Source organism: Corythoichthys intestinalis, chromosome 2 (assembly GCF_030265065.1).
Source record: "Corythoichthys intestinalis isolate RoL2023-P3 chromosome 2, ASM3026506v1, whole genome shotgun sequence".
Lineage (NCBI taxonomy): Eukaryota > Metazoa > Chordata > Actinopteri > Syngnathiformes > Syngnathidae > Corythoichthys > Corythoichthys intestinalis.
The window spans coordinates 68,447,396-68,591,574 of record NC_080396.1 but is presented as its reverse complement, the minus strand read 5'-3'; the positions used below and the strand labels follow the sequence as shown (position 1 = coordinate 68,591,574).

General features: G+C 38.9%; 3 protein-coding genes across 9 annotated transcripts in view; 1 reads left to right on the top strand and 2 right to left on the bottom strand.

The window, feature by feature from the left end:
- Window positions 1-45,422, bottom strand: part of dlgap4a (discs, large (Drosophila) homolog-associated protein 4a) — a 200,222-nt gene extending 154,800 nt beyond the window's left edge. For 2 of the 4 annotated variants that reach the window (XM_057822322.1, XM_057822339.1), the window contains exon 1: window positions 45,187-45,422. The gene's annotated coding sequence lies outside the window, so the exon portion shown is untranslated. Of the gene's footprint in view, window positions 1-45,178 lie in introns of all 4 variants that reach the window. The other 2 variants (XM_057822329.1, XM_057822348.1) reach the window with 2 other exon arrangements.
- Window positions 45,423-74,730: 29,308 nt separating this feature from the next.
- Window positions 74,731-88,260, top strand: pcbp2 (poly(rC) binding protein 2). Of its 4 annotated transcripts, none has more exons than XM_057824919.1 (13): window positions 74,731-74,897; window positions 75,640-75,716; window positions 75,794-75,817; window positions 75,896-75,928; window positions 76,005-76,121; window positions 76,210-76,341; window positions 80,106-80,234; window positions 80,347-80,421; window positions 84,256-84,297; window positions 84,538-84,610; window positions 86,685-86,740; window positions 86,826-86,995; window positions 87,143-88,260. In XM_057824919.1, the coding sequence occupies exons 2-13, from the start codon at window positions 75,648-75,650 to the stop codon at window positions 87,177-87,179; spliced, it is 957 nt and encodes a 318-aa protein (XP_057680902.1). In that variant the 5' UTR covers window positions 74,731-74,897; window positions 75,640-75,647; the 3' UTR covers window positions 87,180-88,260. The 4 variants fall into 4 exon arrangements, with proteins under 4 accessions (XP_057680902.1, XP_057680875.1, XP_057680894.1 ...); XM_057824892.1 differs by having other exon boundaries at window positions 84,256-84,315; XM_057824911.1 differs by having other exon boundaries at window positions 74,733-74,897; window positions 75,594-75,716; window positions 84,256-84,315.
- Window positions 88,261-91,796: 3,536 nt separating this feature from the next.
- map3k12 (mitogen-activated protein kinase kinase kinase 12) lies at window positions 91,797-140,222 on the bottom strand. The gene is made up of 14 exons (XM_057824880.1): window positions 140,004-140,222; window positions 134,325-134,848; window positions 125,472-125,655; window positions 125,191-125,382; window positions 122,435-122,593; window positions 122,190-122,348; window positions 121,868-121,976; window positions 115,602-115,711; window positions 115,242-115,358; window positions 114,716-114,850; window positions 102,693-103,419; window positions 102,543-102,610; window positions 99,832-100,129; window positions 91,797-93,386 (listed from the first exon to the last, which is right to left on the bottom strand). Exons 2-14 carry the CDS (start codon window positions 134,785-134,787, stop codon window positions 93,240-93,242), a joined length of 2,868 nt encoding a protein of 955 aa, XP_057680863.1. The 5' UTR covers window positions 134,788-134,848; window positions 140,004-140,222; the 3' UTR covers window positions 91,797-93,239.
- Between the last annotated feature and the right edge of the window lie 3,957 nt (window positions 140,223-144,179).

Here is a 144,179-nt window from a genome sequence, read left to right as displayed (position 1 = left end):
GTGCTTTCAACAATAGGAACATTAGACTATACAAAGCTAGAATTCTGCTCAAAAAGTAGCGGGTATTTAAAGATAATCCAAAAACAATTTGCCTTTCAGACTCCGCGTATTGGTCACTTTTCTTTCTGAAAGAAAGAAGAAAAAAGAAGTCCTGTGCTAAAGAGAAAATCAATCCCAATGACAAAGATTTTAACATGTGTTTTACAAATGAAATGCCTCAATGAATCTTTTTTTCTTATGAACGGCTTTCAAAAGCTTTATTGGTGGAGTTTCTCAAGTTAAAGCGCCACACAGAAATGAATAAATTTAATTGTGTAAGCAGGATCTGTGTATTATATTTATTTAATTACAGGTTTTAGCTCATTTCAATTTATTTTTATTTAAATGGGCTATTATTTATTTTATTATGTGTTTAGATTTTATAAATGTGATGTAGTATTCATTTATTCATTTAACACTGGGCCGTGTTGGTTATTATTATATGTTATTTTGCGATACAAAGTTCACGATAGCGATGATCTGACGATATGGCGGTACAACGATTATCGATGCATTGGTCAGGAAATCATTCTAGGATATTCTACAAACAACTAATAAAAAGAAAAACAAGCTTCTGCTGTGAATTGGAATGAGTTTATCACTAGTAGACGTCCAATCCATTTGAACCACTTCAAACGGATTGAACGTCTATGGCCGTCATTGGCAGCCAATGCCAGGCAATGAGGTAATTTTGGGCCATTTAAGGTCATTTACCTGTTGATTTTCAGTTCCTTCCTGTTTGATTGTTTGTTACAGAACAGGAAGTGACCTGGGAATCATCCAAATGATTAGGTAGTGACTCAAACTCAACAGGAAATGACCTGTAAATGAACACCAATTGACCTGTAAATGCCCCGAAAAATCGGACAGAATGACTGCGAATGCTCTGGTGTCGAACTAGTGCTGCAACGATTAATCAATTAACTCGAGTCTTCGATTAGAAAAAAAGATTCAAATTAAATATTGCTGCTTCGAGTATTCGTTTAATTAAAGTGGCGTTGTAATGGTTTGTTTTGAAAGTGTCTGCATTCATTTTCATTGACTTGGGTGGATACACGGCCCTCTAGTCTACCTCAGTTCACATGGCTGAAAACATCTGCTCCCTGTTAAGACCAACATAAGCTAAGTTTTTGTTTGAGCTAATGATTTTTTGAATGCATTCGTAATTTAGTTTAAAAGTATATTTAGCCATTTTTTGTGCGAATATATGTCTGAGCCATTTGTTAAGAGCATTGTAAAGAAGAATTAGCATTTTATAGCATTTAAGCTAGCGGAGTTTTGCTATGTAAGTTAGCCGATTGTTTTTTTGTTGTACATACAGTAGATCCTCTTTTTTTTTTTTTTTATGTATATACCGTGTGAGGCTCAGCTCAGGTATTTTAATTTTAATATTTCCTTATCCGATTACTCGATTATTCGAAATAAATAGTTCATTGATTAATCGGCTAAACTAAAATAAAAATAATCGATAGCTGCAGCCCTATTCCGAATGAACGAATGTTCCCAGTCTAAATGGATTGAGCGTTGAGCACCGTCAATGGCAGCCTGAGACACTATTATGGTGGTGTTTTTTTATTTTTATTTTTATTTTTTTTAACACTGACACCTTTTTAAAACGATACCTCGATTCTTGGCAGGAGCATATCGATAGCCTTTTGGGATACAAAGTATCACGATATATCACCATTTCGATATTTTGTCACACCCCTAGTAAGAACGAGTTACATTTACTCTGTTACATTTACTTGAGTAACTTTTGAGAAAAATTTACTTCCAAGAGTACTTTTACGAAGCTATACTTTTTACTTTTACCTAAGTAGATTTGTGAAAAAGAAATGCCACTCTTACTCTGCTACTTTGGGCTACACTAGTCGTTACTTTTGTCCTCTTTAGTCTACATACAGTATGAAATTTTACTTGCATAAAAAACAATTTGAAAATCCGTACTTAAAATGCACAATAGCAGGGGTTCACTGTACTTTGTATATCCATAAGATTCAAGTGTCATTATTCATTCAAGCATCTCCTTTAGTTCACTGAGGACATTTCTCTCATCTTTGGGAGTAAAGAGTAGCACTCATCAGCCATGTGGGGGACATTGCGGCAGTGTGGCAAGCAGCTCTACTACAGTAGTGGCATGGCAGGTTCAGCTGAAGGAGAGACGCTGACACCCATACTAATGAGACCCTACACAGTTCAGTGCATGGGGGGCATCGCACACACACTTTCATAACTACCAGAGAAATTATGAAATCAGAGATGCCCTTAAGAAAATGTATAAAGTGCATTTTCTTTAATGTACTAAAGTACTTTTTTTTTCAAGTAAAATTGAATTTTATCTAAACTTCTCACATTTGAAAAACAGATATTTGTCAAAATAAGCTCAAATGCTTTTTTTCAACCTTTGTGAATGATAACACAAATAAACAGTGAGAGACGTTGTGAACTGAATTTGAAAACCACAGTGACAATGATATGAATGGAAGAGAAGCAGCAAGAAAGCATTATTGACATCAGCAGCAGAGTTGTAAGATATTCAAAAACAATGGCCTTGTTGCAGGGACCTGTTTTAATGATGTCACTACAAATATGATTTAAGGCCAATGTATTGTGCATTTTGTCAGCCTATAAAACACCAACCCGTGGCATTCATAAATTCTCTGTCCAATGGGGAAAAAAAACCCTATGGAGGTACATTAACTTATTTTGGCTGCTTGCACAAACGATCTTAGAGCTACAAGCTGTTTGTCGATGTAAGTGAGAGTGCTAACATAGATCAAAGAGAAGTGTTCTACATGAAGCTTTTGGCTTTTCAACATGCAGTCTGGCAAACACCAGTCTTGTTTTATCATGATATCCATACTTGCTCAAAGGTTTAAGCACTCCTCTGTTAAAACTAGGGGTTGGAAACTCTGGGTACCGCACGATTTGTACTTGTAATTTATTAGTTTGCTTGGGCTTGCTCCGCCCTGGAAATTGTATCTGCTGAATGGTGGCCAGACTCAATAGCTGGAACAGCGGTGAGTCTGGTGTACCAGGCAACCAAATCTATACTTCACAACTGCCTCAGCGAAATTAAATCCTGGATGAAACTTAACTATCTTCAACTCAACAGCAACAAATCGGACATAATCATCATCGACCCTACAGCTCACATCAAAAACAGTCAATTCACCCTTACCATCGACAACTGCACCCTCCCTCTTTCAACACACTCCCGCAAACTAGGTATCATTTTCGACAATAAACTAAGATTCGACCAGCACATCAACCACATCACCAGAACTGCCTTCTTCCACCTCAAGAACATAGCCCGCCTTCGCCCCTCCCTCACCTACTCTGCTGCAGAAACCCTCATGCATGCATTCGTCACCTCCAGACTCGATTATTGTAACAGCATTCTTTTCGGATCTCCAGCCAAACTCCTCAATAAACTACAATATATCCAGAAAAGTAAGTAGTATTATTTATTAACTACTTCTTAAATGTTATATGTATTGAGATATACTGTATATGATGATATACTGTATATCGTATATATAATGTGTACTGTGATATGTGATGTCATGTGATATGTGAATATCGTATATATAATGTGTACTGTGATATGTGATGTCATGTGATATGTGAATACAATGTATCAATAACATGTCAAAAGCATGGAAATAACATGTTGATGGTTTTAATGGTGGATGCTGGTCTTTCAATGAGGAATAGCTCAAAGTGTGTCTGCCAGTGAGTGCCTTATGACAGTGCAACAGCTCAGTGGCACCCGCTGCTCGGTAGGGAAAGAAACGACAGTGCCAGAAGAAGTCAAGTCTCCAAACACAAGCAGCTACAAAAAAAAAAAAAAAAAAAATCAATAAAAAAGATAAACATCAGAAACAGAAGTTTAAATTTTCGCCAGTCATTTTTAACAAAACAAGTGTCGCTAGGATGATTATGAAAGTCTTCGGTTCAATTCAGAACAAAGGAATGAAAATTGAAAAATGCTTCGAGTGGATGTTAATGCGACAAGATCACTGATTTGCTTATTTTGCTGATAATCAAAAAGGGATTCCGCCTCAGACCAGTCACCCAGCCGAGGCTCGCCCACTGCCCAAAGACCCCCAGAGATGCACAGCTTCCGGTAGGCGGGATAAACCCAGCCTTTAGCCAATAACGTCTCATTTCGTTGTAGTGGAACATTGCACTCTCAACTCTGGAGATGCACAGCATCCACACTGTTTAAAGGACTGTAAAGCTGCATGAACAAATAAAAAGCAAGCCACACCCTAACCAGTGATAAGAAGCTATTTCTGAACAAAAGTTGAGTGTGTGTAAAACTTATTTAGTCAATGGCATTTACACACAACACACATACATATAATGCAGTATACATAGTGTATATACTGTAGTATTTCATCACTTTTTTTTTACATTTTGAGGGAAGCTGAGCTGCAGTCTTAGAGCAATCGTCGCTATTGCTGATTATTTACTGTTCAACAAGCGGAAAAGAGGATTTTAATGTACAGTATTTAATGTGACATTAAATTCCACTCGCTTTTAGATGGTGTATAACACAGCGTCGACAGGGAAAGCATAGAAACTCACTTCTTTGGTGTAACATGACAAAACTACACACAGCAACAAATTTTGTCCTTGTTACTTTAAAAAGGAATATAATTTCTTTTCAGGCTTACAAGACTGATTCTTCAAAATTTTCTCTCGCTGTCAAATTACCGGCGATTTAGACCAGAAGGAAATTAACTTACACTAGTTAGCGGTTGCCATATTTCATTTTATTGTTATTGTTATTTATTGTTAATTATTGTTTTAATTCTAATATTGGATTGTTGTACAATGGGTGGGTTGACTGCAAAAGTGACTAATGAACTACGAATCTGAACCTGAATCCACAGTCAATCAAGAGCTCATTCTTCACAACTGATGCGGAGTCCGCATCACCGTAGATGCTGCACCAATCCACCTGTCAATCTATTGCTCCATTCTTCCCTCACTCTCGAACAAGACCCTAAGATAAATGAACAATTCTGATGATATTTGGGGTCCCACCATTGTGCCGCGACAAGGCACCGTACCGTCGCGGGCACTCCAGTGAGATCCCGATGAGATCCGGTGAGATCACTATGTCACACCCCCGTACCAGTGCGCTATTTTTGGCTTGGACTCGAGCAGAGTCTGATGGCTGGCTGGAGCCCTGGTGGCCATTATTCTTGCTTCATCATGCTTTTATGCCATTGGCGTAGTCACCTGCCACTCAAACATGTTGGAAGTAGCGGTGAAGTTGGATTTTTGTGTCAAAATGATTCAATCAAATCTTTTTCTACTTTTAGTGCTTCAAATAAAAAATGAGTTCAAAAGTATTTGCTCTCCAAAGAAGTGACACTTCAATTTATTTTTATTTCCAATAAAATAAAATATATTTTTTAAAAATATATATATTTTTTAGGGAAGGGCAATTTATTTTTGCAAATGATTTTTTTTTCTTTGATTGAAAAAAAAAATATATATATATATATATTTTTTTTTTTATTTAAGCTTTTTTGGGAGATAGTCCTACCCATAATATGGCCCAAACACTAAAAGGATTGCTTCAATCCAAGAAAACAGTTTCAATGAAAAATTAAGTGTTGAAAAGCAAATTTCTGAGTCTCAAATATTTTTTCGCTTTAAAAACTTTTTTTCTATGATTGAATTTTTTTTATTTTTGATTGAAGTGATTTTTTTTTTAATGTATTTTTTGTTTTGTTTTGAAGCAACCTATTTTTTTATTTAATAATAAAGACACAAATGTCCAAACCAAAATGTGGTCCAAATGCAAAACTACATTACTTCAATCAAAAGGTTGTTTAAAAAAAAAAAAAATCAATCAAAGAAAAATAGTTTTCAAATGCATTTCTTTTGTGTGACTTTGTAATCTCGTAATATTATGACTATTCTCGTAGCCCTATTTTTTTTTCTTTCTTTGCATGGACTTTTGTTGACGTTCCATCCATCCATTAATTGGCCCACACCTGACCATCTCCCGCAGCACACTGTGCTTGGGGAACACTGATATAATCGACACAAGTCGAGGGCCTAGATTTGAGGCCCTGACATCTTTACTCTAAGGCAAATAGGCTAACTAGTAGAAACCTTTATATCAGGGGTCGGGAACCTACGGCTCGCAAGCCAGATTTGGCTCTTTTGACGGCTGCATCTGGCTCGCAAACAAATCTTTTAATTAAAAAAAAAAAAAAAAAAAAAAAAAAGTTCCGTTATACTCCTTTGCGCATTGCGCGAAACGGTGACCGTAACCGTAATCTATCTATCTATCTATCTATCTATCTATCTATCTATCTATCTATCTATCTATCTATCTATCTATCTATCTATCTATCTATCTATCTATCTATCTATCTATCTATCTATCTATCTATCTATCTATCTATCTATCTATCTATCTATCTATCTATCTATCTATCTATCTATCTATCTATCTATCTATCTATCTATCTATCTATCTATCTATCTATCTATCTATCTATCTATCTATCTATCTATCGCATAGGCAACGCAGATGAGGCAAAGACACCGTTCAAGTGGGGTTGCCGTATTTTGCTGTCGTAAATAGCGGCCGATGTGCGCATGTGCATGAAGTAAACTTCCTTCGATTTCAGTTTCGTTTTCCTCGTTGTCAGCTAATTTTAGAAACCCTTTTGAGAGGATGGCAAATAGAAAAAGCGACGAGGAGTATCGTACTTTTCAGCAGGACGTAAGGACATAAATGAGGCACCGTTTTTTTTTCTCTAGCTTTGGATGAGTCAACAGACGTCAGCAATTTATTCCAGTTTAGTGTAAATGCAAGGTTTTGACTATGAAAGGGACAACAAGAGGGGATGATTTATTCATGTCCTCCAATGAGTTTGCTAAAGAAAAAAAAATCTACCTATGGATAAACTTATTTGGGCTTGCACTGATGGTGCTCTGTGCGTGGTGGTAAAAAACAGGATTCGTGGCGCTTCGTGACCATGAACAGACACGCATCCTAAGTTTCTCATCGCCTGCATGAAGCTTAACCCCACTAAGTATCAACCAGACTACAAAGCCATCAGCAAAACCATGCAGCACCAGAAGTCGCAATAATGTAAGAAATACACATCATTGATTAGCAACAACATAACAAAAAGAATTCAGAGACTTATTGTACTTTAAAAGTGTTGAAATTACATAAAATGCACACATTAGTTGTATTTTTAGTTTTAAACATATTGTATGGCTCTCACGGGATTACATTTAAAAATATGTGGTGTTCATCGCTCTCGCAGCCAAAAAGGTTCCCGACCCCTGCTTTATATGTTTTATGCCATAAAAATTCTTTAAAGAGTTTGGAGTGTGCCGTGTGAAGCCAAAGGCAGGCTTATCATGAGATATATCTTTATCTCCTAAGGCATGACTATGCATGCGCTATGACTTTACGATAGCTGCTCAAGAGTCTAGTAGTCAAGTATGATGAAAGATAGCCCTAGTCATGTACAATTGGGCCTTCCTGCATTATGTCAGGGAGTCATCCTGTCCTGGAATTAGGTCTCAGTGCCATATGAACTGACACTCTTGCCAAAGAGCTGCACCTGTCTACCTGTGAATAATACAACTGTTGTGTGTACAGGTTCACTTTCAGAAGGAACAGAAACCAGGACATATCAGGTCAGTGAGGTAAAGCTGATGGCTAAGAGATGTATTCCTTTTCTTAATGTTCAACTGTGCAACTGACAGCTCAGTGTGACCCGCTCGCTGCACGACACTCCCAGGGAACCAGGACAATGTTATCTAGGAAGGGAAGCCGCTTGCTCTTGAGATTTAGCTGCAAATATATGGAAGGAGTCTATTATTTGGCACTCCTTAAAAAACATACTGCCCAAGTATTTCAAACCCTAGCTTAGTTTTCCTTTTCATTGTGGGCCAGACTATCAGTCAGCATGTGTACAGAGTGTAGAATAACATTATTCCATGGGCAGGAGGCAAGAGTTTGATGGGGTGCACTTCTTGATACAATCCACCTAGGGCTGAAATTAACGATCATTTTTGTAATCGATTAATCAGATGATGAATTGAACGATTAATCGATTATCAGATAATTGTCACTTTTTTCATTTACCTCCACAATTTAACTTGAAGTTGTTTTAGAAATATTGTAAGTAACAATGAAGACAAAAAGGATGACTTCTTCCGTCAAAAATAATATTTTATTACAGCTTCCTGACTTAACTGCAGTCTACAACTGTACCGTTTTAAGTACATAATACATAAAGGTTCTGAGTATAAAACATAAATAGAATTTCTCAGTAGACAAATCAGGGCAAAGCGCTGATATAAATTGTGTCAATAACTCATTTACTGTATTTTCTTTAAACAAACTAAACAACAAAATCAAATAAGGAGGAGGCAGACTGTAACAATCAGTTTTCTTTATCAAACAGTTGTTCATCAATACAATCCAAATCGATTTTCAAAGCATACTCTCTTGTATGACAATTTACAGTTTGAATGCGATTTTGTGTTGAAAGGGGACCCTGAGCTGGTATATGAATGGGTTTGCGTGTGTGGTTTCTTTATAAAAAGAAATGAGACAACTTTACTATTTACCAATGACTGACTCAAGTGCTAATATGCTTTTCCAAAACACAAAACAAACGGACACTTAAGATACTGATTAGCATAATCGCTAACTAGCTCAGCGCTCCATGCTAAGAAGTAATGTCTCATCAACAAAATGTACAAACAATACAATTGGCCCCATTTGCTCACCTCTGGCAGAGGCACACTGGATCTAACAACGCAAAAGACAATCTAACTCTAGACACTTCGTAATATTACTGGATTGATCCAGGTACCCAACCTGAGTGTAACAGAGAACTCTCTCTCTCTATTGCCCTAATCAGTGGTGCGCCCTTAGCCTTGCATTACGCACGAACTAGGACCTAAACGGGACTGCTCACAGCCGGCTGCCGGCAAAAATCAATTATAAAATTAGTTGGCAAATAATATATTAATTGATTTTAATTGATTAGTTGTTGCAGCTTTAAACCCACCCATTCTTTGGGACCAGCTGTCATTCAGCAATGGGATGCAACTTGGAACCAGTGCCATTTACTGTACATGAAAGCAGCCGTCATTGTAAAATGAGATCTTGACATGATTTTATGTAACAACCCGTAATTATTCATGCCCTTTTTAGCGCTTCTCATCTTTATTCTGAATAATAAAAGTTGAGAAAAGAAGGGGTAGAAATAAAGGCAGCCTCATCTAATAATAATATCTGCTAATGCAATTCTTCACGTTGTTTAAGAATTTGACCTCATAGCAAATGCAAAGCTGTTGCGATTCTCACCGCTAAAATAAAACAGCTCCCGATACATTATTTGCAGGATTTTTCTTTTAAAAAAGAGATCACCAAAGGAAGGTTATATTGTTTAACAAACCAAAACATACCCTTAAGGCCAATAGAATAAGTAAAAAAATAATACAGGAGTGTAGGATTCATGGGCGCTGCCAGACATTTCACTGGGGCACGTGCCCCAATATTGATCTGCTGTGCCCCAGTATAAATTTCACCAGATAAAGATTAATAAATAAATACTTTAGAGTTTTAAGTCAACATGGCCTAATCTACAGAATGCTCCTATTGGATATGGGCATATTACTCTGTTCACTCAGAGGTGAAGGAGAAATGGAAGTTGATGAGCATGAGCAGAGGTTAACTGATTATCAACAAGGGATGTCCCAATTTTGATTTTGAATACTGATGGCTGATTTTTTTTTTTTTCAGAAACTTGTATTTTGGTTCAATTATATATAGTTTAAATAGCTATTTCTGACTTTTTATGATAGATAAAGGAAAGTTTTGCTCGCTCGCCAATGCCCCGCTATGCCCTAGTATTTTATTAGGTCTAGTGACTCCCCTGGTGGAATTTTGCATATACTGTATGCTCGCCAAACACTCACCTTGAATAAAGAATCGACGAACGAGTAATAGCCATCCGCAGGAGTCCCGTGAGTAAACACACATTTCTTTATATATTTAGGATACTATACTGTATATACTGTATATTTCCCACCATGACCCCACACGAAACCGTACATTGCTTGTGTTAGGATTAATCTCCCAAGTTTACTAATTACAAAACTCACAAAGGTGCTAGCTATTAGCATCCTGGGGAGATAAACCCCAGATTGAGAGGTGTCGCACAGCTGAATTCTTGTTTCAATCAGCAGAAACTATGGGTGAGCGTCACCATAGCAACCGTTTCAACTGCAGTTAAACACCTTCTTCTGATAAACAAAGCTTCAGTCTATAACAGGACATTTTAAGTACATTTACTAATGATCACCTCACATCATAAAGCACAACACTTATTTCGAGGAGAATGGATAATTAATATGTAAGACACTGGACTGAACCAATTGAAATTAGAATTATCTCAGACTAACACTGTGCCTTCTCCTATTATGCAAGATCTGTGCAAGACAATTTGCACATGCAGGATTAAGTCAAACTCAAGTCTTGGTGGGATTCGACCCCCTCTTCCCAGTTTTCCAAATGAAAGCTTAGTTTAAGCAGCAGTTCACAAAGAGCTACAGCATTTCTCCCTAAAATCCTGAGTTGGGTGTTAGCATCTGCAGAATTTATACGGCGGAAACCACAGACAAGACTGAAAAAGCAGTTTCTGCTCTTGCACTCCTCTTTAAAAAAAAACTGCTGTATTATAATCCAATACAACTGTTGTGTTTGATAGAACAATATGTCTATATGCTGCCATAGCAGATTCATGGCGCATTAAGCTCCCGAACTATTTTTAATTTGTCCGTTTTACCCTAAAAACCCCAGTTTACAGACGTCGCGCAACCGCTTTTGTTTCAACCCAGCCATAAAATGAAGATAATTAATTATATTTATTATTCAAAATGTCTGTCATTTTTAGCTTAGAATCATTAATTATTGTCTCATATTTTGTTTAAAAAAAAAAAAAAAACGACTTAAAAAAAATAATTCACTCGCACATTTTAAATAAATTATGTCACAATGAAAAAAAATGGCGACTGTAAAAACGTCACAGATATCTACCTCATAATTAACGCTTAATTGTATTTTTTTTTTTTGTTACTGTCGCATTTTCTCTGATATGTTAGATGATAAATAATCGATCCAAACAAAAAAAATGAAAAAAAAACAAAAAAAAAAAAACAACGTTTAAAAGGGTGAATATATGAAAAAGAAAATCTCGACCACTCCTTGACGGCTGCGATGTCTGCATCGCGACCCTTGTTATATTACCATGTTTCACCCATAAAATCTCCCAAAAATCCAGCTGTGGCCATTCACAGCTGTGTCTTGGCACTCAGTGCTTCATGCTACATGGAGTTTTTGAATCGAACCAAGGTAAGTACGCGGTAATATCTCACTAAGTCATGGCGTCTGTAATTCTGCTCTCGCGTGCTCTCACCTCCAGTTAGGGTTTCGCTGTTTAAAAAAAATGTTTTTTTTTAAATGCCCTCCTGTTCAAAATTTTTCTTCCCCCAGAAAATCGAGATTTTAAGCTTTCCAATGATTTATCAAACATGCTTATCGGACAATTTTGAAATTTGGCCAAATTGGGGGTCTCAGAGCGGAACTTCAAGTCACCTGAGTGTTTTCCGCCATGAGTCAAAGTCAATTCATGTGGAAAATACCTAAAAATGTGAACTGAAAAGATTGTTCAGTGTCAACTTGGCTTTCAAGTGGTATGTAGCTCTTGGGTGAAAACAATATACATTAATGCTGTGAGGTAATGCGTTAATAACGGCGTTAACATATAACCAGTGTACCAGTAACGTGCGCGTTACTGTAATTTGCTTACTTTCTTTTTCAGTAATGAGTAATCTAACGCATTCACTTTTCTAAACGATCTAATCTAATTAAAGTTAGTTTCGTTAGTGTCTGTGCGTTACCATTTTGTTATTGCCTCATAATGTATGTAGAATGAAGAATATTATAGTCATGTACCGGTGCATGTTTCCATGGTAACCATTCACCACTACTTCCTGTTTTGGTCTCGAGTCACACGCGCTCAGTGTTGTGGGACTGAGAAAGGCGTGGGCAAGCCACATTCATTTTTTTTCTCTATTTCTTCCATTATTCCTGGGCAAGTCACATTCGATGAGAGTGTTGAGATGTGCGGGGAAAGTTGATCTGTGTACATCCATGACGAAGGTGAGTATTTTTCCTTCATTCTGGAGGGTATCAGCAATAGATTGAACCCCCTACATGCGTGACCGTTTCGTAGCTTTACCGTTGCAATGCGCCTTATAATGAGGTGCGCCTTATATATGAAAAAAAAAATTTCAAATAGGCCATTCATTGATGGTGCGACTTATAATGCGGTGCACCTTGTAGTGCGGAAAATACGGTAATCTTAAAGGCTCATTATGTATTTGTCGCCAACTTACCGTTAGTCATTTTGATAATTGGCTAATTTAGCTAATATAGATACATACCGTATGTGTTGCCTTTATTTTAAGGCTTATGTAAGGCTCGAGAAATATTTGTTTTTTGTTTTGTTTTTTTTGGTCCAATATGGCTCTTCCAACATTTTGGGTTACCGACCCCTGCTCTAGAGTGAAACCCCAGGCCCAGTTTGGGGCCCAGAAGTTTCACTCTGAAGTAAACAAGTCAAAACTAGTCATGTTTCCTGTCGATCATTTCATGAAAATGACACAAAGCAGAATCAAAAGGATTTGAACTCCACAACAACAGCTCCAGGGTATTTAACAAAAATGGTTACATTATACTGTATGATTATATGCCAACCTTCCACTTTTTAATTAGTATTTTAATGAATTTCAATTAAATTATAAAGCAGCAATACAATGAGGTATATAAATGTTAACACTCAGCTCACACAAATGGCTGACAACTTCATCATCCGTCCATTGGTAGAGCCTATCCCAGCTGTCTATGGATAGGGGCACGGTTTAATCAATTTCAAGAAAGCTCAGCTCAACATAATTGGTAAAGAGGGCAGCATCGATCAAATGTCAGCATATACATCCACCATGGTAATGGTGCATTACTTTTATTGACTTTTGTTCCAGTCTCATACCACATTTAGTGTGCATGTGCTGTGGAGGACCCATCCATGTCAACAGGTCAGGTTAATTATACACAGAATAGCAACATGGCCGATGACATGAAATGCGGTGTCCATATGGCTCTGCGACACATGCCCACCCAGGGTCAAGTCTTGGTTTGAGTGAATGTAATCGGTGGCAGAAGGCAATATCCCGTTGCTTTAATCTTCGGCTAGCTCAGATCTGCTCAATGAAGAACCATCATGTCTCATTTCTACAAGTAATGTCCTGTAGAAGAACACCACATTAGTTTTGTGATTCTGTAGGAAAATCACAAAGCTGCTTGAAAAAAAATCTCATAGTGATCAGAAACAAACATTTCTCCACCAAATTAGTTCACCACAGTATTCATTAGAGGTGAGCAAAATTTCCGATTCTTAGATTATTTGCGATTCGGCCGTGGATGATTCAAGAATGATTCACAAACATCCAAGTTCCAATTATTTAAATATGCCAAGTAAAGCGGAACTAAAACACAGACAGCGCGGTCTTCGGTACGCAATGATGAACGGACCGAGAGTAAACATCATGCTCAACTCATGCAGCTAGATAAAAAAAACAAAAATACCTGACTACAGCCGACAGCCGCTACAAACTACGCCCACATAATGCTACGGTAAATATCACATGTATATAGAACTAGATGCGAAGTGACAGACTCGGCAGCGTTAGCACATGTATAAAAACCTAGATGCGGAATGGCAGACTCGCCGGCGTTAGTAAATAGCCGCCATCTTAAAGCAGTACACTTCTCTGGTAGGCTGTTGCAGGGAATCTTCCAAGCAAACCTGATTAACTTTTTATTTAAAATGCTCCTAAATCGGCAAAATCTTGACTTGAATCAATCTTTAAATGATGAAACAGTTTTAAAACTTTCACATGTTGAAAGTCAAACGTAAACAGAAGGGAAATTATGGAATAATGGGAGCAATTTTAACAACTTCAACTGTTGATTCACAACATTAAATTAATCGAATGTAGTTTAAAACTGCTGATACAGAATAGGGACTTGAGTATTTTATTTACTGTTTTGAACTGTTAACTTGATACTGAAATAGTAGTTTATTTAAGCCTGAGTGGATTTTTGTACATTTTTTGTAACTAATGTACGAAACAATAAAAGCGGCTAATAGTTGAGGGGGGATGGTGCATCAAAAATCTATTAATAATCGAAATGTATCCTCTCAATCGTAATCGAATCATTAGGTTCCCCAAGATTCATAAAATCTTGGACCATCAGCGTTTTGTCAGTATGGTCAATGTTGAGAGTTCTACTCTGCTGTAATTTCTATCTACTCGAGCACAGGTGTCAAACTCAAGGCCCAATCGCCAGATCAGGCCCACTTCATCAATTTGTGTGGCCCGCGTAAGTAAATCATACGCACTGACATCTTCTTCCTTGCTAAGCCCAATTTAAACACAATTCATCGAGGAATACAGAAATATAATTATATTATTTTTCTTAAAATAAAGATTGTCCTTCCTATAATTAAACAAAAAATACTAAAATAACATTAAATAAAGAATACTTCCCATTTTTCCTACTTTTATGTTTTTAATTAATAAAATGGATGTTAAAAAAAAAAAGAATGAAAAATAAATAAGTAAATGCTTGCTATTAAGAGGCTTTAAAAAGAGGATTTGGTCTATATTAAGGTCATTAATGTCTCTGAACAAACTTTATAATCAATTAAGATGTTAGTTAGAGTTTGGCAGACATAATGGCCCTCTGATGAAAACTACAAAGGTAAATTTGACACCCTTGTGCTAGAAGCAAAGGTAGGTAGTAACACGTTACATTTACTTGCTTAATTTTTTTTATATAAATGTGATTTTAAGAGTAGTTTTGCCACGCCATACTTTTTACTTTTAACTGAGTGCTGTAGATTTCTGAAGAACAAACACTACTCTCGAGCCCCTTTCACACATCCCTGAACTTCGGTAATTCCTGAATCCTGAATTCATAATTCTGATTTAAAAGGGTCGCCCTTGTGTGTGAAAGCAATTTCCTGGATCAACTGGCACAAAGATGACGCGGACATTAACCGGGTTGTGTCCTGTACACATACTGTATATTTCCATTTATTCACATAACCTCTCTTGAACTCAATCGCTTGAACTCAATCGAAGATTGAATTCAGTCATAGTATAGTGTCCGGGACTTACCCGGGACGTGGCATGTGTGAAGGCAGCCGTTGAGTTCCTGGGTCAAAGTGCGAAAGCTGAAGGCATAAATATTATGGCGGGCCGATTTTCATTTCCTCTTTCTTCGCATTGAGACAAAAAGTGGTAAACAAACATTGCAAATTTCAACATGGCAAACTGGAAATAGCTAAATTAAAATGGCAACATAACGAAATTAAACTGCTACTGGATCATATTGCCGAGGGAGACACAATCCATCGTCAGGCTTTATAAATTTGTGGTTCATTTTGTCGCCGATGCTGACCAAAAATGACGCAATATCCGGGTAATAAAATCGCGCCAGCTGCCCTCCCCGCACAAAGAGCAGTGAGTCGCCAATACGGGATAAATCAGGAGCCCCTTTCATACATACAACCCGGGTTATTCAAGGGACATCTCTCCATGTCTGAAAGCCATGACACGCCTAATTCCAGCATCACTTTATACAGGAATTTACCTGGATATACTTTAAGTCTGAAAGGGGCTTTACTCTGCTACTTTGGGTGACACGAGACTCGTGATATTTTCCTCTTTGTTCTACATATTAGATTTTACTTTAGATGCCAACAGTGGCTCTACCAGTTTCACCAATGAAACGTTGCAACAATAATCACGTTTCCATTATACCAATCAGACGTAAAAATACAGTTCCACGACTACTCACAAGCTTGAATTTGGAAGTGCTATGATCATGCCAACCTGTTCAATTACATGCAGTCTTTAAAGCACCATAAAAAAATAACAATTTGACATAGAGCACTACCATCAACATTACTCGAAAGCATGGGTTTCAACCTCCTCACACACAGTTTTTATTTGGCACCGATAGACCATGAAAAAACGGAGATATGATCGTTTTAATTTCATGGTGGAAAATGTTTTATCCACTAGAGAGCACTCATGCTTTTGGAACGAGTGATGTTTCATTTCGGTGGGTTTTTCTAGTCTGAATTTGATTATTTTGTGTATTATTTTTGTCTAATATAGTCATTTACCTCATTCACTCCCAGCCATTTTCACCAGAGCAAGGCCCTTCCCGTTTTACTGGATTTTGACTGATTTTGCAAGGCCCACAAAAAATTCTGTTCTACTGCTACAGTATATACACATGAAACCCACAAAAAGAAAGATTAGACTCTCTTCTTTCAGTAGAAAAAAAGTAAGTTCATGTCTTTTTCCATTCTTTAGAAATCAGCATTAGAAAATAGCTTAGTTTGAGCTATTTTCCAATTTCTGATGAAAAAACAGAGAAATCGAGCTTTTTGTGAAAGCATACATTTTAAACATAACTTTGACTTTAACACAGCTATTTTTGTATTTATTTACATCCCAAACATCTGAATAATGTTTTCCTTTTACAAATATCATAAACAACAAGGCAAATAAAGCTTTTGATAGCAAAGTAACAGTTTATTTACACATAACTAACTGAGAGATGACGCTGTTGTTGCCGAGATGATGAATTTGTCGCCGCGACAGCTGGGTAAACTTTTCCCTCATCGCTGCCTATCTCATAAAAAGGATTTTTTTGAGTCTCTGCGGGGTCTGCTCAGAGAGCAGCACGGACGGCAACGATATCTTCCACTGCACTGGTGCTCCCGGTCGTTCTGCTCGGTCTTCCTGTGCCTGGCATCCCAGGCGTCCTCTCAGTTGTTCTGATCGGTCGTCCGCCGCCTGGCATCATTCCACCGGTGCTCTGACCGTGCAGCCCGGCTGTTCGTTGCCGTTGAATCGGGTTGCGGGTTTACCAAATGAGCTACTGCCCTCCAGTATCCAGTTTTACTGCTTTAAAATGGATTTTCAACTTTGTGCTTTGGAGCTCAGCTGAATCAGGACCCAGAGATGTCTTTTATGAAAAAAAAAAAAAACGTAAAAGACATTAAATACGTCTTTGGGAGACTGAAACAATTAAAAATAGAACATATTTCTACGTTTTTGGGAGCAAATGAGTTAAAAGGTTATAGCACATTATAATAATAAAAGTTCAAATAGATGGTCATCTAAAAAATAGCATTTTTTAGAATGTTTTGTGAGCAGTTATTCATTACTTGAGTTTTTTTTTTTTTCACCGAATACTTTTTACTTGTACTTGAGTTCATTTGTTGGATGGCTACTTTTACTTTGACTTGAGTAATATTATTTCGAAGTAACATTATTACTCTTACTTGAATCAAATTTTTGGCTACTCCACACCACCTCTGACAAGAAAGATCCAAACACTGATTATCAATATCATTGTTACATGGAAGTCAATAAAGTCAACCTAGTATTTTCTTCATCCCTTCATTTCCCAAAACACAAATACCTACAGATACAATCACCAAGCACTGAGGGTTACACAAATTTTCTTTGTAGCCACCAAATGAAATTTCCCCAAGCTTTTGACTACCATTCTACATTGCTTCGGCAGCACCCTTGGCCCTATTTGGCATTGCTCATCTTTTGCACAGCAATTATCGCTCAGTCATGTTAAGAAGCTTTTCCCTCAAGCCTCTTTTATTGCCGCTCAGTTAAAATAAAGTCATCTTAGGCCTATTTGTTAGTAAACTGCAAGCAGAGCAAATATGCTACATTCCCATCAATCTATTTTCATATTTGCATTTAATTTGTATTTCTGTTTTTCTGTAGCACATCAGGAATTGTGGAAAATATTATCATTTGGTTTGCCACGGAGACAGTAGAATGAATAAACATCTGCTGCCTGGCTCTCTCTCTCAATGGACACACGAGATCTAATTAATCACTGTGGGACAGAAATTCATAATAGCTGCACACTGATGTATTTGTCCCTCGTGAGGAGCATTCAGTTTAACATGCAAATTTGTGTCAGAGGATTCGTACATAAGGCAACCCAGAAAGTGGTTTAAAATGACAAACACAGGCCAAACTAAGTCATATGGTTATCTTTTGCAGTTTTTCTTTTGTTGTTTTTTTAAACGGTTGTTGATCCATTGTTTTAATTTTCAGTAGGGCTTCAACTCACAATTATTTCATAATCTATTAATCAGATGATGAATTAAACGATTAATCGATTATCAGAAAAATTTCCCTTTTTTCAATTACCTTCACAATTTAACTTGAAGTTGTTTTAGGTATGTTGTAAGTAACAATGAAGACAAAATGAATGACTATTTCCTTCAAAAGTAATATTTTATTACAGCTTCCTGCTTAATTGTAGTCTACAACTGTACTGTGTTAAGTACAGAAATTTTTTTAATTAGACATGTGCCGGTTACAGGTTTCAAGGTACTAGTATACCGTTGTATGAAAACGTCAGGATTTCAAAACCACTAAAGTTTTTCGTCATACCGTTTCTACGGTATTAGCTATAGCTATACTTGCAGCTACAGGGCTAACCTCTCCCCCCAGTTGTTGCTCAGTGGTCAGAGAGACAGCTTTGCTACACCATGGCTGGAAGAGATAAAACACCTGAACTTTTCCCCCATCAAAGAAAATGAAGTCGTTGGTATGGGAATACTTCGGCTACAGAAAAGTTACGGACGCCCGCGACTGAGAGGAAGAGGGCATACCGACATGTAAAAATACCTCCAACATGATTAAGATTTTCCGTGACAACCCGTCACTTTGTACAAAATTAAAGGTTGGTATACACTGTTATGAACATTTCCCACCAGCTACGTGTTAAATAGCAGCTGGAGAGCTTTTCGGATATCGGTGAAATTTTACGAATACTAGATACATTTTGAAAATTGATTTTTTTTTTTCGGAAATTGCCGTTTGCAGCGCAATGTAAAATATTTCAGAGCCGTTTGAAAAATTCCCTGCGTCGCGCAAATTTTCCTGATGTGTCGATACTTGAACGTTGCCGATAGGTGCAGCGGTTCGGGCTCCCATTAAAAAATAAAATAAAATAAAATAACACTATCTGGGTCTTTGAAAAAAGGACCCAGATAATAAACTTTGGACGAGTTCGTCAAAACAACCATGTCATTTTTAACGCGTAACTGCGAGGATAATTTACGTTTTTTTTTAGGATTTGTGCACTCCGTTAAAAGTACCTTCCCAAACCCGGAAGTGTGATGTAAATTTCCCAACGCAACATAAGACTATCCACAGCGAGCATAGCAGCAACAACGATATCAGTGATATTTCCACCAAAATGAACCATTCAGGCTCCCAGGAAAGATGATTCACAATTAATCCCTACATGTTTGATTTATTTGGCACAGCAGACGTTGGTGATGACGCTGGTTGGGAGCTCGACACTTCACGAAAGAGTGGTAAGCATCTAGCATTGTGATTTCTTTCTGAACCTTTCTTTCCTCAGTCATTGTGTGATATAATTATCAGTAATTGCAAAAAAAAGACTGTAAATATATCAAATTGACATGAATAGACAACTTGTCAGCTGTCTTATGACAGGCGAGCAACAACAACAACAACAACAAAAAACAGGTCGCGATCAAGTAATAAACGTATCAAATTGTCAGTAAGAATCTACTAACATTGTATCCTCCTAGACTAGTCTGTTAAGGCTCCCTGATTGCAGGCTAGAGGCCAGACGGGGGAACAATGACAGCTGCAACCCATCACAATCAGCGGCCTTCCTAATCCTGCTCGTCGTTGCTGCTTGTCGCCGGACCAACACTTTGGCCATACCCGTCAGTTACGTCCAGCATTCAGGTAGTTCTCATCTTGTATCACACCCGACTAATGTGACTTCTTGTTCCATCCCAGAATTCCCTGCGCCTGATTCCGAGCTGTACCGTCGCCTGATTGACCGCCCCTAAACTTTTGACAGCTACGACCCAACGTGCACGAGCACTGCTCCGAGCCTCGTGTGAAATTAAATATAGGTTGCATACTAGCACAGTTATTCCCTTCGTCTGCTTTAGGGTTCACTTCCCAGCGCATCCTAACATCTTCGCTGAAATTTTGCAAACAAAGACGCGATCGAAGACCCGTGGACAAGTTCTTCTGCTTGACTCTCACAAAAGATCCAAATCCTTGCAGAAGAAGGTTTTTTTGGGCCACTCATAGAGTCTTGTGCCTTCGTGTGAGCAATTCATCGCTACACTTTGAGATGGCATGACGAATCTCGCAAGTAAAACCCAGAAAATGTTCACTATATATGGCAGGGATAGCGTCGTGCTATACTTTCGTATTGGAGAGCTGGCAAGGTCTTGGGGAAATTACGTCATCAGATAGCAGCTGGCAGCGAGGTGCGTCTCTTGTTGCTAAGGTGTTGCTAAGGCAGTAACTCAAAAACTATGCGGTTAATTTAAAAAAAAAGAAAATTTGGGTAATGTGAGTTTTGAGACGGCGAATGATGCATTCAGTCCAATTTAACGGCGTAAAAGGCTCATCCGAAAAGCTCTTCAGCTGCCATTAAACTTCATCGTGTTTAGTGTGTCTAGCGGTGGTAAAACAAGTACGGAAATTGGACAATAATTTCATTACTTTGGTTCTGATGATAATAATGTTGAGCTGTGGCTGAGGGTTTAGGCTCACCTGAAGGACTGCATTTATTTTAATTTTATTTAGGATATTTCAGTTATCTATTTACCAGTATTTATTTTTCCTTAAAATTATACTTATGTTCCAATTTGCTAATATGTTGTTTTGAAAAACTAAAATCCTGTTCAATAGAAAAAAGTTTTTTTTTTTTACCCCACACATTTCAAAATAACACATTTTAGAGCGTAATTGCAATACCGTGATACCGTGAAACCGTGATATTTTTGCTTAAGGTTATCATACCGCAAGAATCTCACATGCCTATTTTAATAAAGATTCTGAGATTCTGAACAAACAAAAAAAAGAATTTCTTAGTACCTAAATCAGACCAAAGTTCTGTTCATTCAAATAAAAAAACACTGCTGATTGACTTTTTTTTTCATGCGGGCAATGAATACCTCGTTTATTTTAGGGCTGTCAAAATTATCACGTTACTGGGCGGTAATTAATTTTTTAAATTAATCACGTTAAAATATTTGACGCAATTAACACACATGCCCCGCTCAAACAGATTAAAACGACAGTACTTGTTTTTTAGTGTTTGGCGCCCTCCGCTGGCGCTTGGGTCCAACTGATTTTATGGGTTAGTACCATGAGTGAGCATGGTGTAATTATTGACATCAACAATGACGAGCTACTAGTTTATTTTTTAAATGAAAATTATACAAATTTTAATAAAACAAAAACAAGAGTTTTAGTAAGAGGGGGTTTTAATATAACATTTCTATAACTTGTACTAACATTTATCTGTTAAGAATTACTAGTCTTTCTATCCATGGATCGCTTTAAGAGAATGTTAATAATGTTAATGCCATCTTGTTGATTTATTGTTATAATAAACACATACAGTACTTATGTACCGTATGTTGAATGTATATATCCGTCTTGTGTCTTATCTTTCCATTCCAACAATAATTTACAGAAAAATATAGCATATTTTATTCATGGTTTGAATTGCGATTAATTACGATTAATTAATTTTTTACCTGTAATTAACTCGATTAAAAATGTTAATCGTTTGACAGCCCTAATTTGTTTTCTTTAAACAAACTAAACAACAACATCGAAAAAGGAGGAGGTAGACTGCAATGAATCAGTTTTGTTTTATCAAAAATGTGTAAATAAATACAATCCAAATCCAATTTCAAAGCACAATCTCTTGTACGACAATTTACAGTTTGAATGGGAGTTTGTGTTGAAAGGAGACTCTAAGCTGGTATACGAATGGGTTTATGTGTGTGGTGTCTTCATAAAAAGAAATGAGACAACTTAACTATCTAACAATAACTCAAGTACTACTATAGTATGGTTCTCCAAAACAAAATACAAACGGACACTTAAGACACTGATTAGCATAATCGCTACATAGCTTAGCACTCCATGCTAACAGCAACGTCTCATCTCCAAAAAATAATAACAATACAATTGGCTTAATTTACTCACCTCTGACAGAGGCACACTGGATCTAACACAAAAGACAATCTAACTATCAACACGTCGTAGTATTATTGTATTGATTCAGCAACCCAACCTGAGTGTAGCAGTGAACTCATTCTCTCTCGATCTAATCAATGGCGCGCGCACGCAGCCTCACATGACACGCAAATAAGGACCCAAACGGGACCTCTCATAGCTGCCAGCAAAAATCGATTATCGAATTAGCCGGCAACACATTTTTTAATTGTTTTTAATCTATTTAATTGATTAGTTGCTGCAGTCTTAGTTTTCAGTCTTGCAAAAAAACGAAACTTATGCACCAACACTACTGGTAAGTGTGATGGCATGGTGTTCTGGCTTTTCCAATGCTATTGTCAGCAATTTGTTTTGGAGCTCTTATTTTGAAAGCCGCATCATTACATCATGTTAAACAAGTACTGTAAGTTTATAAGACTTGGATTGCCCTTGGTTTATTGTCACCCTACAAGTCCCATTAAGAGAAAGTCATGCATGGAGAACACTCGAACTGGACAGGAAAGGTCACTGACTCAGCAATGGATGGTATATGGCCATCTGTACAGTTTTCTACATTTCTTTTTTCTGGGCACACTGGATTTCTCCATCATTCCCAAAACATTCACTGTAAGTAAATACTCTTATGCACTGGTGTCAAACGCAAGGTTCGTGGGCAAGATCCAGAGATGGGTAGAGAAGCCAACATTTTTACTGAAGTAAGAGTAGTGTTAATTCAAAATAATATTATTCATGTAAAATTAAAAGCATTCATCAAAAAAATTTACTCAAGTACAAGTTAAAAAAAAAAAAGGATTCAGTGAAAAGAATACTCAAATGATAAGTAACTGCTTAGAATTTCTGATTTTGTTTTTTACAATAATATTTTTTTTCTCAGCACATCATCTAGTTGAACTCATATTACTATACTGCACTGTAACCTATTACATGACCATATTAGGCCAAAGAAATACTCAAAAATTATTAAATTCAGAAAGAAAAAATTTTCAGAGATGAAACATCACCTGTCCAAAGAGCATGAGTGCTCCACAAATTTAACATGGCTCTCAAAGGCACTGAAAGCGGAGAAATCATAGCCAGTCTTCATGGTTTTGGAAGCATTTACAGTTGTTTTAGAGTCACTTCCTATTCATTTTGTGACATTCCCGGGGCACTTCCTATTCAGCAACCCCAAATCAACAGGAACTGACCTACAAGTGCCCCAAAATCAACATGTATGCCTCAGAAACGCCCCCAAATCAACATGAAATAACCTGAAAAGCCCCAAAATTAACTCATTTGTCACTATTGACGGCCACAGACGTCCAATCCATTTGAAGTGGGAGGGATGGCAGCGAATGAGCACTGCCAGCCTACCGCTTTAAATGGATTGGACGTCTACTAGTGATAAACTCATTTCAATTCACAGCAGAAGGATGTTTTTCTGTTTATTGGTTGTATTGTAGAATATCAGAGAAAGATTTCCTGACTCAATAATCGATAATTGTTGTATTGAAATATCATGAGATAATAATAAAAATTGAGGGATTGACTCGCAAATCGAATTGTATTGTGAGTTGTCCACCCCTATCTTGTAGTTAGTGAAAAATGTGTTTTTTTTTTTCTTTTTTTTTTTTTCAGTGCTGTATATTTCTAAATACGTAGTGTTTTTTAATGGTTCATCTGATAACCACAACGACAACTTACATGTCCATTAAAGTTGCATGGAATAAGAGAAGCCACCATCCTCAAAAGACGATAACACACCATTTGGCACTCCACTTCAGGCCTCTCAACTCCAAATTTGAGAGGGCGACGATGAGACAATAGCTGAGCAGATGGAGCAGTAAGACACTTCTAACAGTGGTAGGGAGGAAGTGTACACACAAGTCTATGCACAAGGCTGAACTCAAGTTACACTGAGGCCTTGTTGCTATGGTAAAAGTGGAGGAACAACAGCTTGACATGATATATTTAATGTATTTGAAGTATTTTATATTTAAGTCAGGAGTCACATGCAGCAAACTCATCAACTGTAGATGTTAGTTCATGTTGGCAATTGCACAGTGATATATACCTGTATTGCACCATATAGAACAGGGGTCAGCAAACATTGACCCTCAAAAAGCCATTTTGACTGTCTCCCACTAAAAAAGAGAATACCAGCAGCCACAAAAGTCCTTTGAAATCTAACAATCAGTGAACAGCAATAGAGAACACAACATTTTAAAAATGGATCTACTGTATAATTTGCCATTTGAGGGCCAAATAGTCTAGGTTTCGTCAATTTTACAGGACTTTTTTATTTTATTATTAATATTTCTTATATATATATATATATATATATATATATATATATATATATATACTAGAACAGCACAATTATCTTGAAATTTAGAATTATGTTTGAAAAGTTTTTGTTTTTGTTCTAAATTAACTGTTTCAGAGACAGCGGTAATTAGAGTGGGCAGCTATTCAAAAGTTGGCACTTACAACCTTTTTAGTGACTATTTTTGGTCATAAAAAAGTAAAACTTTTAGCAGTTATTGTGATATTATTCAAAATGTATAAATATCATTCATCATTGGATTTTTAATATCATTTTATATAATTGTACTTACATTTATACATGAATGCAATGCTAATAAAAGTTAAATTATTGAAATTAAAATGAACAGAAACATGAATACACTCTGAAGTTCTTTTTTTTTTTCTCAAAACATTTAACTCTTCGCATGCCATTGACGGCAATAGACCTCCAATTCTTTTTAACAGGGAGGACTGGCTATCAACGCCCATCTGCCAGAGACCCCCTTAGGGGCGGTTGGACATCTAGCACTGTCAATGGCAGCCAACGAGTAAATTGAGTGAGAGTAAAAAAAGAAAAAAAAAGTCATAATCCTTGCAATATGGGTTAAATTCAAATCATAAACTCATTTAAATTCAGGTTGACTGGACACTACATGATTGGACGTCTAGTATGACCAATGGCACTGAAAGAGTATACTTCCAAAGTCACAACGTGCCGCAGCACAGGTTGCAGACCCCTGATACAAGATATAACAGAAATAGCCCAAAACATTCAAAACAGGTCCAGTAAAAAGAACGGCCTCCGTGTATTTTATATGTCATTTGGGTTTAGACCGGGTTTAGACCAGTGTTTTGAGAGCCACATCCGGCTCTGTAGCGCTGCCCTAGTGGCACCCTGGAGCATTTTAAAAATGTTTGGAAATGGACAAAGATGGTTGAGGTAAAGATATTTTTTGTTTTGATATGATTTCTTTAGAAGGACAAAAATGATACAAACGTTCTTAAAGTTTTCTAATGCTGTAAAAATGTGTGAAATAAATATTAAATTTCAATATTTTTTGTCAACGAAAACTTACGTCATAGCCTGCGACACACGTTTCTATCAGCAGGGCAGGATGCTATGGCGTTATATTGCTGCCTCTATTCTCAGCGAGCACTAATGAATTTGGAGCACACCTCCTGAACTCACTCAATTTTCTTGACTCCTGCGCTCGTCAGATTTTTTTTTCTCTTTGCGCTCAGTTGAGCACACGCTACTAACATGTGACGAAGCCAACCAATCAGAGAGCTAGCGGAAGTACACTGGTTGACTGTTTGCCTTCCAAACAGATCACTTGTTACATTCGCCCGGAAAAAGCAAGGGAGACGGACGACTTCCACGGAAGAAGCGTGACTTCATTGAAACAACGTACGACAGTATTTTTTAATCATAGTTATTATCATCACTAAAGTACATGAGACAATAATACATGAGACGTTCCATTTTGTTGTTTTTCGAAACCTCAAAATAAAAATGACATCAAAAATAGGATTTCTTTATTGCATATTTTAATGCAGTTAAGGAGGCATCATACAACAGTCACGTGGTGTGTTGGATGCACTATAGGGAAAATAAACATTAAAGGGCAACTGAAGAGCTTTTCAGATTTCACTCTTGAGTGTTTTACTCGGTTGAATTGTATTAAATGCATCATTCGCTGTCTCGAAAAGTCACATAAAAAAAAAAATAATAATAATAATTGACCGCGTAGTTTTTGAGTTATGGCCATAGCAACACCATAGCACCATAAAACGAGGGACGCGCCGCCCTGCCGACCGCTACCTGATGACGTAGCTTCCAGGGAGCGTCGCCACCACTCTGAACACGGAAATATAGCACCACGCTATCCTCGCCATATATTGCAAACATTTTCTGGGTTTTACTCGCGAGATTCGTCATGCCATCTCGATGTGAAACGATGATTTGCTCACAGGAAGACTCGAGACTCTATGAGTGGTCTAAAAAAACTTCTCCTGCAAAGGTTTGGACCGTTTTTGTGAGCATGCATACAGGTCCCCAATCGGCTCATTGTTTTCATCATTTCAGCGACGACAGCTTTGAAAACCTACAGCAATGCAACTTTGGTTTTACAAAGACGTAAGTAGACCCTCTGATTCTAAAATTTGATGCACTTCTGTTGATAAACGAGGGGGACTCCTACTGCCTGTTTATTGAAGCGCAACATTTTTTTTTGTTGCTGTTGCCCTGTCATAAGTAGATAGACCCCAATCACATGACGTCACAACTCCGCCCCCCTGACTGGAGCCGCCATATTGTCCGTCAGCTCGTCGTGTTTACACATTACCGCTACGCACATGCCTCCTATTGTGGCGTGTTTTTCTGCTCGTTAACATTAATAATCAAAATGGTGAAGGTGTGTGTGGCGGTTGGACTTGAAGTTCTACCGTATTCCGAGAGACCCGAAGAGGAGAGCGAGATGGACTGCTGCAATTCGAAGAGAAAACTGTGCACCAAACGATCACCACAGACTATGTAGTAGTCATTTTATACCTGGTAAGATGCATTTAATATATAATAAGAGGGTTTTGGGCTGACAATCACAATTAAGATCATTGCGAGGCTAATCGCCGACAACATACAGTTTCAAATTGAAGATGTTTATTTATTATTTTTTGAATAATATTTAGCTGGTACCAAGTGAAAGAAGCTGGCCTTGTCTACGCATCATCAATTAAACAGGGGTGTCCAAACTTTTTGCAAAGGGGGCCAATAAAAATGTGGGGGGCTACCTTGGCTGATTCACGTAGAACAATATATTTAAACAAATTTTAGCAAGCCCTTCTGTGTGTCACATTTGCTTTATTATTATTTTTTTTAATTCATAATTTCAACAATCTCGCCTTTGTGGCGTTCTCTTTCGACACTCGGGCTCTTGCGAAATACTGCTGCTGTGAAATTAAACTCGCTTCAAGTTGCTATAATTTCTTGCTGCGTATCTTCCCTGTAATGTTGTCGTACATGTCAGCGTGTCTTGTTTGGTAATATCGCGTCACATCGAACTCTTTGAAAACAGCGACTGTCTCTTTGCAAATGAGGCAGACACAGTTGTTGCGTGTTTTATTGAAGAAATAGTCCAATATCCACCTATCGTTGACGCGTCGACCATCGCAGTCAACTTTTTTTTTTTATTGATTGTCGCCATTTTAGAAAATTGGAAGTAAAGGGTCACACGGGGTAATGTTGCTTAGAGTGCTGCTCTTAAAGTTTTTCAAAGTTTCATGAGAATAGGCTGAGTTTCTGTGGACAAGATAGTTGTAGATATCAGGGTAGCAGATATCAGGCAGAGACGGCGAAGACAGCGGGTCGAAAAATATCGATTTAGGCATCAAATATGGATCTGGCGAATGGATCAACCGAAGCTTTTCCACATAATGCCTTTTATGCAACACATCCAATGAGTTTACAGCGTCTGAAAGCACCGGGGCTTCCATGAATTGCACTATAAATTGCACGATAAATTGAGACCATTGAGAATATGGACACATAATGGCGGACAATATGGCGGCACGACACAGCGATCACGTGATTGTGTGACGTTGGTGATTGGGGTCTATAGGTTTGCTGACAGGTCTACTCATGTGATTTTATTACTATATCAATAGGTATTATATAAATTCAAATTTCCCCAGCACCAAATAGGTCCTTGGCTCGTTGTTTTTTGGCCTGTCACAGGGTATATATAAAGCCTCAAAAATCAATAACATATCATTCATTCAGCCACATTTGGGCTAGCTTTACCATATTTAGATCGGTAGGAGCTGTCTCATTACTTAATATCCAGTTTTAGTTATGTGGAGAGCATGGAAAAATATACAACCATGTAATCGCATTTTCTCAAATAAAAAAATCACGACGCTGGACTTAAGCTTACCACTCACTCTCTCGTTCGTGAAGTGTTGAGCTGTCAATTGGCGTCATGACGACATCTGCTGTGTCAAGTAAATCGCCGTCATCTGACGCCTCAGGTTCAAACATGTAGGGATTAATTGTAGTTCATCTTTCCTGGGAGCCTTTGCCATCGGTAGCGTCACGAAAGAGCGATCCTGAATGGTTACCTTTGGTGGAAATATCACTGACATCATTGTTGCTGCTATGCTAGCTGTGGATAGTCTTCTCTGTTGCGTCGGGGAATCTACGTCACACTTCCGGGTTTGCGAAGGGACCATTAACAGAGTGCAAAAAACTAAAAAAACGCTAATTATCCTTGCAATTACGTATTGATAATTTAATGGTTGTTTTGACGAACTCGTCCAAAGTTTATATTCGTAAAATTACATCAAAATCCGGAAACGTCTTCAGTTGCCCTTTAAATCATGAAGGTTCATTATGTATTTTTAGCTGACTTAGTCATTTTGATGGTAGGCTAATCTAGCTAATACAGATACATGCAGGCTAATATAGCTAATACAGATACATACAGCATGTGTTGCCTTCATTTTTAGGTTTATTTAAGGCTTTTAATTTTTTGCGGCTCCAGACATTTTTTTTTTTTTTTTTTGGTTCAATATGGCTCTATTTTAAGTTGCCAACCCCTGGTTTAGACCTACAAAAAAAGGCTGAAAAAGACATTGCTTGAATGCAATAGTCTATGCAAACAAGACAGTTACCTTTCGTGACATGCATGCACTTCTTCAGGGGTAGACAATAAGGGAAATTAGGCTTTTAAAGGTCACTGGGCCACTATCAAAACCACTGGCCCAGGTCAATGTGTCAGCTATTGATCCCAATAATCACAAAAAATAACAATTTGCATGATTTTTTTTTTTTTTTTAGGTAGATTTAATGAAAAGTTCAGCAAAACGGTGCAAAAACATGAATCTAGTGCAAATAATCCTGTTCCAATTCCATAATCACGCCAGTATAGTCAATATTTTTCCTTGGGAGCACCAGTGGGAGGCGGGCCCGTGGGTGAACCCCATGCTTGGTCGAAGCTTTCCTGTCTTCCCCTTGCCGCCCTCGGGAAGTCTCCCCTGGTGCTTGGCAGGGTGCTGGGGATTTCAGAAACATGTCGTCTTATAGTATAACGTTAGGTGGGTACTGAGCAGGGGTCGCGTTAACCGGATATTTTCTGTCGTTGACCGGTTTTTTAAAACGGTGACGGAAAAAACTGAAGTCCGTCCGTCATTTTGACAGGTTGCAATTCACACCCCAGACCACAGGGTGGCGAGTTAGCATATTAATTAGCTATTGTCTCTCTTAATGCATGACGTCGTTGGCTCTTCTGTCAGAATATTGTAGCGTCACCGGGGTCTGGCGGCGGCACCTTGATTGACACATCAACGCGAGGTTCTTATTGGTGCACCCGGTGTGCCAGCGCGTCATCCAATTGATGGACAAGATTGCCGCCTGTGTATAGACCCCAATCACATGACGTCACAACTCCGCCCCCCTGACGGGAGCTGCCATATTGTGTGTCAGCTCGTCATGTTTACACATTACCGCTACGTACATGCCTCCTATTACGGCGTGTTTTTCTGCTCGTTAATATTAATAATCAAAATGGTGAAGGCGTGTGTGGCGGTTGGTTGCTGTAACAGAGACGGAGAGACTTGAAGTTCTACCGTATTCTGAGAGACCCGAAGAGGAGAGCGAGATGGACTGCTGTAATTCGACAAGAAATCTGGGTACCAAACGATCACCACAGACTATGTAGTAGTCATTTTATATCTGGTAAGATGCATTTAATATATATTTAGAAGATTTTGGGCTGACAACCACAATTAAGATCATTGTGTGACGTTGGTGATTGGGGTCTATATCGTTGCCTCTTTTTCTTTGGGGGCGGAGTTGTTGGCGGTAAGCAGAGTAAAAAGGGAGAAAAATACCACGACTTCCGTGTCTAATTTATTTGCCGCTAAGCAAGCGTTACAATATTCATTAAAAATGAATGAAAACTAAATACTATTGAATATGTCATCATTATCATTTTAAAAATTTAAGTGACGGGTAAAAATAGACTATGACCGGATTTTTATGACCCTGTCAGTCAAAATGACAGCCAACGAAAATGTCTAGTGCAACCTCTGGTACTGAGATACTGACAATCAATCGGCAGCAGTAATCAGATGGCACACGTTCTTGCAGGAGCCAGCTAGCAAACAAGGTGTGTTTACACCCCACGGAGAGCAACGGCTACAGCATAGACTGTATGGTCGTCTTTTATCAGGATAGCGTAACGTTGTCAAAACACGGAACCACTGGGAATTACTGTGAAATACGAATTTTTTATTCATTTATTTTAATCAACACATTATTTTTACTGGCCCCGCCAGGCCAGTGGTTGGAGCTTTCTGGTGGTCATGACGGTTTTAAAAGCATGCCCGGACCACCAGGCCATTTATATTGTCGACCCCTGCTTCTGCATCTCACGATGCGATTAATTTTCCCAGCATGGGTGTCACGCAGTGTATGAGGAGGCCTTGTAATGTTCTAATGTTCTCAGACACACAAATTTGCAACACTCCCGTAGAAAAACACATTTTCCGTCATGAGAAGCACTATGCAATCGCATTATTGTCTTTCTTTGTGAAAAGGGTCTGAATTTTGGTATATTCTTGACTTATGTGGAAAAAAAATTCCAGTTAAAAAATTAGAACACTCATGCAAACCACATCATACTGGACAATACTCTAGGGCAGTGATTATCAAAGTTCCGTTAGTTGTACTTGACAGAATCACTGAATTAAAGCTTAGAAGTGTGTAGCTTCTTTTGTCCCTTAGGCTGAAATTCTGCATTACAACAACAGAGCCGTCACTTTAATATGATGTAGGCACGTCAACAGCTGTGTGAATCCAGAACTTTTCTATTCTGTTAAGTTCACCTATCGTGTGATCAAATTGCATTAAGATGTCGCTTTCTTTTCAGAAAACCTTTTTCTCAAAAGTGCTTCAGAATTAATTTATATCTGATGTTAATATTAAATTGTGAAGTTATCTTAGCTTGGATATAATAAATGTGACACCAGGAGTTTCAAAGGCTGAAGGGTTGAAAATGAAAATTCTTCACATTGTTATCTGCAAAAACTCTCCATATTAAAGAAACTTATTATAGAATAATAAAAATAGCAATAATAAATCAGTCTAGCAGTCTTCAATACGGAGAATACAGAAAGCATGCAAACACAGATTATCCTATACAGTGGATCACCATGTTTTGTTAGCAGCAGTGTCAGTGCATTATGTGCATTGTGTTTGTGTAAACTTTAATAACACACCGATGCTAATGTGCACATCAAGTATTGTGTCCCCAGTGGAGAATGTGTGTGTGGTTTTTTGTTGTTGTTTTTTTTGCCAGACAATAACTCTAAAATTGCTTTAACTATTTCACTTTATCAGCAGATACATGCTCATTTCTCCTCCATAAAGAAATGTAAATACACACATTCATACTCACATATAGCCATACACTGAATATAATGCAGACAGTGGCTTTAAATCATAATCAATTTACTTGAGCAGACATTGCTCTTCCTACCTACTGGAATGTGGTGGAAGAAACCAAACACATTTCTACTTTAGGGCTTAATAGATGCAAACAATGTTTCAGACAATGTAGATTATTTATGCCAGTCACTATTCACACAATCAATATGACCCTTTGCACTTGAAGGAGCATTATGTAAGATTTGCACTTCAATTATTCATTAAATGGTCCTAATATGTGAAGATACAGTATTAAAGAAACATGTCTTCTGGAAATACTTCTAACATGGTTCTCAATTGTTGAACCGAGATTTTCCCATTTTAAAAGTTGATTGTCATCCCCGAAAAGTCGCTATTGTTTTGATTCTGTGTTTACAACAGATGTCCCACCTTCAGCTATCAGCCAATTACGAGATCATTTCTTTGTACTTATCCAAGTTGCCACAACTGCATAGCTCTGTAGGCTACAACTTTCACCATCAGAATTAATGATATCATCTACCAAAAAAGCAAAAAAAAATGAAACTCATTCTGAATGTCAAATAAGTCATGAAAAACTCAAGAAAGAAAACAAAGATATGTATTGGTGATGCCTTACATCAGTGGAGACAGCGGCTCTTTTGACTATAGACCCTACCCACGTGACGTCACAACTCCTTCCTCCTGACTGGTGCCGCCCAATTGTCCGTCAACACATCATGTTTACCTGTTACGGCTACGTACATTCCTCCTATTTACGACGTGTTTTTCTGCTCGTTAACATTAATAATCAAAATGGTGAAGGCGTGTGTGGCGGTCGGTTGCAATAACAGAGAAGATAGACGGAGAAGACGGAGAGACTTGAAGTTCTACCGGATTCCGAGAGACCCGGAGAGAAGAGAGCGAGATGGGCTGCTGCAATTCGACGAGAAAACTGGGCTCCAAACGATTACCACAGATTATGTAGTAGTCATTTTATATCTGGTAAGATGCATTTAATATATATTTAGAGGGTTTGGGGCTGACAACCACAGTTAAGATCATTGCTAGGCTAATCGCCGACAACATACACGTATGTATGTAGTGAGAGTGCTATCGCTAAACCATATAAACATTAAAAGCCCTAACTCCATTGACAAACGACATGAAATACATTAGACTTGACAGTGGATGTTAGCAATAACAAAAGATTTTGAATTGAAAATTTCGTAACTCACCTTTCCAAGCACAAGATAGATTCCTGCCGAATTTTTGTGGACGAGGACCTGTTTCACCCAACCAGCAATGAAGTATTTATAAGCCTCCAAGCTCTTAAAGTTTTTCAAACTTTCGTGAGAATAGGCTGATTTTGTGTGGACAAGATAGTTGTACATATCAGGGTAGCTAGCAGATGTCAGGCAAATACGGCGGAGACAGCGGGTCGAAAAACATCGATTTAGGCATCAAATATGGATCTGGCGAATGGATAAACTGAAGCTTTTCCACATAACGCCTTTTATGCAACGCATCAAGTGAGTTTACGGCATCCGAAAGCACCGGGTCTTCCATGAAACGCATTATAAATTGCTCGATCAATTGAGACCATTGATAATACAGACACAAAATGACAGACAAGGGGGCGGAACCATACAGCGAGCACGTGATTTTGTGACGTCGGTGGGTAGGGTCTATTGTTACCCGCTTTGAGAAGAATTTTGACTTTTTTTTTAACCGCAAATGAATCATGTCACAGCTACACACTCGTGAGTTGAGGTGTGCCAAGACCCTCCCTCGCATCATGCACAGAGGTGATGTACTTGAGTTTTCCATAATACTTTCATGTATGACACAGTTGACATGATAGTGCTACGTTCATGGATTAAAGAGAAAAAATTCCTTTGACTGAAACGGCTGCTTTTTTTTTTTTCTTTTTAAAACATTGCTGGGACTGAACATTGTATGGGGTAACATTGCTGTGATGGTTTCCAATAGTTAGACATTCGTAATGAAGTTTTAAGAGTAAATGTATTTAAATAACAATACAATACTTCAATAATTTATGCAGTTTTTGTGAACCAATTAAAATGCGTAGCCCTAAAAGAATTTATAGATAAGGCCACAATCTAGTCTTTTTGTTATCTCACAAACAATCTGCATGTAGGCCTACACACTTAATTCTTATCATAAATCACTTCACCTTGCTGGTTTATTCAAATTTGTATTTATTTGTTTCAATAATGACCAAAATAATAGTAATAAGACACCAGCAACGCCAACTTCCATTTCCTGATATTATTTTCCCTCATTTCCTCACATCTAAATGCAAAACCTCAATTGTAAATCCTTTAGAACATAGCTTAAGAACATAGGAGGTACATTTAAAATAAAAACAATGTATTCATTTACTTAAAAAAAAAGGTAGTCGTAAATAAGTAACATAAAATAAGTCCAAATGACTCTTACATTAAGCACAGTGAAATGGAATGTATTTTGAAGATAACGCAAATATTGACCTATATAAATTTTCAGGAAATAAATAAGTAGCCTAACATAAGTGAACAAAAATAATCCCAAATGTCCACATTAAAACGGAAGATTTTCTGAACCTCCCCATCAGATTAATTACAATGAAATAAGCCTCTTGGACTCCTTGCTCTTAAAGACCTGATTAATTTTCCATTGCAATGTCCTTTTTTGTCGTATAAATTCAACAAGTTGTTCGATACCTCTCGTTTGTTCTTTCTTCTTTTTTTGTCGTCCATGAAAACACATGTGCATTTGAACCATTCAGAGCTAACTATCCAAGCTGACCACATTTCACTCTGACAGCCAATTCAGGGGTGTTTTGCCGTGTGCATGCGCAAATCGGCGCAACTCGGCAGATACACTGAGGCGGAGCTAATTGACACAACTCTATGCAGGCATGAAAATCTCTCACCTTTCGGCGAAATTCGCCGTTTTGAAGTCAAAAAGGGCGACCTACGTGAATTGCGTAGATCCGAGGAGAAATTCTTTTTGGGAGGAGGGGGGGGGGGGGTTTGGGAGGTTTTATGTAATTATTATTATCATCATGTGATTACCTTAGTACATAAACTGAGCACTTAAGAACACAGTCAGCAAATCCTTCTAGATGCTTCGCTGACGAGAACCAATCATCGGCCCAAGCTGCGTTCCATTATTCCAAACGCGCGCACTCCTTACTGTAAATGGAGTGCTCGGAGAGCCTTTGGTTGCATTGCAAAGCTGCGAAAACAAAAAGCAGGCCTTATCCACACCGGGGCAGACCAGAGCGCAGCATACACACTTGCCTGTATTTGCCAGCAGATTGAATTGAATTGTGAGTAATGGTTTCAATCGTTTTCACATTTTGCGATATAAAAAAGTTACTGCCATTCGTTGCAGCTTGCGTTGAACACTGCCAGAGTTAGCCAAATCTCCCATGAAAAAAAATAGCTCTCGTTAAATTGGCGTCAAGCTTGTGTATTTAGCGGTAATATAACCGGAGAAACACACTGTTGTGTCAAATTAAGCGGCATGCTCTCGGATGGAGGGGGCGCCTCACATCGCTCCCGTCGTCCGCCGGAGACGCGTTATTTTCGGCTTGGATTTGAGCTGACGGCCGGTGTCGGCACAACACCGGCCCGACGAGTGGTGGGAATGAGTCTTGCTTCTTAAAGCTTTTCAGAAATACAGGGATCCCTCGTTTTTCGCGGTTAATGGGGACCAGAACCCGCCACAATAAGTGAAAACCGCGAAGTAGCGCGCGCCCCCCCCCATTTTTTTGTGCGTGTTCAATGCATTTATTCAGATTTTACATTGGAGAAAAGATATATATATAAGACATGTTTTTTTCACTTTTTTCACCAAAGTATCATTTATAAATGGTTTTCAAGCACTTCAAAATGTAAGAATTATGATAAGTTTTAAACATGTTACTGCCCCACCGAATTATTTTTAAACAAGAATAAAGTAGTAAGAAAATGCTTGGCTTCATTAAATGCTTCATAGTGAGTCTACTCAAACCCTCTCAGGCTTTGGTAAACGGTGATTGACACATGTGCAAAGTTTTTCTTTTTATATATATTTTTTTGTTTGAAGCAACTTATTTGATTGAATAATAAAGACACAAATGTCCTAGCCAAAATGTGGCCCAAACGCAAAACAACATTACTTCAATGGAAAAATTTGTTTCAATCAAGAAAAATAGTTTTCAAATGCTTTTTTTGTCTCAAATTTATTTTTGCAATCAAAAACAATTTTTTTTATTGAAGTGACTTTCTGGGGATTAAAAGTATGTACTGTATTTTGATTTACGCAACTTTGTTTTTGATAGAAGTAACTTTGTTTTTTGATTGAATAATAAAAACACAAATCTACCTCCATCGTTATTGAGAGAGAAAGAAATTAAGAAAGCTTTAAAACTAAAAGCCACCGGGGAGTCTGTTTTTTTGTTTTTTTAAATATTTATAATTCATTCCATAGACATGCGTCGTAGTGAAGGGAGATTGAGGGTTAACCCCTGACCCATTTTCATGTCTGTCTATGGAATAGTCTAAATAAATAGTGGGAAATTGGTCATGCTACATAAGCACTTTATTAGATTTGTTGCTAACATTTGTGCATGTATATCTTTCTTCTTGGAGATGTGTGTGGCAAACAGGCTGGTAGTTTTTTTGTTTTTTTTTAACATGGAGCTTTGCCAGTTGTCATCATATTTTTCGGGATCGAAGCACCATGCTGGATCGTTCCGGCCCCGAATCTTTTACGCGGTACGGTGTACCGGACCACTCCTGCCCACTTTCACCCCTGGTGCACACACACCAAAATCCATAGGGCTTCACAGAAACTAAGTGAGGATTGATAACATAAAGGCTGCCGACGCATCTAGGTCACCAGTGATTATCATCAGCTCATTTAACTGGGGTACCTCCTTAGATTATCTGTAGCCACACTGGCCAAACACAGTATTACATACCTGTCAAGTTGTACGGTTTTGGCCTAATTTGTACAAGTGAGCACTGATTTTTAAATGTGTACGCTGAACGTTTAAAATCTGTACGTTTTTCGTGCATTACATTTTTTTTCTCCGTTCGGATTTTTTCAGTGTTTCAGCAACGAGACAATGCATCGAAAAGGTGGGCATTACTATGCGTTACTACAGTGTATTACAAAAGTGACTACAGCTCTCACATTTCTGCAGATTCTTTTCATGGGACAACACTGACAAAATGACACTTTGACACAATGAAAAGTAGTCTGTGTGCAGCTTATATAATAGAGTTAATTTATTTTCCCCTCAAAATAACTCAAAATATAGCCATTAATATCCAAACCCCTGCCAACAAACGTGAGTACACCGCATAGAAACTACGTACTAGTGGTGCACGATATCCATTTTTTTAACCCAATACCGATATCGATAACTTCCTGCTCCTCAAAGCCGATACCGATATCGATAGCCGATAATAAATATATAATTTTTTAAATGTATAACCTGAGTATTTGAACACCTGGGAGTTTAAAAAAAGAAAAAGAAACTAGTGGTGGATTCAACATAGATTTACCTTTGATCTCACCAGATTTTTCATAACATGAGCTAAACAGTGCGTTTCACTTCTGCACTGCCCGAAAGCCAGCTAAGAATTAATGCACTTCCATAAACCACAAGGCTTGATCTTTTCTTGCTTTTATGGGAAGACACTCGTCTTAATATTGTGAAAGTACAACAGAAAAATATACATATTCAATAGAGGTGTGCATCGGCACTGCCCTCACGATTCGATTCGATTACGATTCGGAGGGCCACGATTCGATTCGATCCGATTTGATTCGATTCAGAGGGTCACGATTCGATTCGGTTCGATTCGGCAATGCATCGCGATGCATTAAAGCCTGGGATGCATTACAATTCTAAAGCAAAGCATATTTTTCGTGAATCATGAGGCAACACAAGCGGTCAGACATTAAACAAATTTCTATTGGCTCTTGTGTCACTCCTGATTGAAGTCAGATGAAAATAGTATACTTTCAGATATATATATATATATATATATATATATATAGAGAGAGAGAGAGAGAGAGAGAGAGAGAGAGAGAGAGAGAGAGAGAGAGAGAGAGAGAGAGAGAGAGAGAGATATGTACGTATATATATATATATATATATTTATAAAAAACAGATCACAGCATTTAATTAGTGCTTTCTCTTTTTTTTACACACAGTAGCAGCCTTTCACACAGTGCAACATCTGAACTCCTGTGCAAAATCAGTAATAACAGTCACTGTATTTCAGTCACAACGACCCATCAATAAAAATATTCAAGTAAATATAAAAAAAAACGACAAAGAAAATATTGTAGTGCCGCAGCATCTTTATCACAATAACAATCCAGGGAATTGATTGATATTTGAATGTAAAGTAGCTCCCTCTACAGTTGAGCCTAGATCTTGAGCCCGAACCTGAACCCGACCCGACTGAATTTCGGGCCGGGTCGGGCCCAAAATGTCAATTTACGTTCGGGTCGGGTCGGATCGGGCCGGACTTCACTCCTGCTAACGTTTTTTTAAAATAAATATATATTTGTATACTAAAAGAATGTATTGATGTTAAACTAAGGAATACTTGTTATAAAATAAATAAATTGGATGAAACAGAGAGAAGGCGCTTTTGTAATCACAAACATGAGCCAGTGCGTTGTTTGCGTACATGAACGCCGTGGCCCCGCCCTCCTTTTAATCTTCCCCACCCGCTCTTGGTGCTCTCCGCGAGTCTGCAACGCTGCATCCTGCTATTTCCTTTTTGAATTTCAATATAGAGCAGCAAGAGGTGAAAAGCAAACTAAAGACGGTGGGATTGAAAAGGCAAGAATCCACGAGTGGTGTGTGGAAAGGATTTAAATTTATAGTGGAAGATGTTACAGAAAACTGTCGGCCTTGCCGAATGCAACAAATGTGGCGCTTTGCTCTCGTACGAGAGCAGAAAGACTGGCACATTGACGCTGAGCAGGCATTTTAAAATCTGTACTGGCCTAAAACATATTAGTCAAACATCGTTATTATCATTTGTTTCAAGGACTGCACCTCTTCGTGCTAAGCAGGACATCGTGGAGTTCGTGGTGTTCCTTAAAACGTCTTTATTTTGTTTCAGTGCTCCTTAAGGCAGGTTTTTCTTTTGTGTGTTCTGATGCGAGTCATTAAAATAAAGAATGTTATTTAAAAGTATTTTAGTTTATTTTTGAATATGCTGCTGTTCCTCTCCTTGTCAGAGAGGCGCATATAGTGAGCACAATATCCCACACAGAAATATATTTAACAAACCTTTCCAGCGTTATTTCGTTGTGTAAATGCATTTATAATTATAATAAAAATATGTAGACATTTAAACATCAAGAAAACTTGCGTTTTTTTCTGCCAACTCGAAGAAATTGAAATAAATGTCTATTGCATTTTGCCGAGGAATGACGCATGAACTATCCACCTGATAGAACAGACACACAAATATAAACGATAATGTTTATTGAATATGCATCTTACAGTCTTGTTTATCTGGGAGAATTTGTTACAAAAGACAGGTTTTAATTTATCATTATGCACATAGGCATCGTCCCAGTTGTGATCACACAAAACGCAACCACGCATTGCATCCCCGCATTTGCTCCTCCTGCTGAGTCCTCACAAATAAAACGGGCTCGTTACCTACAAATGAAACGTACATTTTTTTGGGGGGGGGGGGGGGGTTCGGGCTCGAGCCTACAAATAAAAAGTAAAATTTCGGGCTCTCGGCCTTTAATACACGGGGCCGGGCCGGGTCGGGTCGGGCTGGATTTTTTAGGCCCGAACTAAGCTCTAATCGAGAGAGCAGAGAGATAGGACATAACATAACAATGGCTGAAGCGGAGAAAGTGGGAGCGAGAAAGATTTTTGATGCACCTAACACATTAAAAGCAGACATCTGGAGACATTTTGGCTTCTACGAGGTTGGTGGGAAACTTGACCAGAGTTATGCGGTGTGTAAAAACATTAGACATGAGAATAATAATACAAATGGGGAAACCAAATCCATTGAATCACCGGAATTGCGCAGGGAAGATTTTTGAAAGTACTTATATATTTTAAAATGTGCTGAATCGATTCGGCTTGTTGCCCGCATCGAATCGAATCGTCCATGCCCCGCATCGGGATGCATCGCCGCATCGGTTATTGTTGACACCCTTACATATTCAATACTCAATATACAACAAACTGCACAATACACTTATATACACAACTATTATATGTAAAGCATAGCACACTAGCTTGAGCTACTAAAGCATAGGCTGGCTTCTATAACACAACAACTTATGAAGTTCTGTACATATGACCCTTCACCACAGAAGTAAACATACAGCATATTGCACATCCATAAGTTACAGTAAACATTAAATACTTATAAATATTTCCGAGGCGGAAACGTAACAGAAAGCATTCACGATTGTCAATGCTACCGCTAGACACCGCAATGTGTAAGTGAATGAACCAAACTACTTTAACAAAAAATAGATGCAGCAAATTATTCAGACCAGCAGGTGGCAGCAATGCCCCGCAAATGGTCAACTGATTTCCCATACTAGTGTAAACTGTAAAGCCAGCACAGTACATATTATCGGTCCTATTAATAATGTTATTGGATTTATCGGGATGACGTCATAATTCCTATTATCGGACCGATAATTATCGGACCAATAATTATCGTGCACCAGTACTACGTACATCCCTAAATGTCCCAAATTGAGTACTGCTTGTCATTTTCCCTCCCAAATGTCATGTTACCCGTTACAGGAGTGATGTCAGCATTGCTGCAGAGATTGAAGAGGTGGGGGGTCAGCCTGTTAGTGCTCAGACCATACACCGCACTCTACATCAAATTGGTGTGCATGGCTCTCACCCCAGGAGGAAGCCTCTTCTGAAGACAGTACACAAGAAAGCCCGCAAACAGTTTGCTGATGACATGTCAACAAAGCACATGGATTACTGTAACCATGTCCTATGGTCTGATGAGACGGGCGGGCTTTCTTGTGCTAGACGATGGCTGAACTCCTGAACCTTTTTTCCCTGTCGAAGAAAACCAAATCACTGGCATAGGAATACTTCGGTTAAAGAAAAGTTACAGATGGCCGCGGCTTAGAGGAGGAGCGTCAACAGACATTTAAAACATGTTTGTGGAAGGGTGGCTGCTGAGGAGGCAACTCCTCCAATATGATTTCGTATTTATAAAAAGTTAAATGTTCGTAAACACTAGAGCTGAAACGAATACTCAAGCAACTAGAGTAACTCGAGTTTAAAAATTGATCCATGTAATTCTATTCGCCACGAGGAATCGTTTAATTTTGCCAGCTCTAAGCATCACGTTTTGCCCAGACTACTTTTAATGTGGGACAACGCGCTGTCACGTGTGTAGAGGAAGAAGCAATAATAACTGACTGCACCCGGCAGCCGCTACAAGCTATGCCGACATTGCTCAAAACTACGCTCGCAAGATGCTACGGTTGTAGCAGGTAGCGTCTGATGCATCTCATAGAGATCACATGCATTTAGAACTATATGCGAAATGACAGACTCGGCGCCGTTTGTAAACAGCCGCCATCTTAAAGCAGTAGACTTCTCAGCGCTAATAAATAAGATTCATAAATAATATCAATCATAGACTTGAAAAATCTATCGACCTGACACTTTGTCATTCTTTGCGTAACGCCTTATCAGAGGGGGCCGAGCTTCATTTAGTAATAGCCAAAGACGGCACACGCTCATGTCGGATTTAAGCTTGGATTTACTTACGATTGGATTTATCTACCAAAGCTGTACCGCATACAAACAGTAAGGATTGTCTCAGGAGTGATTTGTTCGGCGATTCAAGGTAAATGTTATACTTTTCATATCATGCATGCGTGATTGAACCATTTATTCGCAGGAATTTCGCCAGAAAAGCTCCTTTTACGCCAGGCGGCCGCTAGCCTAATTCGTTTACATAGTAGCATGGTACTTTGTCAATATACTTAAAATAAATGCTAACTGTACGGTTTCTTTGCTTTTAACAAAGAATCGAGACTGTTTTACGTCCATATCTATGAAGAATTCGGGGATTTAAGGATTTATTCACAAGAATTTTCGCCAGAAAAGCTCCTTTTACGCCAGGTGGCCACTAGCCTCATTCGCTAACATAGTAGCATGGCACTTCGTCAATATACGTAAAATAACCGCTAACTCTACGGATTCTTTGCTTTTAGCCAAGAATCAAGACTGTTTTACGTCCATATCTATGAAGAATTCGGGGATTTAAGCATTTATTCACAATAATTTCCGCCAGAAAAGCTCTGTTTACGCCAGGCGGCCACTAGCCTCATCCGCTAACAGTATATAGTATATAATGATAATAAAGGGATATTTTATTCTATAACAAGTTGTGATTGTATATACAATTTATTAATCATCTATTTACATATTATTTATGATTGATTCTGCAGGTTTTCCTCAATTATTAAGTTTCTGATGTTAAATTGAGGGATTTATTAGCTGTTGAAAACTTGCAGTAAATTAAAAAAAAAAAAAAAGTTGCTATTTTGGTCAAAATGTATATGATATGTTAAATATTGCTATTGGTCCTGAAGATATAGGTGATTATCTCTGCATTTGGTGATTTTTGTGCATCTAGTGTTAATTCTGAGATTTTAAGTTGCGTTATACTTAAATAGAAAATAATTAATGGGGATTTTATAAGGGAACGACTTTGAATTTTTTGATGCCGCTGCTCATGGAGACTCATACAGTATATGGCTAAGGTAGGTGCAGGTTTTGGTTTTAGGTGGGTAGCAGCTTTGGTTTTGTAAATATTTGAGTTTTGGAAAATAGGCCCCCTACAAATCGGCCCCATTCCCGTGTCTTGTCAGTAGGTTATGAAGTCTATGAATTAACGTTACTGTCCCTTGCTCACATAACGTTAGCCCTGCGGAGGGCTAGGTTTCTATTAATTATGACTACTGTTGGCGTGTGGCTAAATTGTCTTACATAGAGGCTTTATTTAATCTGTAAAAACAGCGCTGTAGAGTGATGAGGGTGTAAAATAAAAATGTATAAAAGCTAACTGTCAATTTTAGCTTAGTAGTCATTGCTGGATAAAATGTGCTCCAATACAGCAGGTACAATACATTTATTTTGAACATTGCAAAAACTCAAAATCCTATCAGGACTTACAGTACAGTTTAGACTAACTTAAAACTTAACTAGAACTTAAAAATAGCTTGACATAAATGAAAATTCAATTGAAATCGTGGGGAAAACACTAACATTTTAATGATGTGTGTTACCAAGCATAATGACATTTTTAGGTAAGAAGTATATATTTTTTTATAAGATTTAGAAGTTTTTTGAGTGAAAGCAGTAAATTAGTCTATTTTTTTCTTAGTCACATCTGAGATGCAATTGTTGGCTGTTTTCAACAATGTACAATGAAAATAAAGACATTGATTGACTAAAATGGCTCAATATTAGATGAAATGTCACGTTTTCTCAAGTATATTTATAATTGTTCTTTACCTTACAAAAAATATGTTTGATTATTATATGAATTTTCAGCCGAATACTCGATTACTAAAATATTCGACAGCTGCAGCCCTAGTAAACCCTGTCATGAACGGTTCCCACCAGCTACGAGAGTTAACTCCAGCGTGTTAGTGTGTCTAGCGATGGTAAAACTATGTGTTTTTTACTCTGGCAACTGTCTGTGTTGAGAAAGAGAGTGTGTGTATAATGTAAGCATGATACGAGTCATACAAACGTGCTTTTCATGGAAAAAAAAAAAACAATTATTTTATTTTGATGGTCATAATGTTGAGCTGTGGCTGTGAGTTTAGGCTCACCCTTGGACTTCATTTATTTTAATTTTATTCATCATTCATTCATTGCATTTTCCATGCCGCTTTTCCTCACAAGGGTCGCAGAGGTTTTAATTTTATTTAGATTTTTTTAAATATATATATATTTAACTAAACATTATACTTATGTTCCAATTTGCTAATATGTTTTGAAAAATAAAAATTCTGTTCAATGGAAAAAGTTTTGTTTTTGTTTTTAAGCGGATAACACATTTTACAGCTGCATTTGCAATAACGTGATATCTATGCGTAAGGTTATCATACCGCCAGAATATCATTCCGGCACATGCGTCTACGCACCTTTGTTTGTGTACTAACTGATAAATTGCGTCACAGGGAGCGCAGCTTCCTTAACTGGTATTATGTGGTATTCAGGAACATCATACGATTGGGCTTAAGAATCAACTATTCTATCCTGTTATTTATCTAAAGAACACAGCATCTTGAACACGTCTAAATGTTCTAAGATCATTCAAGGTGTTACCTGTCAAAGCCAGCAAAGCTTCAGCTGTCAGACTGCCAATCTTTCAGTGTGTCTCGGAAGCTGACGTACCTCTACAGATTTGCGGTCCCATCAAGCCAATGAATTATTAATCAATCTTCCACTAACAAATGGGCTTTTAATTGTCCTAACTGCTGTTTGACAACAACCGAAACACAGGCCCTGATCCAAACAGGCTATCGATCAGCCCACTGCAGCCTCGTCAACAACAGCAGAGGTGATAACTCCACATGAACACAGGGAAGATTTTTTATTTTTTTTTACCAGCATTCCTAGTGATTAAACTTTGAACACACAAGAGCAGAATGAGGAAACACATGATCGTTCATCATCTAGTCATTGAAAATTCATGATCAAGTTGAACACTCAATGGGACTTGCATGATTTTGCTGTTTCAAAACTTGCCTTGCATGTCAACGTCTTGCCATGCAGACATTTGCCTCTATCAAGTGCCTGGGCTGTGGCAATGAGAAGCATATCTGTACTCCACAGGCATCCTGAGCTGAACCTCACTCCGCAGGGTGATGCAAACAGGCTGTCGGCGTGACACGTACAAGTCACATTTCTGTACCTTGCACGGTCATACTCGGGGACGGTAACATAATCCAAATGGGGGGGGTCGCCAAGGCTGGGCGATGCAACAATGCAGTCTGATCGAGCAAAGGGGGTTTGTTTTAAGAGACAGAAAGCCGCAACGCCCGGCGTGAGAACAGCAAGCTTACCTTCTCACCTTTTATTGCGATGAGCTGCAGATGTTGCCGCTTGTCACACGCCAATAGATATCCTCCTCTTTCATGTGGATCGAATGGTTCTGGTAAACAAGACGCTCCTTAATGAAAAACGCAAGTGTCACCCTACTGAGCCGTCCTCCGCCGGCTCACCAGAGGATGCTGCTCCATGGCGGCACGAGGAGCTCTGCTGGGAGGCTACCGCTGATTCCGCAGCAGCCTTTTACTCATACAAGACGTGGGATGAGTGCGGAGGGGTGGGGGTGGAGGCGTCCGAGCGAGAGCCCACGACCGAGCACTCAGCCTCCGAAATGAACTCAACGGAGCCGTAATGACAGTCACCACGCGTGCGTGTGTTATCAGCTAGTCAATTAGCCAGAGCTCATCTTGAATGATTCACCCACAGTAAGAAAGTGCCAATATGAGCTATTTAGAAGCACTTTAAACATCAGCAGGAGTAAAAGCTACCAAATTTTAGTGTTCTCACCCTTTAGTAATGTTTGGACGAGATTCTCTAGTCATTTTTGGCAGTTTGAAGTGTTTAGTGCTGTCTTTATAAAATGTTCGCATATTTCAAAATGGGGGACTGCAAAAACAAATGCTAAAACAATTTTTATTAGAGTGCCGTTTGTGTCCCAGGTATAAATAAAGCTGGATTTTCACTAAAGTTCGACAAATAGTCATTCAACTAATATTTTTGCGGACAGTAATCCCTCATTTTCCGCGGTTAATGGCAGTGGCGTCGTTAGGCGTATTTTAGGGGGGCTTCAGCACCCCTATAATGTTATTAAGTCCCCCCTAAATGATTTGGTGTTGTTTTATTTAAAATATATATGGCGGAAAACACTCGGGTGACTTGAAGTTTTGCTCTGAGACCCCCAATTTGGCCAAAATTCAAAATTGTCCGATATGCATGTGTGATACATCATTAGAAAGCCTAAAATCTCAATTTTCTGGGGGAAGAAAGTTTTTGAACAGGAAGGCTTGTAAAAAAAAAAAAAAAAAAAAAAACAGCAAAACCTTATCTGGAGGTGAGATCCCGCGAGAACAGAATTACAGACGCCATGACTTTAACGAGATATTATCGCGTTCTTATCTTGTTTCGATCCAAAAATTCCATGTAGCATATACCACCGAGTGTCAAGACACAGTTGTGAATGGTTACAGCTGGATTTTTTCTGGATTTTATGGGTGAAACATGGTAATTTAACAAGAGTCGCGATGCATAAATCGGAGACATCAAGGAGTGGTTGAGATTTTCTTTTTCATATATTTACCCTTTCAAACATTTTGTTTTTTTCAAATTTTCTTTGGATCAATTATTTATCATCTAACATATCGGAGAAAATGCGACAGTAACAAACAAACAAACAAAAAAATACAATTAAGCGATAGTTATGAGGTAGATATCCGTGACTTTTTTACAGATACCATTTTTTTCATTGAGACGTCACTTGTTTAAAAGTTTAAAATATGCGAGTGAATCATTTTTTTAAGTTGTTTTTTTAAACGAAATATTAGACATCAATTAATGATTCTAAGATAAAAATGACATTTTGAATAATAAATATAATTAATTATCTTCCTCTTATGACTGGGTTGAAACAAAAGTGGTTGCGCGACCTCTGTAAACGGGGGTTTCCACGGTAAAACGGACACATTAAAATAGTTTAGGGGCTTAATGCACCATGAATCTGCTATGGCAGCATATAGACATATTGTTCTATCAAACACAACAGTCGTTTTGGCTAAAAATACAGCAGTTTCTTTTAAAGAGGAGTGCAAGAGCAGAAACTGCTTTTTCAGTCTTGTTTGTGTTTTCCGCCATACATATATCAAAATACAAAAAAATGCTGACATATTCACTATGAAGTTGCCAGAATATTAGTTTAAATCAGTAATCGTATAACCTGTCATTATTAATTTAAATATGATTATAGACCCTACTCACGTGACGTCACAGCCACGCCCCCGCGCCATGTTGTCCGTATACTCGTCATGTTAATGCATTAGCGCTTCGTAAATTCCTCCTATTATGGCGTGTTTTTCTGCTCGTTAACATTAATAATCAAAATGGTGAAGTCGTGTGTGGCGGTCGGTTGCAAAAACAGAGAAGATAGACGGAGAGACTTGGAAGTTTTACCGTATTCCGAGAGACCCGGAGAGGAGACCGAGATTGACTGCTGCAATTCGACGAGAAAACTGGGCTCCAAACGACTACCACAGATTATGTAGTAGTCATTTTATATCTGGTAATATGCATTTAATATATATTTAGAGGGTTTTGGGCTGACAACCACAATTAAGATCATTGCTAGGCTAATCGCCGACAACATACACTCAGACGTTGTGAATTAACTACCTGAAAATATATAAAGTAATTATAAGGGGATAATCAGACAGTTGTCATACAATTAATTTACAATTTCACTATTGAGGTCAAAAGCCAAAAAATAAATTCAACTAGGGACAATCTGGAGTAGTGCTATCGCACTTCATATTTATTACATATTATATATGTATGTAGTGAGAGTGCTATCGCTAAACCATATAACATTAAAAGCCCTAGCTCCATTGAGAAATGACATGAAATACATTAGACTTGACAGTGGATGTTAGCAAGAACAAAAGATTTTGAATTGAAAATTTCGTAACTCACCTTCCGAGTACAAGATTCCTGCCAAATTTTCGTGTACGAGGACCTGTTTCACCCAACCAGCAACGTAGCATTTATAAGCCTCCAAGCTCTTAAAGTTTTTCAAATTTTCGTGAGAATAGGCTGATTTTGTGTGGACAAGATAGTTGTAAATATCAGGGTCAGGCAAAGATGGCGAAGATAACGGGTCGAAAAACATCGATTTAGGCATCAAATACGGATCTGGCGAATGGATAAACTGAAGCTTTTCCACGTAACGCTTTTTATGCAACGCATCCAATGAGTTTACAGCATCAGATAACACCGGGGCTTCCATGAATTGCTCTATAACTTGCACGACTAATTGAAAACAATGAGAATAGGTCTAAAAAATAGGTACAATATGGCGGCCGGATACAGCGACACGTCATTTTGTGACGTAGGTGAGTAGTAGAGGTGTGCAAAATTTCCGATTCTTAGATTATTCGCGATTCGGCCATGGAAGATTCGAGAACGATTCACAAACATCCAAATTCCGATTATTGAAATATGCGAAGTAAAGCGGAAGTACACAACACTCAGCGCGCCGCGCGGTCTTCGGGACGGAACGGAGCGAGAGTAGCTAAACATCATGCTTCCCATTACCCGGCCCCTCGGGTAATGCCAAAGCTCAAATCACGGCTCTAGCTCAACTCATGCAACGAGATAAAAAAACACAACAACATACCTGACTGCTGCCGAAAAGCTGCTCCAAAGTTCATCCATATAATGTTACGGTGGATATCATTTATATAGGACTAGATGGAATATAGATTTGGTAGTGTTAGCAGCACATCCACAAAAAGCTAGATGCGGGCGTTATAAACAGCCGCCATCTTAAAGCAGTACACTTCCCTACAAGGCTGTTGTAGCGAACCTTCCAAGCAAACCTAATTAACTTTTTATCTAAAATACTCCTAAATCGGTAAAATATTGACTTGAATCTATCTTTAAAATAGTTTTAAAACTTTCACATGTCGAAAGTAGACAAAAGGGAAATTATGGAATAACGGGAGCAATTTTAACAAATTTAATGGTTGATTCACAACATTAAATTAATTGAATGTAGTTTAAAGCTGCTGATACAGAATGGGGACTGGAGTTTTTTATTTAATGTTATTTTTGTATATTTGTTTACTGCTATATGTTAACTTGATACTGAAATAGTAGTGTGGTTTAGCCTGAGAGTGTTTTTGAACAATTTTGGAACTAATGTACAAAACATAAGAAAAAAAGAAAAAAAAGAAAAAAAAAGGAGGGGGGGTGCATCAATAATCGTTTTATAATCGAATCGGAGCCTCTGAATCGTAATCGTAATCGAATCGTTAGGTGCCCAAAGATTCCCAGCTCTAGTGAGTAGGGTCTATAAATTTGTCAGTTTCCCCTCACTTCATAGAGTATTGTAGAGAGCCCCTTCAGTGCATGATTATCCATTCCATTCCACTTGTTCATATAGAAAACGCCCTCATCACTGAAAATCGTGTCTGCGTTTTCCCTATGACCTTACTGTACCGGCATTGTGTGCGTGTGTACCTCTGCCACACACAGACGAGAGCAGCGCGTGAACAGATGGATGAAAGATGTTTTTTTTTTTCAAAAAAGTGGGTATTTATCACTGCCGTTAATAACAGTTAGCTCCAGCTAACATCAGAAAGTCCCATGTGATTAATGAACCAAATGCTCCGTGTTTGACAAATGAAAACCTGGTTTACACACTCCAAATAATCTCTGCGCACTTTTTAGCTTTGTTGTTTTGCGGTCAAAAGTTACATCCCAGCTACATGCATATATCTTAACATTTATTAATAAAATACTGTATTTAGTATTTTTTTTTTAATTAAAAAAAAAAAATCTGTGATGGACTGAGGACGTGACGTAGCAAGGGATGACTGTATTATCAATTGCTGTGTATTATAAATTGAAGAGTACCGGCTCCTAAATTCTATTTTTCAAATTTAATTGACTTTTGGTAAGAGGTTGTTAAGGAATTTTGCTAAGTCACCAGTGTGTCATTCAAATTCAGTCTATAAAATTACTACCGGAATAAAAGTATGTGTGTGTGTGTGTGTGGGGGGGGGGGGGGGGGGGTATGGATTGATTTGGCCTGCTTAACTTCCATTCAGTCATGGCGGTTTACAATTCATCGATGTAGTATATGGACTATGTGTCCCATGATCACTGTGTGCTCACGTAGCCAATGGCATGGGATCTAACGTAGCACATCTAGTTTGCTATTTGAAGATATCTAGTGTGTGCAAAGCGAGCATTCATAAAGTTAACAAACGCTACAGAAGTCACGTCTGCTCATTACTGCACAACACCAGCATATGACATTCAACTTTAATAAACAGGACAAGTTTGATGTACAGCGCTCTTAATTTGCCACTCATTGTTCATCATGTCCATCCAGCTGTCTGTTGTCAAAGCAAGGTTGTTCGTAGCAGCCAAGTCGGTAACAATGTTTTGGCGGACTTCGTTGTAAATATCCGGGAAGACAGTCTTTGTGAAATATGTACGAGAGGGGGTAACGTATCAGCAAACCCAAAATGCTGCCACACAGCGGATCTGTACGATGCTGAAGCCGCCTCCTCAACCTTCGGTCTTTCCTCGCTAGCCATGATTGTCGTGTCTGTTACCTCAGCCACAAACAAATGCAGCGTGCTTCACACCGCCCTCCACGTAGTTTGGTGGAGGAGAGGAGGAGGGCTTCTCACTTGGAGGAGCTCAGAGTTTTTCAAGGCACAGCCCTCAGTTTTCGATGCACCCCGGGCATATTAGCGAGCTCACGCAAGAAAACATAATTTACATTTGTATTTACAAAATACATTTTGGGAGCTTTTCATTTGCATCGAATTTTTTTGCGTATTGAATCGAAGAGGGCATATCGAACGGTTCAATATAAAACCGAGTATTGTTGCAACCTTAGTGTGCAACTAGTGAAAAACGTTTCACCTTCAGTATGTAATTGCAAACAAAGGCTACTGTACCAAATATTAAAATTAGTTTTTTCAGGTGTTCAAATACTTATTTGCAGCTGTATAACACGAATAAATCGTTTAAAAAATCATATATTGGGATTTCTGGACTTTTCTTTTTAGATTATTCCTCTCACAAAGGACATGCACCTAACGAGGAAAATTTCATACCCCTCCATGATTTCTAAGTGGGAGAACTTCCAAAATAGCAGGGTGTAAAATACTTATTTTCATCCCTGTATCAAAATTAATTGAAACAAATCATTTCAAAAGGTTTATTTGTAAAATTATAGATTTATCCAAAGTGATGATTGCCATCATGCGAGCAAAGCTTAGCTGAAAGCTAACGTTAGCATAAAATGTCCCCTCCCTTTAATGTCTAATCTGTTACATCCAAATGGCACCCTTTAAAAAAAATTACCTCTCTATAATAAAGCAGACAATGGGAAAAACGTGACACGAAAAGACAACCTGTCATAATGAGAACTGTTTTCATTGATTGATTCAATTTGCTGTTTGTGGAATTTTTTTACTCTCCAATTTTAGTGGGTGCTCATGTTTATTATATGAAGAATTCCACACTGAAAACAAATGGCATTTAAATTTATACAAATGTAAACATGCTGACAAGGATTGTTTGAAAATTTAACTATGATATCCTCCATGTGTTAGGATTATAGTGTGCAATTTCATTAATCATAATTATTTCCTGTCATTGGCCAAGATGCACAATAAATTTGAAATAAAAAGCAGCAGATATCAAGGACACTGAAAACAGACCAATGAATAAGAATCTACCGGTATAGCAAATAAATGATAAATGGATGCATGAATGAATGAGTAAAAGAGCAAATGAAAAAGTGAAATTGCAAATAAATATGTGAAATGGTGAGAATTACTTTTTTTGTGTGAAGTAGTAACAGAGCACGGCAATTATTTTGAAACCCTTAACCTAAATATACATTTTTAATGGTACGTAGCACGGAGTAGATACAATAAACCTGAGATACAAAGTAAAATGTTTTCGCGTTAAGCTGACAATTAATGAGTTGGCCTTTGCAGAATAGTATCTCAGAACAAAGCCATTAAGGGTTGCATGCTTGATTTGATAACACCATGACTAATACTGTAACTCTGTATCCGATCCAAGAGTGCAAATCCTAACCTCAGGGGGAAATAAGGGACCAGTGGTTTTTCATCTAAACCCGTTTGTACTTAGTTTATATTTCCAGAACATAATGGCAAAGTTACCTGACTGTATTTGCTTTGCGCTGACTAAATGACACAATTTTATAATACTCTCAGTATATTGACTCTCACTCAAATTTTCTTTAGTGACACCCTTACAGAACTGTTCCATATACTTTCTGTCAGTCGTTTTATCTACATAAAAAATGGTACCATTATTGGTCACTGGTTACGAAAGCACGTATAGTGACTTCTGTGCTGACACAAGCAGCACAAAATTGCTAATCTGTGTGTATTTGTGTCCCAGCAAATCCATTAGATACCATATATAAATAGATAGATTACATTGGTTTTATCCATGATTACAATATTTGGCAAACACAGCACAATGTACGAAAAATCCAAGCCGTTCTTAACAATGCAAATAGCATCATAGCAAACAGCAAACAGGGTCACTGAAGCTGCAGTGACCAGGGGTAAAAGTGGTTAGAATTTCTTGCCGGAACTCCCTGACCTAAAGGTCGCAAAGGTTTTTTTTTTTTTTTTTTTTTTTTTTTGGGGGTGCTTTTGGCACTGCGATACCTTTAACACACGCAAAAAACAAACAAACAAACAAACAAACAAAAAAGACTTTTACACATGCTATAAGCTATTGCATTACAAATACTGTCTGTCACAAGTCATACATGAGAAACTTTTCATTCAAGATTGTATTTTCTCAATAATTTGCACAATAACAGTTAACAAAAACAGCTGTCACCCTAACCTCCATCTCTTAATTTTTATTTTTCCCCTTATTTCCTCACATCTACATAAATGAAAAACCTCAATTTTAAATACTTAAGAACATAGGATTACATTAAAATTGAAGAGAATGTATAATAAAGATATAAGTAACATCCATGATCACACAAACATTGGCTTTTTTAAAATCGTATGGAAATAAATAAGTAGCCTAACATAAATTTAAAAAAAAAAAAAAAAAAAAAAAGTCCAAAGTGCACAATGACATGGGAGATGTTCTCAACCTCCTCATCAGAGCAAATAAAATAAAATAAATAAGCTTCTTCTTTTTCACCCGTGGCAGTGACAGATAGGAAATGATTTCATAAAACTATAGATGTTCACTTCGTACTGATGCTAAGAATCACATCCATCTCTTGGGTAACCCCTGGACATGAACACCAGTTAACCACAAGATTGATACATATTAGGACAGACAATCATTCACACTCACGCTCTCATGCAGCCTATTCAGTAGCTATCAATAAACCCAAAATGTATGTTTTAGGAGTGGGACTCGTAAAAATAATAATTTATGACTCTGTAATGAATTCATCTTGAGTGATATCATTTTTATCGCACACTTTGACTAAGATATATATACTGTATATTTATTTATAACAAAAAAAATCTTTGTGAAAGACTCAAATATACACTGGAGCAAAATATTCTTAACACTTAACAAATGCATTTACACACATCGCAGTAAAAAATGAATTGAAAATATCTCTGGCTCAATTTGAAAAGACAGTTACAGAACATAATGTGCAATTGCAGATAAATAACTATAATACATTTCCAACAATACAACAATGTATTACAAATAACTGGATCATAAATTGGATTAAATGCATGTGTGTGCCCAAACATGTCCTCTTTGAAGAGGATGCGCACTGATGTGCATAACTTCTCTGCTTCCTTTTTTATATTCAAATCCAGGCGGCTCCTCATGCTTTTGCCCCTAAGATACCACGCCAATTATTTGTCTCTGTGGGAGCAACCCATTTGTGGAAGTCCCTTTCCTTATTTCAGTGGAGCGACACAGTGGTGCTGCATTCTTGCTGCTTTCTGACTGGACAATTGAAGAAGAAGACATTGCCATCATCAGTTTAACTCTCCAGGGTCTTTTACAGCTGTGTGTTTGGTGGGGGTTGTGAGTTGTGACATCAGTCTTCCCTGCAGAGAATTCTGTAAAGATAAAGGTCGTCCACAAATTTGTAAAACTTCACCACAGCTCTCAGATGAAAAAGCATTAATGCCGTGAAGTGTGAAGATCATAGACACATAACTTTGCATTTTGCAAATAATTTTACCATACAATTTTTCAAACAGCATTCACTTGATGTTCACTAATGAGGCGACTAATTAGAAACATTTATCTCTGGTCTTTATAATCACTCACTGACATTTCTTCATTGGGGTAAGAAAATCTAAAGCTGCAAAGAATAAATTGTAATTGTTTACAATGGGTATTTTCCGCTATATGTGATGCTGTTTGACCATCGCCAGCATTATTTTCAAAGGTTAGGGTTCACCATAGCTATCGACATTCTCCGAGTCCTTCCAGTAGTTGCCCACACGTTCATTATAATCACAGGAGTATATGAACACTAGTTAAGTCAACAGCCATGCATTTGCAGCAACATTATGAAAGCTAAATATTATTAAATTATTATTGATATTCAAAAAATAATGATGGCGGAACAAATAAACATCTTGAATTTGAAACTGTATGTTGTCGGTGATTAGCCTCGCACTGATCTTAATTGTGGTTGTCAGGCCAAAACCCACTAAATATATATTAAATGCATCTTACTAGATATAAAATGACTACTACATAGTCTGTGGTGATCGTTTGGTGCCCAGTTTTCTCGTCGAATTGCAGCAGTCCATCTCGCTCTCCTCTCCGGGTCTCTCGGAAGATGGTAGAACTTTAAGTCTCTCCGTCTATCTTTTCTGTTACTGCAACCAACCGCCACACACGCCTTCACCATTTTGATTATTAATGTTAACGAGCAGAAAAACACGCCATAATAGGAGGAATTTACGTAGCGGTAATGCGTAAACACGACGAGCTGACGGACAATATGGCGCGGAGGCGTGGTTGTGACGTCATGTGAGTGGGGTCTATAGGTAGTAATGCAGCTACTACATTTATTCCATTACATTTACTTGAGTAACCTTTTTCGGAAAAATGTATCGTATTTTCCACACTATAAGGGGCACCTAAAAGCTTTCAATTTTTTTTCGAAAGCAGATCGTGTGTGTAGGATCCGAAATGCTAAAAAAGCCTTCAGCCCGACAATCTCCTCGCTCTGTCCCCCTCGCACACCGCTCGTCAGCGGTGAAGAAAAAACTCACCCTGCATGTTCTCAGTTCATTCTTTTAATCCAACAAGAATGAATCCAAACGCTTTTCATCCAAAAATATAAACAAAGGAGCATTTGAGAGATAGATAGAGAGGTTAAGCCAACGAGGGAGAGAGGGAAAAACAGACATCAAAAACTTTTTGGGCCCTAAGCTTCCTACTTCCTCCCTTCCCGCCAACTGACTCGCCCATCGTACGACGTGACATCACAAGCCCGTCCCATGAAACCAAATAAACAAATAACAAGCCAGTCTTATAGAACCAAATAAATTATTTACAACTAACATAAGTAATTATCCAAACGTTATTTTAGGCACCTACAACGTAGCCTGGAACTCCAGACTCACCGCTGTTCCAGCCATTGAGTCTGGCGACCGTACCCACGGATCAAATTCCCAGAGCGGAGCAAGCCACAGCAAACAGAAAGTCGAGTGGACCAATCGCAAACGAGCGGACGTGATGTTGGTAAAGCGACAAGAAGCTCTAGCGCGAGGGCGTAAACATACGAGGAGAGCGGAGAACGGAGAAGTTTATTCAACATGGCTAGCGCGAGACAGACCGTTGGTTTTAGCGACTCAATGTGCTTTTGGTCATTTAAAACTGAATTTACCGCAGATAGGAACACATTCTCGGCTCTCCCGTTCGCCATCTGTGTTGTTGTGGAGACGACTTCCGACGCGCAAGAGTGACGTTGCTCGTTAAGAACACGTCACGCAAATAAACAAATCTGATTACACGGACAATTTTGTTCGGGCTCGAGAGGCCAATAAGGCGCTGGGTCCCAGACTCTATAGCTGGAACAGCGGTGAGTCTGGAGTTCCAGGCTTCCTACAATGCGCCTTATAATCCGATGCGTCTTATAAATGGATCAATATTGGTTAACCAAGGCATAGCATTCCCATTAGCGCAGCACCATCTAGTGGATTTACTGTATAACATAACCCTAACCACTACTATTACTACTACTGCGGCTTATAATACGGTGCACCATGTACAGTGGTACCTCTACTTACGAACGTCTCTACATACAGAATTTTCAGGTTAAAACACACCTCAAAGGGAAAACATTTCCTCTTGTTTCGAAAGAAAATTCAGGATCCGGAAGGCAAAAATACAGTATGGGTCCCAGTGTTTATTGAATGTAACATACTAATAGCTGCTCTGCCATTTGCTATTGCCTAGCATTCCTGGCATCCAATTGGCTAAGAGGGACCTCCACTGTATAGCCCCCACATATACCAGAACACTGTTTAATTCCCAGGCCTTGTGTGTGAAAGCAATTTCCCAGGTCGACTGACACGGAGATTACGCGGGCATTTAATGGGTCGCGTCTTATGTCCAGTGTTGTTTTCGTCAACAAAGACTATAACGAAAATATTTCGTCGACGAACAACTTTTTCATGATGATGACGAGACGATAATAAGCTAAAAACGTGTCTTTGGAGACTAAAACATAATGACACCGATGCCAGTTTTCGTCGGACGAGGCGAGACCAGAGTCAAAAATGCGCCATAGTTTTTGTCACATGTTCACAATGTGTGTCTGGTTGGTTACTCATGTGACGTGTTGCACCCCCCTCCACCTCCAATTCACCTGCTAATGTCCTCTTCAGTCTTCCCATTGCCTGTTTGAGATACACACGCTAGATTAGTCTTATTTTCTTGGCAAGAAGAGAGAATATGCAATGTTGCTTTAGCCTTTAAAGGTCTGTGCTTAGTGATCATCACACACTAAATGTAACTCATAGCGTTAACATAGCATTCATGTTCACCATAGCATAAGGCTATTGCTAACGGAAAGCGTCCTCTTAAACCGTGCTGAGTGATCATCACACATTAAACGTAACTCATAGCGTTAGCTTAGCATTCACGTTCGCGTCAGGCTATTGTTAACGGCTAGCATCCTCTTAAACTCTCAGATAACTTTTTTCATTCAGTTCATGGCGTCCTGGTGGGTATGTATGTATGTATGTGTATATATATATATATATATATATATATATATATATACATATAGATATATATTAGTGCTGTCAAATGATTAAAAAATTTAATCTAGTTAAGTTCTGTCAACTGTGTGATTAATCATGATTAATCACATTTCCCTCGGGATGAATAAAGTTGCTCTTCAGGGAAAAAAAATCTAGGAAAATACTATAATTGACTTAAAATTTGTTTTCAGATTAAATGTATGGTGTATGAATGAATTAATACTTGACCAAATAGAGTTTTAAGCTTTTATTTAACAACTCAGCAATAAAATATAAAATATAAAAAACTGTCAGTATTATACAGAAAAGAGCTTAACAGATTAAAGTGCCTCAGACTAACAATGTGGCTCAAGTACCGTTTGGCATATTGCCCAAAATTAACTGCCAACTTAAAGAGCAAACAAGCACAATACAGTAACAATAGCTAGTGTTTCAAAAAATGTGTAAAGAACTTGTCTGTTAAATTAAACATTTCACACAAATAAATGCAGCATTTGCAGTTTTACACTAAATGGCCCGAAAGCTGTGTGAGATTTTTTTTTTAAATAATAATTTGTCAATTTTCACACACTTAACTGAAAAACATTACACTAAAATGTGTGCAAAGGTGTTTAGAAACACTGCTTAAGTTAGCCAGTCATACTCTTTTTTTTTTTTTTTGTACAGTGGTCTTAATGCACGAATCCGATTTTTTGTCATATCCGTTTTTTTGGCGTGCCCGTTCAGACTGCCTTTGTCCATTGAGACCGTTCAAGTATTACGCATGCGCACTAATTCGCAGTCCGACATGCGCTGAGCAAGAAGACCCGCATGCGCAGAAGCACCAAAACAAATGACACACGTCATCCGTCATTCCAGGGATATCATATTTTGCTTTTCAAAAGGAGGACACAAATAACAGACATAAATAATCCCTGTTTAGGTTTATATTCAAAGTTTATATGGATCGATAGCATGCACGCACCGTCCGTGCATGTCACACACACATACGGGCCGTTTGCCCCGACTCTCGGCCGTGTAGGCAATGTTGAAATATTGCTCACTTGGAGCAGAGAGAAAACTGAGCATTCTCAGGCTTATCCTCAACCCATTTTTATTTTTTATGACTGTTGTCAAGCCCAACCCTTGTTCACTGCAAGCTAGGCGCTAATAACGCACAGCTGCATCGCTACAGTAGAGTCTCTCTCGCTATTTGATGACGTAATTGCTGCATGAAATCCAATTTGGGAGAGTGGACAGTACAGACCGCCGCGACAGTCTGGAAAAATGTGGCCCAGATCGGATTTGAACCACATACGAAAGTGACCCAGATCGGATTTGAAATGGTCCAGTTCTATGCGACTTGTCACGTTCAGACCGTCAAGTTAATGCCTCACTCGAGTCGGAAAAACACGAAAAAAATCAGATTTGTGCATTAAGACCTGTAGTATGAACGTAGCCTAAGTTAATGGGTCTCTACAGTCTCTGGCTACCCATCTAGCGATAGCAGTAGTCAACCTACTTGTTGTCCTTTTGTTGACAAGTCCGAGTCCGCACTCTGCCGGTGTAGTTTGATGACTGCGGCTTGTTTTTGCGGTGTTAGCGTCATTGCTAACACTAGCGAAGATATGCTTAGCCCAAAGGTGGTACTTTAGGCTGGTTGTGCTTCGATGGAAGGACAGTTCATCACAGTAGTATGTGCACAAAACTTTTGTTTTATCCAGATTTCCATTAGGCAGCTTTTTAAAACGGAATTTGCCATGAAGTAGTCCTGGGTCATCATCCTGACTCATCATGGCTGGCTGCATTTTGTCCTGTATTGCCGTGCGGAGAATGTAAACACCACCGTGTGGGACTACAGGAGGCAGTTGTGGCCAAACTTAGTGTGAGCGGTAAACTGCGTTTTTTTTTTTTTTTTTTTATGTGTTAATATTTCCAGATTAATCATGGTCGTTAACGCGTTATTGTTGACAGGCCTAATATATATATATATATATATATATATATATATATATATATATATATATATATATATATATATATATATATTTTTTTTTTTTTTTTTTTTTTTTTTTTCCTTTTACAGACGAAAACATTTTTAGTCGGGAGTTTTTGTCAACAAAAACTAGACGAAGACAAAGACATTTTGAGATGACTAAAATACGACTAAGACTAATAGGTATTATTGTCCAAAGGACTAAGACTAAGACGAAAATTAAAAGTGCTGCCAAAAACTGATTATGTCCAAAACTTTCCCAGGATGAGACGTGTGTAAAATCCCGCGTTTGATTCCCGGGTCACAGCACGATGGCTGATGACGTAAATATCATGGCGGGTCGATAATCATTTCCTCTTTCTTCACAAAAACATCACAATTATCAAAATGGGAAACTGGAAATGGCAAAATAAAACTGAAAACATAACAAAATTAAATTGCTACTGGATCATAGAGCGGAGTAAGAGAGTTCATCGTCCATCTTTGGAAATGTGTGGTTTATTTTGTTACCGATGTTAGAGTCCACAACTGCAAAACAAGGTTGTACCTCAAATCAGGAAAAAACGGAAGGATGAGTACAAGGGTTTATTAAATACAAAGAAAAATGCACGGGATCGCGGAAAAGGGGGAATAACACAATGGGTCTGTGACAGTCGGTCGACGGGGATCAATGATACTAACCTAAGCGGTAGGCAGAGAGCCGATAAAACAAGAAAACAAGTACACTCAAATACCAGCACAATGTAAGGGATTTCAAAACAAGGGCGGCAGACGAACAAGCTAGCAAATGCACAAAACTTGAGAGTACAAGGCGTCGAACGGCGCCCAGCAGGTTAATATCTCGGCACCGTTCTCTTGGATCGCCTGGGTGTAAATACAGTCTTGATCAGCACTGCAATCTGATTACTTTCTTTCAGTAACGAGTAATGTAATGCGTCCATTTTTCCAAACGAGTAATCTGATTAAAGTTATAGTGTCTGTATGTATGTTACTATTTTGTCATTGCCTCGTAATGTACAGTATGTAGAATACTGCAGTCATGTACGAAGAGCATTTCTAATAGAAATGTTACTCTTGCGTTTGGGAGTAAGATCACACATCACGTTTTCTCATTGGAGAACAACAAAAAAACGGTCACGTGTATTACCATGCCTTGTGAGCGGCACTGAGAGTGCGCCCAAAACAATAGCCTTGTTACATCGTCAGGACACGAAGAATGAAAGGGCCAGGAGAGATACCACGAACGGCTGCATTTGCTCACTGGAAACACAGCCATTACTTCACATTTCTGTTCACTGAAGATGACAAAAATATCTCCGTGCGTTGCAAACTTTGCGCCGATCAAAAACACTGTGGACCACTAAAAACTCCACATCCAATTCAAGGAACCACTTGGAATTACAGCCAGGGGTGAAAGTGGCTAGAATTTCTTGCCGGAACTCCCCGACGTAAAGGTCGCCATGGAGCCAGATATTGTATTTATTTATTTTTCCATTCAAAATTGTATTTTTTCAATGATTTGCAAAATAAAAGTTAACAAAAACAGCAATAGCTCCAACCTCCATCTCCTAATTTTATTTTCCCTCATTTCCTCACATACTAAATGCCGAATCTCAATTTTAACTACTTAAGAACATAGGATATATATTCAAATTGAAGTTAACGTAAACCTTTACTTTTTTTTTTTTTTTTAAATAATAAAGATATAAGTAAATGGTAAATGGTACTTATATAGAACATACATTCAGAAAAATAAGTACTAATGACTTGTATTATGCAGAGTGAAATGGAATATATTTTGAAGGTCGCGCTAACATTGACTTTTCATAAGGAAATTAATAAGTAGCCTAACATAAATGAATATAAGTTCAAAGTGCACATTTACAGCAAAGATGTTCTGAACCTCCCAATCAGACCAAATAAAACTATAAAATAGGCCTCCTCAACTCTTTCGTTGCTCTTAAAAATTGGATTCATTTTATGTTGCATTGCCCAATTTTTTGTCGCATCGATTCAACAAGCTTTTTTGTTTTCTGCTGTTCCACAAAACATGCACATTTGAACCAATCAGAGCTAACCACCTCTGCTGATCACATGTTAGTATGTCAGCCAATTGAACGGATAAATGAGTCCAGGCGTTTTGCTTTGCTGCGTGCATTCGCACATTGACGTGACTCATCATCGTCAGACTCGGATAACTGCAGATGGGGAAACCTCCATGTGTCCATGGAATAAAATCAATAATAAATATTGGTAGAAATGGATTACGCTACACGAGCACTTTATTATGCTTGTTGTTAATACTTGCGTATGTAATTCTGATGTTGGTAGATTGTTTCGTTCTTGGAGCTGAAATGCATGTGTGGCAGCTTAGCATTTTTTTTTTTTTTTTTTTTTTTTTTTTTTTTACATAGCGCTTTGACAGTTGCTGTCAGATTTTCAGAATCAAAGCACTGTGTACCGGAATAGCATTCTGGCCCTGAATCTTATACCGGAACAGCGTTCCTGACCATTCCGGCCCACTTTCACCCGTGATTACAGCACAACGCGTCAGAACTCGAAGCAAAGCCTACAGGTAACGAGGGCACTTCTACAGGTTTTAGGCTTTACGTAGATTTTATAGTTACAGTTTGTAACCAAAGGCGAAGTTTGACTTTTGGGAGAGTCTGGGGTGGGGGTGGGGGGCAAACTTTTGGCCAGTAGAGCTTAGGTTTAAAGAAATTTGAAATATCCATCCTCAGCTGTAGTTTTGGCTAAGCAAAGCAAAGGGCCGTCTCTAAGGTGCTTGTCACATGGTCTGTTCGAAAAATAATTGACCCATTATGAAATACTCACTACAGTAGGATTCTTGTTCATTTAATTTATTTTTATTGTTTTTATTGATTTGAAACTTTTATAGACAACATTTTAATGGCTAGGTCTTTATTTTAAAGGGGACATTCAGAATTTTTGACATTAGGCTTAATCTTCGAGTTGGCAGGGGTTTAATTAGTCCCTGGAGTTGATTTGAACAAATTCCGTGCAGTTTGTCAGTTATTTGTTAGTTTCAGGGCTCCGGAGTGGCTAAGCTAGCGCGAGTCAATAATGGTTGAAATCAAATCCATCAAGTGATTAAAATTAAGCCTTATGTGAAAAATTCTGATATGCTCATTTAAATTCAATTCTCGGAAAGTCAATTACAGGCAATGGCATTTTTCTGTTGTCATTCCTATGTTGAGGCAGCAAAGGGTAAAAAATTGGTAAAAAGTAACTGATAAATTACTTTTAAAGTAACTTACACTGCCATTCAAAAGTTTGAGGTCTAAGCGACTCCAAACTTTTGAACCGTAGTGTATCATATGAGATTTTTCATTATGTACACTACGGTTCAAAAGTTCGGGGTCGCTTAGACCCAAAACCTTTGAACGGTAGTGTAGTTACTTTGATAATGAAGTAATCAGTAAAGATTAGATTACTTTTTTAAGGCGTAATCAGTAATTAAATTACTTTTTTAAGTAATCGGTGACAACACTGGTCTTGATGAGCTTCAATTGGCTGCAGGTACGACGTCGGGTACGCTCCCACAAAACATGTAACAAAACATGATCTGACTAGCAGAATGTGATGCCGATGCCGACCAAAATTGACAAGATCGCCTAGTGGGCAACATGGGACAAGTCAGTGAAAGTGTCCAACCCGGGTCATTCCCGGGATATCTCTGCATGCGTAAAGGCAATGACACGAGTAAATCCTGCGTCCCCTTACACAGGAATATACCCTGATATGTGTGTGTGTGCGTATGTGTATGTGTGTATCCCAGCGTCCGATTCATTCGCCCCTCGTTTTCCGACAGTTTTACATGCGTGCATAACTTTTATTCTTTATTCTTTGTATTTTTACACAATGCACAACTATGATTTTAGGTGTATTGTGCAATAATCTAATTGTAACATGTATTTTTTTTACATGTTTTGATGCATTTTTATGCATTAGAAAAGATTTACGTATGAATTTTGGGGGGCTTGGAACAGATTAGGGCATTTACATGGAAACGCGTTTATTTACAGAATTTTTAAGTTAAGAAACTACTTCTATTACCAATTAATTTCTTAAGCAGAGGTACCACTATATCTGAAAACAGTTTTAAAATAGGCCACTTATTGAAGGTGCGCCTTATAGTGCGGAAAATGCTGTACTTCTAAGAGTAGTTTTACCACACCGTATTGTTTTCTTTTACTTGAGTTAATTTGTGAAGAAAAAACGCTACCCTCACTCTGATACGTTGGGCTACACAAGTCCTTACAGTGTTCCTCTTAATTCTTCACATTAGATTTGACTTTATTTTTGCCAGCACAGTGGCTCTACCAGTTTCACCAATGAGACGTGGTAACAATCATTCCGACTCCACTATACCAGTCAGACCTAACAATACAGTCACATAACCACACACATGCTTGCAGTCAGAAAACCTATGATTACGCCGGCCTGTTCAATCATGTGGGGTCTTTAAAGTGCTGTAAAAAATAAACTATTTGAAATTGAACGCTGCTGTCAACACTAATGAAAGCGCGGACTTCATCCTCTCTCTGAGTCTTTATTTGGAACCGATAGACCATGGGAAACCAGAGATACGATCATTTTAATTCCATGGTGGAAAATATTTTATCCACCGGATAACACTCATGCTTTTGGAACGAGTGATTAGGGATGGGAATCGAAATCCGATTCCAATTCGGAACCGGTTCCAAGTGTTTCGAGGCCTCGACATCACAATGAAAAAGCCTTAACGATCCCTTTAACGATTCCTAAAGACGGCTATTGCGTCGTGACGTGTCTTGTTGTCCAGACGCATCAAACTAGCATGGCGCCAAGAACCACTCGCTCCAAAGTTTGACTACACTTCACCAGGAAAGAGTGTGAATATGAAAGGTTACGACGGGTAAGCGCGAGCATTGCAGCCATAAACATAACAATGACAGCACGTAGGTTCAAACGCTCGAAAGTGTGTCTTCACTTCACGAGGAAAAATTACAACAAAGCGACTTGCAGTCATTGCAAGGTGGAGATAACTGCATCGGGAGGGAATACGACTGCGCTGTCCTCACAGAGAGGCTAAGGCTCAGTCCTGGCTATACAACAAGCTAAACTCCCAAATGACGATGCAGAAGACGTTGGTATAATTTGCTGACTTTATTCAACCATCACTTGAAGAGTGAAACTAAGAATAGAAATGAAACAAATCAATTTCGTCCCCAATAACAAACAGGTTTGCATCACCGTAAATCAGCGATGATTAGCTGCTAATAACAGTAATAACAAATGGTTAGCATTCGTTCGCTAGCATTAGCACATCGTTCAAACTGGATTTAAGTGTCCGATCGCGAGTGGAAACACAACAACAACAACACAAAAGATGATACATACAGGCGTTGCCTCTGTAGATATTAACATTAACAAAGAACGTAGGCTCGTAGAAGTGTTTCCCTCTCTCACTAACTCGCTCACTCGCTTGGATGGGGCATTTCTTCTTCGGGTGTAAGCGCGCTCTTCTTCACGTGAGCGCGTTCTTCTTCGCGTGAGGAAGCGCAAGGGCGCCCCCACTTGAGCGTGTCAGTGCCACAAAAACTAAAAGGCATGCATTTCAATGTAATGGTAAATAATACACGTTAACCCAGCAGTCCCCAAACAGCGGCCCGCGGCCCAAATACGGCCCGCCTCCACATTTGGTCCGGCCACTTTGAATTTTTTTTTTTTTTTTCTCAATCGTGTTATTTATTTCCTGGCCTTTTCCTTGAAGAATTCAGAGAGGGTTATTTGGTCATTATCTATTTAATTAATAGTGTTTTTATTATTAATTATTATTATTATTATTATTACATTATATTATTATTTTTATTTTATTTACTTTCATTCTGTGAAGAATCCAGAAAGGGTTATTTGATTGTGGCTTTCTGAAAAAATTTTTTTTTTTTACATTTATGCACTTCTGCAATCGTCACACTTTTTCTGTTACAAACTGACCCCGGCCCCTCATCAGAGAAGGGAAAAGTTATGTGGCCCTCACAGGAATATTGCCAAAGGCAGAACAACAACCTATCTGCCAATATATACCAATATTTTTTTATTTCTATTAGATAAATGTTTCAGTAAAATGTTACACATTCTTGTGTATTTGCCACTTATTGCCACAGTTAACATTGAGGCTTTGGGCCTCTTTTGATCTCGTTGTGAGTTTGTAAGGTTGTGACTTCTGATTAAACAAACTCGATGCCAATCAAAACGTTTGTTCTTCTTTTTCCCCAAATTAGAATCGATAAGATAATCGATGAAGAATCAAATCGTTAAGCAATATCGATAATAGAATCGGAATCGTAAAAATCCTATCAATTCCCATCCCTACGAGTGATGTGTCGTTTCGGTATATTTTTCTGGTAGGAATTTGATGATTCTTGTGTTTTATTATGGCATAATATGATCATGTAATAGGTTATCGTAGAGTATAATAATAACAGTTCATATAAATGATGTACGGAGAAAAAGAATTACCATTGTTTAAAACAAATTAGACATTGTAAGCAGTTACTCAAAATGTTACTCATTACATTTTTTAATGACTACTTTTACTTGAGTAATATTGCTGTGATGTAACGCTACTCTCACTTGAGTATTTATTTTATTTTTTTTTTGGCTGCTCTACTCACCTCTGATTTCAGCTCACATGTAATATGACACTGGATCATATCTATGCCCATCTGTACAACTGTATTATGCTGAAAACACCATTTGAAACACATAGAGAGTGGGTTGTCAGGGTCTGCTGACAAGAGGATGTTGGGTGGGCGAGTGGCATTTCATTGTACATTTCATGTGCCCTAATCAATGACCACTGTGTAGTGGAAGAAAGAGGGCCAGGAGAGCTGGTAAGAGTGCTAGGGACCCTTTTGGATAAAAGCACCCAAGGAGAAAAACAGGAAACTAAAGGAGGCTGCATTTAGTGGGAGTACAATGGAGTATAGCTTGGTGTAATGGAGTAACAATGGTATAAAGCAAGCACGTCCATGGGAACAACAGAACAGCCTCAATCACTTATGCATAATTTTCTGCTGCAATTAACTTAAATTACTTACAGCACCTTCCAATTAACTACTCTTTCTTTGAGGAATGAGCAAAATATGCTGCTAAAATACATTTCTGTAGTTGGGAAAAGAGAATGCTATTTTTTTCAGGAATCTTGCAGGATTAACATAAATTTAGAGTGAATTTTACAAATAATTATGAAGAAACCGTGTGTGTCTTAAAGAATTGCATTCATAAAAGTTTAACGATTTGGAGGTGCCTTTTTTTTTCAAACAGACAAGAACGGGCTATTCTGTTAATTGACTGATTGAATTCTGGGTGCTCCGATGTGCACCAGATTAATGAACATGTGCTAAATGCAGTCAGGCAGAATACACGGCAAGCCGACCATGAAAACATGGTTACAGGGCTATACTGTTCCATTTTGGCAATCTCTTTTTTTTCAAAAGTTTATAAATAGCTTAATAACGCTATGTGCTCCTCCACTTTGGATCCTTTTGTTGTTATTATTTTGATTCAAATTTAACATGAGCTGGCAATAAACTCAACGACAGTAGAATGCCAAACTAGAGGCAAACGAGTGTGCTTTCACAAAACAAAACAATCTATCATGATTCCTGAAATCTTAAATAGTGAAATGAATAATAGAAAGGCTTGTTTTGTGTGATGGTCAAAGGATGACTATCATGAGACAGGTGCTTTTATTTCATCTGAACCACTTTTGTTTATGTGAAACGATAGCAATGACATAAGCCAGACATGATCCTCAGCCAAATTCATATTTAAAATACTGCTGGGCCCCTGATAGTGATTATACAGAAGGACGAATGTACAGCAACACGGCTTCATCATATGAATTGATTCATGACCAGCTGTCTTTTATTCCATATGTACAGTCCATTTATCGTTATTTTAATTTAACTGCAACAAGGGTGAAGTCAACATACTCTCAATAGCATACTAAAACACTTTGTGCTGGAGACCACACACGTTATTACGTGAATGGTGTAATTGGAGAATAATAAATGGCAGGAGCAGCGTGATAATGATTCCGCTAGTTCTTAGTGTAATTCTGCCATCTAGTGGATATATACTATACTCCAGCAAAGACTAAATAGAAGCGTACGTAAATCAGGCGATCTTACAAACAATATTGTTGCCTTTATTGAGTAACACTCACAAATTCGTCGTTAAATATAGTCTGCTGTTTTCATAGACAATTATTTTAGATGTTCTGAGATGGGATGCTAATCTATACGAGCACTGGTTTCAAATAGCACCGATTAACACTGTTTTTTTTGTTTGTTTGTTTGCTTTTTTCAATCATCAGCCCAAATATTTATTCAACAAGCCAAATAAACAACTGGGGGGCCTCTTTATCAAGGGTAACCTGGTCATGAAGGTGGACAGCAATTTACAACATCACAATTCAATGTAAAATAAAACAGTGTATGAAACAAAAACAGTGCACTACCATGCACAAAAATTTGTGAGAAGTGCATGTTGATCAAATGAAAACTCTATTCAAGTATCTATCTATCTATCTATCTATCTACAAATACAGGTCGTGCAATTGTTTTTTTTTTTTTTTTTTTTTAGCATGTAAACTTTTGCTTTACTTTTTAAAAGCAGCAACTGTGCAGCTCCTGGATCCCTTTTAGAAACAGCAAGACTGGATTAAATGGCATTTTGTAAATTAAGGATTAAAGATACACGATAATATCGGTCGCCGATAATTATCGGCCGATAATGGCAATTATGATGTCACACAGATAATCCAGATAATAAAAAAAATTCAACCGATAATGCAATCCGATAATTATATACTTGATTTAGCCTCCAAACGTGCACAACCGAAGAATTCAGCACGCCGCCTCCTCAACCCCTCCCCTCTCTGAAGCCCCTGAGGGAGGAGGGGTTGAGGAGGCGGAGTTACACGACAAGAAATTGTTGAATATTATGGCGGCTGTTACTAAAAAAACGACGCTCTCGCCATCTGCGAACATGTACCGCAGAAGTTCCACGAGGCCGAAAGAAAGCGTCCTCATTCAAAACCACTAACCCAGCATCCATTTAAAACTGCATCACAAAGATTTTTGGAACAAATACGAGGCTGCTGCTAGTGGGAATGCTAAAGCTATTGTAAACACAAAGTTAAACTACAGGGCTTGTGACGATACAGAGTTGGGTTGTTTGGGAAAGCAGCCCAAGGCGGGTGGTAAACTCGCATCTAAGGCTAAACACCGGCACGACTGGAGACCGACAGTCGGCAAGTAGCCGTCTTCCGACGGAGCCCGCCACTCTGGCCGGCCCGGCAGGCCGCCGCCGCCTCGCCTTTGGCAGGGCGGGCAGAGCCCACTTCAGGACCTCCGGCGAACGCCCCGGTTTCTCGAGCGTTCCCTCACGGCGTGCGAGCAGAGCCAGGCCTCGAATACACCGCAGCGAACCGGGCGGTGCGGGCGGATTATCCGGTATGAACGTAGCCGCCGCTGAGACGAGACACGATTTTTTTTTACCGAAATGTCCCGAGAGCCAGAGCCCGGGATAAAAAAAGAATGCAGTTTATACGACCACCATTCTTCATGAAAAACATGCCAATCACATTTTCACCACGTACATTTGGAAAAGTGATGTCCAGTAAGCAAGCTTATCATGACGGCACAGTGGTTAGATGATAATTTAAACATGGAGAAAAACGAAGTCAGCCAGTCAATAATGCATTCAGTATGTAAAATGACGAGCGGTCAGATGACTTTGTAATGCTGCCTTTATTTTCGGCTTAACAAAACTCAGGCACAAAACAAGACTCACGGAAATGCGAGCTCCAACTCCATCCAAATAGTACTGCCGTGTATCAGTTTAGCTGCTGTAAAGCAAATGTCGTGAGTGCCGCAAATGTAAACAAAGCGCTGCAGAATGGGTAGATGACATCTCGCTCTTTTGAGTTAATCATTTTCACAGTGTGCAAAAAAGCATATAACATTAGCAATCACTTTTCAAATTAATTTAACTTATTTGTCAGCTCAATTACAGTCACAGTGGATAATCAAAACTTATTGGCACCTGTTAACACTTATCAATTTAAATCTGCACATTCCTGTTGTAATGAAATAACAATAATATTCTGTAGCCACAAATATTATTCAAAATCTTTTCTTCTTCCATCTTCCAAGTTTTTTTTAGGATTAAGTATAATGATGTATTGCTTAAAATAAGGCTGTTAAGATTATTTTCAGCTAGCTAGTTTTCTTCCAAGAAATCTGAGAGAAATACACTTGAAGCGCTGGCAGATAAATTCACTTATTTCCAATAGATTTACACTTAAAACTGACTAGTTTTAAGGAGGTGTGTTTTGCAGTGTATTAATGTTATATATGTTAGAAATGGCTTACTTTTAAAGGCATTTTTGTGCAACTTAGGTATTTACTCTGTAAGTAATTGTTGCCAAAAGTTTACCATTACACAATGTCAGACAATCTGTCATTATTTAGATGTTGGAATTGAATACTTGTTCATATTTTATGTTGAAAAAAAGAGCAATAAATTATACTTTTGCACAGTAATATTTTCTTTTGTGTATACTTTGAAATTTTAAATAAATCTTTTAAGAGAATTATCGGCTTGACGTTATCGGTTATCGGTTGGAATGAGGAAGAAATTATCGGTTATCGGTTGAAAAATGTATTATCGTGCATCACTATTAAGGATGTCATTAGAGTCAGTGGCGCCTCCAGAAATTTTTCATAGGGGTGGCCAGATGGGGCCACTTAAAATCTTGGGGTGGCCAAAACTAAAAGCCATAATTTCAGGTTTTCATTATATTATTGCAGTAAAAAGGTCAGTGGAAAACTATCAGAAAGACTTAAGGACACGGGTACTGATATACTTTGGTGTATTGTGTAATATTTGATGTTACAAATGATTTCATGTGCATAGTCCATAACTGTCCAGTCAACATTTTGAGTTCCACAACAATTCTGTTTTATTGTGTTATGTATATAATAGGCGAAAGGTGTACATTTAACTAGGGCTGTCAAATGATTAAAATTTTTAATCGAGTTAATCACAGCTTAAAAATTAATTAATCGTAATTAATCGCAATTCAAACCATCTCTAAAATATGCCATATTTTTGTGTAAATTATTGTTGGAATGGAAAGATAAGACAAGTCGGATATATACATTCAACATAGTGTACATAAGTACTATATTTGTTTATTATAACAATAAATCCACAAGATGGCATTAACATCTTTCTGTGAAAGGGATCCACGGATAGAAAGACTTGTAATTCTTAAAGGATAAATGTGAGTTTGTATATTGTGACTAAATATTGCCATCTAGTGTATTTGTTGAGCTTTCAGTAAATGATACTGTAGCGACTTAACTGTTCTGCCCAAATGCATGATGGGAAGTGGTGCAACCTTGACTGTGTGTGGTGGCTGCAATTGCCATATCTTCTCTGCGTTGCGTACACTACAGGGTGTTAAGAAAACGATGAACTCTTGTCATTCTTACCCACGTCGCTTCCCACAATATTTATAGTTGCTGTGGCAGAGATGACAAAGCTTTTGCCAATTAAAAGCACGGCCCCAATGAATGCTTGTATCTACTCCACTCTGCCTCTTATCTCTGTATATAAGTAAAACAGCGCCATTGTAGGCTGTTTGCGGCAATGCGTGAATGAGTCGTACCGTGAATGCGCTAATTGCGATAAATATTTTCACGTGGTTAGTTTTAAAAATTTAATTACCGCCCGTTAACATGATAAATTTGACAGCCCTACATTTAACAAAACAAAATAAATGCATTCATTTGGGATGAAATGCATAACTGATGCTACAACAATCTAACGATATACTGGCAAGCGGGGTGGCCATTGGGTTGGCCAACCAATTTATAGGGGTGGCGCCATTGATTAGAGTGTATGAAACATTCATGATGGATGTGGACCTGGGTGAACGGAAATGTAAGACGTCAGCATTTGAACAAATAAATGGCAGTGACCAGAAGCGGGGCTAGTGGGAAGGCAAGCCTGGCAGTTGCTCGGGGCCCTGGCCAATAAAGGGGCTCCTGAGGGCTGCCAAAATATACTCCACAGAAACGACAAGAACTGGCCATTTGAAATAAAGTCGCAGTAGCAAACCTCCCTCAGCTGTTAACCCCGGTTAACTCTCCACTGTAGCAAACTGCATTCGACAGTCATTGGACCTTGCATATTTTGTGAAAAGTGAAACTTAACACAACAATGTTGATGGACATATATCGAGACTACGTGCTTTCTATGCAGGGGCGGCAGACCGTCAGCTCAATCCTGAGATCCAACTATGAGGTTTTTACCTGCAGCAACTATAAGATATGCTATTGGAGCTATAATTACAGAGGACAGCGGGAGAAAGCCCGGCTGGAGGCTGCCAAGGGTCTCCGTAATGTTGGCTCCGGAGCTCTGCTATCTTATATGAGTTATAGTATGCTCTGCCTTTGTTAATATATATTTTTTAATTTTTATAAATTGCAATCAATATCTGCTATAAAAAAAAATGGCATACTATTTTTGTTTATATGTACATGCCTTGTAGTATTTCCTTGAAACAACAAAATCCATGTCAGCCCTTCTACATTCGGCAAATGTAATATTATTTGTAATTTCACCTCTTTTGGTCACTCAAGTGGCTGGCGTATCAATCTACACCTCACGTCAACACAGGCTGACAGTTTGTTATAATTTTGTCCATGAATGATCAACGAAGTTATAAGAAACAATCATACAATCTTTGAAGCATATCCTTAGGTTTAAATCACAATCTTAACTTCTTGTCTGCAGCTTGTTTCGATTTAAGGCGTATGGCGTCGTTGATCCACTAAAAGCTAAAAACTCTACATCCAATTCAACAAAGAAGCACTTGGAATTACAGCACAACGCGACAAAACTCGAAACAAAGCCTACAGATTACAAGACAGCCAGAGCACTTCTATAGTTTGTAACCAGCCTTTATGCACATTTTATTGTTAGTGTTTGTAACCACAGGCGGAGTTTTACTTTTCTGGGACTGGGGGCAAAGCATGTTGGTGACTCTGAAACAAAAGTCAAAAGTTTGGACACACCTCTTCATTTTTGCGTTTTATATATTTTCACTACTATCTTAAATACTCTCTGAATACATCAAAACTATGAACGAAGATGTGGAATGGCAAAAAAAAAGTGAAATAACTGAAAACAGGTTTTATATTCTACATTCTTCAAAGTATCCACCTTTGAGGTGTCGCCAAACTTTTGGCCAATACTGTTTATATACATATATATATATAACTGTTCAAGCTCGGTCGTTGTTGGTTGCCTTTGAAAGTTTAGGTTTACAGAAATTCTAAATATGCATCTTGCATCCACAGGTGTAGTTTTGCCTAAGCAAAGCAAAAGATAGTCTCTAAGGTGCTCGTCACATGATCTGCTCGAAAAATGATTTTGACCCATTATGACGTTGCAGGATTCATTATTAATTTTTGTTGTTTGTTTTATTACTTTACAACTTTTATAGACAGTATTTTAACCGCTAGGTCTTTATTTTAAAGGGGAAGTTCAGAATTTTTGACTTTAGGCTTTATCTTGGAGTTAGCGGGGGTTTATTTAGTCGTTGGAGTTGATTTGAACAAATTCCGTGCAGTTTGTCCTTTATTTGTTAGTTTCAGGGCTTCTGAGTGGCTAAGCTAGCGCGAGTCAATGGTGGTTGAAATCAACTCCATCGACTAATTAAACCCCCGCTAACTCAAAGATTAAGCCTTATGTGAAAAATTCAATTACATGTGATGACATTTTCTGTTGTCATTTTTATGTTGAGGCAGCAAAAGGAGAAAATTGGTAAAAAGTAACTGATAAGTTACTTTTAAAGTAACTTTGTTACTTATATAATTTGGCTCGAGCGTGTGACGTGGCACTCACGAGGTTTCCGCCGCTATCGCCATTTTGGAAGCGGGAAGTTCGGTGTCAGAACCCCGGGAAACATAAACAGTGAGGCATTTCAACACAGGTCGCTCTTTAAAAATGGTTGGAAATTATTGTACGGTAAAGCATTGCAACAACCGATCGAATAGAAATGAGAATGTACAGCTCGACGGAACCCCATTGAGTCTCTTCCGGATCCCTACATGGAGAAAAGGCGAGGGAAAGGTCATATATGAACTTACCAAACGTCGAAGAATGGCATGGGTGGCCTCGATCAGAAGGAAGGGCATAACGTTTGATTCTCCAGTTACACACAGAGTTTGCTCTATGCACTTCCACTCCGGTAAGTTAATTTCGTTTGTTTACGCAAATTTCAGTAACTTTATACCCTAAGTCGGCCTGTTGTTAGCTATAGCTACAGCTAAAGAACTAGCATGCATACATGCGCATTGGCTTCATAAGACATAATTCCTGTCGTTGCTAAATGAAAAAGATGTAATATGTTGAGGTGAGAGAATGGCAAAGAATTTGTACAGAGGCTACATTTTCTGCAACAAAAAAATTGTACATTTGTGGTCACAGACTAATGTAAACACACATTGCATACCTTTGCTAGAAAGATGGTGTTGCCGTTTGCTATGGTCATAATGTGCAGGTCATGCACCCATCCGCAGCAAAACTGTTCGTAGCTTTGTAGCGATTTGTAGTTTCGGAATTGCTGATGAGTGTAGTAACTTACACCAAACACTAAATACAGCATGATGTCCATTTCACGTAGTGGTGGAAGCTTGTCGACATCTTTATTCCATTTGTGTTCGGCTTGCTCGTAAGGGTCAACATTGTTCACATCCTTAAAATTGCTCACATATCTGTCCTTTGCCGTGGTAACAAGTTCGTCTCTGTATCGAACTGGCAAGTTTTCCTTACTTTTTTCCATCTTTGGCACTCGTAGTTGAATTGTATTTGCCGTTAAGTTTAAATGTCCCGTGATGCAGACGTGCTTCCAAAATGGCTGCGTTGTTGCAAATCTCGCATGATCCCGTGCTGCTGTGACGTAAACGCTCGAGCCTAATAAAGTAATCAGTAAAGTAACTAGATTACTTTTTTGAGGTGTAATCAGTAATCAGTAATTAAATTAATTTTTTAAGTAATCTGTGAAAACACTGGTCAACACGGTGCTTAATTCAACCGCAATTCATCTTGTTCTTTCTAAACCACAAGTTCGGAGCAGAAATTTTCCAAGATGGCGCCGCCTATGTTTCGCTCAGGAAACTTGCCTATAGATAACTTAAAAAATACTATTAAAAAAATCAAACATCCTAATCAGTTTTTCAAAATGTTACTCATTACTTGAGTATTGTTTTTACCAAATACGTTTTTACTTGTAAAGTAAAATTGGTGGCTACTCTACCAACCTCTGCTTGTGAGATCGTCCCCAGTATTCAACCCCGTAGTTTGCCTTTCTCTATCGAGGAGCGAAGATCGAGCACGGAGCAGCTTTCAGCCTTTCACGGGTGTGTGTGTGTGTGTGCGTGCTGCATTTGTGTCAGAGGAAGGCGCGCACGCAAGGGGCGTGGCCATCTAAAGGTCAAAGTTGAATCCACTCTAGCTTTTGTGCTAAGCAGTAGAGTAGGAGTCCCATCAAACGACCGCGGAGTCTCTTCCCTCTTCCCCGGATCCTTTTCAAAGTCCCTCCCGAACCTCTCCCCCTTCTTCCCTTGCCACCCTACCCACCCCCTGGAAACACGTCGGCGGACGACTCGGGTAAGAAATCAAAATTCAGCAGTATATGCTGCTCTTTTCCTTTAGCTTTGCTAGTAAGAGTGAAGGACAGTGATAAGTCAGTGTTGTTTGAAGGCCGCGGGTACAGACTATTTCCTGGAGCTAGCCATTCGGATGGAAAATTACCCGTGATGCTAACTAGCTGATTTCACGTCCGAGCTCGCTCACTCATAGTGTTCTATTGCTTTGTTATTGTGAAGTAGCCGAACTTTAAATGACGATTGTAATGGAAATGCTATTTAAAAAGTGTAGTGTTGAACTTGGTCATCGCTTGCGTGACGGACTGATCGTGATGTGCTGTGGCTTTGAGTAGAGGTGTTAGCTTCCTTAGTCGGAGCCCCCTGCTGCCTATTAAGAAGCACTAAGACTTAGTAAACTAGGTGATACTACCAAGTGTTAACTTATTACGATAACCGTATAGTAAATATAACATGTCGCTTCTGCTTCTCGGTACCACGAAATAGTCGGCGCCATATGCAGACAGTGGGTCATTGTACTGTCGTGAATGGGTGGACGCGCGCCAGTTTACTGAGAATTGTGACGGTTCGAAGTCTCTTTTGCTGTTGCAAATTGCTGGTGGGGTGCCATGTCACGACAAACACTGACATCTGCACTAAGAGCAGCTTCTTGAAGAAACACTTTTAACTTCTGACGGTGCTGTAGTTGTCTTCGTTGCAGGCATTTGGCTAGTGACCAAATATTCACTCCTGTCTGTCACATCCAGCTGCATCAATGGACTCAAGTTTGGTTGAAGGAGGACTTAATGTCACCTTAACTATCAGGTTACTCATGCATGGAAAGGTGAGTTTAGCTGCATGCAATGCTCATGAGATTTTTGCTCAAAACAATTATTAACAAATCACGTGTTCCCTCTATAGGAGGTTGGAAGTATCATTGGCAAGGTATGTTTTAACATCAGGTGGATGTTCTTTACATGTCACACTCTAGTTTGTTTGTAAACATGTATGTCTCCACTACAGAAAGGAGAGTCTGTTAAGAAAATGAGAGAGGAGGTGAGATGCTAACAAACAATGAAACATTATATTATTCTGCTACATCGCTTGCCATATGACTTATCTGTGCATGCAGAGTGGCGCTCGTATCAACATCTCTGAGGGAAACTGTCCGGAGAGGATCATAACCCTTGCAGGACCCACCACCTCCATTTTCAAAGCGTTCTCCATGATAATTGAGAAATTGGAAGAGGTTGGCTATGCAAACTTTGTTTGATGACGAAGCAAGTTTCGGTTGGTCAACGATACGATGTGCAAATGCGTGTGGCTTTCCCTCTCAGGACATCAGTACATCAATGACTAACAGTACAGCCACCAGCAAGCCACCGGTCACCATGCGCCTCGTCGTGCCTGCCAGCCAGTGCGGCTCGCTCATCGGCAAAGGAGGCTGCAAGATCAAAGAAATTAGAGAGGTGTGTCTCCATCATATTCCCAGGAAACTCCATTGAGAATACACTCTGCAGTTGTTTTGCATATGAGGCAAATGACCACAGAGAGAATTCAAATGAATGTTGTTGCAACTTTGCAAATAGGATGTTATAACACCATGTGTTGCATTTTTTCATATAGTGGCCTCTGCTCTAATAGACGACATCCCTTAATTAATTCCCTGGTGTGTTGTCCACTAGAATATATAGCTGCAACACCACCGATTGGAACCCTCCCTCCTCACACAAAAGTCGCGTAATCACCACTCAGCTGCAATTAATAACCATTGCTATGACATGTGATACCCCCCATGTGTTGCTAAAGACGTCACTTTTTCCACAGTGCACACTACTTCTCCACAGCAGTAATGAATAAATGAATGCAACAGATGAGTGATGATCCACTACTCTAACAAAGACCAGCAGTGAGAAAAAAAAAAGGAATATTCTTATTATTAACCAAGTTAACCTTAGTAGACACCTATTATCTATTCAGTTGGTAAATACATGCGTTTCAGGCAATGTTCCCTCCAATTTTTCATGTGTCTGAGCAGACACACAAGCTCCCTGAGCACACTGAGGACCACGGTGAGCAACATCAGATGTGTACGCTTTGGCCACACACACCAGTATCATGTCTGTTCAAAATCTTGGCTCATAGCAAGTTACGTGGCTTATTCAAAGAATAAAAAAAGCAATTTTCATTAATTTACTTTTAATATATTTAACTTGTACACATAAAATGAAAAAGACAAAAATCTCTTTGTTAATGAGATGTGTACTATTTTATATGTAAGAGTCCTGCTTTAACCATAGGAAAAGTCATGCTTTAGCCTGGGTGAGGTCCAGTTGTGGAAGGGTTGAGTTAATAAATAAAAAATAATGAACAACCACAATGGGAGTATATAAAACTCCCACATTAAAACTGTTCAGACAAGGACAATCATGACTCCTACTCATACAGGACAGGTTTAAACAAACTATCTCACTCTGTTCCACCGCTTGTTTTTCTATTTACACATACTCCAATAGCCATTCCATCTTAAAAGAACCACATTTCTTTTTTACTTTGGCTTGATGAATATAGTATCGCTGCCTGTTCATTTCGCCGTAAGGCTTTAGCATTTGCGTCTCTTAACTCCACTAGCAAACCTGCACAGCGTGTTTGGGCAGGGCACATATGCGCAACACTGTCACTGCTATGATTGGCTGCGTAGCGTAAGTGAAGTGAACTTTATCGTATTTTTGACTAGACACCTGTTGCTCATTGAGTTATGTTGCAAAATGGTGCATAAAAACAGTTTTGTTGGTCTAATTAACTAGATTATATCGGTTCTAAAATTAAATATTAATACTGTAACACTTGCAAAAATTGGCAGTAGAATGTTGCTTCAGTAAATCGGCATAGGAGTCTAGCTGACTTTTGACTCTATACAGGTAGTCCCCGAGTTACGAACGAGTTCCGTTCCTATGCTGGCGATGTGAACCAAATTTCCGCGTAAATTGGAATGAACCCTTTAAGTACCCATAAATATCCCCTAAATCTCAAAATAACTATCTAAAAACATGTATTATTCTGTCCTTATTATCCTGTCCTTGCCAGGATACCGGAGGTAAGTCCTAACTAGGTAATGAGTTAAGCGCTGAAATGATGTCAGAAGTCCATGTGGTTTTCTGACTTTATTCAGCTGCTCTTGACATCAACACTTGCAGAATGTAACTAAAATAAAAATGAAGTAAGTTTCATCTTCAATAACAGCAATTTAAATCTGCGTTTGTAACTAGCTGCAGATACAGCTATAACAATCCACACAAACAATTAGCATCTGTCAGTTAGCGTCCGCTAGGCCTGAACGATATTGGAAAAAACTATTGTTGCGATTTTTTTTAGGTTTGCAATATATTGCGATATTATATTGCGATACTAAAAAAAAAAAAGATCTATCTTTTTTAAAGAAATTTTCACTAAATGACTTGAATAGCTGTTTGGAAATACTTTACATAACACACCGTGACCACAGTGTATTCATATAATACCGTTTAATTTGTGAATGATGAAGATTTCTGTATGAAGGTATCCAGGAAGTCATGTCTGCACAAAATAGATCATTTATTGAATACAATATTTTACACTTCAACAGCAGCAAATACATTAAATGATAAATAAAAGAGCAGGTGCATTAGTCCCCTAAGTTTTTGACAAAATATAACAATAAATAAAAACTTCTGTAAAATAACAAAGTTGTCAACATATTTGAACAAAAATATTAAATATGACAAATAAAAGAGTTGTTCACAAACTATAACAATAAATAAAAACCTCAGTAAAACAACAAAGTTGTCAACATATTTGAACAAAAATATTAAATATGACAAAAGAGTTCACAAACTATAACAATACATAAAAACCTCAGTTAAACAACAAAGTTGTCAACATATTTGAACTTAAATATTAAATCTGACTAATAAAAGTGCAAGTGCATTAGTCCCCTGAGTTGTTTACACAAAATATAACAATATAAAACTGCAAAACGGCAACAAAGTTGTAAAAATATTTCAACAAAAATATTAAGTATCAAAACTTTATGTGCAGCTGTACTATATATAGTTATTTGAAAAATACGGTTTACAATAAATTTAAATATAAAAGAAACAAACTCAATTGAACTTGTAAATAATTGAACTGAATAACTGCAAATAACTGTGATGAATAACAGAACCATTTTAACTCCCAAATTTCCTGCCTTCCTGATAGCTGTCACATGAATAAAAAGAAAAGACATTCCTTCAGCTGTGTTATGTATTTGTCTGCATATCGTCCACCTTCCTTGCTCAGCAATTCTCAACTGGGTCTCATAGGTTTTTGGCCAAGACTATTAGTTTATCCACTATAGCAGGCTTCAGACAAGAACGTTGGCATTTAACAATGTTCCCACCTGTGCTAAAAAGCCTCTGATGGGGAGCTCGTAGCAGGAATGCATAGATACCTGCGTTTTAAATGGTCCCACATGTTTGACAGATTACTTCTTGTTGAGGCAACCATGGCGAGGCACTGTCGACAGGGCTGTTTTTTGTCCCTTATAGTCTTGTTCTTGCCAAAATACTTCCAAAACTCCTTTTGGATACAGTCTTCCTTGCTCCTCCAACGTGTTGATTGCTTGCTTTCACTTTGAGAACGGGCCCTCCTCCCTCCGCTCTGCTGTTGCAGGGGGAGGGGGAGGAGCCGATGACTTGCTGGAGAGAAAGAGAAACTGTGCGCTTTTTTCCCCTCTCCTTCCTCAAAACAAACGTTTGTGGATTAAAAAAAATGAAATTAAAAAACTATCGCACGTCCTTGCGATGGGACTATTGCACATGCGCACATCGCGATGGCGATGTTTAAACGATATATCGTTCAGGCCTAGCGTCCGCACATCATCAAAAACAATCACATAAACTCGCCCCAAGTATTCGACCACAATTGAAAACGCACACTAAATAGTCCAAAAGCTGTTATATACAGGTGTTGCCTCTGTGGAAGCTTCACAAGCAACAAATGCGCTCTTCCTCATGTGTGTGCGTACCCGTGCGCTCTTCCTCGTGTGTTCAAATTTGTACTTTTTCATGTGTACATGTGCTCTTACCCCCGTTAGTACTAGCAGCTCTATGCTTCCTGCGCCATGATAAAGGCATGCATCACAAAACAAAAGTCAACATTATTAAAACCATATATACATTTTCATCATGACATTTTTTGTGTGTGTCCACAGTCAGCAGGAGCTCAGGTACAAGTAGCAGGGGACATGTTGCCCAACTCGACAGAACGTGCCATCAGTGTTGCAGGGACCCCGCAGTCTATCATCGAGTGTGTCAAGCAGATCTGTGTTGTTATGCTTGAGGTAGAAACAGTTTGATCCGCAACTTTGAGATCGGCTTTTGTTTACTTTTTTTTTTTTTAATTTGTCTTAACTATCTTGTAAGTTCAACTGTGTTAAATGTCTGTTTCGACAGTCTCCTCCAAAAGGAGTAACCATCCCATATCGACCCAAACCCTCAGGCTCTCCTGTCATCTTTGCGGGTGGTCAGGTAGGATTTTTTTTTTCCCCGATCCTCTTCATTTGTGGTTCTTAAACTTGGGTCTCAAAATGCATACCTAAAAGTGATGATTGACGGGTTAAAAATAGTGTTTGGATAAGCTGCCAAATAAAGCTACCACATTGCTATGATGACAACATTTGTTGTACTTATGGTGAGCAATCTTCTTTGTTTGGGTCCATGTTAAAGCAGTTCACATCAGAATGAAACAATTGTTTCATTTCATTCAATTTAACTGTGAATTTTTTTTCTGTTTATAGACCATTAATATTTAGGTTGAAATGTTCTATTTTTTCTAATCATTTGGCAGTGAAGGGTACATTGTCGTTATGTTTAATGACTAGTTTTAAGAAGAATTTTTTTTTAAACTCCAGTGTTGTTTTTGGCATCTGTTTAATTTTTGTCTGGCTTTTGAAGGAATTTTTTTTTTTTTTTTTTTTTTTTAAGTAAAAAGCTGCAGTTTGCCTACACTGCTGGCCAAAAGTATTGGCACCTATGCAATTCTGTCAGACAATGCTCAATTTCTCTCAGAAAATTATTGCAATTACAAATGCTTTGGTTGTAATATCTTCATTTATTTTGCTTGCAATGAAAAAACACTAAAGAGAATAAAAATGGAGGGGGAAAAAAAACATAATTTTACACAAAACTCCAAAAATGGGCCGGACAAAAGTATTGTCACCCTCAGCCTAATACTTGGTATCACAAACTATGGCTGCAGCTATCGATTAATTTAGTAGTCGATTAATCGATGAACTAGTTTGTCGAATAATCGAGTAATCGGCTAAGGAACATGAAAAATTAAAATACCTGAGCTGAGCCTCAAACGGTATGAAAAAATAATTAAATAAGGATCTGTGTACAACAAAAGAACAATTGGCTAACTTACATAGCAAAAGTCCGCTAGCTTAAATGCTAGAAAACGTTAACTTTTTTTTTTTTTCCGCAATACTCTTAACAAATGGTTCGGACACATATTCCCACAAAAACGGCTAAATATACCCATAAACTTACTTAGGAATAGAGCAGGGCGGTAAACCGAAAATTTACCGTCACCGAAATTCTTAGCGATGACCGACGTAATTTTGACCATGTCGGTAAATTCGGTAAATTAATAAAACAAGAAAATATAGTCTTTTCATCCCGCTTTGATTCTGTGTTGTTCGTCTATGTTCATTCCCCTTTAAGAAAGCAGTGAATGTGCTTACGTAGGGAGTCACGTGATCATCAGGAAGCCAATCAAACAAAAGCCCGGTAAGCTAACGCTAGCAGCTAACGCTACAAGCAAAACGTGATGGAGTGTGGCTTAAGGGAGGTTCACCAAACTTTCAACCGACATTTAGTAGACTCTTGGTGGCATCCAGACGGGCTTTCACCCGCTGTCCTCCTTTGTTCTCACGATTTCCGGAGATGGTGCTTTCAGTGCTTTCTACTGGTAGCCAGGCTAACGCTAGCTAGCGGCTAACGCTACAAATGAACGTTATGGAGTTGGATAGCGGCTCTAACCTTGTCGAAACGGCTGAACTTAATGAGTGGATTGGGCACGGACTGCATCTAGCAATTCCTATGTGGCGTTTTGTATCTGTCTGTGTGTGATTCCTCTGATAGCTTTTGTGATGGTAAAGCATTCAGCATAAAGTACAATCCAACGGCGAAACTTATAATGACCGAGAAATGGCCCCAGCTATTTTTATTGTGTGTGCATTAATTAAAAAATGCACAGGGGGAAAAAAAAAACCTTAAACCATAAAGTAAACACTTGTATTTAATAATTATGTCACAGCAGCCATTAACAATAAGTTGTCTTTTTGAAGTGTACTGCTCAAGCTGCAAGTCATTTGTGTTACAATGACATGTTTGCACAGGCATATTGATTTTGACAATGTACATTGTTCAAGTCATACACGCTTTTATAAATGTTCATACTTGAATTCTTATTGCTTACAATAAATTTTTATAAACTTAATGTTTAGACTGCATGTACAATTGTTAAATACAGTATATCAAATTGAATGCTGGTAAATAAATCAACAAGAAATAGTTAATCTGTATTTCATGCATTGATTCAGATTTTCAAATTATATAACAGTCTGCTTGGGCGAATTTATCGTCATTTATCGTTATCGAGATAAATCTGCTCAATTTCTCGTGATACATGTTTAAGGCCATATCGCCCAGCCCTACTTAGGAATGCATTTAAAAAAACATTAGCTCAAACAAAAACTTAGTTTATGTTGGTCTTAACATGGAGCAGTTGGATTCAGCCATGTGAAATGAGGCAGACTAGAGGGTAGTGTATCCACTCAAATCAATAAAACAGAATCCAAACGCTGTCAAAATAAACCATAACAACGCCACAATAATTAAAACGAATACTCGAAGCAGCAAAATTTAATTCGAATCTTTTTCTAATTGAATAGTCGAGTTAATCGATTAATCGTTGCAGCACTATCACAAATTTTAGACAAAATACTGCGAACAGCCACTTCCGGTATCCATCAATGAGATTCTTACAATGCTTTGCTGGAATTTTAGACCATTCTTCTTTGGCCAACTGCTCCAGGTCTCTGAGATTTGAAGGGTGCCTTCTCCAAACTGCCATTTTCAGATCTCTCCACAGGTGGTCTATGGGATTCAGGACTGGACTCAATGCTGACTGTTTTAGAAATCTCCAGTGTTTTCTCTCAAACCATTTTGTAGTGCTTTTTGAAGTGTGTTTTGGGTCATTGTCCTGCTGGAAGACCCATGACCTCTGAGGGAGACCAGCGCTCTCACACTGAGCCCTACATTATGCTGCAAATTTTGTTGTTAGTCTTCAGACTTTATGATGCCATGCACATGGTCATGCAGTCCAGTGCCAGAGGCAGGAAAGCAACCCCAAAACATCGAGGAACCTCCGCAACGTTTGACTGTGGGGACCGTGTTCTTTTCTTTGAAGGCCTCGTTTTTTTCCCTGTAACTCTATATTGATGCCTTTTCCCAAAAAGCTCTACTTTAGTCTCATCTGACTAGAGAACATTCTCCCAAAAACTTTTTGGCTTTCTCAGGTAAGTTTTGGCAAACTCCAACCTTGCTTTTTTATGTCTCTGGGTCAGAAGTGGGGTCTTCCTGGGTATGCTACCATTGAGCACCCTTTCATTCAGACGCCGACGGATGGTACAGTTTGACACTGTTGTACCCTCGGACTGCAGGACAGCTTGAACTTGTTTGGATGTTAGTCCAGGTTCTTTATCCACCATCCGCACAATATTTCGTTGAAATCTCTCGTCAATTTTTCTTTTCTGTCAACATCTATGGAGGTTAGCCACAGTGCCATGGGCTTTACACTTATTGATGACACTGCGCACGGTAGGCACAGAAACATTCAGGTCTTTGGAGATGGACTTGTAGCCTTGAGATTGCCCATGCTTCCTCACAATTTTGCTTCTCAAGTTACATTTTTCAAAGGGTGCCAATACTCTTGTCCAGCCCATTTTTGGACTTTTGTGTAAAATGATAATGATTTCATTTTTTCCCCCATTCTCTTTTGTGATTTTTCATTGCAAGCAAAATAAATGAAGATATTACTACCAAAGCATTTGTAATTGCAATCATTTTCTGGGAGAATTTGAGTATTATCTGACAGAATTGCAGGGGTGCCAATACTTTTGGCCAGCACTGTAAGTGTGAAATAGGCTTGAGTTACTTTTTTGTAACCATTATAGCACTCTGCGGCGTGCATAACGTTGTTTTTGTGAGCTCCCGAAGGACAGAAGACGAATTGATATTGAAGTACACTGTGTGTGACACTGTCACAACCTCCTAAGTGCTTCTCTGTCCTTGCAGGCATATGCTGTCCAAGGACAGCACGCCATTCCTCAGCCTGATGTAAGTGAAGGGCCCTCTGTAAGTGATCCAATATATTTGCAAGTTTGGTCCCGAGATGCATCATCATAGTTTTCCAATCACCTTCGTCTCACATGAGCCCCCATTTAATGCATAAATTTTTGCCATGACCCAAGGATAAATGATCCATTTCATTTTTTCCTGTCATTATCACTGGGCTGTAATAATCAAAATTATAAGATGTACATTTGCTCTGTGTCTGTTCCTTCTATGGCTCCACAGCTCACAAAACTGCACCAGCTGGCCATGCAGCAGAGCCCCTTCCCTATTGCGCACAGCAACCAGGGCTTCCAGGGTAGGTGGCCAGTTATTAGTCTGATTTATTAATCAAATGGTTCATTATTTGTTTTCCTAAAAAAAATCTAGGAGGAAAGATGACTAAGGCAGTTATCATTTTTACAAAATTGTACAGAAATGATTTTATATGTGAATGCTACATTGGAAAGTTGACAAGTCTCTGTGAATGCATTGGGACTTCAACGTCAAACAGAGCTAGTTAATAAGAGCTTGTTTTAAACCAATTATCTGCCAATGACAGTACTGTAGTAGACATCCAATCTATGTGAATTGCGATGGCCGGCATTGAATGATCATGTTTCCGTGCCATTGACTGCGTCCAATCTGTTTGGACTGGATAACTGTTGCCTGCCCACCCAGGCAAAATGGATTGGATATCTAAGACCTTCAATGGCACTGAAAAATCATCATTCATTACCAATCTATCCCACTTCAACCAAATTGGATGCCTTTAAAAGCCGCCAGCCTGATCTTTTATTTAGCTCAGCGGTCAGCATGCGCGACTTCTACATGGATTAAAGTGCTCAGTCAGCAAGGAGTCCTGGTGGGTGGTAATGCATGAGGAAATGGAAGCCTTGTACAAGCATTCGTGATTGTTTTATCAGTTGTTTTTTTAATCTGTTATTTTTGTCTTAGACTTTGGGCTGCCAGCGAGTGAAAGCTGGGCCAATGTTTATTCTCGAGTGTCCTTTTATCCTGTTAGCCTCCCTTTTTCTATTTTTATTTTGTCGCCCCAAACAAAACTTTTGGTCTCTTTTGTTGCGTTGCCATCTCTGCAGTATTTGCGCGAAAGCGTTCGCATAGACTTCCGTCTTTAGAACGAAAGGGGGAAGTGACGTACGCTGTAAATCAGTCAGCACATTTGTAGTTCTTTTGTGTGCAAGGTTCCTGCCACCCTCCTCAAAGTTAATTGGTACCACTGAAAATGGTACAGACTCCGTGAAGATATAAAAGAGGTGCCATTCAACTACCCTAATTTTGGACTATAAGACTACTTTTTTCCCCTCATTTTGAATCCTGTGGCTTCTTGTCCGGTGCGGCTTATTTGTTGATTTATTTGGGTTAATAGGCAACAAGTACCACTGCAATAAGACCGTCATAATTATAATATGACACGGTCATGGGCAAATGAATGCTTATGACAGATGTCATTAAGTGTCATTCGGCAAATTATGTCATTAACTCCATTTATGTCCAGCTCGGATCTTTTACATCCATTAAAAAGTGAGATCATTTGCCGGATGACACTAAATGACATCTGTCAAAAGCATTCATTAATGCTCTTAGCAGTGTCATGTCATGATTATGACGGCCTTATCACAGTCTTATGGCAACACTGTCAAATTAAGTGTTGCTAAATACCATAACTACTACTAGCAATTAATGAAACAACTGGAACAGTAATTGAAGAAATAATTAGCACAGAACATGAATTTTGATGGTTATTTTCATCTGTTGGGTTGCAATGCATGCTAGGATGCATGTTGGACGACAACAGTGTTGACAGCAGGTGGCAGCAGAGGTAAACGTCTCCCCCAAAGGAGCAGTGATGGCCAAATGAAGCTTTGCAGCCAATTGGTTCCTGAACAAATTGGTTCATGGTGGTTCATTTCTTCTTATGACAGTTTTATGATGCAGCTGTCAAATAATGTGTTATCGGTTAATATCTTTAGGTGTAACCATCCCATAATACAGTGAGGACAGCTGCAGCTTAAAGTCCAGTGCGGTGTATCGTTGAAGAAATGATGTTTTTGTGTGAAATTTGGTGGGTGGCGGCTTGGTCAGGAGAGCCTTAGTCTGAAAATGACGGTAGTTGTCAGTCGACATCACAAATGTTCTGAGAATATTTGATAAAGGTTGAAAAGTTATGTACTGTTGCTTTAATACAGATGCGTATTAACGTGTACAATAAACAATGGCAATCGCTGTGCTAAGCAGACGCGGCCTCTAAGTCACCAACACATTACACACGCAAATGAAACGGTTCTTCTGATTAAATGTTGAAGTGCATGTGAAGAACAGTAATGTAAACAGTTGACCTGAAATCTAACCTTTTCTTCGCAATTCTGCAGCTGGGATGGACGCCTCTGCGCAAACCGGCTCACATGAGCTCACCATTCCAAACGACGTAAAGCCTATCTGTTTTAGTAGCATCTTTCAGCAATGCCTTTCCTGCGTTTGGCTCTAAGCTCACATCCCTCATATTCTCTCAGCTTATCGGCTGCATCATTGGCCGTCAAGGGGCAAAGATCAATGAAATCCGTCAGATGTCAGGCGCTCAGATCAAGATTGCCAATCCCGTCGAGGGTTCCACTGATAGACAGGTCACCATTACTGGCTCCCACGCCAGCATCAACCTTGCCGAGTACCTGATCAATGCTCGGTAAGGACCCGCATAATGCATTTTAAACTGTGCTGTGGATTCAAAGGCGTTGTTTTAATGCAGACATTTTTTTTTGCTTGCAAAACTGTTCATGCAACAGTTTGAAATACTAAATTTGAAGCGTTCTTTTTGTTCTGTGCAACCCAGGCTGTCCTCTGAAGCCACTGGACTCGCAGCCAACTGACATGGAGGATCCTCATCAGCATCTAATGTTGCCCCCTGCCCCGACTTTTTACCAAGAGGTCCCTTATTGAACTTCATGCAAAAAGTTCTTTGAACTCAGTCTCGTTTGGGTTCTATACGCCTCGTTTGTAATTACGACTTCAACGCTATCATGGAATTTTATTTATTTATGAAGTTTTTAATTCCCATCACAATAATTTCTAGACAGTCTTGTTTTTCTTTTGCTGTATAACTTTACGGTCTCGAAAGGTTAACATGTTTTTGAAAAATCTGAAAATGCATAAATCTTTTTTTATGTCAGATTTTTCTTAGAAAATGTAAAAATGAAGAAAAAATGCACTCAAACACTATAGACGGACTGTTCTTTCCCTTACCTTTTAAATATATTTATTTTTATTTAAGACGGCTCCTTGTAAGAAAATAATCTATTGATATTTGGAGCTGTGCTTCTTGAGCAATGCATTGTGGGTTTGACGGGTTTTTAATGGGTCGAAACGGCCTCGGATGAAGTCAAAGGCAGGGGGAAAAATAGAACAGTTAGCCGTTGTATGAATTTTAAACTATGTGGTATCACCTCTGAGTAATTGTGTCATTCCTGTTTCATTAGTTTTATTTCTTGAGTACAGAAGTTTTGACTATTTGTTTTGTATTTTTTTCTTATGTGTGCGGGTGGGCCTTGGTCTCCAGGAATGGTCCAGAATAAGAGGAAAATATTTTTCGTTTTTCCGAAATTACTAAAGACCATACTAATGATGATGATAACATTTGAAATGTTTGTTTAAATAGAGAAAATATTTTTTTTAACTGCTGAGCTGGGGAATGCTGCAAGACTACAAAAGACATGTTGGTCTTCAAAGTATATCATGTTACGTTAATAAATTATGATAAACTAGAAGGAAATTAATGATAGAATAACACTAGTGTCCTGCTATCTTTTTGTTTGCCTGGGTCAGATTTTTGTTTTTTCTTTGCAGGATGAAGAAACCGTTTTGTGCACGATTTCAAACTATTGTAGATCTGGGTGCAATTAAATTGTTGACATTTAAAAATGCAGAAATAAAAAAAGATGTGAGATGCTTCAAGACCTCGTTTTATTAAAGCAGAAACCACTCATCTTGTGCATTAATTCAGTTTTGAGCAATTGATATAAATTAGGGATGCCACCGATCTGATCACGTGATCGGAAATTTCAGAGGATCGGAATCGGGTGAAAAATATCGGGTTTTTGATTTTGGGAAAAAACATTGCTGGCTAGAGTCTCACAGCACAGAGTCTCCACCTTGTCATAAATACAGGACTGTCTCAGGAAATTAGAATACACAATATTCTAATTTCCTGACTGTCTCAGGAAATTAGAATATTGTGTATTCTAATTTCCTGAGACAGTCCTGTATATATACACAGGACTGTCTAAAAAATTTTGAATATTGTGTATTCTAATTTTCTGAGACAGTCCAGTAAGTATATGTAATGCCGAGGCTTGAGTGGAACAACACATGTTTATTCAGTGTGCTTATCATACATATGTGCCCCCGACACATCACAGAGATTTCTTTTTTACTGTAATACCACACCCACAGGAAGTGCACACTATGGCAACAGTAGTGTGAAATAAATATGTCATACATCTCCTCCCCCCCTTATATACAGTGGGGCAAATAAGTATTAAGTCAACCATGAATTGTGCAAGTTCTCCCACTTGAAAATATTAGAGAGGCCTCTAATTGTCAACATGGGTAAACCTCAACCATGAGAGACAGAATGTGAAAAAAAAACCAGACAATCACATTGTTTGATTCTTAAAGAATTTCTTTGCAACTCATGGTGGAAAATAAGTATTTGGTCAATACCAAAAGTTCACCTCAATACTTTGTTATGTACCCTTTGTTGGCAAAAACAGAGGCCAAACGTTTTCTGTAACTCTTCACAAGCTTTTCACACACCGTTGCTGGTATTTTGGCCCATGCCTCCATGCAGATCTTCTCTAGAGCAATGATGTTTTGGGGCTGTTGTTGGGCAACACGTACTTCCACAGATTTTCTATGGGGTTGAGATCTGGAGACTGGCTAGGCCACTCCAGGACCTTGAAATGCTTCTTACGAAGCCACTACTTTGTTGCCCTGGCTGTGTGTTTGGGATCATTGTCATGCTGAAAGACCCAGCCACGTCTCATCTTCAATGCCCTTGCTGATAGAGGGGATTTTCACTCAAAATCTTTCGATACATGGCCCCATTTATTCTTTCCTTTACACAGATCAGTCGTCCTGGTCCCTTTGCAGAAAAACAGCCCCAAAGCATGATGTTTCCACCCCCATGCTTCACAGTGGGTATGGTGTTCTTCGGCTGCAATTCAGTATTCTTTCTCCTCCAAACACGAGAACCTGTGTTTCTACCAAAAAATTCTATTTTGGTTTTATCTGACCATAACTCATTCTCCCAGTCCTCTTCTGGATCATCCAAATGCTCTCTAGCGAACCGCAGACAGGCCTGGACGTGTACTGGCTTCAGCAGGGGGACACGTCTGGCAGTGCAGGATTTGAGTCCGTGGCGGTGCATTATGTTACTGATAGTAGCCTTTGTTACTGTGGTCCCAGCTCTCTGTAGGTCATTCACTAGGTCCCCCCGTGTGGTTCTGGGATTTTTGCTCCCCGTTCTTGTTATCATTTTGACGCCACGGGGTGAGATCTTGCATGGAGCCCCAGATCGAGGGAGATTATCAGTGGTCTTGTATGCCTTCCATTTTCTAATAATTGCTCCCACAGTTGATTTCTTTACACCAAATGTTTTACCTATTGCAGATTCAGTCTTCCCAGCCTGGTACAGGTCTACACTTTTGTCTCTGGTGTCCTTCGACAGCTCTTTGGTCTTGGCCATAGTGGAGTTTGGAGTGTGACTGACTGACTTTGTGGACAGGTGTCTTTTATACCGATAATGAGTTAAAACAGGTGCCATTAAAACAGGTAACGAGTGGAGCCTCGTTAGACCTCGTTAGAAGAAGTTGTTTGTAGGTGACCGAATACTTATTTTCCACTCTAATTTGGAAATAAATTCTTTATAAATCAAACAATATGATTTTCTGTTTTTTTCATTCTGTCTCTCATAGTTGAGGTTTACCCATGTTGACAATTACAGGCCTCGCTAATATTTTCAAGTGGGAGAATTTGCACAATTAGTGGTTGACTAAATACTTATTTGCCCCACTGTAACATGTCCCAGAAATAAACACAAAAGAACCTCCTGCTTTTCCCATCTTACTTATTACGTATATATCCAATTTAGCAGGCGACCTGTCACGTGCAGGATAATGACGTTCAACAGTCACTTCAGATTTTCCAATTGTGGAAACAGGTTCCGATAGCGTTTCAGATTCCATTTCTGCATGGTTTGAATTAGACACAATAACAGCAGAATTGTTTGATTTTCACACATCCGGTAAACTCGACATTGGGTAGAATTACATGTGCTATAATCTCAATCACTAGACACTTCTGGAGTAGTGCCTGGTGTTCCCAACAACTGATCCACATGGCGATGCCAAACACCATCAGCTGTCTGAACTGCATAGGAAACAGGTCTGAGCAATGATGGTGGCAGGGGCCCACTTTTCCTTACTCTAATAACTCAGGGCCATAACAGAGTCACTAGGTGCAAAAACTCGGTTCTTGGAATGCAGGTCTCTGTACTTGACTTGTTTTTGTTGATCCATTTGAACAATGTCTCTCAGGGTTGGTGGTTTCAGCAGGTCCATGCCAGCTCTCGAGAAAACATTAGCCTCGCTGGCGATACCTTGGTAGTTGCATGCATAAGGTGTTCGATATTTGAGGAGAAATTCGTGTAGTCTCTGATGTAGTGTACTAAGCCCTTGTGATACTTTGAGAGCATGTTTGAGGGTCTGCACAAACCTCTCTGCCAAGCCGTTGGTTGCCGGGTGATAGGGAGCTGACTTGATGTGTTGAACCCCATTCGCTTGCAGGAATTCAACCATTTCTTTTGACACAAATTGGGGTCCGTTATCCGAAACGAGTTGTGCAGGGGCTCCGAAACAGCTAAACATCTCTCCTAACTTTTCAATTGTCTTTTCCAATGTTGTGGATTTCATGATCGCTACCTCTGGCCACTTTCTATGGGCATCGATAGCAACCAGCAACATTCGATTTTCAAAAGGTTAATGCTGTACCAAGGGTCCTGGGGAAAATCCCAAGGATGAAGTGGGGCTGCGGGTGGATTGTTGCGAATCCTCTGGCAAGGTGAACACCTTTTTTCACATCTCTTCTATCTGTCTATCTAATCATGGCCATGAAAAATAACTTCTCGCCATTTTTTTTTTTTTTTCATTTTAACAATACCACTGTAACCTGCATGCAGTTGCACAAGCATTTTAGTACCTAGAAATTATCATCAGTTCTAGTGTTGATGTCACAACCAGAACTGCTGGAAAAAAACTGGGCGTTCCCTGATGCATTCTTTTTGGTGGAATAACTATGGAATGGTAAAGAACAGCCAGATTTGAGTGCCAAATTTCATTTCTAAATGTAAAATTACATTCGTGTATTCATCATCACTTTTTGGGCATGGTTACCATTTCATAGCACCTTTACTTTTGGGGCATTTCCAGGTTACTTGCTGCTGATTTTGGGACATTTCTGGGTCACTTCAAGTCACTTCTAGTTGATTTTGGGGCCCAGCCAGGTCCCTTCCTATTTATTTTGGGTTGTTTCTCAGTCACTTCCAATTAATTTTGGTCAAATTGAATTTGAGCTACGTTGACAAACACATTTTTAACACTTTAGCTGCCATTGACGGCAATAAATGCCCTGTCATAGTCTACTTTTTCCTCTCATCTTTACTGGATGTCTATCCCCGTCCAAGGCATTGAATGAGTAAATTTGAAAAAACAAGTACAGAGATTTTTTGTAACCAATACATTATTTATTGTAGCTCATTATTTCTCTTTTGATATAATTCCTATATTACAGGTACAATGTGCAATGCTGTATAAAAACAAAAGATTTCTATTCAAAGGATACTTAATATTTCGACAAGTGACCACAGTAAAGTGCTCTATACATTATCAGGCTACTCCTGCAGAAATCTTAAAGGGTTGTGGGGGGATTGTGGAGGTTTCTATGAAGGCGACCGACATAATGAGTCCTTTTAGTTGATTACAAAAGCACATTCACGTACTGTATATTAGCACCTGCACCAGTGTTGTTGCTTAGAAAGATTTGAAGCGTAAGTCATAGTCCTGGTTCAGTGCATGTCAGAAGAGGTTGTCGCTGTGAGTGCAGGCACTACTTTACGCTCACAGAAGACAACACTTGGAAATTACTACTGCACAATGACAATCATTTCCTGTTGAGTGAACCAAATGGTCTCCAATTCCATCACAAATTTTTGTGAAAACCACACGTGAATAGTGTGCCGGAAAACCTACCAGGGGTGTTTTTACAAATCAATTCTACTGAGAATTCTTAACCACACTGAAGACTGATCATTATGAAATTTTCATTTCCTTTTTTTCCTTTTTTTGTACTGACATTTATGAACATAACAGAGGAAATACTTTTAGGATTAAAAAAGTGTAAACTCTCACAAAATATAAAACGGATACATTCGAATCATAAATTATAAACATATAGTCATGCATTTGTTCACAGGGCTGCAAACCATTTATTCTTAGATTTTATTTTATAAAATATTTCTCATGTGGTATCGGTATGTCATGATTATTTACATTATTATTCATTAGTATTTAATGCATTAGTGTATGGGAGTGAGTGAACTAAAGGATTTATGGTGGTTACCTCGGTACCTATTCTGACTACGAACAGTAGTTGATGTCTGAACTATCAGATTATCAGACAATCTGAAAAAAAAAATAGACAAAAAAATGTATGTCATGTGGTGGAGGTTTGCCAGCCAATGTAATTGGGAGCCCTCATAACCTTTTTAAAAATACAGTATTTCATAGTTGTGATCCCTTCTCACATGCTGTACTGGCCGACTGGTGCACTAATGACGTTTCAATGTACAAGGGTTAGAGGTATTTGGGTCCAGATGTCTATGGTGGTCCTGGGTGAGACGCCTGCGCTGATCCTTGAGAGACCGGCATCCATGATCCGGCGCTGGGAGGTCTGCTTGGCTCTCCGCTGCCTGACTGGTCTAGCTCAACGCTGTCGCAATCCGAATCGTCACATAGGACCCGACACTAAGAAGAGTGTGGAAAAAGCATGGTCATTAAAAATATTGGAGGACATTTTATGTCCCACCCTTCAAATTATAAAACCGTTTCTGAGGCAATTTAATTGGCCCGAGACCAAATGAGAATAACAAAGTGAAAAGGATGCTTAAAAATAAATTTGAAATACCAAATAAGTCTGGACTACTTCCTAAAATGCAATTTGTCCCATATCCCACACCCTCGTGACCAAATTGAATCTCAAATCAAATAGTTAAAATTGAATTTATTTATGCATTTATTTTTGTATTTTTACAATTATTTTTATAATTACTATATATATGGCGGAAAACACGGACAAGACCGAAAAAGCAGTTTCTGCTCTTGCACTCCTCTTTAAAAGAAACTGCTGTATTTTAAGCCAAAACAACTGTTGTGAATGATGGAACAATATGTCTATATGCTGCCATAGCAGATTCATGGCGCATTAAGCCCCCGAACCATTTTTAATTTGTCCGTTTTACCCTGGAAACTCCCATTTACAGATGTCGTGCAACCGCTTTTGTTTCACTCCAGCCATAAAACGAAGGTAATTATATTTATTATTGAAAGTGTCTGTCATTTTTATCTTAGAATCATTAATTGATGTCTAATATTTCATTTAAAAAAAATAAACGACTTAAAAAAATTATTCACTCGCATATTTTAACCTTTTAAACAAATTATGTCACAATGAAAAAAATGGTATCTGTAAAAAAGTCACAGATATCTACCTCATAACTATCGCTTAACTGTATTTTTTTTGGTACTGTTGCATTTTCCCCGATATGATAGATGATAAATATTAGATACAAACAAAGAAAAATTGAAAAATAACGTTTAAAAGGGTAAATTTATGAAAAAGAAAATCTCCACCATTCCTTGATGTCTGATTTCTGCATTGTGACTCTTGTTATATTACCATGTTTCACCCGTAAAATCCCAGAAAAATACAGCTGTAGCCATTCACAGCTGTGTCTTGAGACACGGTGATACATGCTGCATGGAGTTTTTGGATCAAAATAAGGTAAGTACGTGATAATATCTCGTTAAAATCGTGGCGTCTTTAATTCTGCTCTCGCGTGCTCTCGCCTCCAATTGGGGTTTTGCGCATGTATGTATGTATATATATATATATATATATATATATATATATATATATATATATATATATATATATATATATATATATATCAGTGCCTTGCAAAAGTATGCTCGCAGGGGAAGCAGCTGGACAATGAGCGCTGCCAATCAATAACAATGACATGCCAATCAGTGATCAAACGTAAGTAGTCCTTTATTTAAAGAAAGTTTGTACTGTTTACTTTGCAATCGCTGTATTCGCGGCTATTTTTAACTCAAAGTTGCAATTTCTGATCGGTCGGAAAATTTGACAGAGCACCGGGCGCATGAAGACGGGAATAAGCTGAGTATAGTTCTCTCCCGGCGGGGGTATCTGCAACAAGCCGCCGATGGGGAAAGGAGCATGTCAGCCACATAATGCAAGCCACCTGCATGTTAAAAGGATTCCAGTATTTGACATAATACAAAACATCCTCCTGGTACAATGCCTTGCAAAAGTATTCGGCCCCCTTGAATCTTGCAACCTTTCGCCACATTTCAGGCTTCAAACATAAAGATATAAAATTTTAATTTTTTGTCAAGAATCAACAACAAGTGGGACACAATCGTGAAGTGGAACAAAATTTATTGGATAATTTAAACTTTTAACAAATAAAAAACTGAAAAGTGGGGCGTGCAATATTATTCGGCCCCCTTGCGTTAATACTTTGTAGCGCCACCTTTTGCTCCAATTACAGCTGCAAGTCGCTTGGGGTATGTTTCTATCAGTTTTGCACATCGAGAGACTGACATTCTTGCCCATTCTTTCTTGCAAAACAGCTCGAGCTCAGTGAGGTTGGATGGAGAGTGTTTGTGAACAGCAGTCTTCAGCTCTTTCCACAGATTCTCGATTGGATTCAGGTCTGGACTTTGACTTGGCCATTCTAACACCTGGATAGGTTTATTTTTGAACCATTCCATTGTAGATTTGGCTTTATGTTTTGGATCATTGTCCTGCTGGAAGATAAATCTCCGTCCCAGTCTCAGGTCTTGTGCAGATACCAACAGGTTTTCTTCCAGAATGTTCCTGTATTTGGCTGCATCCATCTTCCCGTCAATTTTAACCATCTTCCCTGTCCCTGCTGAAGAAAAGCAGGCCCAAACCATGATGCTGCCACCACCATGTTTGACAGTGGGGATGGTGTGTTCAGGGTGATGAGCTGTGTTGCTTTTACGCCAAACATATCGTTTTGCATTGTGGCCAAAAAGTTCAATTTTGGTTTCATCTGACCAGAGCACCTTCTTCCACATGTTTGGTGTGTCTCCCAGGTGGCTTGTGGCAAACTTTAAACGAGACTTTTTATGGATATCTTTGAGAAATGGCTTTCTTCTTGCCACTCTTCCATAAGGCCAGATTTGTGCAGTGTACGACTGATTGTTGTCCTATGGACAGACTCTCCCACCTCAGCTGTAGATCTCTGCAGTTCATCCAGAGTGATCATGGGCCTCTTGGCTGCATCTCTGATCAGTTTTCTCCTTGTTTGAGAAGAAAGTTTGGAAGGACGGCCGGGTCTTGGTAGATTTGCAGTGGTCTGATGCTCCTTCCATTTCAATATGATGGCTTGCACAGTGCTCCTTGAGATGTTTAAAGCTTGGGAAATCTTTTTGTATCCAAATCCGGCTTTAAACTTCTCCACAACAGTATCTCGGACCTGCCTGGTGTGTTCCTTGGTTTTCATCATGCTCTCTGCACTTTAAACAGAACCCTGAGACTATCACAGAGCAGGTGCATTTATACGGAGACTTGATTACACACAGGTGGATTCTATTTATCATCATCTGTCATTTAGGAACACATTGGATCATTCAGAGGTCCTCACTGAACTTCTGGAGTGAGTTTGCTGCACTGAAAGTAAAGGGGCCGAATAATATTGCAAGCCCCACTTTTCAGTTTTTTATTTGTTAAAAAAGTTTAAATTATCCAATAAATGTTGTTCCACTTCACGATTGTGTCCCACTTGTTGTTGATTCTTGACAAAAAAATTAAATTTCATATCTTTATGTTTGAAGCCTGAAATGTGGCGAAAGGTTGCAAGATTCAAGGGGGCCGAATACTTTTGCAAGGCACTGTATATATATATATATACTGTATATATATATATATATATATATATATATATATATATGTATACACACACATATTAGGGCTGTCAAAATTATCGCGTTAACGCGCGGTAATTAATTTTTTAAATTAATCCCGTTAAAATATTTGACGCAATTAACGCACATGTCCCGCTCAGACAGTATTCTGCCTTTTGGTAAGTTTTACAGCAAGGTTTTTTGTGCTGTCTAACAGCGAACTCTTGTGGTCGCTTTGAGACATGGTTTATTGCTTTCTTGCCAGTTCAATATGGCTGCACGACGTCTCGGCTGACGCCTACGTTGTAATGTTGTGCATATATGATCCTTGGACAAGATTTGTCCGTAAGTATGGTTGTTGTAAAGAATGTACATATTATGTTAGTAAGCGAAATGTTATATTTTTTGTATGAGACGCTTTTTGTTTATGTTTATTGAACCTGTATAGTGTGCTAAGCTAAAGTTGTTGCTAATGCAATGCTTGTGTATTTTTTTTTTTTGTAGTTTCCCTACGGTCTAAAGAGGACAATGGTTTGAGGCCATTTTATTAATAAATCAGATGAAAAAGAAAGAAGTCTTATTATTAAGCCGTCGTTCACTAGCTGTTTAGCTTTGGAAAAAGTAGACGCTTCGGAGTGAGGACAGCATAGACAGATTTAAATGACAGTAGAGTGAAATGCCCACTACAGTCCTTATGTACCGTATGTTAAATGTATATATCCATGTTGTGTCTTATCGTTCCATTCCAACAAATTATTTTACAGAATATATATATAATTTACAGAAAAATATGGCATATTTTATAGATGGTTTGAATTGCGATTAATTGCGATTAATTACAATTAATTAATTTTTAAGCTGTAATTAACTCGATTAAAAATTGTAATCGTTTGACAGCCCTAATATATATATATATATATATATAACTTAACGGGCGGTAATTAATTTTTTTAATTAATCACGTTAAAATATTTGACGCAATTAACGCACATGATTAAAAAGACAGCAGAATAATGTCCGCCTGTTACTTGTTACTTGTTTTTTGTTGTTTGGCGCCCTCTGCTGGCGCTTGGGTCCAAATGATTTTATGGGTTTGGGGAGTGAGCAATGTGTAATGACATCAACAATGGCGAGCTACTAGTTTATTTTTGATTGAACATTTTACAAATTTTAATAAAACCAAAACATTAAGAAGGGTTTTAATATAAAATGTCTATAACTTGTACTAACATTTATTTTTTAAGAACTACAAGTTTTTCTATCCATGTATCGCTTTAAGAGAATGTTAATAATGTTAATGCCATCTTCTTGATTTATTGTTATAATAAACAAATACAGTACTTATGTACCGTATGCTGAATGTATATATCCGTCTTGTGTCTTATCTTTTCATTCCAACAATAATTTACAGAAAAATATGGTATATTATATATACATGATTTGAATTGCGATTAATTACGATTAATTAATATTTAAGCTGTAATTAACTCGATTAAAAATTGTAATCGCTTAACAGCCCTAGTATTTATATATATATATATATATATATATATATATATATATATATATATATATATATATATATATATATATATATATATATATATATATTTGGGCTGTCAAAATTATCGCGTTAACGGGCGTTAATTAATTTTTTAAATTAATCACGTTAAAATATTTGACGCAATTAACGCAGATGTCCCGCTCAGACAGATTTAAATGACAGTACACTGAAACGCTCACTTGTTTTTATGGAGTTTTGCCGCTCTCTGCTGGCGCTTGGGTGAATGACCATCTCGCATATTGCCTCAAACAGATTACATCATATGAGGCCGTTTATGGACATTAAGAGTGAAGAGAATGCCACCGGCCGCTTGGGGGCAGCGCCGTTCCATACTCATGTTATTTCTTCTAAACGTGGGAGAATTAGTAGTTGTGAGACGTTTATGCTGTATTCACAATGCAATGCAAATTGCTGTTTGTACTCCACACATATTTCGGTAAGTTTTCTTTCTTTTGTGGCAATTATGTGTCTCTTGTTGTATTTTGGGTAAGATATGTACAAATATGTGTTATACAGTAGAGGCGAGTGGACACAGGCATTCTTTGGACCGCGCCGTTTATTGGCAGCTCCTTCACAACAAACATACAGTGGGGAGAACAAGTATTTGATACACTGCCAGTGTATCAAATACTTGTTCTCCCCACTGTAAGTATCGTTTAGTGAAAGCTCAACAAAAATAATATTCCTATCTCTCCCCAAAAAAATAATGTTCACAAAAAGAAAAGCACTTCAGTCTATAGTAATGAGGCCCTATTCTGACACACAGTTAAACAACAATGAAAAATGAACTGGCATTCCATATCAAAATAGCTATGCAAAATACACGTAAAACTTAGACTTTGGTCACTCTATTTTTATTATTGTTATTTTTATTCCTCTTATTATTATATTAACTCTACTTTTGATTGAAAATTTTACAAATTTTATTAAAACGAAAACATTAAGAGGGGTTTTAATATAAAATTACCATAACTTGTAACTATAACATTTATCGTTTAAGAACTACAAGTCTTTCTATCCTTGGATCACTTTAACAGAAAGAATGTTAATGCCATTTGTGGATTTATTGTTACAATAAACAAATACAGTACTTATGTACAGTATGTTGTATGTATATATCCGTCGTGTGTCTTATTTTTCCATTCCAACAATAATTTACAGAAAAATATGGCATATTTTAGAGATGGTTTGAATTGCGATTAATTGCGATTAATTACGATTAATTAATTTTTAAGCTGTAATTAACTCGATTAAAATTTTTAATCGTTTGACAGCCCTAATATATATATATATATATATATATATATATATATATATATATATATATATATATATATATATATATATATATATATACATATCAAAATTATATATATAGACACGTATCTCATGGGAGAAATTCTTAAATTCTTAATTCTTAAAGTAAATTTTAAAGCAAGTGATTTTGTACTTTTACTTAGATACTTGTACTTTTACTTACAGTACGTACTGTATCTGTGCTTTTACTTGGGTGAAAAAAAAAAAGTACTTCATCCACCACTGATCAGAAGGGTGAAGGCCTTTTTATTTTTTATACAAGAATTTTTAATCCCACATGCCCTCCATTTCTGGAATGACCCATCAGTCACATTCATGGGGAAGGAGACATGCGCATATCTAGAAATGCATTACCTCATTTGGATTCTGGTCGCCTTCCAGCTTTGTTTTGGCCTGACCCAGCGTTGCGTCTCTCTCTGACAGGCCATCGGAAGCCTGAGCAGGATCTGTGTTGTCTGCTGGGATCTCTGAGCCCTGAGAGAGGAGGTCATCACTGCGGTAGTCCAACCTGTCATCCGTGTTGGTGCTGACTACATCAGGCGTGCCGCTGTGGGAGTGGTCTGTAGTGTGGCCCTCCTCGCCATCCGAAACGGACAGGTTCTCTGAGCTGAAGGTTGACACTGACTGACACTTGGTGATGCTTGTCGGACGTCTGAGGAATGCGGGACGGTAAGGTATTATAAAGAATAGAGTGTGAAATCAAAAATACACTTAGAAAAGACAATTTCTAGTAAAACACTGGCACTCTGCCAGTTGTGGTTGTCAATATTGTATTATTAAAACCTGTAAAATAGACGTAAAGGCGGTATATTGCTTTGTTAACATTTTACCGTAGCATTTTGTAGATTAACACTTTTAACTAATGGTAAAAATAATTAACCATAAACTTCATAATTGTATTGACGGGTCACATCCGTCAGCCACAGTGCAACGCCTTCAAGTAGGGCCTGTCCTACAGTCCTCTTCAGTTATTCGCAGTCGGTCACAGTTAGTCAACACATGCAGGGATCCAATGCCGGATTTAGGTTGAAAAGTACAAAAGCTGTACCGCATACAAACAGAAAGGATTGTCTCAGGAGTGATTTGTTCGAGAATTCATGGTAATTATTATATTTTTCGTACCATGCATGCATTTTGAAATGTTGTGGAAAAAATCAATGGGAGAAATTAGCCGCTACAGCATTGGCATTATATTTCGCAATATTTACGTAAAATAACTGCGAACTGCACTTTTTTTTTTTTTTCTTTTAACCAAGAATCGAGAATTCAGGGATTTAAGCATTATTCACAAGAATTTTCAACGCATAAAATTCTTTGTTTACGTATGGCGGCCGGTAATTTCCTTACTGACTATCCTCATATTTACGTAAAATTTACGTAAAATAAGTGCTACCTGCACGGTTGTTTTGCTTTTAACTAAGAATCGAGACTGTTTTACATCCGTATCTATAAAAAAAATTAGGGATTTAAGCATTTATTCACAAGAATTTTCAACGGAAAAAGCCCTTTGTTTACACGTGGCCGTCATTAATTTCCTTACTCACTAGCCGTCATTGCACTTATCTCATTCCGTACTCTCTAAACTGGGATTTAAACCCACACTGTCATCTTCTTGGCAGTTGAGTGTGCTGATTTACTGAGCTACTAAAGATCAGTTGGAGCAGACGCTGTGTATGTTATGACTGCACGGTTTTGAAAAAAACATAATTGTGATTTTTCTGAAAACTATTGCGATTTGCTATTTTTTGCAATGATGAGTCTCTCATAAAGTATGCTGACAAACATGAGAAGATGTGACAGGTCAGGGCTCCCATGGGATGGGCTGACCACTTCAACATGTGGAACATGGCAGCTCTACACTGCTGATGCTACAAGCATGTACTTTTATTACGAGTACTGTAGCCTATAGTTTTCTTTGCAGGCTTGCAACACAGTGCATGTGATGTGATGACCAAAAGCGAAATCGCTTTTGGTCTCGCGCATTCGTCATTTAATACTCCTGTCACATCTGTCTGAAAGAGTGTGCAATCTAAGTCACATTTATAAATAATTGTTTTGGGTGAAAGAAAAAACCTAACAAAAAAGCCTACCAAATTTGAACGAGTAAAAACATTGCTAAGTATATGTACACTGCAAAAACACACCTCCTTAAAACTAGTTCAATTCCTGTGTTTTCAGTGTAAATCTACCAGAAATAAGTGGAATTATCTGCCAGTGCTTCAAGTACATTTTACTCACTCTTGAAATAAGAGAAATAGCGACCTGAATATAAGCTTAACAGATTCATTTCAAGCAATAAATTTGTGTATTTAATCCTTAAAAAAAGTTTTGAAATGTCAAATGTTCTTCAAGAATACATATTGTTCAAAACATTATATGAAAGCAAAATGTTCTTGATTTAGGTAAAAAATTACCAACTTTTAGATTTATGGGCTTAATAAGAACAGATACCGTATTTTTCGAACTATAAGTTGCACCAGTCAAAAAATGCGCAATGAAGAGGAAAAAAAAAAAACATGTAAGTCGCACCGGAGTATAAATCGCATTTTGGGGGGAAATTTACTTGATAAAATCCAACACATAGAACAGATATGTCATTTTGAAAGGCAATTTAAAATAAAAATACAATATAGAACAACATGCTGAACAAGTGTACAGTATGACAATGTTACATGATGCATGAACAACGAAATACGTGGCCGGTATGTTAACTTAGCATAGCTATTAAGAGTTATTTAGATAACTATAGCATAAAGAACATGCTAATAAGTTTACCAAACCATTAGTGTAACTCCAAAACACCAAAATATCATGTGTAATGATATAATAATGTGTTAATAATTACACACATAAGCCGCTCCAGAGTATAAGTCGCACCCCAAGCCAAACTATGAAAAAAACTGCGATTTATAGTCCAAAAAATAAGGTAGTTATATTTAATTAAAGTATGTGGGGATAGTCTGATGCATTAATTTGACTAGATTTAAGAAAAATAGTCTGATTGAGATGTAAATTTGCAGTGTGTAGATTACCGTAAATATGATAGGATTTTTTTAGTCACTCACCGTCTCCGTGGCAACTCAACCTCACTGTCAACTTCACCCTCCTCCTCTTCTGACGACACCCCACGCCTCTGCGGCCGTCATAAGTAATATATATTGTTGAATAGATAAACACTCCCCGGGACATTGTAATTACAGATTCTGAATTCTTACCTGTTTTCTTGTAATAGCTGCCCTGTAGAGAATGGCTGAAGGTGTGAGGTGCTGACTCCCAATTCCCCCTGAAGCACCCCTGGGCAACCTTACGCTGCCCGCCCCATCTTCTTTATCCTCTCCCCCATCATGGGATAGACGGGGAGATCCGAGAGATCCACGCCCAGCTGCTGCCCCCCTCCCACAAGGTGAGTCGGGGCTGCTCGAGAAGGGGAATGACGCAGCATCCTCGCTAGGAGTGTCACTTCGCGGGGGAGTTTCTGTGAGGTCATCCAAACCGGTGACCCCCACCTCTGATTCTGTTAATCCCACAGAAGCGCTGAGACTTCCACCTCTTTCTAGCGCACCTCGAGGAGGATCCTCTTTTCCTTGGTTGCCCACCTCAAGTGTGGTACAGATCAGGTCAGGGCTAGAGGATGATATCTGCCTTTGCTGCTGCTCATGGTTGAGACCCCGCAGTGCTGCAGAGGGCTCCAGAAGCTGCTTGGAGGAATCAGACGTTGAGCTATTAACATGGACCACTGATTCTTTATTGGGAGATGAGTGATTGGCTTTAAGTCCTGCCAGATCGCCACTGCTGCCTTTTCCAGGCTTGCGGTGGCGGGTTTTTACCCTCCGAGCTCGATTGGGAGAAGTAGAGCTTCTAGTGGGGCAGGATGGGATAGTGACTTGCATTACAGAGGAATCCATTTTGGGAATGATTACCTCAGACTTCAGGATGTCTGGCCTGAAAGAAGGGAGTAAACACATGACAAAAATGAAATCTACAATCCTCATTAGTGCTTGGTTTAATACATGCGTCAAATCAAATGTGTATTAGAGATGGCCTGTAGTGGCGGGGTGTCAAACTCTTGTCATAGGCTTAATTGGGCTGCCACGATTTATCAATTAATCGGCGACTAATCGATTATCAAATGAATCGACGACTATTTTTTTAGTTGATTAGGAGAAATGTTACTTTTGCAAGGAACATGAAGTCGAAGCACATAATTTACTTTTGTAAGCCACCAGTGTTGGTAATAACGGCGTTTCTAACGGCATTATTTTTGTAGTTGTGAGTTATCTAATGAATTACTTTTCCCATCTTTGCAACGCTGTTACCGTTACTGAGAATGTGAGGGGGCGCGTTTCTACAATTTGGTTGAATGAAGCCCGAGTTGTTGAGAATTGATTTTGTTACAGCTGCCTGGTTAAAACAGGACGTGAGGAGGGAAGGGGGTGGTGACGCTGTTGCAAATGTGATGATGATTAGCTAGCTTCTGTCGCATTGCACTACCTCGTTTAAATAAACTTCCCATTGTTGAGAGCAGCTTAACTCAGCGGTGGGGACCAGTGGCGCGGGAAGTGGGGTCCTGAGGGTTCTGCAGCACCCCCTTGTTTTGGGAAGGCGGGAAAAAGTGTTTTGGTAGATTTTTTTTTTATTTTAAATAAATAAAACATATTGAATCAATAGCGTAAAAAGAATATATATATATATATACATCAGGGGTCGCGTTACCCGAATATTTTCCGTCGTTGACCGATTTTTTAAAACGGTGACGGAAAAAACTGAAGTCCATCCGTCATTTTGACCGGTTGTAATTCACACCCCAGACCACAGGGTGGCGAGTGAACAAATTAATTAGCTATTGTCTCTCTTGATGCATGACTTCGTTGGCCTTACTCTGAAAAATGTCAAGGCAACTGAGTGTCCGAAGTTTCTTCAAAAAGCCCCAAAATGACGATGGTGTTGATAAAAGAGGTGAAAAAACAGGGACTGCACAAGCGGGCACGCAATTCAAGTCCATGCGCACCAGGAGGAAAGTGTGAGACGACGTTCAGGCCACAGCAGGTGAACTGTTAATTTCATTGCTCCGTATGCTACATATGGCAGGCTACCTACATACTGGGGCCACAGTCAGCTGTTCTTGTCACTGCGGAGAAAAAGTTACATATTCATCTGCTTGATGTGTGATGGCACAGTGTGGATTCTCTGTTAAGCTTGTTCGGACAGAATATTAACGTAAAATAAATGATAACTAAATACTATGAATATGTTGAAGCGGTATGCAATGTTTAGAGTCTTGTTAGCTGTAGGCGCACTATCCTATTCCCCTCACTATCCACTCGCGGGGGCCTTCGCTTGTCAGTGACGTTCCTTATTCTCGCTATATGATTATACAACTTTAACATTTGTTAATAATACGCTCTGTGTGTAGTATCATCCATCGCTTTTCCTTTTCAAATGGGCACTTATAAGCGAACGCAAGAAGTAACAACGGGAACATTTTTAAACAGGCATTTCACGGGAGAGCATTTCGACTCTTCGGCCAATCATATAGCGAGGGCGAGTGGATAGTGAGGGGACCGCGCGCGGCTCTTAAGTGTCTCTGTCACGTGACTGTCGTAGCAGGTGTAGGTGCACTATCCTATTCCCCTCACTATCCACTCGCCCCCGCTCGCCCTCGCTATATGATTGGCCGAAGAGTCGAAATGGCTCTCCCGTGAAATGCCTGTTTAAAAATGTTCCCTTTGTTACTTCTTGCGTTCGCTTAAAAGTGCCAATTTAAAAAGAAGAAGCGATGGATGATACTACACACAGCGTATTATCAACAAATGTTAAAGTTGTATAATCATATAGCGAGAATAAGGAACGTCTCTGACAAGCACAGGCCCCCGCGAGTGGATAGTGAGGGGAATAGGATAGTGCACCTACACCTGTAACGCGCTCGGCCAAATGGACACACAAGTACGGAAGGTGAATTATGCCAAAAAAAGGGTCTCCACAATGTCATTATCATCATTCTAAAAATTTAAGTGACGGGTAAAAATAGATTATGACCGGATTTTTATGACCCTGTCAGTCAAAATGACAGACAACGAAAAAGTCTAGCGCAACCTCTGATATACATATATATATATATATATATATATATATATATATATATATATATATATATATATATATATATATATATATATATATATATATATATATATATCTTTTTTTTTGTATTTTAATAACATGGTCACCACCTGATACCTTTCTTGCTAGCAGGTCATGTTGTATAAGCTGCTATTGGAGCGGTAAAATTAACTATTGACAGAGGAGGTGTTAACATGGAGCAAAAATGGATTAGTGAATTATTATTTATTTATTTTTTTAATCAAAAGCAAAATATTCTAAAATTTAATTCGAGGTCGAAAATAAAGATGACTATTGTAGTTCATAATAGTGCCCAGCGAGGAAAGGTTAGCTGCAGATTTACAGTAGACCTTGGATAAGTTCAAATAGTTTGCATTGTAGCCATATTATTGTTTGTTGTTGCTGTTGAGCTGCCGCCGTGCAGAGTGCTGTTGGATATTCGTGTGCAATTTATTTGAGCGTTGTGAAAAGCGGGTGTTAAGCCGAGGCTTATTGGACCTTTTGGTTTTCAAATGTGTTTGTGTGTCACTGCGCCGTCTAGCTGCGGTGACTTGCATTATAATACAAGGGCGCTTTTATCTCCAATACAAAAACTCCAACACACACTGTAGGTGAAATTGAACACTGCCCTTATAGTAGCCTAATAGTAGTACGTTGAGTCGTAGTACTATCCAGAAAACATGTGTACAGAGATCCCTCATTTTTTGTGGTAAAACGGTACCAGAACCCGCAGCGATAAGTGAAAAACCACGAAGTAGCGCAATTCCGCCCCAATTTTTTTTTTTGTGTTCTATGTATTTATTCAGATTTAGCATTGGAAAGAGAAGCACACTGTATAAGACGTTTTTTCACTTTTCCCCTAAAGTATAATTAAAGTATATATATTTTAATCAATGTTTGTTTAAGAACGTCAAATGTAATAATTATGATAGGTTTTGAACATTTTACTGTTCCACCGAATTATTTTTAAACAAAAATAAAGTAGTAGAAAAATGCATGGCTTTATTAAAAGCTTCATTAAGTGAGTCTACTCAAATCCGCTCAAGGGAGTGAGTTGCCACAGTAACTGTTTAACAAGTTAAACGATGATTGACGCATGCAGCGCTTTTGAAGTTCGTGACTCTTGTAAGATCATTACAAACATCTGTCCATCATCGTTAACTTTAATAAGCAACTCCAGTGCACGTGCACTGCCTGACAAACAAAGGGCAGGGAGAGGGAAGGAGGTAGGGAGCGAGAGTGAGACCACGCGATAGGCTCGGGACAGCTCATCTGTATTTTTTTAATTGAAAAAAATCTGCGATGGACTGAGGGCGCGAAGTTTGAAGCGTGAAGTAGCGAGGGATCACTGCACTGTCGTTGTGCACGTCATGTATGGAGGAAAAGTGCGGGCATGACAAATTTGGACCGAAACAGCTGTTTTGGGATGGGGAAAAACAAAATAAGATCCTCAGCACCCCCTGCTGTGTGTGACTTCCAGCGCCCCTGGCGGGTACTATCAATGCAAGCTGTCCCATCGAACAAATCTACCATAACTTTTGACACGTTTATATTAGATACTTTGATTGTCGAAACACTAATTAGATTATGGGTTGCGGTGGGAGATTTTATCAGGCATATCATATCTTATAAATGATATTGCAGTAGCATAAATATAGAGTATTTAAACAGATTTATAATGTCCTTTAAATAAGACTGTTACTAGAAGTAGTATATTTTAGCAGAATTAAAAGTTACTTGAAATAATATTCAATTGTGATTAGCATTTTATGATAGGCTTAGTGGTCAAAAGGCACTATAAAATGAGTATACCTTAAAAATATTACTGAACAACAACAACAACAGCAAGGATGTTGTAGTTGAAATGGTAGCCAACTCGACAGACATTTGTCCTGTGATTACCCTTGGGGGGTGTGGTTGTGATGAGCATGTTCGATAGTGCTTTGATATCAATTCGATGAGGAGACTAAATCGACAGAACTACTATTCAGCACTACTTTTCACTCATTGAAATGAAAGGTAAGTTAGTTAATGGTTAGTTTACATTTCTGTTTTCTTAACAGAGTAATATATTTGATCCAAATAAATACCAAATGTTCTAAAATACTGTATATAGTGTTTATTTTCTTCAATCAGTTAATATAATCATCTTTGATGTGAAAGTTGTTGGTCAATTTATGATGCAATAATATGTAGAACAATGAAAATAACATCAGATACTTTGCTGAGTATCTAATTACACTTACAATGAGGTAACTGAGTTACTAATTACTTTTTGGGTGAAGTAATTTGTAACTGTAACTAATCATGTTTTTTAAAGTAAGATTAACAACACTGTGGCCCATTCAACAAGACGGCTCTGGCCCCGGGGCCTTGAGTTTGAAACCAGTGCTGTAGTGCAGTGGTCCCTAACCTGCGAGTCGTGGACCGGTACGGGTCCATGGCACATTTGCTACCAGGCTGTAGGGAAATCACTAATTTATTAACGACTGCAATCTGGCCTGTGCCTCTTGACACATCAATATCCCTGTCTACTCTATAGACTAATCTGAATAAAGATAGGTCACCATCTAGTGGTTGGCCGCAATTACTGGGGTGTTTGCACACCTGTAGCAGCCCAGCGCCAGTCAAAGTAAACAGTAACTTTAGCTGCTTTTGGCTGTGTGCTGTGGGCGGCGACGTCTTTGGACAGTTTTTTTACGAGGAAAAGGCCACCTTTTGAGCCAGACGTGGAGCCTTCAACTAAATCCATTCTGCATAATACAGTGGGGCAAATACTGTAAGTATTTAGTCAACCACCAATTGTGCAAGTTCTTCTACTTGAAAAGATTAGAGAGGCCTGTAATTGTCAACATGGGTAAACCTCAACCATGAGGGACAGAACATGCAAAAAAAAAACCAGAAAATCACATTGTTTGATTTTTAAAGAATTTATTTCCAAATTAGAGTGAAAAATAAGTATTTGGTCACCTACAAACAAGAAAGATTTCTGGCTGTCAAAGAGGTCTAACTTCTTCTAACGAGGTCTAACGGGGTCCAACGAAGCTCCACTTGTTACCTGTATTAATGGCACCTGTTTTAACTCATTATCGGTATAAAAGACCTGTCCACAAACTCAGTCAGTCACACTCCAAACTTCACTATGGCCAAGACCAAAAAGCTGTCGAAGGACACCAGAGACAAAATTGTAGACCTGCACCAGCCTGGGAAGACTGAACACTCAATCTGGGGCTCCTTGCAAGATCTCACCCCGTGGTGTCAAAATGATAACAAGAACGGTGAGCAAAAATCCCAGAACCACATGGGGGGACCTAGTGAATGACCTACAGAGAGCTGGGACCACAGTAACAAAGGCTACTATCAGTAACACAATGCGCAACCAGGGACTCAAATCCTGCACTGCCAGACGTGTCCTCCTGCTGAAGAAAGTACACGTCAAGGCCCGTCTGCGGTTCGCTAGAGAGCATTTGGATGATCCAGAAGAGGACTGGAAGAATGTGTTATGGTCAGATGAAACCAAAATAGAACTTTTTGTTAGAATCACAGGTTCTCGTATTTGGAGGAGAAAGAATACTGAATTGCATCCGAAGAACACCATACCCACTGTGAAGCGTGGAGGTGGAAACATCATGCTTTGGGGCTGTTTTTCTGCAAAGGGACCAGGACGACTGATCTGTGTAAAGGAAAGAATGAATGGGGCCATGTATCGAGAGATTTTGAGTGAAAATCTCCTTTCATCAGCAAGGACATTGAAGATGAGACGTGGCTGGGTCTTTCAGCATGACAATGATCCCAAACACACAGCCAGGGCAACAAAGGAGTGACTTTGTAAGAAAGAAGCCTTTCAAGGTCCATTATTGGCCTCTCAACCCCATAAAAAATCTGTGGAGGGAGTTGAAAGTCCGTGTTGCCCAACGACAGCCCCAAAACATCACTGCTCTAGAGGAGATCTGCATGGATGAATGGGCCAAAATACCAGCAACAGTGTGTGAAAAGCTTGTGAAGAGTTACAGAAAACGTTTGGCCTCCATTATTGCCAACAAAGGGTACATAACAAAGTATTGAGATGAACTTTTGGTATTGACCAAATACCAAATATTACTTTCCACCATGATTTGCAAATAGGTTCTTTAAAAATCAAACAATATGATTTTCTGTTTTGTTTTTCCACATTCTGTCTTTCATGGTTGAGGTTTACCCATGTTGACAATTACAGGCCTCTCTAATATTTTCTAGAGGGAGAACTTGCACAGTTAGTGGTTGACTAAATACTTACAGTATTTGCCCCACTGTATGTGGCTAAAAGCTAGCAAACGAGGCAACAAAAAGGAATGCACTGAGAGCATCATACCTCATGGCGGACCGTATTGCTAAAGCTAAAAAACCTTTCACGACTGGGGAAGAACTCATTATACTTGCAACCACGGATATTTGGTGACAAGTTTTAGGAGAGGCCGCTGTTGAAAAAAAGGTTGATTCAGTGTATGGTGAGTGACATTTTCCCTGCACTTGATACACGTTGTTAGCCTCGACGTGTTATATTATATTTACTGTCATTTTGTGCCCCACATTACACCGGTCCACGGTGCAAAAAAGGTTGAGGACCACTGATGTAGTGCATTCTATACTACAAGACCTTGAATGCTTTGCTTGTGTGTTCCCATGTCAGTCTAGACCGGCAAACGCCCCCTCCTTTTCTGTTTTGGTCAATAGCAACAATACCAACACTTCCTTGGCCAAATTCTCCTTTTTTGGTATTCATGGTCTTCAGTATAAGTGAGCAAGTCGGTTGCCTAGGGTGCAATCTAGTGGAGGGGGCGCAAAATTGGTTTAGGGAGAAAACCATAGAAATACTCCTGCTATACTTCCCAAACGTTTTCTAACATTTCAAACACATTTCAATATGCTACACATAAAAAGTTTATTATATTAATTATTTTCAAAATGTCTTAATCTTGTTTTGTTCCTCTTGCATGCTTTTTGACACTATTTGTGGATTTTGTTTCCAGAGTTTAGTCTAATTCTGTATTTTGATTCATTTTGGTTTCATATCTTCCATGTACTGAACATAGTTTGACACCCCCTTTCATAATTCTCATAATTTCATAAAACAATTGCACCGCACTCTGCTTTTCACTATTAGTTATCTCAGTGTATTTTTGTCTTGAGTATTTATTTGTTGTGTGGCGTCATTTTTAAAAAAAAAGAAAAAAGTCAAATATTTGTTGTGTTTATGTAGATCAGGGATTTTTCAAGTGCAAGGCACGCCTCCCTTGGGGGGCGCAATAGAGTCACTGGGGAAGCGTGACACGGTTGTCTATAGAGAGTGAATCTCCCTCGATCTCCGCTTAAACTGTGAGTGCAGTGTTCATCTCTTTCACTTCCACCTACAGTACTTGTGTGAGTGTGGGTTTTCCATACAGGTTCTAGCTATTATTAAAAATAAACACAACACTGCGGGAATATCAGGTAAAGTGCAATTTAAATAGGACTTTAATGCACGGGGGAAGCTTTCATCACTCGTTTCAGCTGAACCATAAAACCTGATGGATGTGCACCAATGAAGTGGTGCAAATACAGTAATAAATATAAAATTAATATTGTCAATTTGAGGGGGTGGGGGGCTCTTAACTACACTAATGCCCAGGGCAGGGATCCCCACCGGGCGGTGGACTGATACCGGTCTGTGGCAGATTTGCTTCCGGGCCGTACAGAAATAATAAATAATTCATAACAACTGCATTCTGGCCAAATAAACTTGGCCTGTACCTGTCTTTTCTGCTGACATAATAATAAAACTGGATAGGATGTCATCATAGAAATCCTTTGGCACTAGGGTTGCCAATAGGGTGGTACTAAATTACAGGATGTCCCGCGCAATCCTGGACTGTTGGCAACCCCAGTTGGAGCTAGCGTCTAGCATCTATTTTTATATCTATGTGCGCTTGTCCTCAATAATGAAGTATGACGTAGGTGCATCAGATTTGTTACCCGAAATAATAAGCCCACACGCTAGCAAAGATGAATAAAAAGCAGACGTCACTGATGAGCCAGAAAAAGGAGCCCACAACCTCAAAAACTTCTTAAAACAGAAAATACCAAGAATCCTACCCAAAAGAGAGCTGTGTCACAACAGGTGACTCGCAGACACAAATTCTGCCTAATATGTGCCCTAAAGCTAGCAAATGAGGCAATGAAGCCTTTAAAGCTGCCGTATAGCATAAGAGACTAAGCAAACTGGATTACTTTGCAAAAAAGCGCAAGCACAAAAGACAGAAACAGCTACTGAGCGGGGTTGTTTTCGTCAACAATGACGATAACGAATATATTTCATCGCCGAACATTTTTTTCATGACGATGACGTGCTAAAAGCGTGGCTTGAGAGACTAGAACATAACAAGACGAGTGCCAGTTTTTGTCTGATGAGACAACTACGACATCGTTTCTGTCTTCAGAATGCGTGACATTTTAGTATTGTACGTGGAGTACGTCAGCTTTCATCGTGGCAGTGTTTGGCTCATGTCACTGAAATGAGATATGCTGTGCCATTCCCTCCTCACTGGAGTTTAGGATGTGTCTCAAATTAGGTTTGCTCCATCTTGCTTTTTGGAAACACGGTAAGATTTGCTTTCTTATCTTGGCAAGAGATAATATGCAATGTTGCTTTTGCCTTTAAAGGTTTGTGCTGAGTGATAATTAGACTCGAAATGTAAATCCTTGCGTTAGCATTAGCTTCAGAATGATGAGCGTACTCTGGCCACTAAAGGAGAGCCATTTGGCTTTTCTGGTCAGTAAGTGAAGAGCAGTGGTTCTTAACTGGGGTTCGATCGAACCCTAGGGGTTTGGTGAGTAAGCCTCAGGGGTTCGGTGAAGGTTAAGAAGTACAGAGCCCTATTTTGTACGCAGACTAAATCGAGGCAAATTGGTGTTTTAGACCAGGTTTTGGACTGGTTTGCCCTTAGTTGTTGGATGTATTGAGCTCATTTTGCCTACAATCACAGATTAGTCCATTTTTTCTTTTATTACAGACAATAGTAGGTGGTTTAATTACCTGGTTTACTCTTAATTTATAGGCTTTATTCCATTTCTTTCAAATGCTAGTCCACTATCTAATGGGAGAAGAAATCGGTTTGCTCAGTGGAAGGTCGACTAGCACTTGATATGAAGAAGTAAAACAGACCTGCAGACAGCGTGAACTGCGTAAATAATTTTTTTTTTTAAGTGTCATTTTACGCCATGAAAATAGTATGTGATGAAAGGATGCGACAATAAAATAAGAATGTAGACATGGAAACGAAAAAAGGAACAGTATGAAATGAGTTAGAGTTCATTTACAAACGTGAAAATCAACATTCAAAAGGAAAAATAATTTCTAGTAAATTAGAAATCTGGAAGAATTTTGAACAGGAATTCACACAGATGTTAGCTTGCTAGGTTTTGAATTCGTAAAAGAATGGCTTTATTATGAAATTCCGAAGGGTTCGGTGAATGCACCTGTAAATCTCATGGGGTTTGATACCTTTAGCAAGGTTAAGAACCACTAGTCTAGAGGATGTTAAACGCTCGGACAACTTTTTTTATTACTTACAGTCCGTGTCTTTTAGGAAGTTTTCTTTGTTTTTTTTTTGTTTTTTTGAGCTCATTCACTTTCTACTACACACACTCAATTTCAGTTCCACTAGGTGACTTTCAAATACATACTTTTGTGTGCATTTATTTTGACTCATATCAGTTTTTGTTAAGCAGCAACATTCTCCAGAAGTAGCAGTACTAGTACTAAACATGCAAACACATTACTAAATAATGATTTATAATAATGTAATGTCTATCACTATGTTCAGCCCCTTTAAGAGACACTCTGGACGTGTTCGCTGTGACGTAAGAGGAAGTGAGCAAGTGGAGTGAGAGAGAATGGGCTGGGAGCTAGTGATAGCAGTCACACCCGCACCAGCCCGCTGTATTATTGTTTTCATGGTTATCACATTAAAGTGATTCAAGCCATCCAGACACCTCTCCTTTCTCAGCCGAGGGCATTCCAATATATAGTTTTATTTATTTTTCCGACTGACACTGATTGTGTGCTGGTGGCCACGTTACATTTATTAAATGATTTATGGTGAGCGGCTAGCCTAGCTTGTTTAACAGGTGGGACTGGGAATTTGGCTAATTTTGAGAGTTGCAATGAGACAAAGGGTACTTCACGAGTCAAATAGTTAAGCAACTGAGGTTTATGGGGCACACACATACACATTATGTGTTACCTCAGCGAAGGGGCTGAATGCGGGGGCGAGGAGAGGGCATGGACGGAAGCTATTGTACTGTGCTGCTCCTTAAAAGGGCGTGTGCGTCTGTGTTTGGAGGACAAAGGGCGCTCTCACAACTATTATGGCTGCAGCGATTGGGGGCTCATGCATTACTAACATAATAATGATCATGCCTTAATAACCTTGATAAGGGCACATGCTCAGTTAAGAGGAGACAAGGGCCAGTGCTTAAGCACCATCTGGTGTCTATGTGTGCACGCCAGTGTCGGTTGGTGAAAAAAAGGGCCCACATTACACCGGTACGTGGTGCAAAAAAAGGTTGGGGACCCCTGGCCCTGGGCACCGAGTCATCCAGAGCTGGCCCTGTTCATGGTGTATGAACATGAATTTCCAATAAAATATGAAATACATTTTAAAAAGTATACAGTTGCACACATTGTATCTTCCTTTTTTTAAACTGCTAATGTATTTGATTTCAAACAATTGTTTTCATATGAAAAGTTTTAACATTACGTATAGTATGTAAAGATAAGGGAAAACACACACAGTTGGAGCAAACTATACAGTACCCTACTACTCAGAAAATTAGAATATCCTGAAAAGGTTGTTGTTTTAATTGAGATATGTGAATTTGCGAATAATGGATCAATAAAATTTGTTGGTTTGATCTTTTAAGTTGAATTGCCAAAATAAACCAACTGTTACTGGATGATCTAATTTTCAGGTAGTCCTGTAAATTAAAAAAAAAAAAAAAAAAGATTTTGATCCGTGACTTTGTCCCAGTTTTTAATTCAAAAGTTGGATTTTGACACCCTTGATTTGATACGTTAAAAAAAAAAAAAAAAAAATCGCACCGTTTTGCTGAGGGCAGTTTCTGTGGGACATTTCTTTTCTTGATGAGCTTGTCCATGCTGTTGGAAGAACCACTCTGCCTGGAGCTGTGGTGCTTAAAAAAACCCGGGTACTTCTTATCCAAGGACTGCTCCCTCCTGGAAATACACAGAAAGATGTGGCTTTGTAAAAATTGCTGGTACCACTTTATTTGGACTCTGTGTCATAGAAACATTATAATTATGACATGAAACTGTCATGAATGTTAATTAATGCTCATGACAGATGTCATTAAGTGTCCTAACCATAACACAGTTCCTAAACTCTAATCCCAACCCAGAGACAATCGATAAAAAATCTCAACATTGCATCAAAAGTGATAATAATTTACTAAATGACACTCAATGACATCTGTCACAAGCCCTCATTAATATTCATGACAGGTGTCATGTCATTATTATGACAGTCTTATGACACCGAGTTTAAATGAAGTGGAGCCAGATTGTTATAATAAACCAAAAGTAAATGTTTACATGATTTTAAGCATACCTCTGTAGCTCTTTTTCCTTGAGCTCCAGCTGCAACATGACAGCACTGAGCTCCATGTAAAGGTTATTCGCCCTCTCCAGTTTCCTCTCATAGTGTTCCCGAATGTCTAAAGCATGTCTGACAAAAGAGAAAAATGCTGGATGATGTCATCGGGCATACACGCATGAGAGAATTCCAGTCCTCAGCAACTGGCATGCACTCAGCGCACTTCTTGCACCCACGGGGATGGACAAAAAGGAGTGACATCAAGAAGTGAAAAGTGGCCTCACTCATGTACGCAAACACAATAAGAGCACAACTGCCTGAAGTAAATGCTGTCTTTGCATTAAAAAACAACAACAACAACAACAAAAAACTAACCTGAGCTCTTCTCTGCGTCGGTTTATCAGCTCCTCATCAAGTCGGTGCAGGCAAGTACCCTCAGATTTAATCTTCTCAAAGTGCTGTTTCACCTCCTCTCGCCATTCAGCCTGACGAGAGCATATATTTTGTTAAGTAACTGCATTGAGTTAGAGCTAACTCTCTTTTGTTGGGTGACAACGGATGAGATGACTAAGCAAGCTTGTGTATGGGTAAATGCATGTGTACCTTCATATACAGTGGGGAGAACAAGTATTTGATACACTGTCAATGGCAGTGTATCAAATACTTGTTCTCCCCACTGTAGTACTGTGAACTGGATATATATGTATGTACATTATATTGAAGCAAGTCTTCATTTTTATGGATACCAAGATCCTCATCAAACAATTTTTGAAATGAATTACATTGGAGTGTTTGAACAGGTAACCAGTAGGACCAGGGAAAGATGCCCCCTCGACTGGTAGAAATAACTCCCTGCATATCATTTTGAGCCACACAAACTTTTCAGTAAACAACACAAACATTTCATATTGTACATAATCAGGGATGTCTGGTTCGCATAGTTTTCCATGCAAGTCCGAGTCACCTGATTTTGATAATCTGTCGATACAGATTTCCGGTCCAATACAGAAAATAAAGTATTTTTCTGCCATATTGCCCTATATATGTGGTCAAAAGTTTACATACACTTGTGAAGAACATAACGTCATGGCTCTCTTGAGTTTCCAGTTATTACTACAACTCTGCTTTTTCTCCGATGGAGTGATTGGAACAGGTACTTCTTTGTCACAAAAAACATTCATGAAGTTTGGTTCTTTTATGACTTTATTATGGGTTAACAGATAAAGTGATCAAATCTGCTGGGTCAAAAATATACATACAGCAACACGAATTAGCAATTTTGACTTCTCTGAGGCCATTTAAATAGGGCTCAATGGATGCAAGCGCTCACAAACGCTACAATGGGAAAGTCAAAGGAGCTCAGCATGGATCTGAAAAAGCGAATCATTGACTTGAACAAGTCAGGAAAGTCACTTGGAGCCATTTCAAAGCAGCTGCAGGTCCCAAGAGCAACAGTGCAAACAATTGTTTGTAAGTATAAAGTGTCATGGCACTGTTTTGTCACTGCCACGATCAGGAAGAAAACGCAAGTTATCACCGGCTGCTGAGAGAAAATTGGTCAGGAGGGTGAAGATTCAACCGAGAATCACCAAAAAGCAGATCTGCCAAGAATTAGAAGCTGCTGGAACACAGGTGTTAGTGTCCACAATCAAGCGTGTTTTGGACTGAGAGGCTGCCGTGCAAGAAGGAAGCCCTTGCTCCAAAAGCGGCACCTTAAGGCTCGACTGAAGTTTGCTGCTGATCACATGGACAAAGATAAGACCTTCTGGAGGAAAGTTCTGTGGTCAGACGAAACAAAAATCGAGCAGTTTGGCCACAATGCCCAGCAATATGTTTGGAGGAGAAAAAGTGAGGCCTTTAACCCCAAGTACACCATGCCTACCGTCAAGCACGGTGGTGGTAGTATTATGCTGTGGGGCTGTTTTGCTGCCAATGGAACTGGTGCTTTACAGAGAGTAAATGGGATAATGAAGAAGGAGGATTACCTTCAAATTCTTCAAGATAACCTAAAGTCATCAGCCCGAAGATTGGGTCTTGGGCGCAGTTGGGTGTTCCAACAGGACAATGTCCCCAAACACACATCAAAGGTGGTAATGGAATGGCGAACTCAGGCTAGATTTAAGGTTTTCGAATGGCCTTCCCAAAGTCCTGACTTAAACCCCATTGAGATCTTGTGGACAATGCTAAAGAAACAAGTCCATGTCAGAAAGCCATCAAATTTAACTGAATGCACCAATTCTGTCAAGAGGAGTGGTCAAAGATTCAACCAGAAGCTTGCCAGAAGCTTGTGGATGGCTACCAAAAGCGCCTAATTGAAGTGAAAATGCCCAAGGGACATGTTACCAAATATTAGCGCTGCTGTATGTTTATTTTTGACCCAGCAGATTTGATCACTTTTTCCTGTGTACCCATAATAAAGTCATAACCAAACTTCATGAATGTTTTTTGTGACAAAGAAGTATCTGTTCCAATCACTCTATTAGAGAAAAATCAGTTGTAGAAATGACTGGAAACTCAAGAGAGCCATGACATTATGTTCTTCACAAGTGTATGTAAACTTTTGACCACAACTGTATGTATATATGTATATACAGTGCCTTGCAAAAGTATTTGGCCCCCTTGAACCTTGCAACCTTTCGCCACATTTCAGGCTTCAAACATAAAGATATAAAATTTTAATTTTTTGTCAAGAATCAACAACAAGTGGGACACAATCGTGAAGTGGAACAAAATTTATTGGATAATTTAAACTTTTTTAACAAATAAAAAACTGAAAAGTGGGGCGTGCAATAATATTCGGCCCCCTTGCGTTAATACTTTGTAGCGCCACCTTTTGCTCCAATTACAGCTGCAAGTCGCTTGGGGTATGTTTCTATCAGTTTTGCACATCGAGAGACTGACATTCTTGCCCAATCTTCCTTGCAAAACAGCTCGAGCTCAGTGAGGTTGGATGGAGAGTGTTTGTGAACAGCAGTCTTCAGCTCTTTCCACAGATTCTCGATTGGATTCAGGTCTGGACTTTGACTTGGCCATTCTAACACCTGGATACGTTTATTTTTGAACCATTCCATTGTAGATTTGGCTTTATGTTTTGGATCATTGTCCTGTTGGAAGATAAATCTCCGTCCCAGTCTCAGGTCTTGTGCAGATACCAACAGGTTTTCTTCCAGAATGTTCCTGTATTTGGCTGCATCCATCTTCCCGTCAATTTTAACCATCTTCCCTGTCCCTGCTGAAGAAACGCAGGCCCAAACTATGATGCTGCCACCACCATGTTTGACAGTGGGGATGGTGTGTTCAGGGTGATGAGCTGTGTTGCGTTTACGCCAAACATATCGTTTTGCATTGTGGCCAAAAAGTTCAATTTTGGTTTCATCTGACCAGAGCACCTTCTTCCACATGTTTGGTGTGTCTCCCAGGTGGCTTGTGGCAAACTTTAAACGAGACTTTTTATGGATATCTTTGAGAAATGGCTTTCTTCTTGCCACTCTTCCATAAAGGCCAGATTTGTGCAGTGTACAACTGATTGTTGTCCTATGGACAGACTCTCCACCTCAGTTGTAGATCTCTGCAGTTCATCCAGAGTGATCATGGGCCTCTTGGCTGCATCTCTGATCAGTTTTCTCCTTGTTTGAGAAGAAAGTTTGGAAGGACGGCCGGGTCTTGGTAGATTTGCAGTGGTCTGATGCTCCTTCCATTTCAATATGATGGCTTGCACAGTGCTCCTTGAGATGTTTAAAGCTTGGGAAATCTTTTTGTATCCAAATCCGGCTTTAAACTTCTCCACAACAGTATCTCGGACCTGCCTGGTGTGTTCCTTGGTTTCCTCTGCACTTTAAACAGAACCCTGAGACTATCACAGAGCAGGTGCATTTATACGGAGACTTGATTACACACAGGTGGATTCTATTTATCATCATCGGTCATTTAGGACAACATTGGATCATTCAGAGATCCTCACTGAACTTCTGGAGTGAGTTTGCTGCACTGAAAGTAAAGGGGCCGAATAATATTGCACGCCCCACTTTTCAGTTTTTTATTTGTTAAAAAAGTTTAAATTATCCAATAAATGTTGTTCCACTTCACGATTGTGTCCCACTTGTTGTTGATTCTTGACAAAAAAAATTAAATTTCATATCTTTATGTTTGAAGCCTGAAATGTGGCAAAAGGTTGCAAGATTCAAGGGGGCCGAATACTTTTGCAAGGCACTGTATATACATATAAAAAAAAAAAAAAAAAAATATATATATATATATATATATATATATATATATATATATATATATATATAAATATACGGTGGGGAGAACAAGTATTTGATACACTGCCAATGGGTTTTCCCATTGGCATTGATATCAAATACTCTATATTCAAATACTCAAATACTCTCTCTCTCTCTCTTTCTCTCTCTCTCTCTCTATATATATATATATATAGATAGATATAGATATACTGTACGTACTAGTATATACATTGCCCCAGTGGTGGAATGTAACGAAATAAATGTACTTCGTTAGTGTACTTAAGTACATTTTATTTTTACTTAAAGTGCTTATGACAGCAAAAATCATGTTTATTTCATATTTCACGTGGTATTTTATGCTCCTGAATGAAATGGACCGCTTGCATGCAGGCAATACTAAGTGTACAGTGGGGTATATAAGTATTTAGTCAACCACCAATTGTGTAAGTTCTTCTACTTGAAAAGATTAGAGAGGCCTGTAATTGTCAACATGGGTAAACCTCAACCATGAGGGACAGAACGTACAAAAAAACCCCAGAAAATCACATTGTTTGATTTTGAAAGAATTTATTTCCAAATTTGAGTGGAAAATAAGTATTTGGTCACCTACAAACAAGCAAGATTTCTGGCTGTCAAAGAGGTCTAACTTCTTCTAACGAGGCTCCACTTGTTACCTGTGTTAATGGCACCTGTTTGAACTCATTATTGGTATAAAAGACACCTGTCCACAAAGTCAGTCAGTCAGTCACACTCCAAACTCCACTATGGCCAAGACCAAAGGGCTGTCGAAGGACCCCAGAGACGAAATTGTACACCTGCACCAGGCTGGGAAGACTGAATCTGCAATAGGTAAAATGCTTGGTGTAAAGAAATCAACTGTGGGAGCAATTATTAGAAAATGGAAGACATACAAGACCACTGATAATCTCCCTCTATCTGGGGCTCCATGCAAGATCTCACCCCGTGGCGTCAAAATGATAACAAGAACGGTGAGCAAAAATCCCAGAACCACACGGGGGGACCTAGTGAATGACCTACGGAGAGCTGGGACCACAGTAACAAAGGCTACTATCAGTAACACAATGTGCCGCCAGGGACTCAAACTCTGCACTGCCAGACGTGTCGCCCTGCTGAAGCCAGTACACGTCCAGACCCGTCTGCGGTTCGCTAGAGAGCATTTGGATGATCCAGAAGAGGGCTGAGAGAATGTGTTATGGTCAGATGAAACCAAAATAGAACTTTTTGGTAGAAACACAAGTTCTCGTGTTTGGAGGAGAAAGAATACCGCATTGCATCCGAAGAACACCATACCCACTGTGAAGCATGGAGGTGGAAGCATCATGTTTTGGGGCTGTTTTTCTGCAAAGGGACAAGGATGACTGATCGGTGTAAAGGAAAGAATGAATGGGGCCATGTATCAAGTGATTTTGATTGGAAATCTCCTTCCATCAGCAAAAGCATTGAAGATCAGATGTGGCTGGGTTTTTCAGCATGACAATCATCCCAAACATACAGCCTGGGCAACAAAAGAGTGGCTTCGTAAGAAGCATTTCAAGGTCCTGGAGTGGCCTAGCAAGTCTCCAGATCTCAACCCCATAGAAAATCTGTGGAGGGAGTTGAAAGTCCGTGTTTCTCAATGACAGCCCCAAAACATCACTGCTCTAGAGGAGATCTGCATGGAAGAATGGGCCAATATACCAGCAACAGTGTGTGGAAAGCTTGTGAAGAGTTACAGAAAACATTTGGCCTCCGTTATTGCCAACAAAGGATACATCACAAAGTATTGAGATAAACTTTTGGTATTGAACAAATACTTATTTTCCACCATGATTTGCAAATAAATTCTTTAAAAATCAAACAATGTCATTGTTTTTTTTCCACATTCTGTCTCTCATGGTTGAGGTTTACCCATGTTGACAATTAGAGGCCTCTCTAATATTTTCATGTGGGAGAACTTGCACAATTAGTGGTTGACTAAATACTTATTTGCCCCACTGTATGTATCTATATAAGCTACAGTACAGCCTACTATCAAAATGACTCAGTTGGCTACAAATACATAATTAGCTTCACCTGCGTTAAAAAACCTAGAGGACCGAAGCATCCATTTTTGTAGTTTTATTTTCATGCGTCAACATTGTCTCAACTTGTGTTGGCCCGCCAAAAGAATTATACATTGCAATATCCCAAGTTTCCAACGCTTCGACTTCCGGTTACTACTGGTATATTTGTGCGAACTCAGCATGGCGAAAGGTGGAGGCGAAAACCCGAAGAGAGAACTACATTTCTATTCTATTCTATTCTATTCTATTCTATTCTATTCTATTCTATTCTATTCTATTCTATTCTAGGGACAAGATAGTTAAGATTTTACTGGTACAGTTCTTCACAGTGTACCTGTGATTTGAAGTACGTCTCCTGCGGAGTGGACAGAACATCGGCTGATGCTATGTCTAGATGAAGAAGGATTTGACGGAAAGAAGGCCGATTCCTGGGTTTGCAGTTCCTGCAAAAACCAAGATTAAGCACAACTGCCTGGTGTACTGTGTTATGCATACACTGCACTATAAGAGAGACTATAAGAGTCCTCCAATTTAAAGTGAAAAAAAAAATGCTGAACACATGACTCATTGTTTCAGCACTACTGTATCTATTTATGCAGCTAAGCCTCTGCTCGTTCTCTACTCGGCCTGACTTCCGATAATTAATAATTGCTCACCAGCATTGTCTGAGGAGGATCTTGAAGCCGTCCGGGCAACTCTCAGGTATAGGTAGCTGCAAGCTGTTGTTTCCGACACCCCAGATAATGGCAGAAGAATCCACATCTTTGTAAGGGATCTCTCCTGTGAGCATCTCCCACAGCACCACTCCAAATGACCTTCAAATTAGGTTCAAGTTTGATCATATGCGGTCTCACACTGGTCAAAAAGAGCATTTTCTCTACGTTCTGAAGATCACACCTACCAAATGTCCACCTTTTCTGATACTGGCTCATTCCGAATGACCTCAGGAGCCATCCAAGCCACTGTACCCGCAAATGACATCTTTGTGCTCTTGTCGCTGAGCTCCTTTGATGTTCCGAAATCCGAGATCTTTACAAGGTCATCGTGTGTGATCAGCATGCTGAAAAAAAAAAGTAACATTCAATTGCTTTCAAATTACAATCTATAAATCTATCTATACAATCTGATATTGGCAAAAATAGACACACAGTAACGATGGCATATTACCACTTGCAACACTTCAGCTGTGGATCACCCATGACAACCTTCCTACAGTTGTAAGAGTCATAATGTTATTTGATAAATTTACTCATTGGCTATTTTTACTGGGAGGGTTGGCAGCACTCGCTGTCACTGGCAGTGAATGAGTTAATACTGTATAGGACAGAATAATTTCTTTCTTGTAATGCTACTTTTTACACAAAGGTACACAAATGAGATGCACTTTTTCGTGTATGTTGCATTTTAACTTTTTGTATACCACCACTTTTTATTTTATAGTAAAGCACAGGTGTCAAACTGGAGGCCCGGGGGCCAGATCTGGCCTGCCACATATTGCATGGCCCGCGAAGAATAAAAATTCAGTAGTCCTCGATGATAGACAGAGGACTCAGAATATTTTCCTTTTTGAAATAAATAAATGTACGGATTTTTTACTTTTTACGTTGTTTTTTCTTCATATTTTTTCTTAATATAAAAAATAAAAAAGGATGTTAATAGTTTTTGTTAATCCTTTTTATCCTTTCTTAAAAATGTTAATACAGCAAAATCAAAATGAACAAGTCTTTAATAAATCAAATAAGAATATTTACTGTTTTTTTTTTAATACAAACAAAAATCAAAAAAATAATTAAATAATAAATGAAAATCATATAAGAATATATTTGCTCAATGAAAAGCAGATCATCGATTATCAGAATATTTATTGATTCATTTGTTTGCTGTTGCACTGCCAATGATGGCGCTAGACGTCCAATCCGATTTTGTCCGTTAGGGCTGGTAGTGATCATTCGATGCTAACCTCTCCGAGTCAAAATGGTATGGACTCTAGCGCTCTCAATGGCAGCCAATGAGTAAAATATTTATACGGGTGGGCAGACATGATGGCCGTCCGAAGGAAACCATAACTACGATGTAGCCAGTGTCACTACCCGATTGTGACAGATTGCTATTGAGCATGCGCGAATCGGCGCCATTTTCCCTCGAGCGATGACGGCAGATATACAGTACATATGTACGTGACAGATTAAAAAATAAATATACATTTGTATTTCTTTTTTTTTAGAGGATAATGGTCTCTGAAGAGTTTACTTGGAATGGGATGGATCCTGTTTAAACAACACCGTTTAAATTCTTGAAAGACATTAAGTTTACGAACAGATCGTAAGGGTGAAGGCATGGGCACTGCATATTCTTGTACACTAGATGGCAGTATGCACCTGAATCTGCCATCATCTCTCGAGAGAAAATTGCGTTGGTTCGCGCATGCACAGTAGCAATCAATCGCGATCTGGTAGCCCATCACGATCGGGTAATGACAGCCCGCGACAAAGATGAGTTTGACACCCATGTAGTAGAGCAGGGGTGGGCAAACCGGTCCTCGAGGGCCGCAGTGGGTCCTGGTCTTTGTTCCAACTGATTCAGCACAGACAGTTGAACCAATGAGTTTTCAGCAGAAACAAGAAGCACCTGACTGCAATCCACTGATTGCACTTTTAAGAAACCAGCTGAAATACTGTCCTCATGATGGGTTTGAACAAAAACCCGCACCCACTGCGGCCCTTTGTGGAATAGTTTGCCCACCTCTGTAGTAGAGTATAATGCTGCCCCCTGTTGGTTGGGAATGTTGACACCCATGTAGCAGTGGCGGAAAGTAACATAGTACTGTAGTTGTACCAGTACATTTTTGTGCATCTGTACTTTACTTAAGTACAGATATGAAGTGGTACTTTTTACTTGTATTTCACTACATTTTACAGCACGTATCTGTACTTTTGCTCCACTATATATACATATATTTTTTTTTACTTTTTTTTTTTACTTTTGTTTGTTTATTTTTCTCTCATTGTGAATTAATATTTTTGTTTTAATGCCTCCAGTGCAATCAATAAGCCCCATATAACTATACCGTTATTAAGCACTAGAGGGAGCAACATGACTACAAGCAAGATTAGGCAGGTGAACAAGATAGTGACCAATAAAAAGCAACAGTGAGAGCAGCGCACCTTTTAATGGGTGCTGCACACTCTTGTACAGTAGGTAGGAGTATGCACCTGATAGTTGCTTTCAATCTGCTGTTTTTTTTTTTTTTTTTTTTTTTTAGCTTGTTAAGCTTATGTTTACAGTGCACTCATTGTTATTACTTTTTTCCATTCTGCACAATATAAAATATATTATATATATCACATTTTTGCATTGGGAGAAAATACTTTTATTTTTTATGTGTAAAGTCAATTTAAAAGCAAGTGCATTTGTACTTTTACTTGAGTAATTTTTTTCTTAGATACTTGTACTTTTACTTAAGTAATTTTTTTGCCCCTGCATCTGTACTGTAGTTTTACTTGCGTAAAAAAAAAAAAAAAAAAAAAAAGTGAGTACTTCAGCCACCACTGCCATATAGTATATTATAATGCTGACCCCTGTTGGTTGGGAACGGGACAAATGACTGTCGTTTCAAAAAGCACACTTGAAATTAAATCTAATGAATTGTGAACTTACTTGGGGGACTTGAGGTCGCGGTGTATGATTTTATGTAGGTGTAGGTAGTTCATGCCTCCTGCGATGCCCATGGACCAGTCAACCAGGAGTGAGGGTGTGATTTTACGACCTGCTCTTAGCACCTCATATAGTTGGCCTTGCGCACAGTATTCCATTAAGATACAATAACAAGGAGCCTGGGTGCACACCCCTCTGGATGAAAACACAGAAGTTAGAAAACAGCAGACTGCTAGTGACAGACCGATATGGGGGGGATTATTTGAATAAAGACGCAACCTTACTTGAATGTAATTATGTTGGGGTGCTTGAGTTTTCGAAGATGTTTGATTTCAGTCTCCTTGATGTCTCGCACTTTCTTCACAGCCACATCATCTCCATGGAACTTGCCTAGGAAGACAGCCCCTTGCGCCCCACTGCCCACCCACTGAAGCTCTGAGATCTCCTCGAATGGAACCTCCCAGCTTTCTGAATGGAGAACAGAGAGTAGAAACAAAATTCGTTTGATAAATGTAATCATTACAGAGTGTCAAGCCCAGGTATATGTGTACTGTTAACAAAAAATACAGAAGTAGAATTCACAGAAATCCTTTATTTCCTCCCAAAATGACTGTGTGCCGTAACAGAAATCCTTTATTTCCTCCCAAAATGACTGTGTGCCGTAAGTTTGAACTATGGTTGTGCTTAATGACCTGGAACCTATTTTGTCAGAGCATAACCCTATTATACTGCTCCAGTAAAGTACTCAAGGCACACATTCATCCTTCATTAAACCCATAAAGAAAACATTAAAACTAATAATATTTAAACTACTGTAATAAAACACCAATTACAATGCAGAAAGACCGAGAACAAATGAAAAATGCAGTACATTGATGCACTAACACACTTATGGATAAAAATAAACGTGCGTATTTTAACCGGTAATTAATTTATGTCCCACAGTGTGACAATTAAGTGTTCATCTTACCCAGATGTGCGAAACCTATTTTTGTTGCAGGATGCATCATTGTTATAACTGTCCTTAGCAGGTCATATGACTGTCACCCCATAAAAGAGAAATCAATGAATAAATGATCACCTCGAAATATTTCATATACACAATAATTTGAATGATACCTGATTGTGAAAACCAGAAGCCAGTAAAAAATTGTAACCAAATAAATAAGTGAAAAAAATCTGCAGTTTTGGTATTCTAGCAAGAAGCATGAAGTTATTGTCATAGGTAGGTAGAGTAGCCAAAAATTTTACTCAAGTAAGAGTAGCGTTACTTCAAAATAATATTACTCAAGTAAAAGTAAAAGTACTCATCCAAAAAAGGTACTCAAGTACAACTAAAATGGTATTTATTGAAAAGAATACTCAAGTCACGAGTAACATTGTGAGTAACTGCTTAAGATGTTTTTTTTTTTTTTTTTTAAACAATGGTTTTTTTTTTCTCAGTATAAAGTTATCTATATGAACTGTTGTTATTTTACTGTAGTATAACATAATACATTAAGCCAAAAAACAAAACAAAAAAACATTGACTTCTGGTGAGAGTAAAAAATCTACAGAAATTAAGCATTATTTGTCCAAAGAGCATGAGTGCCCTCTAGTAGAGAAAAAATAGTTCCTATTATGAAACTAAAAGGATCAGTTATCCGTGGTCACTCGGTGCCAAATAAAAACTGGAAGGGAGATTAAAATACATGCTTTTGAGTTATGTTGATGACAGTGCTGTATGTCAAATGCTTAATTTGATTGAACAGGCCGGTGTGATCATAGAACGGCAAGCTTGTTATAGTCATGAGATTATAGTTGCGACGTCTCATTGGTGAAAGTGGTTGAGCCACTGTTTGCGTGTAATTAGATAATTAAAATATAATACAGTATGTAGAATAAAGAGGAAAAATGTAATGACTAGTGTAGCCCAAAGTAGCGGAGTAAGAGTAGTGTTTTCTTCTTTACAAATCTACTCAAGTATAAGTAAAAAGTATGGCTTAGTACAACTACCACCTCTGGTTATTGCATATAGTCTGCTTTTGACACCTGTGACCTAGCCAGTGAGGGAAAGCGTCAGTCACATTGTGCTAAACCATACAATCTGATGAAGCAAAGGCGTCCATCTTAAACAAATTGTGTAGCAATAATATGGGTGTGAATCACCAATTTCATGACTAGACGACATCGATTCTTTGTACAATGACAAGGTATTTGACGATATTACATAGTCTGCTACCATTCAATTTGATTTGAGGGAGTTTAAATGATTGAATACGATACTAGATACGCATTCAATGCAATCATTTCTATTTTACTTAAAGTAATAAAAACAACAAAGCAATTTTAAAAAATGTTTTAAACAAATTCTTTTTGACAAAACAGCATGTTTAAATTTTTAAAAAAAGATTGATGTTTTGTATTTCAATGAATTTTGATTTCATCAATACATAACCAAACAATATATCATCCAGATCGATCTTTATACACCATGCAACTATCAGTGGAGCAACATTTTTTAACAAGGGTTGAGACAAAAAAGCGATATCGCGACATCTATCGTTATCAGAGGTGGGTAAAGCAGCCTAATATTTTACTCAGATAAGAGTAGCTTTACTTCAAAATAATATTACTCAAGTGATAGTAGAAGCAATCCTCCAAAAATTCGTTGAAAAGAATATTCTTGTAATAAGTAACCTCTTACTGTTGTCTGATTTGTTTTTAAACAATGTTTTTTTTTTCTCTGCACAAACCTCATCTACAGTGGTATGAGAAACTATCTGAACCTTTTGGAATTTCTCACATTTCTGCAGAAAATCATAATCAAATGCGACCTGATCTTTGTCAAAATCACACAGATGAAAATACAGTGTCTGCTGTAACTAAAACCGCCCAAACATTTATAGGTTTTCATATTTTAACTAGAATAGCATGCAAACAATGAAAGAAGGGGGAAAGTAAGAAAGTGAACCCTCTGCCTAAGGAGACTTAAAGAGAGAATTGAAGCCAATTTTTACCAAACATTTTAAGTCAGCTGTGTGCCCAATCACTGATGAGTGGTTTAAAGCTGCCCTGCCCACTATAAAACAAACACCTGGTAAGAAATGTCTTAATGAGAAGCATTGTCTGATTCACATCATGGCTCGGTCAAAAGAGCTGTCTGATGACACCAAAAGTTCAGCGCAGAATATTCAGAGAGGTAAAATAAAACCCTAGAGTGTCTGCTAAAGACTTTCAGAAATCACTGGCACAGTCCAATATCTCTGTGCATACATCAACTATATGTAAAACTATGGCCAAGGATGGTGTTCATAGGAGGACTCCAGGGAGGAAGCCACTTATGTCTAAAAAAAAACATTATTAATGTTCACAAAAAGGCACTTGGACACTCCACAGAAGTTTTGGCAAAATATTTTGTGGACTGATGAAACCAAAGTTGAATTGTTTGGGAGTAAAACACAACATCATGTGGAGAGGAAAAATGGAACAGCTCACCAACATCAACACCTCATCCCCACCGTGAAGCATGGTGGAGGGAGCATCATGATTTGGGGCTGTTTTGCTTCCACAGAGCCTGGACAACTTGCAATCATTAATGGAGGAATGAATTCAAAAGTTTATCAGGATGTTTTGCAGGAAAACCTGAGGCCGTCTGTCAGACAATTGAAGCTAAAAACAATGATCCAAAACTCAGAAGTAAATGAACTTCAGAATGGTTTCAGAAGAACAAAATACACGTTCTGGAGTGGCCAAGTCAAAGTCCAGACTTGAATCCCATTGAGATGCTGTGGCATGACATAAAGACATCGATTCATGATGCCAGATATCCCAGGAATCTGACTGAACTACAGCAGTTTTGTAGAGAAGAATGGGCCAAGATTAATCCTATTTGATGTCCCTTACTGATATGCAGCTTCAGGAAGCGTCTAGTTGAAGTTATTGCTGCCAAAAAAAAAAAAAAAGGGGGGGGGGGGCACAAAATATTAAATGTGATGGTTCACATGTTTATTTTCCCCCTTCTTTCATTGTTTGCATGCTACCTAATTAAAACATGAAAACCTATAAATGTTTGGTGGTTTTAATTAAAGCAGACACTGAATTTTCATCGATGTGATTTTGACAAAGATCAGATCACATTTGATGGTAGTTTTATGCAGAAATGTGAGAAATTCCAAAAGGTTCACATACTTTTTTATACCATTGCAGATGAATTCTTATTATTTACTGTACTATAACTCACTATATGACCATAGTAGGCCAATAAATACACAAAAACAATAGAATTCCGATTAGTGAAATCTACAGAAACTAAATCCTACCAATTCAAGAGCAACAGTGTCCTCTAGTGGAGAAAACACATTTCCTACTACGAAATTAATACGATCATATCTCCGGTTTTCTGTGGTTTATCGGTGCCAAATAAAAACTTGGAGAGAGTTTAAAATTTGCGCTTTCGACTAATATTAATGGCAGTGCTGTATGTGAAAGAGTTTATTTTTATGAAGTTTTGAAGCCGCCACGTGATTGGATAGGCCGGCATGATCATATGACTTCCGAATGCAAGCTTGTGTGTGGTCATGTGGCTGTATTGCTACGTCTGATTGGTATAATGTAGTCATGTGATTATTGGTGAGTTTATTATTTTTTACTACCTGTATGTTGACCATTGGTTTATTTCTGTATATTGATGTCGTTTGTTGTTGTTCTTCTTGTTAAAAATAATTTTTAGGGGTAAACATCGGTCATCCACATTTTGAAAAACTGAAACTACTTGGCCACAAAAGAGAAATGCAGCAGACACAGCCAAAGAGAAAAGCAAATCTATTCTTCATGAGGTCCGCTGAAGTGTGAAGCTCTCTGGAGGCCCACTTTAGCAGAGACGGATGAAGTGCACAAGCTTCCCCCAGCTGGCTGCTAAAACTCACTGTATCTGATGTGTGTAAACAGTCAACCCTGGCACCCTGGTGCAATAAGTCATAAAAATATAAATCTCATGTGAACACTGTGAACATCCTGAGACAGAATTCTTCCCTAATCTATTACTAGATTTATGTCAAATGGAGCTAATAATTCTTTTTTGTTTTACGTGCACAGTTCATCAGTTTTCAACTAGTTCTACAAGTTCTATCACAAGTAACAAAACAAAATGCCTGAAAAGGAGTGGGACGGACAGAATTTATTAAATCTTAAATAGTAACTGTAGAATATATTAATGTTGTCTGCGAACAAAATGAGTTTCAGTACATGAGATACAGTGGCGCCTCTACATACAAATTTTATTTGTTCCAAGACCTAGTTTGTAAGTCAAAATGCTCGTATGTCAAATGGGATTTTCCAATAAGAATACGTTAATATTCAATTAATTCGTTCCACAACCCAAAAACCTATATGCTAAATCATTAATAAATACTGCTGATACAATTACAAATAGCAATTACACATAGCAAAACAAATAAATTATGAATACAAATCGGAATAATAGTAAAATAATAATTAGGGCTGTCAAAATTATCGCGTTAATGGGAGGTAATTAATTTTATAAATTAATCACGTTAAAATATTTGACGCAATTAACGCACATGCCCCACTCAACAGATTAAAATGACAGTACAGTGTAATGTCCGCTTATCACTTGTTTTTTGGTGTTTGGCGCCCTCTGCTGGCGCTTGGGTCCAACTGATTTTATGGGTTAGTACCATGAGAGAGCATGGTGTAATTATTGACATCAACAATGGCGAGCTACTAGTTTATTTTTTGATTGAAAATTTTACAAATTTTAATAAAACGAAAACATTAAGAGGGGTTTTGATATAAAATTTTTATAACTTGTACTAATATTTATCTTTTAGGAACTACAAGTCTTTCTATCAATCGATCGCTTTAAGAGAATGTTAATAATCCTAATGCCATCTTGTTGATTTATTGTTATAATGAACAAATACAGTACTTATGTACCGTATGTTGAATGTATATATCCGTCTTGTGTCTTATCTTTCCATTCCAACAATAATTTACAGAAACATATGGCATATTTTATAGATGGTTTGAATTGCGATTAATTACGATTAATTAATTTTTAAGCTGTAATTAACTGGATTAGAAAATTAAAAAAAAAATTTTTTTTTAATCATTTTAATTTTAATTGTTTGACAGCCCTAATAATAATGTAACAAATCGGGTTCTAATGTTTTTCAGTTTTCTTTTGCATGCTGTTCCTGAATGCACTGTGTGACAGACAAGAGAGAGGTTCGGATGAGTGGGATGTTTTTAATAAAAAAAAAAAAAAATTTCATGTTGCTGTTGGCGTCAGCTACAGCGGACAGTAGCCGTGTTGTATTGCGCAAATTCTGAAATAAATAAATAAAAACCTGACGAAGCCGGTGACTTCCTTGCCTATGTTACAATTATAATAGTAAATCGGAAAATTTTATAAAGCGTTTTTATTGTCACCTTAAATTATAGAGAATGAAAACCGGAGGTGGGAGAAGAACAGCCATAATGTCGAGCCACTTCACTCACACACACACCACGCTTATATTTTTATTTCATTTTCTTCTTAATTTCACTGGTCAGTATCACTTTTTTCCTTTTTTCACCTCCTGCACTCACCTTCTTGGGACCCATGTGAAAAGAAAATGTGCCGTGCTGGAAAATAATGAAATTCTGATGCTGTCATAAATCGGCGTATTTCGAGCATGTCGTCGTATTTCGAGACAAATGACAAGTCAAATTGTACATCGGATGTCCAAAGGATCGTATGTCAACATACCACTGTACATTAAAAATATCATTTATATACAAAATGATTGCAATTACAAATGCTTTGGTAGTAATATCTTCGTTGATTTTGCTTGCAATGAAAAAACACAAAAGAGAATGGGGGAAAAAATTAAATCATTATCATTTTACACAAAACTCCAAAAATGGGCCGAACGAGAGCATTGGCACTCTTTGAAAATCATGTGATGTTTCTCTAATTTTTAATTACAGCACCTGTTACTTACCTGTAGCATATAACAGGTAGTGGCAATAACTAAATCCCACTTGCAGCCAGTTAAAATGGATTCAAGTTGACTCAACCTCTATCCCATGTCCTTGTGTGTATCACATTGAGAATGAAGAAAAGAAAGAAGAACTGTATGAGGACTTGAGAACCAATATTGTGAGGAAGCATTGGCAATCTCAAGGCTACAAGTCCATCTCCAGAGACCTGAATGTTCCTCTGTCTACCATGCGCAGTGTCATCAATAAGTGTAAAGCCCATGGCAGCGTGGCTAACTTCCCCAGATGTGGACGGAAAAGAAAAAATGACGAGAGATTTCAACGAAAGATTGTGTAGATGGTGGACAAGGAACCTCGGCTAACATCCAAACAAGTTCAAGCTGTCCTGGAGTCCGAGGGTACAACAGTGTCAACCCATACTATCCGTCGGTGTCTTAATGAAAAGGGACTCTATAGTAGGATAACCAGGAAGACCCCACTTCTGACCCAGAGAAATGAAAAAGCCAGGCTGGTGTTTGCCAAAACTTACCTGAGACCGCCGAAAACGTTTTGGAAGAATTTTCTCTGGTCAGATGAGACAAATGTAGAGCTTTTTGGGAAAAGGCATCAACATAGAGTTTACAGGAAAAAGACCAGGCCTTTTAAAAAAGAACACGGTCCCCCACAGTCAAACATGGTGGAGGTTCCCTGATATTTTGTGGTTGCTTTCCTGCCTCTGGCACTGGACTGCTTGACCGTCTGCATGGCATTATGAAGTCTGAAAACTACCCCAAAATTTTGCAGCATAATGTTTGGCCCAGTGTGAGAAAGCTGAGTCTCCCTCGGAGGTCATGGGTCTTCCAGCAGGACAATGACCCAAAACACACTTCAAAAGCACTACAAAATGGTTTGGGAAAAAGCACTGGAGACTTCTAAAGTGGCCAGCAATGAGTCCAGACCTGAATCCCCCACAACACCTGTGGAGAGATCTGAAAATGGTAGTTTGGAGAAGGCACCCTTCAAATCTCAGAGACCTGGAGCACTTGGCCAAAGAAGAATGGTCAAAAATTCCAGCAGAGCACTGTAAGAATTTCATTGATGGATACCGGAAGTGGCAATTATTTTGTCTCAAGGTTGTGCTACCAAGTATTAGGGTGAGGGTGCCAATACTTTTGTCCGGCCCATTTCTGGTTTTTTTTGTGTAAAATAATATTCATTCATTCATTTTCCATGCCGCTTTTCCTCACGAGGGTCGCGGAGGTGCTGGAGCCTAACCCAGCTAACTCGGGGCAGTAGGCAGGGGACACCCTGAACTGGTTGCCAGCCAATTGCAGGGCACAAGGAGACATACAACCATTCACGCACACACTCATACCTACGGGCAATTTAGAGTGTTCAATCAGCCTACCATGCATGTTTTTGGGATGTGGGAGGAAACCGGAGTTCCCGGAGGAAACCCACGCAGGCACGGGGAGAACATGCAAACTCCACACAGGAAGGCCGAAGCCCGGGATTGAACCCTTGATCTCAGAACTGTGAGGCAGACGTGCTAACCACTCAGCCACCGTGCCGCCACGTGTAAAATAATAATGATTTAATTTTTTTTTCATCCATTTTTTCAAAGCAAGCAAAATAAATGAAGATATTATTACCAAAGAATTTTTAATTGCAATCATTTTCTGGGAGAAACTGAGCATTATCTGACAGAATTGCAGGGGTGCCAATATTTTTTGGCCAGCAGTGAACACAGTGATAAGTTGAGGCTTCAACACTGACCCCTGGAAACCTCACATGATAAAATAAATTTGTCAGATGTTATTTCTATTTTTACATATTGTACCCTACCTGTTAGACAACTTTTCATTTTGTCCCCAGTTATGCCATATTTTTAAATTACTTTATAAAAATATGATTAATTGTGTCAAAGGCCTACTTTAGAAAATACCAAATGCGTATTTATTTTGGTCAAGTGCATTTTTCATTTGTTTTACTTGGTTCCATTATTGCCATTGAAGTAGCTCTTTGAACAATACTGACCTACATTTACTGTATTATTTGATGTTTCTCTAAGAATTTTTCAAGTCTGGAATTGAAAGATTTCTCTAAAATATTTGAAAATAGAAGCAGTAGAGAAACTGGTCTGTCATAAGGTCATTATTTGGGATTTCACTTACCTTCATGGCTATGCTTATGTTCAGTAGAGTAGGCCTTTCCGATCATGGTCCACACAGGTTTTAGGCAGCCAAACAGACCCTCCAAAAAACCTCCACTACCCGATTGGAGCCGAATATTTTCCGAATGGCTCCGGACAGCACCTGCCTCTGGACTGTGGCCCGCCTCGGCGCCACTTCCACACTGGCAGGCATCATGTTCGTGTAGTTTTAGCACACTATTATCAAAGTGGCCTGAAGGTCCATCACTGGGAGTGGGGCTGCTGCCTCCCGGTGCCCCCGACCCACTAGTGTCAATTGACAACACGTTTCGGAGGACACACTGTGTAGGGGTCAGGTCCGTTTCCGGGGTGCGGGCAGGGGTGCCACCATCAAGTCTCCGATAAGGGGGTTCTGATACCGGGGTACTAAAGCCTGACAGGGAGGGGGAAGGGGCACGGGGCTCATGGATACAGGTCCCACTCATCAGGGGTTTCCCCAACCCAGCAGGTTAGAGTGGATGGAGGAGGGACAGCTGAGAATGTGACCTATAGGACAAGATCATAAAATGCATTTTAATTAAACACAGTTTTGTTTGTATGACAGGTGTTTTAAATAGTGTTGCACTGATAAAAATGTTTGGCTCCCAATACCGATTACAATGTTGTACGAAACCGCGTTTTTTTTTTTTTTGGAAAGTGTTTTATTTTCCTTTTAATACTAAATTACTGCATACTCACTTTAATGTTAAGTAATTGCTATCATGGCTTGGTCAGACGCAATGCAACTCATTGGCTGCCACTGACTGCGCTTGATGTCCAATCCTTTTGAAATGGGAGGGTGGCAGTGAATGAACAAAAGTTAATTCATTGCCACCCTCCGTCTTCAAATGGATTGGATATCTACTCGTGATAAACTCATTTAAATTCACAGCAGATGGATGATTGGACGTCACACGAGTGGATGTCAATCACCATCTTGGGAAGTGTGACAAGAGCTTCTTTTTTTCTACGATAGCAAGCGTAGCTGGCTGCCATCTTGGGTAGGGCAAACAGCAGTTAGAAACTAGATCTTGAAAAGTTGATATTGCACAGCATCGGCATGTTTTTTTCTTAGTACTCGCCGATAATGAGGACGTCAATTAAGTGCCGTATCGGTACCGGTAGTTTTAATTTTTTTTTTATTTTTTTTTTTTTTTATTAAATATTTGGGTATGAAATTGAACTATAGGATACCAGTTTTCTTAAAAAAATATGAACATTCACATTACATTAGCTCTTGTTTTATTATTATTATAAAAAAAAACTTTCATACAATGAAAGAAAAATAAACGGGCATGACTGTGATGTTTACTGAAGACTACTAAATTCTTACAAAGGATATGGCTAGTTGTGTGCATGTTTAACAAGATAGGAGGTATGTTGTTTACTGTAAAATATGATAAATTGACTTTACTTTTTTTTTTTTTAATTCAAATTGCTGCCTTAGAAAATGTTTACTGAAGACTACTAAATTCTTACAAAGGATATGGCTAGTTGTGTGCATGTTTAACAAGATAGGAGGTATGTTGTTTACTGTAAAATATGATAAGTTGACTTTACTTTTTTTTTTAATGCAAACTTGCTGCCTTAGAAAATGTAATGTATGCTACTTACTTTAATTAGATGCAATTTACTTCGTTTTAAGGACTCAAATTAACCTTATTAACTGGATTATAGTAAATTGTTTATTTTGAGTTTGCAGTACTCAAATTAGCTTGATTGAATTAGATAATAAACTTATTTATTTGGAGTTTGCAGTACTCAAAATAACTTGACTAAAATTACATTACAGTAACTTACTTATTGCAAACTTCCAGTACTAAAGTGACACCTTAGTTAGCTTTAATGCTGCTCATTCGTCATATGCAGGTGAACTTATTTATTTATTTTTTTAACCTGAAATAATTCAACAATATAAACAGCACATACTAATTTAATTAATAAAATGAATTACCCTACCCCCAAATAAATGAAGGGAGAACACTCAATGGATGTTTTGTTAAGGCTTAGTGTGAAATGACCAATCAGTAGTAGAACCTTATATCACATAACCAGAGCTCTCTTCAACACCGTCACATCGATTTGGTAAGTAAATACTGTGGTGAGCAATATGGAGAAAAATGGCAGAACCTGGCTTATGTTTTTAACACTTGTGTTTCTTGTGCCCCACACATCGCACGACCCCAAGAAACAATACGCTATATTGCAATCACTACTCTCAGTCATGGTTGCCACAACCCATCATCCATTCAGATTCAGAGATTTATTTTTCATTGACACCAGCTCATGACAACAGATGCAACGAAATTCCGTTCGATGAGTGAGCATCGGGCCGCTGCAGACTTTGTTCCGCACCGCCACTTCTCTCTCTTCTTCAGAAATTACGGAGCAAGTTACAAGTAGACACACATATATCCTACAACATAGCACGGGTATGACACGACGCACAGGTCACATGCAGGGATTTTTTTAATGAAAAAAAAGGAGAACTTCCAGTCATGGCTGGAGGGAGCGGGGTAAATCAATAATAGTGAGAAAAAGGCGGTGGCAGACTGAAGGGGGGGGGGGTGTTTGTGAGTGTGTGTGTGTGCAAGTGTATCAGTATTTGTAGGTGTCTTTAGACCAAATAAAAGTCGCAGAGCCCTGCAACCGGCTTTAGGAAGAGCTCAAGGGCAAAAGATAGGAACATCTGCGCGGCTCTTCCCCGTAGAAAGGAGAGGTGGGGGAAGATAAGGGAGTTCGGGAAGGGAAAGGAAAATTATAATCAAATTAAGCCGAATAAGTAATTTAATATGTCCAAATACTGTTGGTCTTCAGTCAAATTCGCATTCCTCATGGCGTAGGTGAGATCTAAGGTCCCTTAAGTCATTGCCAATAATCGCGGTCTGCCCCGACAGTTCAGTCACCTGCCCTGACAGTTCCGTCACCTGGCGCAAAATAGTATCCACTTTTCTCCAGCCCTCTTCGGACCGCACCGTGAGTCCATGGAGCCAGTTCACGGTCCGAGCTTCGACGCTCTTAGGTTTTGTGTTGGTTTTCTCCTAGTGTGACTTGTCCCTGTGATTGCCCATTGATTTCACCTGTTGTGCCTGCTCCTAGTGTATCCTCTAACCTGAATCCTCCTGTGCTCAACTGTTCCTCGTTGTGTCGTTACCCCTTGTCTGTGTGTATATAAGCTCCCAGTTTCTTTTCACACCTTGTTGCGTCATTGTCAATGTCCATGTGCACGTCCGAACCTGTTCTCGCCAGTTTTCTCCAAGCCCTCGTGCTCCCCTCAGTAAGTTTTTGATACCCAGCCTTTTGTTAGTAACCTGGGCTTTTGTTTGCTGCTGTGTTTTTTGGGATCTCGTCATTATTTGTTGGTACTTTGTTTTTCGCTTGTCTTAATTAAATCATTTTTGCACCGTCAATCTGCTTTGCCGCCCTTTCCCTGCTTTTGGGTCCACACACCACCTGCCGCCCGTTTCCTGACAAACGCGATCTTCCAGTGCCTTGAATCGCACCGTTTGATCCGTGGTCAATTTGTTGATTTCCTTGAAAGCTGCCGTCTTGGAAACTTTCTGGTAGAGCAGGGCACCTCCTAAGCCAAGCAGAAGGAACCCCACAACCGTCACGCCAAACAGCCAAATATCCTAGATATCTTCCACGGATAGGACAGTAAGACATGCTAGTTTCCAGTGATCCCATGAATTTCTCACGTAACCAGCAGCGAAGGTGCCATCAGGGCAAGACGGCTCTCCTGGTGCATCGTGTCTTGTTGAAAAAATTTTGTCAATTGCGCTGATAGACCAACTAATCAGATCCATTTTTGTATGAGAGACCAGCGCAATTGATCCACAGAGGAAATACAAAAAAAAGCAGACAGACGACTGACGAGGATAACAGCAAGCGGCAGCAGGGACGAAAAACACGTCCGCCTCCGTCGAAGGCAGGAAGAAGAAGCAATTGCGGCGGAACAGGTAAAGAACAGTGGCTACAATATATTACTGTTTTATAAACTGTCGTGTTGCAGCAACGTGACAGTTTATGAAAGAGTTAAATATTTACTTACCAAATCAATGTTAAAATAAGTAAAGGAAGAGAAGGTGCTGAAGAGAGCTCTGGTTGATGGCACCGTTCACCGTGGACGTGTGTGGGAATGTTTTGGTGTCAAAAAACCGCGAAATAGCCCCAAATTGGTACTTACTAATTAAAAATTAGTGTTCACAACATGCTGATAATAATTTAGTTTGGTTCATTTATCATATTTATTTAAGTTTTATATTAGCATTTACAGTGTACTGTTATTACTCTTTTAAGGGCACAGGTGTCAAACTCATACCCCGATAGCAAGATTTGGACCTCCACATAATTTTTTTGAGGCCCACTAAAGCAAATCATGTGCAGTGACTTCATTATTCTTGTTGAATAGAATAGAATAGAATAGAATAGAATAGAATAGAATAGAATAGAATAGAATAGAATAGAATAGAATAGAATAGAATAGAATAGAACAGAACAGAAAGCCTTTATTGTCATTGTACAGAGTATACTAGAACAACAAGGTTTAAAATAATTGCCTAATGTTATCACTGTTAAAAAACAGGTATTGTAAGCATTTTGTTATGATCACCCTTTTAGAAAAAATTAAATAGTTGCTGTGATAAAGTTTTTTTTTGGTGGCTTCTGATTTGAAAACCATTTGATTTGTTGTGTACAAAACACATGCATGCAGTTTCTTTAAGGTCTTAAAATGGTCCTTCTTGTAAATGTCAGTCTGAATCATTGTTTACAGTATATGTGCTATGCAATTGATTCGAATGACCAGTCCAGGGTATACCCTAAACAAATCTTGAGTATAATTATGCATACAAAGAAAAAGTACCCTCTGTCTAAATCGTGCAGAAAATCCTCACTTTGCTGCCTATGAATGGAAGCAAAGCCTGCCCAGTGGAGCCATCAACCAGTGTAGGCTTTATGAATGAGTCGACGAAAGCATGGTTGCACTGCTCACACTGAGATGACGGCACCGACCAAACCTCAGTATGATTTCCTCCATGCATCAAATCTGAAGTATAGTGGAAAATGATGAATTGCATAATCGCCCCCGTGAGGCTGTTTGTGTGCAGGAAGAGAAGGAGTTTTGGAGGACGGGAGGGGAGGCGCACATGTGCCCATTTCATACATATAGAGATCCCACAGCAGCTCCATGACTTGGACTGCACAACCGCATGAGAAGAACCACGGCGAAAAGAGGAGCGTGGAAATCAGACAATCAACAATCAGTGGGCCTGGAAAATGCGCACGCGCGCGCGCTCACGCACGCGACCATGCATGCACGCATGCAGGAAGCTCAATCTTAAAATAACCGAGGATGTTGACACTCAAATAGCCGACGTGCGGCGTGCATCGCAAGCCTACTACGCTGCGTGCCAAGTCCAAGTGCCGCAGCGTCGATACATTTACTCATCGTTGCCACCGGCGCAAATGATAGGAAATGTGCGCTTCCATTTCGCACAAATACGCTCTTTAAGCATCACTTGTCGACGGGTCGTTTTGTCTTTCAGTCAGCATCCATTTGCTGGTAGCCGCACCGAATGTCACGCGCAAAGGCACGCATGCACGGTCAATCCGGACTTGGCGTCTTATTAACATTTAAGAGGGTAGTATGGCATTCCCATACCTTTCTGCCAGCTTGTTGTCGCGTTGTCAAGTGAAAGGGTGGGCTCGGCTTTCAGTTATCCTTACGATGACCAACCGATTGTCCCCCCCATCCCTCTCCCGTCCGACTCTTCTATGCCCCGTCCCGTAATCCCACAGTTTTACGTCGCTGGGACGGATCACAGCGGGTAAATGTGTATCGATAGCTGGGGACCCATGCAACGTGCAGGCGCGCTGGGTTTCGAGGGGGGAGGGAGCTGTCTCACTCTCAGTGCTGAATTGACGTCACGGAGGGGACGGGGTGAGCCGCGAGGGGGCGCTGCATCACCCCCGCAAACATAACAAACTGGGCCTTTACTTTCACGCGCTTTATTTTTAACCCTTTATGGGGCAAGCGACTATTTTGGGTCATTTAAAAAGATTAATTTAACCCCATTAGAACCTGGCATCCACATACATGGACATCACATTTTGGCTCAAACTAATAATATTTAGTACAATTGTGGCCTAAAATGTGGTATCCACAGGGGTGAACTTGGGGTGGGCGGAGTGGCCTGGGAGTCATTGAAAGACCGGCCCACTTCATGGATGGTATTGGAAGCCATCCAGCCGGCAACACAAATACCTGTACCTCTACGTTGATGGGAAAGAAAAAAAAGCACTTGATTTTGTACAACCTGAGCCCTTAATGAGCCTAGAGTAAAATCATTACAACAGTGTAGTGATTTTAAAGAATGTAGTAATTTTAATACAAACAGGCCATTGATACAATAAACCATAAGATGGTTAAAGTATTAGAGAAGTGTAACCTGCTCAAACTCCACATGTAGGACTTTTAATTCACAATTTCTAAATATTGGTACTGTAAAAATGTTTTGAGTTTGTGAGTAGTCAGTCTCAGAGAGGTCCACTACATGAATATTTACCAACCTTGGCCAGAATTGTTTTTTTTATTTTTAACCTGTCCTGTTCAGCTGTTTGACACGGAGAATGGAAGTCTAAGTGCCCGGATAGTCTGAACAGTTTTAATGTTTCACATTGAGAGTCTGACATACTCCCTTTGTGATCATTCAACATACCTCATTTACTATGACAAAACAGCGAACAGGAAGGGGTTATGGGGGAACAGAGGAAAAAAAACACAAGAGAAGAAAGACAAGAAACACAAACAACAACAAGAAATACATCTAACGCCTAACTACACTAACTACAAATATGTTAGTGCTATCGTCAGCTAAATGTATTTCCGGTTGACACCATGTGGGGGGCCTGTTGACTAGGGAAAGCGGGGGAAGAAGGTGGGGGAGTCTATAAGCTAAGTGATAGAAAGGAGTAGAGTGTACACAAATCATCTCTGTGATCTAGAACCCAGTAATCGTGTGAATCCCTTGTGAGTGTAAGCCCGTTGGCGACCGACCCCACGGCGCCCCATCGCCAGTCCCGGCACCAGGACACCCCGCCCGAGCGCGCCCAATAACATCCAGCCGCACGCGAGCCCCGCCGGGCATTCAGCAGCCACGCAGACGAGCGGAGACGCCACGCGGGCGCCGACACAGGGCCACGGCCCCCACCCAGCCAGCCCGGGGGGTGGCAGCGCAGCCCATCCCTCCTCCCGCAGCCCAGCAAAGGAGCCCTCGTCCACCCTCCGGAATTCAGGGTGGTCTCCCGGGCCACCCGCGCGCCCATCTACCGGCCCTCGGGGATGGCAAGAGGGGACGCACCACCAACCCCACAACCGTCCCCAACCCCATCCGCCCACCCGGGCCACGAGCCGTCGCCGCAGCCCCCCAGCCAACACGGCATGCCACGGGGCCCCCAGCGGCCCACCAAGCCCAGGGCAGGGCAGGGTCCCCCGCCGTAGCAGGCAACATCCAGCCGATACACCGCCGCCCAGCCAGCGATCCGCGGCGGAGCACAGTGCGGATACCTAGTGAGAGAAGAGAGGGGAAGGCGGAGGCAGTAGAACGCCGAGAAGCTGCCGTGGGGCGACGCGAGACCGGAGCCCCGACCTCCCCCCACTCCAGGCAGAGAGGAGGCCATGCCTCGGGAGCCATGCCATAGAAAAAAAGTGTGGGACCCACCTACCACCCTATTACTGTGGCTGCCAGGTTCCCGGCTGGCAGCCATAACCCAGCACCGTGATGGGATTGTGAGGGGAGTGTAGTGCAATGTATGCATTAAAATAGGAGATTTTGGCTTGGGGCAGTGGGACCGCAGTATGGAAATTCAGCCCAGCTGCGCATCCCACCGCCCTTTGCCAGAGCTCTCCTGTGGAGTATGATGTGTTTGCTGCGTTAAAAAAAGGTGCGGGGATGGTAGGGCCCCCCGTGTGGAGGTAACCGTGAGGCACCCTAACCCCCCACCTTCCACCAGGTCCCAACCATCCAACAACCTTGGTGTGTGATGCACTAAAAACAAGGGGGAGCCAGGTCAGGACTGTATGGCCCCATCCCAACTCTCCTCGGAGAAATGAATGAGTATGTATGTGCCAACACTTCACTTTCACGCTCTTTATTTTTAACCCTTTATGGGGCAAGTGACTATTTTGGGTCATTTAAAATACAGTATATTAATTTAACCTCATTAGAACCTGGCATCCACATACATGGACATCACATTTTGGCTCAAACTAATAATATTTGGTACAAGTGTGGCCTAAAATGTGGTCTCCACAGGGGTGAACTTGGGGTGGGTGGAGTGGCCTGGGAGTCATTGAAAGACCGGCCCACTTCATGGATGGTATTGGAAGCCATCCAGCCAGCAACACAAATACCTGTACCTGTACTTTGATGGGAAAGAAAAAAGCATTTGATTTTGTACAACCTGAGCCCATAATGAGCCTAGAATAAAATCATTACAACAGTGTAGTGATTTTAAAGAATGTAGTGATTTTAATACAAACAGGCCATTGATACAATAAACTATAAGATGGGTAAAGTATTAAAGAAGTGTAACCTGATCAAACTCCACATGTAGGACTTTTAATTCAAAATTTCTAAATATTGGTACTGTAAAAATGTTTTGAGTTTGTGAGTAGTCAGTCTCAGAGAGGTCCACTACACGAATATTTACCAACCTTTATTCAGAATTGTTGATTTACTGTACCACAAAAGTGAGAAATGTAACCTGTAACCAGATCAAAGTTCCCATGTGGGATATTTAATTCTTTTTCTAAATATCGGTTCAGTAAAAATGCCGACAAGCAGTGGCCAATGGTGTTATACTGTACATGTATAGCGCTTTCCCACCTTTCAAGGCCCTTAAAGCACTTGACACTAGCTTGCCATCACCTACTGGTAATGCAGCACCAGAAACAAGGTGGGGTTGAATATCTTGCTCAAGGATACTTAGACAAGTTCATCAGCGCAGAGAATGGAACCCACAACCTCTGGGTTGGGGGACAATTACGCCATCACTAAGCCACGCCCCGTCAGGGATGTCCACTACTAAAATTCACCAACCTTGGCCAAAACTTATTCAAGATTGTGGATTTACAATACCACAAAAATGGGAACTGTAACCTGATCAAAGTATACATATAGGGCTTTTAATTCATTTTTCCAAATATTCGTACAGCAAAAGTTCAGTTTTGAGTATGGGAGTAGTCAGAGAGGTCTACTAACATTCACCAACCTTGGTCAGAATTTATTCAGATTTGTGGATTTACAGTGCCACAAAAATGAGAACTGTAACCTACCATCTACTGAAACGACCCGTTGCTAAGGGGAATCACATAATATTGTACTGACACGACAGCGCACATAACGCACATGATGGAGCGGTTTAAAGATCAGGTGACTTTATTTCCTTATTTAAATTATGACAATGGTGGCGTGTTATATTTTGGAGTGTTGAGAGTGTTTTTTAAGAGTTGGGAACAACGCAAGCACACTAAAGTCAACTGCCTTGCCGCTCGTTCGGAATGAATTTAAGAAATGTTTGGGATACTCAGGTGCACTAAATTTAGGTCCGCTCATTTCACCAGGGGAAAACGAACGTCCGCTGGGAAAACGAACGTCCGCTGGCTTGACCACAGTCACCCATTCTGACTTATTTTTCACCAAATACTTATTTTTCCCCTGTTCGTGTATCCCCGTATGCCAGTCCGCCCTTGTCTCCACATATTTGTGGACGCCAGGCCTCAATCATAATTTATACTGTATATTGCACAGTGACACAGTGTTTGAGTGGCGAGCAC

Excerpts from the sequence above, each read along its gene's own strand:
- pcbp2 (XM_057824892.1), top strand. The coding sequence starts at position 75,648 with ATGGACTCAAGTTTGGTTGAAGGAGGACTTAATGTCACCTTAACTATC. Across the intron at positions 75,717-75,793 it reads GGTTACTCATGCATGGAAAG|GAGGTTGGAAGTATCATTGG; the intron begins GTGAGTTTAGCT and ends TTCCCTCTATAG. Across the intron at positions 84,316-84,537 it reads ATGTAAGTGAAGGGCCCTCT|CTCACAAAACTGCACCAGCT; the intron begins GTAAGTGATCCA and ends ATGGCTCCACAG.
- map3k12 (XM_057824880.1), bottom strand. The coding sequence starts at position 134,787 with ATGAGTGGGACCTGTATCCATGAGCCCCGTGCCCCTTCCCCCTCCCTG. Across the intron at positions 122,349-122,434 it reads TCAGAAAAGGTGGACATTTG|GTCATTTGGAGTGGTGCTGT; the intron begins GTAGGTGTGATC and ends CCTAATTTGAAG. Across the intron at positions 100,130-102,542 it reads GTTGAGTTGCCACGGAGACG|ACGTCCGACAAGCATCACCA; the intron begins GTGAGTGACTAA and ends CGCATTCCTCAG.